The 144,179-nt window shown below is 37.6% G+C and overlaps 6 protein-coding genes and 1 pseudogene across 21 annotated transcripts; 4 read left to right on the top strand and 3 right to left on the bottom strand.

Annotated features, from left to right (window-relative positions):
- Nucleotides 1–3,710: 3,710 nt before the first annotated feature.
- On the bottom strand, nucleotides 3,711–19,893 carry LOC104602776 (uncharacterized). Its single transcript, XM_010266587.3, has 8 exons — nucleotides 19,575–19,893; nucleotides 18,324–18,943; nucleotides 18,154–18,226; nucleotides 17,946–18,026; nucleotides 17,807–17,870; nucleotides 13,323–13,410; nucleotides 13,110–13,194; nucleotides 3,711–4,013 (listed from the first exon to the last, which is right to left on the bottom strand). The coding sequence occupies exons 1-8, from the start codon at nucleotides 19,680–19,682 to the stop codon at nucleotides 3,963–3,965; spliced, it is 1,170 nt and encodes a 389-aa protein (XP_010264889.1). The 5' UTR covers nucleotides 19,683–19,893; the 3' UTR covers nucleotides 3,711–3,962.
- A 25,828-nt stretch (nucleotides 19,894–45,721) lies between these two features.
- On the top strand, nucleotides 45,722–53,128 carry LOC104602775 (uncharacterized). Of its 8 annotated transcripts, none has more exons than XM_088894867.1 (9): nucleotides 45,722–45,819; nucleotides 45,907–46,009; nucleotides 47,294–47,632; nucleotides 47,704–47,922; nucleotides 48,009–48,101; nucleotides 48,182–48,294; nucleotides 48,568–48,945; nucleotides 52,713–52,787; nucleotides 52,921–53,128. In XM_088894867.1, exons 7-9 carry the CDS (start codon nucleotides 48,574–48,576, stop codon nucleotides 52,939–52,941), a joined length of 468 nt encoding a protein of 155 aa, XP_088750993.1. In that variant the 5' UTR covers nucleotides 45,722–45,819; nucleotides 45,907–46,009; nucleotides 47,294–47,632; nucleotides 47,704–47,922; nucleotides 48,009–48,101; nucleotides 48,182–48,294; nucleotides 48,568–48,573; the 3' UTR covers nucleotides 52,942–53,128. The 8 variants fall into 8 exon arrangements, with proteins under 8 accessions (XP_088750993.1, XP_088750992.1, XP_088750995.1 ...); XM_088894866.1 differs by adding an exon at nucleotides 46,865–46,972 and having other exon boundaries at nucleotides 45,733–46,009; XM_088894865.1 differs by having other exon boundaries at nucleotides 45,766–45,819; nucleotides 45,898–46,009.
- Nucleotides 53,129–63,618: 10,490 nt separating this feature from the next.
- On the top strand, nucleotides 63,619–66,352 carry LOC104602774 (plasmodesmata-located protein 2). 2 transcript variants are annotated; one of them, XM_088894864.1, is made up of 4 exons: nucleotides 63,619–64,671; nucleotides 64,827–64,955; nucleotides 65,107–65,149; nucleotides 66,020–66,352. In XM_088894864.1, exons 1-3 carry the CDS (start codon nucleotides 63,921–63,923, stop codon nucleotides 65,112–65,114), a joined length of 888 nt encoding a protein of 295 aa, XP_088750990.1. In that variant the 5' UTR covers nucleotides 63,619–63,920; the 3' UTR covers nucleotides 65,115–65,149; nucleotides 66,020–66,352. The 2 variants fall into 2 exon arrangements, with proteins under 2 accessions (XP_088750990.1, XP_010264881.1); XM_010266579.3 differs by lacking the exon at nucleotides 66,020–66,352 and having other exon boundaries at nucleotides 65,107–65,466.
- Nucleotides 66,353–70,855: 4,503 nt separating this feature from the next.
- LOC104602773 (uncharacterized) lies at nucleotides 70,856–86,066 on the bottom strand. Of its 2 annotated transcripts, XM_010266578.3 has the most exons (10): nucleotides 85,978–86,055; nucleotides 85,803–85,867; nucleotides 84,025–85,663; nucleotides 83,227–83,453; nucleotides 82,811–83,143; nucleotides 74,060–74,306; nucleotides 72,561–72,689; nucleotides 72,259–72,474; nucleotides 72,023–72,146; nucleotides 70,856–71,500 (listed from the first exon to the last, which is right to left on the bottom strand). In XM_010266578.3, exons 3-10 carry the CDS (start codon nucleotides 85,576–85,578, stop codon nucleotides 71,262–71,264), a joined length of 3,069 nt encoding a protein of 1,022 aa, XP_010264880.1. In that variant the 5' UTR covers nucleotides 85,579–85,663; nucleotides 85,803–85,867; nucleotides 85,978–86,055; the 3' UTR covers nucleotides 70,856–71,261. The 2 variants fall into 2 exon arrangements, with proteins under 2 accessions (XP_010264880.1, XP_010264879.1); XM_010266577.3 differs by lacking the exon at nucleotides 85,803–85,867 and having other exon boundaries at nucleotides 85,938–86,066.
- Nucleotides 86,067–102,180: 16,114 nt separating this feature from the next.
- On the bottom strand, nucleotides 102,181–109,762 carry LOC104602771 (S-adenosyl-L-methionine-dependent methyltransferases superfamily protein). Of its 6 annotated transcripts, none has more exons than XM_088894862.1 (5): nucleotides 109,317–109,762; nucleotides 108,724–108,760; nucleotides 108,542–108,566; nucleotides 105,930–106,082; nucleotides 102,181–103,849 (listed from the first exon to the last, which is right to left on the bottom strand). In XM_088894862.1, exons 1-5 carry the CDS (start codon nucleotides 109,394–109,396, stop codon nucleotides 103,143–103,145), a joined length of 1,002 nt encoding a protein of 333 aa, XP_088750988.1. In that variant the 5' UTR covers nucleotides 109,397–109,762; the 3' UTR covers nucleotides 102,181–103,142. The 6 variants fall into 6 exon arrangements, with proteins under 6 accessions (XP_088750988.1, XP_088750989.1, XP_088750987.1 ...); XM_088894861.1 differs by having other exon boundaries at nucleotides 102,188–103,849; nucleotides 108,724–108,767; nucleotides 109,317–109,761; XM_088894863.1 differs by lacking the exon at nucleotides 108,542–108,566 and having other exon boundaries at nucleotides 102,185–103,849; nucleotides 108,724–108,767; nucleotides 109,317–109,761.
- Nucleotides 109,763–116,796: 7,034 nt separating this feature from the next.
- LOC104602770 (uncharacterized) lies at nucleotides 116,797–121,635 on the top strand. The gene is made up of 5 exons (XM_010266574.3): nucleotides 116,797–117,019; nucleotides 117,161–117,301; nucleotides 119,801–119,896; nucleotides 120,050–120,142; nucleotides 120,993–121,635. Coding segments are annotated over exons 1-5 (714 nt in total). The 5' UTR covers nucleotides 116,797–117,018; the 3' UTR covers nucleotides 121,376–121,635.
- Nucleotides 121,636–127,914: 6,279 nt separating this feature from the next.
- Nucleotides 127,915–130,734, top strand: LOC148804031 (protein FAR1-RELATED SEQUENCE 5-like; annotated as a pseudogene). The gene is made up of 3 exons (XR_016082951.1): nucleotides 127,915–128,009; nucleotides 128,955–130,467; nucleotides 130,571–130,734. The product of XR_016082951.1 is annotated as a protein FAR1-RELATED SEQUENCE 5-like (transcript).
- Nucleotides 130,735–144,179: the final 13,445 nt, after the last annotated feature.

The following is a 144,179-nucleotide window of genomic DNA, read 5'->3' as shown; positions in this document are numbered from 1 at the left end:
ATTCCAACTGTTTGATTGGGTGGTTTCGGAATCCCATTCGCATTCCTGTTGGAATGGCATTCCCCCATTTGAGGGAACGGCCATTCCCTGTCTCTTCCTTAGAAATGAAATTCCATTCCTACTGATTTCAATTCTCATTCTCATTCCTGTCTAGACCAAATAGGCTATGGAAATGGACCATTCCAATTCCGGTTCTAGCTATGAACCAAAGGGACCCTAAGATAGAAAAAAAAAATGCTTGTAAACTGAAGTGTTTTGACCGTTAACCTAAAAATATCCTAAGCTCAGAATCCCACAATGTTTGATGTTGTTTGGATCGTTATAGTGTAATCCCAAATTAAAGAGTGCTATTAAAAGTATTTCAATTCCAATATAACATGGACATAGACCATGGTTTTGAAAATTGGATTGGGCGGTACAGTCAGACTAATTGACCCAGAAACCAGTCAGGCAATCAGTTCTGTTTTACCTTAAAACCATTCTTGGTCCAAAAAACCATTGATTTGGTCAGCGACCCACTAATTTAGGCAGTCGTATCGTTGACCTGTCGAACCATACATTGATTTTTGGCCTTTTATTTTAATTATTTTTTTACTTTTAAATTTTTTATTTGTAAGTTAAGGTGGTCAGGCTACATTCGAGAGTCTCCTTGAAAGATGGAGGAAGACCAGGTACAGGAGGTAGGTTCAGAGGCTAGGGTAAACGGAAGTAATAATGCGACAGGGTAAAATGATTGGATGAATGAATGATCTCGTTATAGGATGGACTCTCATTTATAAGAAGGGATCCCGAGGCCCCAAAAGGAAGGAGTCAAAAGTATTTGATTCCCACTAGGAAAGGGAATATTGGATTCAATGTCAGTCATTAAGGAGCACTACTAGGGTTTCGCTACGTGTCTTATGAGATTTCTTAAGGGCAAACTTTCCTTTCATCCGAGGATTCTCATAATTCGCGTATACTACTTCCTTTCGTGACCCATTTAACCGACATGGCATTGGTGACGACATCGTTTGGCGGGCGCACTTCTATTAAACCTACATGGTGCTTTGTCACGCGTGTAACTTAAGGTTGCACGTGTGGCCGATATTTAATTATGGTTTACTGTATCCATGGCTCTGTAATAGTCTCGGATTCATCACAAAACCACGAGAGACTGAAGTTCATCACAGAATTATGCGCATCCGAGGTTCGTCACAGGACCGCGTGTGTCCAAGGTTTATCGCAGAACCGCGCACATCTAAACTTCATCGCAGATTCACGTTAGCCAAAGTTTGTCTTGACTCGTGTCGAGTACGAGTTTGTCTTGACTCGTGTCGAGTACGAGTTTGTCATGAACGTACAATGAGTTGTATTCTCATCGCAGACATTGGATGAGCTATAAGCTCATCACAGGTAACCGATGAGCTATACGCTCATCACAAGCATCCATGCGAAATCCCTTTAGTATCTTCTGTATTTTGTTGGTCTAACCGATCACTATGTACCTACATTATTTTTAATTAGAATGGACCATCTATTCAAACCGAACGATTAAACTGTTTGACCCAAAAACCGATAACCAAAACGGTTGTGTGTCATGTCCCATTTTTAAAACCTTGATATACTATGTACAAATAATAGATAGGAAACACTGCTTTGAGCCATATCCCAAGGTGGGCGTATGGCTATGTTTCAATATCATTTTGCCCTCCCTGTATTTCTACAAGCATCAGAACAAAAGCCAAATTTTAATAAATCAACCTTAATTCTCGCTGTATCCATAGAATGATTCGAAAAATAATATCTAATATCCCAAATATCCCCACCAAAAAGAGAATGAATTGTATCTTGGGGCTTCCATAATTAATGGAATCTTTTAAAAATATTGAAGAGAGAATTGGCAACAAATTAGTAAATTGGAAAAAAAATACTCTCCCACTAGATGGTAGAATCACCTTATAAAAATCATCATTTGCATGATCCCTCATTTTCTCATGTGGACCTTTAATTTCCCTAGAGGTTTGGTTGATAATTTTAATTAGAAACAAAGATCTTTCCTATGGGGAAAGCAACAAAATAAAAAATCAATTAACTTGGTTAAATGGGACACCATTTGTAAACTTAAAACAGATGGGGGTTGGGCACTCAAGAATCTGCTATGGATGAATGTGGACTGCATAGTAAGCTTGGGTGAGAAGTTGTAACACAACCCAATAACCTATGCGTTATGGTAATCAAGGACAAATATATATTAAAAATAAAAATTTTGGGTAATAACGAAAAAATACAGAAAAAAAGTATTCTCTTGAGCGTGAAGAGGAATTCTAAAACACAGAGAACTATTAAAGAACGGTATTGGTTGGCAAGTAGGCAATGGAGAATCCATTAACTTTTATTTTGGACCAATACTTGGTTGGATAGCAATCCTCTTAGTCTCTACAAAAATCAAAGCCAAGGAGAGGAAGACCATAAACTTGGTGAGTTTATTACCAAAGAGAATAAGATGTGGAACAAAGAAAAGATATTGCAAAACCTACCTTCTTCAGTTTAGAGCCAATACCTTCCTCCATTACCCATGTTTAGAGCCAATAGCCAACATGGAGAAATTCTGATCAAGGAATAACTAACCCTTATGAGAAAGAGGATATTGGGGAATGGAGGATGAAAAGTATAGACAAATATAGTAAAAATTTAAGGCCCCGTTTGTTTTTTGGTAAGTTATTTATCCGGGTAAATGCAGTTATTTGGATAAATTTTTCCTAGAAAACACTTACCCGGGTAAGTACATTTACCCATGTTCTTTTTATTTCTCATGTAAATAAGGCAATGACCATTTTATCCATAAAAATTCATTATTAGAAAAAGCATTTTTGTCCCATTCAAGTGTTGGCAACTTTCCCCTTAGGTGGGAAAGTTATTTATCTACCTAGGAGATGCACAGGTAAGTGATACCCAAAAAAATAAACTTTTCCTAATCCCCACATAAATCTGAAAAAATAATATATGATTCTTAGTCAATGAAAACCAAAATCTCATTGACCAACTTTTCCCCTCTCAAAATCCGAAAAAAAAAACCCTAAAACTTTTTCCTTTCAAGGATTAGCTAGTGCACTCCCGTGAAAAAATAGACAAATAAGTCTACCCCAATCAGGAGAATGCCAGAACATTTAGTAGAGATTTTCTCCAGGCTTGTCACAAGTCATAAGGCTCCAATAGTAAGCCGGATAATCTATAAGCCACATCAAATGGAAACCACGGAAAGAAGGTTGAGTCAAGGTTAACATCGTACCAACGGGAGTGTGGGGTGGGAGATCCACATGCACCATAATCAAGGTTAACTTCGATGGGTCAAGGAGAGATGATGGTAGGTGTGCCATTGGAGTATTTGCAAGAGATGAATTTGCCACTCTTCACTCTCAGCAAGGATATAAGTAGTCCCCTTTTGTGCATGATGAAACTCCCAAGGAATTTGTTATTGGAAGAGGCTGAAATACTGCGGAAATACGCTGATAGGCAGGCGGCCTAGTGTATTTTTGTTTTTGTTATTACATAGATATTTACTGGTTCTCGTGCGGTTTGATTGTCAGTTCGTCACACGGTGAAGAATTTCCCCCGGAAGAGGCATTGCTTTTCCGAAGTAGCAGACACAGTAGTTTGCACATTTGGTCAATAAAGTGTTCAAGGTACTTCACGTAGTAGTAGTATTCACTTTGCAGCAGACAGATCAAATATGATACAAAGAGAATGATGCTAAATAAGTAAAGATACAAATACAATGCCATTTGATGATTTGCTGATTTATTCCTACATCTTCTAACAAGTATACGAACGAGGCTTTCATAATTCTTCCAAGATGCAAATATCAACACGGGAAAACAAGTATAGGAAAAGAATAAAGAATGATACGATAAATATGAGGAAAATACAAATGGGGGAGTCACATTAGGCCTCCAGCTAACTTGACAAATACGCAAACCTCCGTATCAGCCTCCACGCAGATTAAGGTATTGTGATGAATGTGTGAATCCCCACAACTGCAGACAAGAGCAACAGATGAATCAATCACAAGAAATAAGTTTTAAATCGAAGAGGAATATAAGGGTGCTTTGGAAAAATATAACTCGTAAAAGATGCAAAGTGGTTCTTTTGCAACAAAAGGTCAATAAGAAATGTACAACCTTGGCATTTATACTGACGTATCTGTCCATTTTCCTTTGCTTATCCTCTTTGAAAATTTAGATCTACTGAGATGTTTTATCATCCTTCTTAACACTTAAAACTAGAATCTTTTTTTTTTTTTGTAGGAATCAAAAACTAGAATCAATGTTAAGGAAATAGCTTAAGAAATTTATCATATAATAAGTTTGGCCATCTGGGGACAGGGGACCACGAAAACTTGGTACATAAGGAGCTCATTACTTTTTTTGGCCATGGGCAACTCGTTACTGTTTTGTGAAAACCAGTGACAAACAATACATTACTGTATGGTCAAATAAGCTTTGAACAATTAATTCTGTTTAGCTCAGTTTGGAAGGAGTACAAATGCAAATATGTAGAGTGCAAAACCTTATATTTTGTATGTATTTGCACTGTACATATTTGCATTTGTACTCCTTCCAAACTGAGCCTTAGTCTTTTTTTTTTTTTTTTGAAGAAAAAAATTCCATAAGTATGGTGAACAAGATGCTATACTACTTGTATACTTTTTTTTTCATTTTATAAAATTTTCGTTTTATTATCAAAAATCAAGAAAGCATGACAATTCACAAAAGGCCTAAAAAATCGTTAAAAAACTATTAGAACCTAGTAAGTCTGCACATCATTTACACATGTATGTAAAATGTATAACGGCAAGCCCATCCTCAAGAAAGATTTAAAAAAGAAACAACAGACAGGTGGAAGGCGGTCATTATAGGAAAAAAAAAAAGTCATTCACACATATGTCCTGCTTTTCATTTACAATGGCAGGTGAATTTAAGCATTTAGCACCATTATCATCATCTAAACCTTCTTCCAACTATATGGGTGGGCTACATGAATCCTGTTTCACCATTCCATTCTGTTTGGTGCCATACCCAATAGTAAATTATGAGCATTGAAACCATTTCTTACTACAAATCATATCCTTTTCAGTCTGCCCTAACTCTTCTAACCTTTTTTTTTTTTGATCAATAACACTTTCATTAATCATCAGTAGAATATTTACAGGAGGAAGACAAACACACTTATCTTCCAAGAGTCACTAAGAGCCTCATAAAAGAAAGAAAAAAGAAGAAAAAGAGAAAAGAATACAGAATACACTAAAGTTACAGCTTAGCCCAAAACAGTGAATCCCTTTCTGCCCCTTGTTTAGTTAAACCGTCAGCTAGGGAATTAGCCGATCTTTTAACCCAACATGTCTTAACTTCCATCTCCCGCACCAGCCACATGAATTTCATCCTCTCATTGTTATACTTCCATAAACCATTTTGATCTTTAGTCAGCCATCCTATCACCACCTCTGAATCCCCTTCAATTATGAGTTTCTTGATGTTCAACTCCTTAGCTTTCCGGACTCCTTCCATAACTGCAAGGATCTCAGCTCTAAGGGAGTCACCCACTCCAATTGGGCCTGAGAACATGGCAGAGATGACCCCATTTTCGTCCCTAAAAACACCTCCAATCCCCGATTGCCCCGGATTTCCCCTACTGCATCCATCATAGTTTAATTTCAAGAATCCTCTAGGTGGGGGAGTCCAAACCACTTTCATTACTGACTTGGTCTGTGTGCAATTTGCAATTTCACCCCACTTCTTCAACATGTCATCCACAGTGTAATCTGTGAATAGTTTCAAATATTTCAGCCACTGTACCGCCCTAATATGTATGATAGCCTTCAGATCTGCTGCTCCTCTTTGGATTTCTAAGAATATCCTGGAGTTTCTTTCCTCCCACAATGTCCAACATACTGCAGCCCTTGGTCCTCTCCACATTATCCTTCCCCTTTTTATCCGCCACCTGAAAAAGGTGGGGGAGAAAAGGCCCTGCAAGTCTGATGGGGGATTCCAATTGCGTCCAAATAAGGAGGAAGCCCAATCCCAAATTGACCTAGCAAAGTGGCAAGACACCAGTAGGTGAAAACCAGTCTCCCCATCCGCTTTACATAGAACACACCACTGAGGTGACAAACAAGTATTGGGTCTCTTCTTTTGGAGTAGATCACCAGTGTTAATTCTTTCCAGATAGGCTTCCCAACAAAAACTACCAACCCTAGGAGGTATTGCTCTGCACCAAACCTCACCAACAGGGAAAGGGGGGAAGGTAGGACTGGTGGACTGACTTAAGACTTTGAAGAATGAGGCACAAGAGAAGATGCCATTGGGGGTAGGTGTCCAAATTCTAGAGTCCTCCCTAGTGGGGTCTAAGACAACATTATCAAGAAGTGCAATAAGGCTCGAAATACTGTCAAGGTCTGAGTCCCTCAAATCCCTTCTTAAACCCAAGTTCCACCCAATCCTAGAAGTGGAAGAGGACGGGGTGATGAAAGACGAGATCGACTCATTTTTCAAATCAGATAGAGCATACAAAGAAGGAAATTGATCCTTTAAAGGGGCGCTCCCCACCCAGGTTTGTTCTCAAAATTTTATGGAATTACAGGAATTCAAGTCATACCTGATATTAGGGGAGAAAACTGGTAGCAGGTCATGAATGGCATGAATGGCTTTCCAAGGAGAGTTGCTTGTGGTCCTAGCTCTGATTCCAGCGTCCCATCCATTGTCCTCCAGCCCATATATACTTGCCACTATTTTAGCCCATAGCTTCTCCTTCTCCATAGGGAACCTCCACAACCACTTCCCCAATAGATTCATATTCCTTCTCCTGATACTCCCAAGCCCCACACCACCACAAGAGTTACTCCTACACACTATCTCCCAGCTAACTCTATGATCCCTCTTCTCCTCTCCTAGCTCCCAGAGGAAATCTCTCATAAACTTCTCTAATCTGTTAGCGACCTTCATTGGGATTTTAAAACCGATAGGAAAAAGATGGGTAAATTAGCAGGCGTGGCCTTAATTAGTGTAATTCTTCCACCGAAAGAGAGGTAATTCTTTTTCCAGGATACCAGTCTTTTTTCAAACCTTTCCACCACCGGGTTCCAAAAGCTCTCTCGCATGGGATTATCACCTAATGGCAACCCTAAGTAGTTCAACGGCCACCCCGAAACTTCACACCCCAACAGTTCAGCACTCTCCCTGAGCTCTCCCTCCTCCAGGTTCACCCCCACTATACAACTTTTCCCAAGGTTAACCTTCAAGTTAGACATTTGCTCAAACAGTTGTATCACCAACTTCAAGTTCCTGATCAAGCTCACATTACCGCCTTCACAAAATAGAATCGTGTCATCAACAAAATGTAGGTGAGTGAGGGGGGTTTCCACCCTCCCAACTCTCCAGCCTCTAATGAGCCCCCTATCATCTGCTCTGTGGATCAGTTTCCCCAGAACCTCCGCAATTAGAATGAACAAGAAAGGAGACAGGGGGTCTCCTTGTCTTATACCCCTACTGGCTGGAAAGAAATCTACCACTGTCCCATTCACTAGTACTGAATAATGACAACTCCTGACACAACCCATGATCCACTTGCACCATCTAGCCCCAAACCCAAATTTAGTCAAAACTCTCCTCAAGAAATCCCAGTCCACCAAGTCATAAGCCTTTTCCAAGTCCAACTTACAAACCACTCCCTTCTTCTTATCCCTCTTAAAGTTCTTCACACTCTCATTAGCAATTAAAATCTGATCAGTAATTTGTCTCCCACTCACAAAGGCTCCTTGATAGTGTGCAATGATATCGGGCAATACCTTCTTCAACCTCATAGACAACACTTTTGCAATGATCTTATACAAGCTATTAACCAGGCTAATTGGCCTAAAATCCTTCGGGTGGGATGCATCTTTCTTTTTTGGAATTAAAGCTATAAATGTAGAGTTCACACCCGGATTGACAATTCCTCTCCTGAAAAACTCATCAAACACCCACAAGAGATCATCTTTCACGATATCCCAACAATCCTGATAAAAAGCTATTGTGAACCCATCCGGCCCTGGAGCTTTTATTCTATCCATAGAAAACACCGCCTCCTTGATCTCTTCTAGAGTAAAGCTTCTTTCCAGCCTTCTCCTGTTCTCCACCCCTACATCTGGCCAGTCCAGACCTTCTACCCACACCCTTCTACTTACAGGCCTTCTTAGAATAGATTTGAAGTGCTCCACACAGGCCCTGGCAATCTCCTCTTGTTGTACTAACTCGACTCCATCTACTACCAATTTGGAGATAAATTTCTTCCTTCTCCTACCATCTACTAGAGAATGGAAATACCTAGTGTTTCTGTCTCCCTCTTGCAACCACTTACATCGAGATTTTTGCCTCCAACTAATTTCCTTCTTGTGCAGACAATCTTCTAGTTGTCTTCTCAAATCTCTCCCAAGATCATTGTCTTCCTCTCCAAATTCTCCCCTTTCTTCTTTAGAGTCAAGGCTTTCAATCTTATCCATCAAATCTCCCTTTCTTTCTTCTATCCTCCCAAACTCCATCAAGTTCCACTCCTTGATTCTTGCTTTCAAGAATTGTAGTTTCTTATGAAATCTCATCCCCTCCCAATCCACCAGTGGGTTACAGTCATGCCACCATTCCCTCACTTTGTTAGTAAACCCTAGATGACGTAACCACATATTTTCAAATCTAAAGGGGGTAGGACCTCCACACCTTCTTTCCTCCTTACATAATACTATGGGCTAGTGATCTGAGGTCACCCTTGGGAGAGCTCTAGAAGCCAAGGTTCCCCAATGTTCTTCCCAATCCAAAGAGAACAGGAATCTATCCAGTTTAGAGCAAATGGGTCTAGATTGGAGGTTTGACCATGTAAACGTCTTATGGGCTAGGGGAATCTCTTTAAGCTCAAAGGCATCCACAAAACTATTAAACTTCCTCATGCTTTTTGTCACCCTCTGGTTAACCTTATTGGACTCCTCCGAGAATCTGATCACATTGAAATCCCCACCCATGCACCACGGCCCATCCCACAACCCTCTAACATCTGCCAGTTCCTCCCACAACTCCTCTCTCTCTCTATAGTCATTCGGTCCGTAAACATTTGTGAGCACCCATGTATAGTCATCCTCTTGCTGCTTAAACTTCAAAGACACCGAGTACTTTCCGATCAACTCCTCCAGACCTTCCACCACATCCTTCTTCCACATTGTTACTGATCTACAGTTACAATCCCCCCGAAAGCACCCCACGAGGGAGCAGCCACCTAGCTAATTCCCCTGGCTTTCCATACACTCATTGCCCATTTATCATTAAACTGCATTCTCTTAGACTCTTGTAGCAGCACAATGTCTGGGTCACACCGTCTGATTACCTCTTTTATTGTCGCCCTCTTCCTTGCACTCCCAATTCCCCTCACATTCCAACTAAGAATCTTCATTCCGCTTCTTGGTGAACCCCTTGCCACTTACCACTACTTCCCCCTTTCCTCCTGTCTCCCTTTACCCCGAGCCTCTTATCACCTTCTACATCTCTCTTCAATCTCTCTACTTCACTCAATCTCCTCTTCTTTATTCTGATCTTCTCCTTCCTCTTCTGTAAGTTTTTCTTTCAGCACATTCAGATCTTTCAATATGCACCCTAGCTTCCCTACAAATTCTGCTATCATGTCTTCTCTCACCAAGTCCACCAGCCCTACCCTTCCTACAGGATCCCCTCCATCTCTATCCACCTGCCCCTTCTTCCTCTCCTCTGGTCCCACCTCTACTCTTTCTTCTCCATCCACCCTCCCTTTCCTATTACCTCCCTCCAACCCTACTCTCTCCTCGTAGTCCTCTCCATCTCTACCCCCATTCCTTTCCCTCCTCTCCACTAACCCCTCCCCTCTTCCTACCTCCCCTTCCCCTCTCCAAATCAGCTCTCCTTCCACTTCCTTAAGCACTCTTTCAATAATTTCCCAGACTTTTTCACTCCTAAACCTTCCTTCCGGCACCTTCCCACCTTCCTTCCTTCCGGTCTCTCCCTCCTCGGAGAGCCCATCTGCTGGCTCGGCTACATAATCATGGGCTACAGGACATGGAGCAGGAATAGAATCTGGAACCAAAGACACTGGAGACACATTAGTAGCACAAACCGAAATCACTTGGTTACCTGGGACTGATGGACAAGCTGGAAAAGGACTGCTCCCTGCCTCCCTCTCTTGTTCCAGAGGTTGGTAAAAATTTATCTCCCTGAGTTGGTCGGGAAGTACTTCTGTCCTTTGGTCACCCTGGTGATCTTTCCACTCTACCCTTGGTTCACCCCTTGATGGTGTGTTCCTGCTCTGCTTCCGGTTCTCTCGGTCTGCCCCTTCTGATCCTCCTTGCACACTCTGAGGTCTTGGGAACGGGTTGTACCGCTTGCCTTCGTCACCCTGAAATAAACTTACAATATTCCACCCATCCACGTCACCTCCAGCGCAACTGCCTTCGTCGTTTACACTGCCCAAGCTAGTACCATCAACCGAACAGTCCTCTGAGTCTTCATCACCTTCACTGCACTGCGCCCAGCCTTCATCCTTGTCTTCCTTCTCTTCAGATCTTCCTTTAACGTAACTTGGCTTCGGCTTCTCTGAGGAGCGCCGCAGGGGGCTAAACTCCTTCAGCCTTCGTCGGGAAACCCACCGCAAGTCGAGCAACTTGTCTGTTTTTCGGCGCTGCACATGTTCCCCCCTTTGTCTCGCAACTGGGAACAATGATAGACCATTAGTATCGTCTATCTTAGTCGTGTGTCCCCAGTCACGTGAGTTACTAAAGGCTCACGCACCTTCTTAAACCACTGGATCGGGCCCGCTGACCCAAATGGGCCTTTAATCGCACCCAAGACTTTTCGAATGGGCTTAGGCTCTGGCCCATTTTTAAGCCACTGCGACCTCACGTGACTTTTAAAAGAGTCACACGCACTTGGTTTGGTTTTATCCGGTCTAGATCCAGTTCTTCCTTGGACCGGCTCCTTTTCCTTGTTCAAACAGGTCAAGTTGGCGCCGGTTACAACCTGTGCAAAGGACCTGCCACCCTCCAGGCTGTTCACTGCTCCCACACGCATAAAACCCACCCCCTGAGTGCTACCCTTTTGTTTCTCCAGTCTTGGTTTTTCCATTTTTGTGAAAGATCTTTTCTTGTTTGAATCAACCAATCCCTTCTTGCCATGCAGTACTTCTTCTTCAACCTTCTCATCTCCCTCCCTACGAGCCTCCTTCCAGAGCACCGATTCAAAGGATGAAGCCAGCCACACTGAATAGCAAAACCCTTCAACTAGCACCTCAATCTTTCAAGGAATCTCCTCAGGTTTTACACCATTCAATAGAATGGAGGCTGAACAAAGGTCTCCCCAAAAGGCACCTCCTAAAGATCCTCCACACATCAAAGCAATGGCTTCAGCAACTTCCTGCTTCCACAAGTTAAAGGGAAGACCTAAGAGACATACCATCACTCCATCTTCAACAAAGAAATCTTTGGAGTTTGATCCCGGACACCATCTTGATACTGTGAAGCTTCCAAGAGCAACTTGGATATTTAATGCCTCAATCTCTACTCTATTCTCCAGCAGATCCAGCACAGCCTTATCCTTCTCAAAGGGTGTTAAAATAAACATACTCTTCAGCTTTAAACTTGCTACTAATAGATCTGCAACTTTCCTCCAGTCTAGTAAATGAGCTGAAGCTTTAACTATCAGCTTACTCTCCCAATCTCCTCTCTGTATGTTTACTCCCATTCTGTATTTGCCTGCCCCAGCTGTCACTAATAGAGTCTCTTGCTTATTATTTCTCACCAGACTAGTAGAAGTGCTCATCTTCCTTTTTACTGTTTCTTCTCTTTTAGCACCCAAGTGTTGCAGCAGTTCAAATAAGACCCCATGGACTGCCTTCCAGCCCTGACTCTTCCTTCCTTCTGGTAGGCAGACCATCTGCTTTCTTCCTTTGCCAAAGAATTCTGTCAAAGATATAAAATAACCTTTAAGGTTTCTCTTACACTCTACTACAAACCTTCTTCCAGTTTCTGAGAGAAGCTCTTTCCAACTATTTTGCTTGCCTTTGTTACTTGCACCTTCCACAAACTCCTTGAGTCCTTCAATTACCCCCAAACCTTCTAACAGCACCATCCCTCTCTTTGCTTCCCTGATTTTCAAGCTCAGCTGACCATTTAATCTCAGTTCCTCAAATAGGAGCTCCTTGGATTCAATCTTCAAAGCTTTTTTCCAACGGCCTACCTCCACAAATTCTCCCATCTCAGTTCCTCACCCTCTCACCCTCTCTTTGCTTCACCCCCTCACCCTCTCACCATCTCAGACAATGGCAACAGATGAAAATGAAACTCAGTTCCTCACCCTCTCACCCTCTCACTTCTCTCAAGGGTTAGCAAAGTTGGTGATTATCACAATGAATGGATCATGGATGCCCACATTATTAGGTGACTGGAACAGGTCTGGTTTAGTTTCCTTTACCTCTTTTCATCACTAAACATAAGGCAACCCTTTTTGTCAAGTCAGGCTACAGGGCCAATCATTTATCACTACAAAGCAGAGAAGGTTTACTTGACTAAATAGCCCAGTCTTATAACATGTAACAAGGACACTCAATTTCTTTTATTTGAAAAAACTTTAACAGCTGACTACAATGAGAATCTGGCATATCTGTTTCTGAATGCCACCCTTATGACAAAATATTTCTTAAGTACCTTATAGAAAACATAATCTTTGTACTGCAGTTTTGTATTTATGAACCAAATATAAAATTTAATCATATTTTTTTGAGAGAATTTTAAAATAAAATCTAATCATATTATCTGTATGGAGCCGTTAATGCTGCATTAGTTATTGGTACATATAATCCAACTTTGAAGCTTTAAGCATCATATAACTACAAAGAAACTCTTTGAAGAAACAAAAGGTTTAAATTAATACTCAACTAAACTTAAAAGAATCAAGTAACAACTAAAAAGGCTAAAAAGGCCATATAATAAGGCAGCCAATAGGACTTTCTAGGCAATTTGTGTTTGTGATTATAATATTCTCAAAAACTTGGTTGACTTAAATGGTATTAAACAAAGATAAACAAAGCATTACCTCAACATTCTTCAATTCGAATTCTGGACTATGTGCTAAACACAAGTTACCAAAAGTTTCACAGGGTCCACTTGTTCCACGTAACCTTTTGAAAGAAAACTCTGGAATTAATTGAAAAGAATCTTCCAGATCTAACATTCCAAAATCCACAGATTTCATCTTAAGCTGCTTTAATCAAAAAATTGCATGCAGTTTTTAAAGTTCGAGGCTTACAGATCTCCATCCAAGCATAAAGCAAAGTTTCCACCCCCACCTAATGCCAATAAATCATCTGAACACAAGTAGAAATACCGATTTGCACCTACACCAACAAATTATTGACACCTCATTAATCCAACACAAATTAATAGAGCATTTGCTAACTTATTTATGACACAAAGAAAGTCGTTGCACAGGCTATAACTGGCCAACGGTTCTTTATGTAAGTTTTTTCTCTCTTTTTTTCTTTATGTCAGTCAACTCAGCCTACATCTGAACATGTGAAACATTTCAAGATTGCTTTGCACTCTGGGTAACAGCATGATGGGGATCATTCTACACCTTTGACAAATTCTAAAAGGAAGAAAGCCAATCAACAATCTGATTTGGTCTCCAAACATATTGTTGTAATTTTAATCTATTGGCAGTGGGTCCAGTCAATACGAGTCAGTTGTCTACTTGTCTAGTCATTATTTAGTTGATTTTCAAGTTCTGTAGTCATAAGTTCAGTAGATGGGGAGTTATAGATATTTTTTTTGAAAAATGATGGAGAGTTATAGATATTATTCTCTTACTTTTGGGGTCCAATGGCATTTTTATAATTATTCCAGCCTATACTTAACTATAAATAGTTCTTATATCCTAGGAAAAATCTATGCTGCTGGAAATTTTTCCGGCATCTTAGTGAAACCCTTTATCTTATCATTGGAACAAATAAACAAACAAAAAGCATGAATATTGATGTCTCTAGCATGCATATTTTATGGGGTGATTCCTTTGACATGCTAGAGTGATTCCAGATCCCCATGGAGTGACCTCTTGGGTTTTCTCTTTTTTCTCTCTCTTCTTCAAGCCATTAACAACAACTGCAGACCGCAACAATCTAAGATCCTACTGGAATTAACATTTACTGGTAACTGAGAAATTTCAGAAATTCCAACTTTTTATTTTGATTTTTCTCCACTCTCTCTAAAACCCTAGCTGCTTTCCTTGGAACTTGTATCTAGACCATTCAGATCCTCAATCAAATTAAACCACCCTCCATATAACTCCAATACAAATAATACCACAGTTTCAGCCTAAAATTGATCTAGAACTCAAGTTACTGAAGTTTTTCAATTTCTCTCCCTTGAGAAAGTTTGAAATTTCTAAGTTTTGGACCAAACCCTCAATTAAACCTAACTAGTTTGTCCTAAAGACCCTAAACCCTTTCTAAAACCCTGCACCCTCCATAATCCCCAACTAAATACATTCATTTTTTTGTTTCAAAAACCAGCAAACTACCCAACTGAATTTTCACTATAAATCTCACTTTAGAGCCTACAGTGTTTTAAAAGACATGGGAGGCATACACCTGGAGGAGTGCCTCCAGGCGAGGTGCCCCCAAAATTCCCTTAGGTGTATGCCAGAGGCATTGACACCTCTGAGGCATACGCCTCATACACTTTTTTCATGAGGCATGCTAGAGACATATGCCTCGTGCCTCACGCAGACCTCATAAAAAGACAGAAAAAAAAATAAAAAAGAAAAAAAAAGGACAGGAAAGGAAAAGGAAGGGAAGGGAAAGAAAAAGAAAAAGAAAGAAAGAGAAGAAAAGAAGAGAAAAAGAAAGAAAAGAAAAGGGAAGGGAAGAAAAGATAAGGGGAAAGGAAAATGAGATCCTCCTTCGTCTTCTTCCTCCTCCCCTTCCTCCTCCTCCTTCCTCCTCCCCTTAAGGAGGCGTACGCCCCTTACATTCTGAACTACGTCATGCCTCTAGGTCCTGGAACGCCTTGCATCACACCTCTGCGTTTTAAAACAATGAGAGCCACTTACTGCATTTAATCCTACATTACAGTAGCCACATTATGTTATTCCAAACTTCTAAGTTATAACAACCAACAGTAACATACAATATTTGAAAGATCTCCTTTTTTATGATATAAAAGAAAAGAAATGAGAGAAACAAAATCTTAACAATAAATGGGAAAAAAAGCAAGCTAATAAACCCCTGTACACTAGGGGTGATACAAGTTCCAAGTTCCAAGGAATTAATTTGATTGGTCTAGACCAGTAAATGTACTTTCCTTGGAACTGAAAAAGTACTGTATTGTATTTAAACTGTATGTGCTTCAAAAATTTAAATTAGAAACCCCTGTACACTAGGGGTGATCATGGGCCAGGCCGGGCTTTGCACCTGTGATCAGAGTTATAGCCTAGGCCCGGGCCTGGCCCAGGTTCTGGGCCTATAACTTACTTTTATGTATAAAATATTTAAATGTATATAACATTTTATATTATATTCCATATAATGCATACAGACCTTATTTTATACATATAATATAAAATATTATATAAAATACATATTATAGGTGTCATACTATAATATTTAAATAAAAAATATAAAACATAACATAAAGTAACATGTACACATATATGTATAAATAACTGATGGTGACTCAGTTGGTAGGATCTCTGACTCGTTGGAGTAGAGACCTGGGATCAAATCCCGCTGCCACCAGAGTTTTGGGGGGGGTAAAGGGACCCCCCCCCAGTTGTGTAGCCCCATGAAGCAAAAGGAAAAAAGATAAAATAAAAACATATATAAAATTATGTATTAGCCAGCCCAGGCCTGAATATGAAACCTAGGCCCAAGCCTAGAATTTCCGGGCCAGGCTGAAAATAATGTGTACACTAAAGTACCATACAATGAAAATATACAAATAAGCTTACATCAATACCTCTTATCAAACAGGTTTCGAACATCAAAAAACTAATTATAATCTGAAGCTCTTGAATCTCTTATGTACCAACATCCATGAACACACCATACCCTTGATCCTTTCCACTAACATCTCCCAAACTACTTTTATCTTTGAAAATCCAAGCATTTCTTTCCCCCCCCATAAAATCCCAAAAAATAAATAAATAAATAAATGCTAGTGGTGTCAACTCATAATTCATACCACTTTGCCTCTTTTTCTTAAACCCCACAGACACCACCCACCCAAAAAGTCGTCAACAGATCTTGTAATAAATGTCCTTAAAAAGAATTCAACAGCCATAAATATCAGACAACCCCCCCCCCCCAAAGAAAAAGTTATCCATTTAACTCACACTTATAGTGACTTACTGAGACACAACCCCTTCCCCCTATTCAATATTCAAATTTCCAAAATTTTGTGGAAGTAACCAAAATTCCATCAACAAATGGTTGTTGTTAATGAGAGTTTCTGATTTTTAATTATTTCCTCTACCCCCTGACCCTATTTTTCTTTCTCTTTATTTTATTTTTGTTTGAGTCTCCCTTCCAAAGTAACTCATCAGGGATCAAGGAATGTTTTGCAAAATGGACCCCTAAAAGAAGGAAAAGGGCTTGGAAGGAGCACGACTAAGTTTAAAACCTAATTTTTCAAAATAATTTTTCCCTTCATGGCTCATGCTTTCAAAAACTACGGAAGATTATTTAGTTCCTTTAAGGACATTAACATTTTTGTTGTTCAAGGGAAATTATACTAAGATCCCCCAAAGAAATATGAAAAATATCAATATCCAAGGGTAAAATTCTGCCTAAAATTTTTATTGATTTTCACAAAAAAAAAATACATTGGTTTCCAAAGTTTCGAGCTGTTGTCATGATTTCTGTGATTCTATCATATGTTACATCATGGCATTTATTGCATTTCATAGATCTCTCATTTTTCGTTGTCCTATTTTCTTTCCTTTTGGTGAACCGATGCACCTTAGGTCCCCTTAATGATTTCAATTATCCATGAATTCCAACTAGGAACCAAGCTAATAAACCCCATCACTCTGATTTTTGTTCTACTATATTTCACACTTCTCTTTGAATTTATGCCCACATTTAGGCATTTTGCCTACTTTTGGAAAGTTTCAATCTTATGAATTTCATGATTTGTCATTGTTAAATCTAGTTCCATTTACTTGGACAAGGGATCCTTGCCCAGTCATGATTTGTCATTTACTAGGTCCCCTTAATGATTTCAATTATCCATGAATTCCAACTAGGAACCAAGCTAATAAACCCCATCACTCTGATTTTTGTTCTACTATATTTCACACTTCTCTTTGAATTTATGCCCACATTTAGGCATTTTGCCTACTTTTGGGAAGTTTCAATCTTATGAATTTCATGATTTGTCATTGTTAAATCTAGTTCCATTTACTTGGACAAGGGATCCTTGCCCAGTCATGTCCTTACAGTATCAGGGTAATATAGTCACCAAGTAAATACTAAATACATCACAACCTACTTCAAAAAGGATGTTTCTAGTCTTAACAATGTAAGTGGCTAACCAAGCTGAGTTTCTCAACAGAAGACGTTTTTATATTGTGAGATAATTTTGATAAATTAGTTCCATAATGTACTCAAAAAGTAAACAGATGTGTATGCTGAAAGTGTCCTTTTCTCAAGCAAGCAAATAAACATAATTTTAATTGTTTGCTAACTTCCTTATGACAGACCAACTTGATAAAGAAAATGTTGATGAAATGCTTACCAGTTGCCCTAAAAAGCCTTGGTTGCCCATATATAGTAGTAAATACAAATGTTTGGTTTGTTCCCTACAAAAAAGGAAGTTCAGATGCTGCACATGAAAATATAATTCGCCCACTTGAAAAAGAGAAAATTAATATGACCTGATATTTTTTTGTTGTAGTTGGTTTCAAGGGGCACTCTAGGAGTCCACCAAAAACAGCACCTTGCATATCTCCAACAATCTAGACAGAAGAAAACATTACTCAACATCCATCAATTCCAACAAAGCAAGAAACCAGATGAGACTTGAGAGAGCCCAATGTATTATGGTATACCTCTATTGTAAATTTAGAATAAATATGAACCTACCAGCAGACAAGGACCAGGAAGATCAGCACTTTTACGGATAAGTGTGCGAAGTGATAATCCGTGTTTTGTCATACTGCCCTTCATTTGAAAGAAATACAGAATTAAGAATCAAAGAAGGAAAATATAGGTCCTATATACTTAAAATCAATTTATCTTTTTATCACACTTACCTATACAGCAAAGCCCATTGGCATCCCTTAACTATATTAGGAAGAGAAGCCTCAAAAAACTCAAAAAGTTCAGCAGATATAAATGAAGACTTGTCCATAAGTTTGGGAACAGGATTCACTGGAACATGTGCGCTAGTTGCTTCTTCATTTTTATGGAAACCAATAATGTCCCGTCCTGAGGCATGGTTTTCATCTTCTTCACACACTTTAGGGATTTCCTTGCTCTCGGATACAAATTTAGACTCTCCTTGGCAATCCAGAGGTGCATCCATAAGATTGGGAACAGGAATCACTGGAACATGTACGCTAGTTGCTTGTTCATTTTTATGGAAACCATTAACGTCCCCTCCTGAGGCATAATCTTCGTCTTCTTCACACACTATAGGCATTCCCTTTCTCTCGGATACACCGATAAACTCTTCTTGGCAATCCAGAGGTGCATCATTCCAGGAAAAACTCGGCATTTTCCATCTACTTGGAAGTGATCGTACTGGTTTAATCTCTTTCAGACGCAGGTTGGATTTGGTGGCATCGAAGCTTGCCGAGGGAAGAAGCGACTTAAAGAATGAAGATATATACGTAGGTGAATCAGAAGCATCCTCTGTATGAAATGGCTTGACCTACACAATCAGAAACTCCACGTTACAATGAACTTACAGAAAAGAACATTTATGACAAGTCTCAAACAGAGATCACAAAAGGGTAGACGATTACGGGTGACCAAGGACCAAAGAAAGGCAATGAACAGAGGTGGTAACATAATGACACCTAACCACTGAGCAAGGCGTTCTACAGAAGATTTATCTTATCAGCTAGAAAAAGCAAATAGGTTAACAAGTCCAACAATGGATAGAAATGCATCATCTTCATCTAGGGGTATTGAAGATCGCGGAAAACAACTCATAGTTTCCCAGAATTTGAAAATACTGCCCATAAGCAATAACCAACAATTCATTTTCATACAAATCGTTTAAAAAAACACAAGAATCTATTAATAACGAGAAAATGATCTGCATTGCTACAAAAAAATTACAAAGAAATGACAGGACAAGAAAAAAAAAAAAAGGAAACAGAGATCCGAAAAGGTAGATCAGACCAGAAAGCACGTAAATGTTCAAACTTGTGCTTAATAATCAATAAGAGAAAGAAGTTCAACCGAACAAAGATCGAGCACCGATAGAAGAGCAAATGCATCCGGATCGAATCGAGAATGTGAGAAGTAGCATTGCAGATTCAATGTCATCTAGTTACCTGAGGTTCGGGTTGAACAACGGGAGACCCCCTAGGGGAATTGGAGGGAGAAGGGGAGTCAGAAAGAAGACGAGAGAGCTTGTCCGCAACCTTTTCTTTCCATGACATGGCGAAACTCTCACAGAGAGCAAACCCTAGCTCTTCCAGAGAATCTCTTTAGAGTGGTAATTATTAATTCCTTTATTGTAATTTTTTATTTAATTAAGTTTAATTTGGTAAATCTTTTCTGTCAGGGGAAAAAGAGGAGCGGCGGAGCGTCGGTGGAGGAGATGAACGACGAGACGAATCGCAACGAACAAACAACGCAAAAAGGCGAGCCAAGAAGAAAGGTATGTGTTTGGTTCCTGGTTTTTCTTTTCCTCTTTTTCTCGTAAAATGTAAAAACATAAAGAGGAAAGGAGTTTCCTTTATTGCACTCTACTTTCCTGTTTCTTGTCTGAGTCCGTCTATGCTTTTAACCATCTTCTTATCTGACACGTGGCAAGTATGTGTTGGAAAAAAATCTTTTTTCAAGAAATCATAACCCGATTGGATAGGGCTAAAATAGGATCGGATACAGGTATATCCAAAGTTAGATTCATTTATATTCGAGCGGGGACCGTGAGATGCAAGGATGTTGTTAAGCCAAAGCTAAATAATGAAAATAGAGACAATTGTTTTATATTTCGAATTTTTAAATAATTAATAATTACTTATTGTTTTTAATAATTCTATTATAATATAAAAATAACAATAATTAATTTCAGTTAGGTTTGTTTATTAAATTTATGAAATTGACCAATCCAACCTAACTTGACCCAAGTTGGTTAGTTTTTATTCAATAACTTTTTAACTCGACCATGTCAGGTTAGTTTTGCTTTGGCTATTTATAAACCAACTAAAATTGAATCACTAAATATATATATATATATATAAGTGGAAAATTTCTCATATTTCATAGTCTAGAATATTTTATCTTGTAAATTTAATTTTTTTAATTTTCTTTTAGATAATATCAATTGTATTTTTTTTGTTTAAATTTAAATTTTAAGTTTAAATATTTTGAACCAACCCAAACCGATACGAGTGTTTTCAACCCACCGTTGACTCAATTGGTTGGACCTTTCAAACCGTCACCCGACCTTCATTCTAGGTTTGGTTCTATTAAAACCCTTCCTTTAATCAAAAATCGTTTGACCCAAATGCTTCAACCGTTGACCCGTTCGACCTAGTCACCAAGTTATGGTTACACACTTAATGCATATACAAACTTTCAGAGGACATAACTTTGCACTACAATGTCCAATTAGGTGATCTTTTTTTTTTATTTTAGGTAACCTTTCAAGGCCTATGTGTTCCAAGGTGATATGGACAACCTGCGTCACTATTTTCACGAAAAAAACCCTTTTTTGGTCTTGAATCGCAATTTTTTAATATTTTTTACAAATAAAAAATTAATAATTGAATTAAAAAATATAAGTTAAATATAAAATAATACATATATTATATGTAAAAAAATTATATACTATTTATTGATAAAATATGTATTTGTACACACATAGAATGGTCTAACCCGTTCAACCTAGATAGTAACCCATGACCTAGAGGCAAAAGCGGTCAACCATATATAATATGTCTTAATTAGAAGTAGGGAAGTAGAGATGAGTTAAGAGTAACAAAGAACTTAGTTATTAGCAATAGTTTAGAAATGAGGAAAGGTTTTAAGAATTAGGAGAGACGTTTATTAAGTAATTTTGAAAAGTTAAGTATAAAAGGAGGAGAGAGAATAAGAGTGGGAAAATGAGAGTTTAAGAGCAATACATTAGGAATTCTGAGAGGTTTAGGGAGAGGAGCCGTAGACAACCATGAGAACCTCATTACGAAAATTCTAATGAATGTTTTTAAGGGTAAATTGCCGAAACCTCTCTCGAAGTTTTTCACTATTATTGAAGTCTCCCCTAAACTTTGGTAATTACATTCACCTCCCTTACATTTTCTAATATAGTTGCAAGTAGACCCCTTCTAGTAGAATCTATACTACCTATAAAAGAGCGAATGCCCCTTTCTTTCTGGATTTTTCATTGGACGTTTTATATCCCCTTTGTCTAAACATACAATGGGGCATAAAGAGGGCATATATGTCCTTTACTCTCATTTTAGAAACTACTCACTTATAATTGTTCAGAAACTATAAACTATCCATAAATTATGAATAGTTTTATCTTAGAGATACTGCCACGTGTAAATGCACGTGCATGTCACTTAGTCTTCTAAAAGGAGGCACAAAATGTCCAAAACACCCATGGAATTAATATTAAGGTTGGTTTATACAAACATTATAAAAAATTAAAAAAAAGCGTAATTGTCCAAAACCCGACCACCATCACTTTTTATGAACTCTCTTAAACTCACCATTATTTTTCAAAATGTCCAAAACTCACCATGTCAGTGAGACAACGATAACTTGAATAACGGGCATCGTTAATTTACTATTTTACCCTTCATTATCTCCTGCTTTGCTTTCTTCCTCTTTGATGGCTTCTCCCTTCGCTCTGCCGCCTTCCACCCTATCTTATCTCCTCCCATCCATCATCTCTCTCCTTGTCTGCATTGAAAGGGTACCTGGAGGAGGTGGGCCACCTCACCAAGCTGAACTTGTAGGACACATGGCTTCCCATTACCGAATCTCGCAATGGAAATGCTCATTATGCTGCTTTCCACAACCTTAACAGCAGTGTCGAGTTTTAGGCACTCGTCTTGCTCGTTGCCTTCGTCTTCCTCAGCTGGTACATGATACATCACCTCCTCTCCCTGTGTAATTTGATGACTTATTATTTCTCTCTATCTATCCAGAATATAGCTTTCTCTAGTTTTGCATTGAGAGTGTATGGTAATATTTGCTTGTGGCATTTGATCGTTCTCCCTTCGCTCTGCCACCTTCTGCCCTATTCTTATCTCCTCCCATCTATCGTCTCTCTCCTTGTCTAGTTTTGCATTGAGAGTGTACGGAAATATTTGCTTGTGGCATTTGATTTTTCTCCCTTCACTTTGCCGCCTTCTGCCCTATTCATATCTCCTCCCATCTATCGTCTCTCTCCTTGTCTGCTAGCAATTCAATTCAAAATTCAACCCTGGGATGGCCTTCCTTTAGAATAGAGGATCGAGTCTTATTCCCATACCATAAGACTATGGATCCAAGCCTCGTCGCTTCAGGAGTGGATTGATTATCATGCCTGGCTTGGTGTGGAGCGTTGGTTCATAGATGACAACATTAAGTAAGTAATTGACGAGCTAGACCTTCCCTACTGTATTGGCTTGTTTCCGCTTCTCTTCTCTTTTCAGTTTTCATCTCCCTGTCCCTGTCTCTGTTTAACTTTTTCTTTCTCTTGGCAGGACCATCTTCCAACTATTTTTTATATGTTCAATGCAAATGTTGTGGTTGATGGCCAGACCATGGATCGGGTACCATCTATAAGAAGAATCATCAAATTCCTTTTGTGAATCTGTAGATTGGGATTCTTCAGCATTTTCAATATTTGAGCAGCTTTCAGAGGTGAACTCATCTTCGAGTTGTTTACCTTCACTCTGTTCCATCCCTCTTTATTTTTAGGTAAACCATTCAGGGGCAGTCTAGTCATTAAACATGCATTTAGGTTGACGTGGATAACTTGGGTCATTAAGCTTTAATGGTATTCTAACGGATGGTGAGTTTTAGAAAATAAAACCTCACTAACATGGTGAGTTTTAGACGTTTTGAAAAGTTATGGTGAGTTTAAGAGAATTCATAAAAAGTGATGATGGGTTTTAGACAATCCCCCCCCCCCCCAAAAAAAAAAAATAGAGAATTTAAAGTTGCAACTTTACATTTGAACAATTGATACGAAGGACAAATTTGGAAAATAAATCAAATTAAAAAAAAGGGATTGGAAGGGTTTAAGCTAGCGATTCATATGAAAAGAAAATTGTAAAATAAATATTTTGGTAAAAATAACTACATAGGTGTTTTCGACATTTTCATGCCTCTTTTTAGAAGATTCTTACAAAGGGGCCCTACTTGCAACTATGTCAAAAACTTCAGGCCAGGGAGGTTATTGCAATCACCAAACTTCAGCAAAGGTTTTAGCAACAACCAACAACTTTAGGGGAGGTTTTAGCAATTTACCCTTTTTTAATAATTAAAAAACAAATGTCAAATAGATGAGAGAAAAAGAAGAAATAAATGGGGGAGAGATTGTAAGGATGTGGAGAGCAAGGGTCAGAGAGATCACAGATATCATATAATAAAAGAGAGAGAGAGAGAGACGTGGGCGATATTTTAGGATGACTTTTAGGCAAAGAAAGAATAAAATTAGGAAAGAATATAAGGCCTCATTTGGCATCACTCCTTAGGAATGATTATGGCTATTCTCACATTTATATGGAATGGAATTGTGTTTGGATGTGTCCGAGTTCGAGAATCACTCCAATTCTAGATGAAAAATCTCAGACAAAAGGCCAATTCTCGAAACTGAAAATTTTTCACTTCTAAGAATCGTGATTCTCAATTATTGAATTTCTTGCTATGTAACTTTAAATTTATGAACACGTGTGACTCGGTCACACGTGAAAATAGGGGTAAAAGTATAATTGACTATTTATCATAATCTCCTTTGGTGAAAAGTTGGTAACCCCCTTTCTTCTTCCTCTTTTCTTCTTACAGCATCATTACAATTCAAAGCATTCGCTTCAAACAAGCGTAGATTGTCATATTTCTAATGTGAGGGAGTTGGAAGAATTTATCGGTACTTGAAAAGGGGCCGATATTCACATCATGTTGGAACTAGTGCCCTTGTTTATTTGGTCATTGTCCATGAATATCTCTGTTCTCTGTATCTATGTCTTATTCTTTTTTATCCATTTTGCTTTCTTTTGTCACTACTATTTCCTTGCCAAAATTTTAACTTTTGATTCCATTTGGATGTTGTCCATGAATATTGATGATGCGCGATCTAGTAGCTCCCCTACTGATGATGACTCAGAAGCTGATTTGGATGGTTCCCTTGTCTGGGTCGAGCAGGAGATGCTCGAGCTATTTTATTCTGCAAGAAAGACAGAATTAGAGTGCCCAGGTGTCTTTACCCGAGGAGGGCACTCTGACGCTTAAGTCAGAGAGTGTTTTGAAAGTATTTAAGAAAGTGAGAGAGCTTGAGAGCTTGTAATCGCGCATACCTTCTCTCAGGAAAATGGTGCCTTTATATAGGCCTCAGTGCTAAGGGTCTCCTTAGAAACGAGCCTGAGCTCTTTGAGAGTCATTTCCTTCTTTTCTAGCGTGTTAATGTGTCAGTTGCGAGATCTTTGCGGGGGTTACGATCTATCTAAGTAAAGTTTAGGCATATGACAAGGTGAGTCATTCTAACGGTCGCGCTATCGGCACCTTTGGTAGTGAGCTGTTGGGGACAGTTAGTGAGCTCTTCCTCGCAGGTCACCTTACGTCCTCTCATCTTGGTTGACTCCTACAACAGGTCGTTGTAATCTTATGGGTCTGCCAGCTCGGCCTTGCCGAGGTGGAACTATAGGGGGTGGTTAGCGAGCTCTCCTTAGCAGGTCCCCTTAAGTCCCTACAGCTCGACCGACTCCTAGGATAGCTCACTGTAATCCTACGAGGTCAGCTAGTTTAGTCTCGCTGAGGTAGAGGTCAGCCTGGGTGAGATGCTCCGAGCTAATTTTACTGAGCTAGCTCATTGACTTGGCGCTAAGGTGCCATCCGAAAGCCACGTGTCATTGTACGATTGGGAAGACCAATTTACCCCTCACCAAATATCATCCCTTTTTTCTTTCCTCCTTGGATACACAAAGAAAAACAGAATGAGAAGAGACATGGGAAAGCTTCTAGTGGTGAGGAACGATCTGACAACACAGAATGAGACAACAAGAAAAACAAAATTGTACATAGAGTTGTTTTCCATGTGGTCGTTGTTGTCAATCTAGCAACGTAGAACGAGACAACAAGAAAAATTATCATCTCAAGGCATATTCTTCTGGCGGTAAGGAATGATAAAGAACTGGGAAAGCTTCTTGTCGGTGTGACAATTGCACATGGAGTTCTCCCTAACATCAAGAGAAAATCACTTTGACGATTATTGTTGGAGAAAACAACTCTAAGAATGAGAAATGGGAGAAAATCATTGATGATTATTGCTGGTGAAACTCTAACGACTGTTGCCAGTGGCCAGTGGTATTTAGAAAATATTGACAATTGTGCTGAAGAAAACCACTCTGATTATCATAGCCGGAGAAGACAACTCTAAGAAAGAAGAAACAAAACAATGCTAAGAAAGAAAAAACAAAAAGAATAAATAGGTATTTCCAAATGCTTCACTATTCTTAGAATTCATTCTTTGTCGGGATGAATTATAAGAATGAGAAATGGGAGAATTGATACAAACGGGGCCTACAATTTTCTTTGACAAAAAACATAAAGGGGGTAGAGATAGAGGAAATAAGGGTGTTGATGTGGCATTAAAGATAGGGTTGGGAAAGGGTAAGGGAGAAAGGAGAAAGGTTTAAGGAGAAAAGAGATAAGGAGGGATGGGAAAAAGGACAAGGCTGCTGACGTGGGACCTAAAAGCTTTGTAGTATAGTATAGATACGAACTGGATCTTGTCATCGGATTTATACCAAATTCAAATTGAATTCTAAATTCCAATTGCGATGGGATATTGAATGGTATAGTTGTATAAATACGTTAAATTAAAAATTATCAAAATGTTATATATTCATTAACAAAATGAATTTGAAAAACGAAGGTGTATTTCAAAATTTGAATATAGTAAAATACAATGTTCAAATCTTTAGTAGTAGATACAATATAAATTTATAAACATGTAATTTTAAATTGTATTGAATCAATATAGGGGTGGATCACAATATTTGATATAATTATAAATGAACCAAATTTGTACAAGAGATCAAATTCAAATTCGGACAACAACCCTACCAATAAAATGAGAATGTTGGAATTAGGAGGAAGAAATAGGGATATCTACCGGCCCGGGTTCAATATGAGTCTGCCTGAACTCTAGCTTGAGCCTCCAATGTTCCCAGCCTGACCTAATTCAATAACATGTAATTTTCAAGCCCACCTTATTCCTTTAGGGTTAAACTCAATTCCGACGTAAAAACCCAACCTATAACCTTTTAATTGCATTTTTACAACACATTTTGAAAACCTAAAAGTCATTAGTTTAAGTTGAATTTAGTTTGTTGGTTCTAGGGTCTCACTTTCTCCATATGATGGTTATGTTTGGTTGGAAGGAAAAGATAGGGAACCTATATAAACCTTGTATAGGTTTCCCAACATTTTTTCTTCAAACCAAATATTAGGGAAGTGAATGAAGAAAAAATAAAAATGATATAGGCGCATATGGCAGGGCCCGGGATTGTGCCATGTGGCATCGACCGGATGAGATCTTGGTAGTCCATTCCCAACAACCTCCAACCACTCCATGGCAAGGTCAAGTATAAAAGAGGTTGCCCAGCTCCAGGTAAATCCATCTTGCTCCTACTTTCTCTCTATCCCTCTTGCTCTCGAGTGACCTCGTTTGAGCCCTAGTCTCAAACCTGGTCCAACCTCTCTCAAGCACTTGACTAACTTGACTGTCAGAGTCTCCGCCCTCGGGATAACACCCGGGGCCTCTGACACATACTCTATTGTTCTCAGGTTGGACACATCGGCCTCGGCCAAAGAAGCAAAGTTACTTTGTTGCCCTTGGCAACAACAATTGGCACTGCCAATGGGAACTCTTAAGACTTCCCCTAAGAGAACACTGAACTCAAACAACTAAGCTTCCAAAAATGGCTGACGAACAAGATAATAATCAAGACGCTCAAAACCTGGTCACCATGGACCAATTCAAAATGGTCCTTGATCGACTAGACAACATAACTCAAAGGCTAGACGAGGTGGGGTGCCTGACAAGAGGCCCCCCCATCGGAAGCCAAGGGCAGTACAGTGGGCGCTCCACTCACATGCCACTGGTCCAACGCCCCCTCGACCCTCGCAAGACCAACCCCTCAACGTTCAATAGTATAAGTCGACGGACGAGCAAGCCCCTGTCAAAGACATCCTGCCTCACCATCCGAAGGGGAGAGGATTCAGCTGGATCCCGTGACAATCACCAAGACCGCAAACGCTACCACCATTTAGAGAACAACCAGAATGACAACGGGCATTCTGGTCACTACAGTCCTCCTCCGAGGGCTGGGGGCCAATGTTGTGCCTCTCCCCCATCATTATCGGACCTCTACAACCTCCTCAACGATCGTCAATCCCAAAATTCCCAAGACGTGCCAACATCTGAGAACTCTGGGAACTGGGCTAACTCGTTCTGTGTCAAAGAGAACTAGGACAAGGCCCAGGCCCCCATCGACTGACATTTTGGCAACTTACAGGTGTAGATCGGTGCCATTCAAGATGAAATCCAATTGGTGAAGGAGGACCAAGGTGATGCCTCCACCAATCAGAACCCTTCGTCCACCGGGATGGACGCCTTTACTAACTCCATCACCTCAGAGCCGCTCCCACCTCATTTCAAGGCTCCCACTTTGGAGACATGTGATGGAACCACTAACCCGACCGACCACTTAGAGAGCTTCCAAGCACTTATGCTTCTCTATGGGTATTCCAACGCCCTAACGTGCCAAGCTTTCCAGGCAACTTTCAAGGGAACGGATGAGTAGTTGCCCTCAACCGATTCATGTTGAAGTCGGTCGGCCGCTACATACCTTTCTTCTAAGCCATCAAGAAACTAAAAGACTTCTGGTGGACCGAAGAGTGCCAAAAGGCCTTTGATGAGCTGAAGTCCTACCTCGCCTTGCCCCCTCTGCTCTCACGACCCCCTTAGGGAGAAACCCTACTCCTATATCTCTCAGTCGAGGACGAGATCGTAACCTTTGTTTTGGTACGAGAGGATGAAGGGGCATAGAAACCGATCTACTATGTCAACAAGGTCCTCTGTGACGCCGAGACCAAATACCCCGAGGTGGAGAAGCTAGCCTTTGCATTGGTAGTCTCGACCAAGAAACTCAGGCCTTACTTTTAGACTCACAACAACATAGTTTTGACCTGCCAATCCCTTAAGTCTATACTCTCCAAGCCAGAGACCTCGGGTCGATTGACCAAGTAGACCATTGAATTGTTTGAATTTGACATACGCTACCAATTGAGGCCTACCATCAAAGCACAAACCCTAGAAAATTTTTTAATGGAGTGCACCTTCAGCAAAGACCTCGACCAGGCTCCTAGAGAAGATGAGGGACCTTGGCCAACCTGGAGACTGTTTGTGGATGGAACCTCTAATGCTAAGGGAAGTGGAGCAAGCCTCATACTTCTCACCCTAGATGATAGCGGGGTAGAATATGCAATGAGACTTGGCTTCCCGATCTCCAACAATAAAGCTGAGTATGAGGCCCTACTGGACAGACTTCAACTCACCAAAGACCTCAGAGCCAAGCACATTGAGGTCTTCAGCGACTCTCAGTTGGTAGTGAGTACGAAACCAGAGAGCCCAAATAAGCTAAAGACTTGTCCAAAGTCTGGGAACTAGCCAACCACTTTTAGCACCTCGCCCTACAGCAAGTCCCATGTGTCGAGAACATGAGAGTCGATGCCCTATCTAAACTAGCAAGTAGCTCGGGTCAGCCCTCGTCCGCACTGTACATGTTGAGAAGCTTGCGCGGCCCAACATTGAAGAGAAGTAAGTGTGTGCAGTACAAGCCGAGTCTGATGGCAAGCAACCCACAATGCTCTTTTCGAAGGCAAATTATATAAGAGATCTTTCACCTTGCCCTACCCCCGATGCCTCCGTCGAGAGGAGGGCAAGTATGTGCTCCTAAAGATCCATGAAGGCATCTGTGGCAACCACCTCAGAGGTAGAGAATTAACACAAAAAGCAATAAGGCAAGGGTATTTTTGGTTGACCATACAGAAGGACACCGTAGAGCTAGTGCAAAAGTGTGACTGATGCTAGAGACACTCCAACATCTCCCATCGACCAGCCACCACCCTCTTGGCCCTCATCAATTCGAGGCCCTTTGCTAAGTGGGGAATGGACTTCCTCGGACCCTTCCTTCAAGCCACTAGGAACATGAAATACTTGGTCGTCATAGTATACTACTTCACCAAGTGGGTTGAGGTTGAGCCCTTGGCAACCATTACAACCAAAATGATCTAGAATTTCTTTTGCAAAAACGTTATTTGTCGCTTTGACATCCCCCACATGTTTGTCACTGACAACGACAAACAATTCGACGACACAAGGTTCAGAGAATGGTGTGCGAGCCTCAGAATAAATCAGTAGTACACCTTGGTCGGCTACCCCCAAACTAACGACATGGTTGAGGTTGGATGGAGCTAAGGGTCATTGGGCTGATCAACTGTACAACATCCTTTGGCCCTATTGGATAACACCTTGGACCGCCACAGGTAAGACCCCATTCAACTTGACATATGAGACCGAGGCCGCCATCCCAGCAAAGATCGGTCAGCAGACATTTCGAACCAAGGCATACAATGAGGCTGAAAATGATGAAGAACTGAGAAACAATTTGGACTTGTTGGAAAGCATCCTAGAGTAGGCTCAGGTCAGGGTGGCAACCTATTAGCAAAGGGTTGCCATATATTACAACTCTCGGGTGAGAGAGCGCCACTTCGAAGAAGGTGACCTCGTCCTTCGAAAGGTTATGGTGCCCGAGCCGGGTGTTGGAAAACTCGACCCCAACTTGGAAGGGCTATATAGAATCAAGTAGGTGGTCAACCTCGACACCTTTCGACTGGAGTACTTGAGTGGAAGACCCGTACCTCGTACTTGGAACTCCGAGAACCTCCAAATGTACTACCAACGATGTAATCTTAGTTGTAAAAGTTTATCAATGAAAAGTGCAAAGTTCCTCCTATCTCGACTCTAACTTTTAGTGTAAAATGTCCTTGCTCCATCTAACTACCAGGACCCCTTGGCCGCACGACTACCCGTAGCACACAACCTTCACCAAGGTCATACGCTCAGACTAGACGATAACCAAGGCACACGACTCATGGAGGGTTATATGCTTACTTACCTTTTTGTTAAGGCAAAGAAATTCAGGGACCTCAGCCATGGTATCGGCCTGCGATGTCGGCCCACAACCTAACGTAAACGAAGGCGAACAAACACACTGACATGAGCGGTTAAGGCAGAAACACTCTGTGACCTTGGCCAAGCACCACTTGCTAGGCCTCGGTTGAGCACGAGTCCATTCGCTAAGTCCCTAAGGGAGACTAGACCAGGTGGGCTAAGGCATTCGCCTCCCTTTCCTTCTCGCTAAGGAAAAGGGGCACCGAGTCCTCGGTGGTGGAGCTTCACCCCGACCTAACTACCTTGATGGGGAAGAAGAATAAGCTAAGTGAGCTAAGGCAATCGCCTCCCTTTCCCGCCCACTAAGAAAAGGAGCCCCGGGTCCTCAGCGGTGAAGCTTAGCCTTGACCTTACTTCCTTAACTTAAATTCCTAAGGGAGTGGCTAGGTAAGAGATTGTGAGTTTTTCTATTACTTGTGACCTTTCAAAGGGGGGACAACGACCCTTGGCATAACAAGAAAGAAAAAACAAGGAAGAAAGAAAGGAAAAAAAAGAAGGCACAAGATAAACCAAAAACTCAATCCATTTTTCATTTGCACTGTATATCACTATACGAGCTTTACAAAAAAGAATATCAATTGGGGAAGGCCGAGCCCCTTACAAAAAATGAACATAAGCAAAAAACAAAAGGAAAATCTGGAGTAGTACAGGAGAATGAACAAAAAAAGAAGAAGTTCCTTGGATAAGACCTTGTCCTCGACAGAGCATCTTCAGGCCTCGATGTCCACACGCTCATTGGCTGCTTTAGGATGTGTAGGTTGCACGTCGCCAACTTGGCCCTCGGTTGGTTGCGTCACCTCGGCCAGCCTCGGCGCCTCTGCCACCTGATCATCCCAGGCCTGAGGCCCCAGCAGGCTGATGTCGAAGTTAGGTTGGATCTCCAACACTTGGGCCTTCGTGTCTTCGATGCCCTCCAAGTAGGAAGTGACACTGAACTTGCCCATCTCCTCTTTGTAGGCCTCAGTAGTCTTCCACTCCGCAACCGCCTTAGCGGAGGTCTAGAGACCCCGCACTTGCTCCCTCTTGGTCGAGACCTCAACTTCCATTTCCTTCCTACGGTCGTGCCCCTCATGCACCGCTACAACAGACACCTCTTGGCTGCTTTGTGCCTCGGTCAGCTGGCACTTCAGCTTGTCAATCTCCTCTTGTAAGGTCCTCAGCTGCTGAAGGAGGACCTCCACCTTATTGCATAAGCCAACGATGGTGGAAGATGTTTGCAAGGAACAAGTGGTCGTCAGAATGAAGCAAAGTAAAAGAGAAAAATTGACAAAGTATAAGGAATAGAAGCCTCACCTTGGTCAGTCGATCCAATAGGGTGTCTCGAACACCTTGGATGTTCACCTGGGTCTAGGATTGCCTATTCCCTGGTGGGAACATCCTGGTCACCAGGGTGATCAGAGTATCACCCTCCCGAACACTCCAACTAGGGTAGAAGATTCTTCTCGCACAACATGTCAAAAGAGTGGGGCTCAGATTGCCGAAAGCCCTTAGCGATGCCCACGGGCTAGCGGTCCTTCGCCACTAGTCTCTTCCCCCTTAGAGGTTGGGGGGCCTCAATGGGTCTCTTAGGCGTGGGCGCCTTCCTCCTCTCGGCCTCGTCAGCGCCTTCGCTCAAGGTGGTTCCTTCGGGGCAGTCATCTCCTTTCGGGCAAGCTTCTTCGACAAGGCCTTGCCCTTGCCCCTCTTGGTGGACTTCGCCATTTGCATGATTTGATCTTTGATCCTGTCGTCCATCTCTACAACAAACAAAGGAACATGTTAGTTAAAAGACAAAGAACGAAAGAAAGCCGATGTAGACAGCTAACAGCAGGAGTGCCCATATCGAGGTAGGCGGGGCTGAGGCCAGCCCACACCAAGGCTTCCTCCGCTACCAAGGGCTCACCATGAATCGTCCCCGACACCTGAATCCGGGTCATCAAGTGGGCATCATCATCATTATTACATGGTCGTATACTCTCAGCCATGAGATCTGGCACCCCTAATCAGACCTAAAAGGCCAACCCTCTGGACAAGAAACGAAGAAATACTTCTTCTAGTTGTGGACAGACGACGGGTTGTCCACTACTCTACCCGTCGGCCCTGGAAGTAGAATAAGCCATCCTCAGCAGGATGCTTCCTCAAGGAAAACATGCACAAGAAGATGTTTACGGTGACATACACACCTCGGAGGCAAGCCATCACCAGCATGACTATAATGGTCCTAATGGCGTGTGGTGCTAATTGACTGAGGGGAATTTTATAATAACTATTGGAGACGAATGGAGGAATGGGGATTTGGAGGCCGAAATGGAGGTAGTGCTCGTGCACACACACATCCCCCTTAGCTGGTTGCCACGGCCTGTCGCCAACGCTGGGGTCTCTAAGCCTATAGTCCCCAAGAATATGGTACATTTCAACAAGATTTTACTTGCTCTTTGCTAAGTTTGCTATCCAAATCGGAGTGTGGATTACGCATTAGCGTTACACCTTAGACTTTGGCCTTAGATAGCTCCTCAAGAGTGGGGTCCTCGGCCTCCTCTGACTCAACTACCTTAGGGTTCACCAAGGCATTCCCCACGGCGTCGCCCCTTGGCCTCGTAGAATTGGTACTTTCATCGAGAGATTCCTTGCCTCGTTGGCAACACTTGGAGCCTCCAAGGGCAGTCCTCTCCCTTAGTACTTGGGCTCTAGGCGCCCGAGGGGAGCTCTCAGATTCACTGGCTGTATCCTCACTACTAGACGTGGTGGAGCGGGGAGTGCTGGTGTTAGAAAGGTCAAGAAGCTCATTGCATTTGGGACTAGAGTCAGGGTATGACATGGTTCCAGAAAAATCTAGTAAAGGATTTAGCCGGTTTGCTTGTCAACCCTAGATCAAGAGTAACTCAAATTAGGCAGCTCGTCACCCATGTCGCGTATGACCATAATCGACTGACACTAACACTCGTCTCACATACGGATTTGCGACGACACCAGTACAGAACATGATAGATGAACGTGGAAGCCATACACCTGTGTCATGCACGGTCTCGCACCCTCGGCTCGACACAGTTATCTAAAGAAGTGAGACGCCAACGAGGGAACTGCCACCACGAGGTTACCTAGGGAAGCTCTCAGTAGTCGAAGCTGACGCCTCCGCGCCGCTATACGATGCCCTCTCCTACGGAAGCTGAGGCCTTTGCTAAACCCCGTAATACTCTCTTCGACTGAAACTAAGGTCTCAACTTAACACACCGATTCGACCTCGACCATCACGGTCTCGTGAGTGGGGGGCAAGTGATATAGGCGCACATGGCAGGGCCCAGGATTGCGCCACGTGGCATTGGCCAGACAAGACCTTGGTCATCCATTCCCAACAACCTCCAACCACTCCATGGCATGGTAAGTATAAAAGGGGGTGCCCAACTCCAGGTAAATCCATCTTGCTCCTACTTGTTATCTAGCTCCTTTTCTCTCGAGTGACCTCGTCTGAGCCCTCGTCTTAAGCCTGGTCCGACCCCTCTCAAGCGCTTGACTAACTCGACTGTTGGAATCTCTACCCTTGGGTTAACACCCGAGGCCTTTGACACATATTCTCTTGTTCTCAGGTTGGATACATCGACATCGACCAAAGAAGCAAAGTTACCTTGTTGCCTTTGGCCCCATCCTTTGTAGCAACAAAAAATAAACATGAAAACAAATCAACTTTAAGGTTATGGATATAGAATCCAACAAATTATAAACATATCTTATATATAAAAGTGTAGATGCAAAGTGGAAGTTTTTTGGACTAAAATTGCCCTTTATTTCTTTGTTTGAGAAGGATATAAAAGTCATTTTATTACAACTTTAATGTTAACCTTTATGGCTACTAAAATGCCCATATTTGTCTGTTAAATCCATCTCTAATTGTAAGGGTTGAAAATGTAACTTCAATTATTACTTTCCACCTCATTTAATCCCCTCTCATTAAGTCTTATACTTAAGGTATTAATTCTCATTTTTTATTATTAAATCCTATATTTAAGTTATTTTTCACTAATAAATACTAATAATTACATTTATGTAATTTTTAAAAATATTAACCTATATATTTTGAAATTGAATCAATAAAAAAATCAATCTTTATCTAAGTGGTGGCTAAGCAATTCAACCATCCTCATCAAATTGATCAACATATGAAGTCATAGTTAGGTAATAAAACTTTTAAAATAGAAATAAATATAAAAAACTAAAAAAATGTATACGAAATTAGGCACATTTATGATATTTTATTAATCAAATTTAAAAAGTAAGTGTAATAAACAATAATTATTATTATTAATAATGAAAATGAAATAGATAATTTAGAACTAACAAAAAATGAAATTATTTTATTGATTGGCAAAGATCATTAGTTCAACTTTTGGGTCAAATATGTTAACATTTAATGTCATAAATAATACAAATTAATAAAATATGAAAATAAAAAAATGAAAAAAAAACATATAAATTTTGCAAAAAAAAACATTCAAGCACATGTATTGTATCATATAATTATCATATTAAACAAAAAGTACGTGTAAAATATCAGAATTATTTTTACACACAAAAATACAAAAAATTGAACACATTTATAATTCTATATTTACATTACTATTAAAAATATGAATAAGATTGTGGAACTATCTTTTAACTAAAATACTCATTTTTGAATTTAGTCCCTATTTAATTGTGAGGTTTAAATTGTAAATTGAACTACTACTTTTCAACTCACTCAATTCCCTCTATTTAAATCACAACTCAATCCAATTATCACACATTTGGATGAGGTGTTTATGTAATCAAATTTAGATTTTTTAATCTGCATCCGATTAATAATAAAAAATTAAAAAATAAAAAAATAAAAAATACATATTTATAGAAAAATTTTGATACATTATTACTATCATTATCATCATCTAAAATTGCTACGTGCAAAGCATGTGTGCGCTTACTAGTATTACTATTAAAAGTGTGAAAGATAGCATGAAACTTTTGTTTGATTGAAATACCCTTTTATTTATTTGGTCACGCTCTAATTGTAAGGATAGAAATATAATTTGAACAACCACTTCTCTCCTTATTGAAATCACTCTCATTAACTCCTTTATTTAAGGTAGTAATTCCCATTAATATTCATTAAATATTATTCTTAACTAGAATACCTCTATTTTTGAGTTGGTCCCTTTCTAATTGTGAGGGCACAAAATGTAATTTGAACTACTATATTTCTCCTCATTCGATTCCCTCTCATTAATTCTTATATTTAGGGTATTAACTCTCATTATTTCATTGAAACCTATATTAATTAATTATGTTAAAGAAAAATAAGTGTAACAAAGAATAATTATTTTTATTGATGATAAAAATAAAATAAAAATTTAAAACCAACAAAAAACTTGAATTGTTTTCCTATTTGGTGGAAAGTTAACAATTCAACCTTTTGGATCAAATGTGTCAACCCTATATGTCATAATTAAATAATAATAAAAATTAGGGATATTATCTAAAGCTCACTATAACAGTTTCATATTTCTCTTAAACTCACCAAGACTTTTCAAAACATCCTCGGAGCCCCACCTTACCCATAAAAATAAATAGTTTTATCAAATTTTCCATATTACCCTATTAAACCTTGTTAAGTTATAATGTGGCCAAATTGTTCATCACAACCGAACTAGATAACCACGAGCTCTTCTCTTTTTCTCTCGTATGAAGTCTATTTTCTTCTCGCCTCTAGCACTCAAATTCTCATGTTCAAGTAGAAGCTTTCATTGAACTTTTGAAAAAAAAAACAAAAAAAGAAAGAAATGAATGGGAAAAACCCATAACCCAAAATTTCTTCTCTCCTCTAATAGGTTTTAGTGGCCTATACAGCACAACACAACCGGTTTTATGTTAACCTGGTTGGTGAAGACTCGGAGGGTGTTGTTAACGACGCCAGTTTTGAAGGTTGTGGAAAATTTTTTCCCTTCTAATGGTGGAATTGTGGAAAAATTGCCCATTCTCATCTTTTAGTTTTAAAATTCTATTTTTTGCCCTTCTTTTGATTGTGGAATTGTGGAAAAAAATTGTGTTCCTATCCCCATAATTTAGCCAGGCTATCCTAGCCTTTTGAGCCCACCGAATTTCCTCCCTCTTTAACCATTTATCCAATTCAGCTTCAATCTCATATACTCTACTTGACTGTAGGTAGCCCCTTCATTTTTTTAATTCAGCATTAAGATCATGCTTTAAATTTTCAATCCAGCTTTGAACTTCGCCAAATTCCTCCTTATTCCATTTCTTTAAAGATATTTTTTATCTTTTACATTTTTTAGAGATGGAACTAAGCTTTAACTGGTTTGTCTCTTATCAAGTGGAATTTACCAGGTCTCCACATTTGTCATGAGTTAGCCATATTTCCTCAAACCTGAAATGTCTCCTATTTTAAAATTTATGGGGTTTGTATCCAAACAGATAGGCAAATGGTCCGAGCTCTGAGTAGGAATGACTAGAACATGAGCTTCAGGGAATATAGCTCTCTAATTCTGGTTACCTAGACCTCTATCTAATTTGGCTTTTATATGAATCCCTATATCTCTCCTATTATTCCATGTGAACTTTGGACCATTACTAGGGATTTCCTCTAGGCCCCATCCTTTAACAAGACTCTTATTTTTCCTTACTTGAGACATCCTCACCTCCTTACCCCCCAATTTATCATCCACATGACAAATCATATTTGAAGGGATGGGAGATCCATCATATGGATGGCCGAACCATGCAGGGTGGTTGGGCGAAATTTCAAAAAAATTCTTTCTCCCATTTGGGAATCGTATTCCCTAATTTAGAAAAATTGCATTTTTCAATGTTCGTTCTTGAAACAAACTGGACCAGATCTGAAACCAAAAGTGGGAGAGGGATATACCTAATACGGAATAAACATAAGTAACTCCCAACGTAGGTGCTCACGCCCAAAGAGGTCACCAAAACCCGCATCCACTAGAGATGACACAACTTATGGTGAGGCAGGATCAACAAAGAGGTTCTTCAACAAGAACTCTAATTCTTCAGCAAGAATCACGCAGGGTGTGAACACGACTTCAGATTACTTCTTCTAGCAAGAAACAATATCAAGATCTAATCTTGATCAGTTCCAATAATGGAGATCGAACAAGGCTGGGGAGGCAAGAGCTGAGGGAGAAAACTGCAGAATGCTTAATTGCATAAAACTGAGGAATTCACCCACTTATTTATAACCTTCTTTGGATCAACTTCCTAATCCAATTAGGAAAGAGTTTATTGATCCAAATCTGAAATTTGGATTTGGACTCTTAAGTGGATAAGAAATATCTTATCCTCTTGCTGATCCTAATCAGATTATAAACCTAATTTGCCCTATTTAATTCACTTAAACCCAGTTCGAAATGGGCATTAGGCCCATCAAGTCATATAGCTCATTTTCCCTTTTAAATGTTGGCTATTTTGGTTCTCTTTTTATGGCGTGGGACCCTAGCATTGATCACCACAAAAGACATATGGGTTCAGCCTAGCCTCTATTACAAGGCCTGGCCGGATTCACTACTGAAGACAGTGAACCCCTACCCCATCAGTATGGGCTCTTAACAGGCCCAACATTTACACTAAATGGTCTTTGGGTCCAGCCACCTTATGAAGGCCCAGGGACTATTGACTTATGTGAGATTAACCCATCAGATAAAACCCTAAATGGTTTTACACTTAACCTCTCAGCTTATAATGATCAAACATTGCTCAACCAGAGAGAACCTCTCCCTCGGCTGCAAGGTATAGTGTTGCACTCTCTGCTTACATGGATCCCAGGAATTAAAACCTTTTGTAAACATTTTGTGAAACCATAACATATATATATATATATATATTGCAAAAACAAATCTCAACAAATTTGAAATCAACTATCAATAGTTTAGGTTTCCATTAGAGATAGTGGATTCCCCAATCATTCACTTTGTCCGACAAAGGGGTTGATTCTATCACTATGATCACTCACCCAGGTGAATTCTCAGACTGCCCCAACATACTCAAGTTTTGACCCCCGCTAAGGATCTCACTGATTGGCATATCAAAGACAGACCAATCCAACACCTAGTGCAGTACCATAATTGAGTTTAGGGGTTTGGTGTAATTTTCCAGTTTTGCCCATCTATCTCCAAGGTCCAGGGTATAACTAGAAAATGGTCTAGTTCAGAGTTTCAATCAAACCCACACTACATGTACTTCGGGTCTTACCCTAGTAGCTGAGACAGGCCACCCCAACCTTCTTGGTAGCACATTAGCGTCAACCTTGGCAGGATAAACCTCCTCATGTTTATCCAATAGCTGTGAAGATTCTAAACTAACATGAATATTATAAGTGTCCAGTTTAAGAGTATTACACAAAAACACACCATAATAACATGAATCAATTATGTACTTTATTCATTTACAATAAATGTTAATAAGTACATCAATCTGATTAGAGCTAAGGGCATAACTGTCTAATAATATTAAAATCACTAATGCTGCACCAAGCTCCTTGGGAGAGATTTGCAACTTGATTCAACTTACTCACAAAAAATTTTCTTATCTTTTTCTCTAATTCCCCATAGACAAAAGAACACCACCAGGATTGTCATTATTTTCATCCAAGATTCTTGTGTGAATAATGTTTTTGTCGGCCATTACTACATTGAGGTTAAAATCTTTACTCCATAAAAGAGCTAAACCTCCATAATAGCCTATAGAGTCTACACCCCAATAGTTCCAATTCCACAGACAATAGAATTTTCTCCTACTTCTTAAGAGACTACCTTTTGTTTCACTAAAGAAAACCACTTAAGCTTTTGTCTTCCTAATGGCCTCTTTCGCTGCTCGAATTGTCAAGGGAGAGCTTAACCCTTGGCAATTCTAGCAGAGCACTCTCATTTCCACCCTGGGAGTTGTGTAGGGACAATTCCCATAAGCCCTTTAGTTTGATTCTGGAAATGTTCACTGTTATTAGGAAACCCATCTTCAAGACTTATTTTTTGGGTAATAAAGTTTTTTTTTTTCCTTTAAGTAGTTCAGACCTAAGACTTTTAAACCAATTATAGAATTTTCTGTTGAATTTTTTCCCTTATTGAAAATATGTCTTCTCACATCACAATACCCAAAGCTCTTTTGTTTTTTTTACCTTAATCCCTTTCCTACCCCCTTACTCAATGGAGAAACTGCAAAAATGGATAACCAAAAATCCTTTCTAATCTCATTTTGTTTTTTCCACTTTTTTTGTTCCACCCACCCCATTTTGTTCTATTGTTAAAACATTTTAGCTTACAGAGCAGATATTTCAAAGGTTTTGTGCTGACAATTGACTGAGATCATAGTTGAAGAACTTAATAACTTTCTTCTCTACCCATCGCTTTCCTCTTCAACTGCAAGCTTCATCTTTTTTTTCTTTTGAACTTCTATCATTTCTTGCACATCTTTAGTGTATTCTCTAGTTCTTTTCGCCAGGGTAGCAGCAGCAATCTCTGAATTTCGCATTGAAGGGCTGTTTGGGTTAGAAATATTTTCTAGGATCATGATCTCTTGACCCAGATCCAAGCCCGTTTTTGTTATCCCCTCTTCCTAGCAATTCTTTTCTTGCTCGATTTCTGTTGAAGCTTCAGAAAAATCTTTCTCTTTGGAGGTCTGTCCTATTATCAGAGATTTTGACTTCTCAAGACTGCTTTCCGAATCTAGTAAGACTTGCCTTGTGGGCTTGTCTTTTCCTTTTTCATGTTCCATCGGTAGTATCTCAACAATTGAATTACTTACGCCATTACCCGGAAAGGAAAAAGCTTGTTTGCTACTGCCTCCCACCTCCCTTCCAATCCATCTACTTCTTGTAGGCACCATGAAACTCCGCTAGAAGAAACTTTTCGGCAATAAGATTACCTTGAAACTTTGGTTGAAGGCTTCTGGATTTGCCTTGAAAGCACCTTCACGTTCTTCTTCCTCAAAAAGTCAGCGTCTAATTGGAGTTTTGGAAAGAACCAGTTTTATCCCCTTCTACGACTCCTATTTATCTTGCTTGCTTCGAAAGGAAATTTCCTGAACCTAGGGATCATCTCTAACCTTGCCTTCATTGACAGGATCTTGTGGCTCCATCTGCTGACTTCTTCTTTGGGTCTTCTCAATCCCTTCCTTCACTCGACCACCTGTATTTAGAAAACGGTCTTTTTGATCTCCAACATCAGCTTTAAGCCAAGGCCCATATCCTTCAGGAATTTTTGTTTGGTCTAACTTATACGTGCCCAATCTATCCGTCAGCTCCTCCAGTACCTTCTGGTTTGGCTTTTCTACTCTGCAATTTTTTTCAACATGACCTAGGAGGCCACAGGGAGGTGCTCGTACTGGAAGGGGAACCATTCTTCCTTGTCATCTGCAAGCAACCCTTTGGAGCTTGTTTCCAAGGGTTTCCTTGTATCTACTCTCACCCTAACTCTTAACCCCTTATTCCATTCATCTTTGCTCCTCCTTAGCTTTCCCTCTTCTAGATTCACATCCAGAACCTCACCCGCTTCCTTGGCCAGGAGCTCTGCTATTTCCTTTGTTCGATATGCCATTGGAACATTTAGAATCCTCATCCACAGGCTAATGGTGTTGAAGCATACTTCCCAAACCAGCATCTCATCAGATTGATTTTGAAGAAGCAGAGGATACCCTTTGATTGTCCATGGTTCCTCTCTCAATTTTTTTTTTCAAATATTTTTCCCTAGAAAATGAAATCCATAGAATGTCATCACTCGCCCTCTTCATTTTCATTTCACCCTTGATCCACCACCACATACTCCTAATTTGGTCAAGAACTCTTGAAACATTCATGGGTTTATCAGCTAGCACCTTTGCATACAGTCCATTCTTTTTCAGCGTCTTCTTGACTAAGACCTTTCGTGTTTCCTCCTGAATCCCAATCTCCCTTCTCTCTTCAACCACATCCATGCTTGCCCCTGCAAGTCACTCCCACTAGATTGTGTTCTCGAATCTTCTCCGCTCACGCTAGCCCTGAGCTCACGTTCCCTCTCAAAGCCAGTCGTTCCCTCTTATAACCAGTTGCTGCCTCACGCACAACTTTGATTCTTGGTATTTTAGATCTTGAGACATAGCAGATGGGCTTGCTTTAATTTTGTCCGCTCACGCTAGCTATGAGCTCACGCTCCCTCTCAAAGCCAGTCGTTCCCTCTTATAACCAGTTGCTGCCTCGCGCACAACTTTGATTCTTGGTATTTTAGATCTTGAGACATAGCAGATGGGCTTGCTTTAATTTTGTCCGCTCACGCTAGCCATGAGCTCACGTTCCCTCTCAAAGCCAGTCGTTCCCTCTTATAACCAGTTGCTGCCTCGCGCACAACTTTGATTCTTGGTATTTTAGATCTTGAGACATAGCAGATGGGTTTGCTTTAATTTTGGCTTTTCTTTTTACCTTTTTGGTGTTTCATTTCAAAGTTCAAAGCTTTGGGATAGAAATAGGCCTTGAAGTTTGGGTTCCTAGGTTTTAGATCTATAAGGTTTCCCCCCTTTGCCTCGTTTAGGTTTTTGAAAGATTGATACATTCGCTACTAAACGGGTTGAAGTCATAAGTTGTAAAAGCAATGCTGAAAGTTTTAGCCATTTGTTGTCCATTTCTTTGCTCTTAAGCCTGTAACTGTGACAACCCTAAAGGCTTTTGTAATGCGGAAAACACCCTCAAGTGCCAGAGAATGATTGATTTCTATAACCTGTTTTCCAATCCCTAACAAGCTCCTTTAATGTTGTGCTTGGTTTGAAGGAAAAAGTAGGGAAAGGTAGGGAAACCAGACATAATCTTACTCCATTAGCTGCTCCAACTTCCCATTCAATTTCATCGCACTGATACTTGATAATGTTTTGTTGGATGACCCATTTGCTCAATGGCTAGAATACAGGGGTAGTCTGGTCATATAAATTATTTAGATGTTTATGTGGACAATTTCCATTAATGATTACTATCGGTGACATGAAGGAAGGTGAGTTTTGGATAATAAAAACTCACTGGAAGGTGATTCTATTGAGGAGGTTTTGAAAAGTCATGATGAGTTTATGAGAAATTCCAAAAAGTCATGGTGAGCTTTAGATAACATCCCTAAACATTACAAAATGAAAATGCATAAAAGTATAAAAAATACAAAAAATATATAGAAAACATTTAAACACATCTCTAATATTATATATTCATCATATAAAACAAATAAGTGTGACAAATAAGAATAATTTTATACCCATTGGCTTAGGTTTCAAATGAGTTCAGTTTTATACCCATTGAACACATATTTAATTTAGACTGGATTTTTTTGACATACAACAGTATTTTGAGAATCATCAATGAGATCTCATATTAATAAATGCGATGGATCTCATATTAATTTTGAGAATCATCCACTAGTGCTATGGTTTATCGCTTTTGTTTTTAGTTATCTTGTATTTTCTTCTTTGTTTAAATAATCTATTATTAAGCACATGAAAACCCAAAATCTTTAGCATCAAATTCAGGTGGAAAGCTTTATCTTCTTTTATTTGTTAGTTTTTCTAAAGATGATTTAGGTGGTATTTGGTATCGTGGTGATGTATAAGATTGTGGACCCATTTTGCCACCATTTAAGCACTACATAGGCATTTCTACGAAAATCATATTTAGTAGGTTGATCTAATTACAAATGTTTTTGTAATTTTCTTTTTATTATGCTATGTAAAAGTAACATTTAGAGAAAACACCATTTGAAATTTGCTACTAAGTGGATTGTTGTATAGGCATTTTGTGCTATGTGGTGCCCAAATCCTAATGACGCTATACTGTGTAATAAACAATGATAAACACTTTAACCTTTGCACTTTGTATCCAAACTTTTGTTTTTTACTACACTTAGTTAGGAAGGACACTACAAAAAAAAGTAGATTTCGTGACGTTCGGTTTCAACCGAGCCGAGTTCGATCATAATTTACAGGCTCGATTAATAAATGAGTCAAGTTCAATAAAATAAAATTATAGAAAATAATATATAGTAAAAATATTATAATTCTTAATTTTTTAAATATGAAATAAAAATATTTTTATATATAATTTTTTATTTTTATAAAACATTTTTCTCAAATCGAGCTTGAGCTCAAGGTTTTAGTTCAAACTGAGCTCGAGCTCGAGCTCAAGGTTCTAGCTCGAACTGACTCGAGCTCAAGGTTCTAGCTCGAACTGACTCGAGCTCGAGCTTGAGCCTTGTAGTACATTGGTGAATCGAGCTCGAGCCTCGTACTATTCGGCTTGGCTTAGCTCAGCTCAAATCCACCCCTACTCAAGGCTTATTTGACTATTTCCAATGTTTCTATGTAACCTGACTCAAGCCAACTCAATAACATGCATTTTTTAACCTTACCCAACTCAACATGGCTCAACCTAATTTTGACCCAATCCAATCCACAACCTTTTAATTTTGTTTTTCTAACATATTTTGAAAACCAAAAAACCATTAATTTAGTCCAAACCCTCAATATTCAAAATGAGTCATGGTGGGTGTTGAGTTGGGTTGAAGTTTGAGTTAAGATTGAAAAGTATTAACATAACATAAGTTGATGCTGGGTTTGGGCTAACTGGCTAAGGCCTTTGGCTAACATGGGAATTGGATTCCTATTCTAGACTTTTTCTAAAAAAGTATATAACTCTTAACAGAAAAAAAAATCTCAATATTAATAAAATGTAAATACATTAGTAATTATTTAATAATAAAACAATAATAAAAAATATTAATAAATTAATACAAATTTGAAAAAAAAACTTCGGTTGATTCTAGTTCTCAACAATTGATATTTAACTTGATTATGACTCTTGTCAAACCAAATAGCATGTGCTTGGAATAAGCCACTCCAATTTTAATTCAGAGATTTCATTTCTTATTCAAATCCCAATCTTAAATGTGAACCAAGTAGACCCATAAAAAAGTTGGGCAACTTGAAGCAAACTCCAGCCTAGTTCAATATCAACCCTGATGGCGGGGTGGGGACGGGGAAGGAGAATATGATCCTTGCCTCAAAACCCCCCCCCCCCCCCCCCCCCCCCCCCCCTTTGCCATTCCTAAATGTAACCTACCTAGGGTTGCCAACCCAAAAAATCAAACAGAACCAAAAAACTAACTGAAAACTGAACCAGAAATATGGTTAACCAAACCTACCAGTTTGGTTTTGGTTTGGTATTTTTAGAAAACCAAATGTATCGGTTCGGTTTCGGTTAACAAATCGACCGGTATACATATATTTCTATATATTCTCTATATATTTATGTATTATATATATATATATATATTATATTTTCTATATATTATAAATTAATGAATATGCATTATATATAATCATATATATTTATAATATATAATATATTATTTATTATTTAAAATTTAATATGTTATATATATTTATAAATTTTATTATATATTTTTATATATTTTATAATAAATATTATAAATATAAAAAACTACAAAACCAACGAGCCAAACTGATGGTAGCGCCCCTAGGGCACATCAACCCAAACCTAAACCCAATATAAATTGAATCACGTAAAAAATAAATGTTTTGTATTATTTTTTTAATTAAATATTAATTGATTAATATTAATAATTAGTCATTTGTTATTAATTAATTGTATCATATTAATTAATCTTCATTAATTATTAAATTTAATAATTAATTAATTATTAATATCTTGAATAAATAAATGAATGATTAATTAATTAATCAATAGTGTTTTGTATTATTGTAAATATCATTATTATTAATATTATTTATTATTTACATATCTAAGTAATTAACTAGTTAATGGAAGTAAGGGAAAGTGAAGTGGAGTGGACACGAACACAATTATATCGTGGTCCTTGTTAGCTCGAGGTTACCGAATCTTTTTTATACCATTTCTAATTTGTTTTCATAAAAACAAACAATTACTTAATTGGTGGGAACACAATTGTATTGTGGCCCTTGTTATAGGGTAGTAATTAAAATTTTGTAAGGAGGGAAAAAAACCCTCCATCCGCATTCAGTCAAAGAATGAAGCAAAGCTTATGAGAAAACGAAAGAGAAATCCATTCAAGTGTAGAGCTTAATCTCAGACGAAAATAGAGGTTCGTTCTTCTTCTTAGTCATCGTCGTTTTCGTCACTGCCCTCTCTTACTGACCCCTTTTTTATATATATTTTGGAGGACCGAAAGACTACTCGTTTCTATCTCCCATTTTTGCTCTCTTTCAAATACAAAGTTTCAAAGAAAGACCAGCAGCTACAGATAAGTTTGGCTATTCGGCATTTGGGCTTCGGTTTGTGCTAATCCATTCTTTGAAAACTCTGAATGTTTTTAAATGGATGTTGTTAGCTTTACTATAGTTATTTAAAATTTGTTGTTAGTATTGGTTAATTTGAAACCTGAAATGATTTCATTTTAGATGACTTTCAAACACCAGCTAAATATATGAAACACAACATCTACCTTATCTCAAAGCAGAGAAACCCCAAAAGAGAATGTGTCAGGAAACTGACTGATTCAAATTGGTCCTTAAACTCTTAACTTCTAGTGTTTGTTTTAGGAATCGAGTTACGGTTCTGGCCTGAATCTTTTTGTTGTTCGTTTATTTTCAACAAAACTAATAACACTGCCATTTGGATGGATTGGGGGTCTTAGAGGAATCTCTCTATATGACCGTTAGTTAGCAAATCCAAGCTTAATGTAGGGTCTGAGAACAAGTTGCAAGACTCAGATAGCAAACTTGAATGCTCACTGGGTCACGGTTTTATTGGTTAATCAGATGGTTGGTCTCAGTTTGGGATAGTGCAAATACAAGATTTTGAATAGAACATATTTATATATTTGTACTCTCCCAAACTAAGCCTTAACCAAAACCCACGCATATCAAATGTTCCATCCTTTGCTTCAAACATAAAGTATTAACACTTTTAATTACCAGCCCCTGCTAGTTATTCTCACTTGAAGATTTAGAGCTAGTAGCAACAGGGTCTGTCTACCCATAACAAATTAAACAAAATCCAATGATCTGTGTGAGCCCAAACAAAAGAAATATATAGTAGAATCTGGTATAGAAACTTGTCAAAAACAATCTTCAGAGTTCAGAATAATGCATATTTCAGTACGTCACCGAAACCCTTGTTTTTTGTAGTGTTCCTTGAACTTGTATATGGACATGGAAAAGAGTAGGTGGGGCAACCAATTTGAATTCATCAGGCCCAAAAGCATTTTCTATGCAGTATAAAACCAGCAATCATAGGTGCTTGATCAGCTTACTTATTTCAGTTGTAATTTTGAAATTGTATCTCATATTCAATCAAAGTGGTAGAAGTTTTCTTCTTTCAGCCAACATTTAATTTTACTTGGTGTGACAAACTTAGAAAAGTTCCAGTGCATGCTTATAACCCTTGAAACTTTATTAGTGCACTTGCAAGAATGTAGAATTTTAGCTATAGGCTCAGAATCATAGGCTATCTAGTGCAATCCCAATTCCATCTGAATGAATATGGGTTTCTTTAGGTTGGACCATTACCCTAAGTTTGGATTCATTAATGGTCTTTTTCAATTTTTATTGCTGCAGATGGCTAATGAAGAAAACCAAGAGGCGAACGTCCCTACAAATGAGCATTCTAGGGATGATATAGGAGGTTCATCCTTCCAAGCCCCTAGTTCCTCCCGTAGACGACAGGGACCGGGGAGGCGTGGCTGCACTATCTTGCCCCATGTACAACGTAGGAGCAGAGAACAAGCTCCAACTATTAAGATGGACAAACTAGGCCGACCTATAGGGGCACATCGGCCGGAGTTGGTGTCTTACATTGGTGTATTGGTGAGGGACTGTTCTAAGGTCCTAGCCTATATCACCGATTGGAGGACGTCACCCTATGATGTGAGGGATAGAGTTCACAACGCAATTCGAGTAAGTGTTACATTGTGTTTTTAATAAATTATTGCCACATGCTAATTGCTAATATTTGACATTGTTTGTAGGAGAAGTTTATAATAGAAAATGAGTTGTCTGAGGAAGACCTTCTCCGTTTGGCTAGGAAGTAGCTCTGTGGCTTTCGAAATCGTATAAAGAAGGCCTACTATGAGAAATATGCAACAGATCGTGAGAGGGCAATAACAGTGGCGATTCGATGGGAGAGAAACGTTGATCGTAGTGATTTGCTTCGTTCGTTTACACATTGGGATACTCCAGAGAGCAAGGTATAAGTTAAAAGTAATTTAGTAATTTCTTTCTATACATGGTAAATTCATAGTAAATTAATATCACTAAATTGTCATTGTTGTAGAAAAAGTGTCAGACAATGGCCAAGGTGAGGGCTCGTAACAAGGTGAATCACCACTTAGGCCGAACTTCTTATGCAACTCTTCTCCATCAGATGGTGGGATGACTAACATAATTTATATTTTTTTATTTCTTTGTTAATTTGTATAATGACTCAAATTAGTTGGTTTGTTTTAGGAGGAGGAGGAGAGCAGACAAAACAACGCCCCCCCCCCCCCCCCCCCCCCAAGCGAGAGGACCTATTCAAAAGGGCCCATACAAACTCCCAGGGGGAGTTCTATGATCCTGAGGTGAGGGAACTTTCTGTAAGTATTGCTTTTATATTTAGTTGGTTTGTTTTAGGAGGAGGAGGAGAGCAGACAAAACAACGCCCCCCCCCCCCCCCCCCCCCCCAGGCGAGAGGACCTATTCAAAAGGGCCCATACAAACTCCCAGGGGGAGTTCTATGATCCTGAGGTGAGGGAACTTTCTGTAAGTATTGTTTTTATATTTATTCATTCAATAATTTTAGTATGGTTTTACTTTGGACCATTTCAAGTAATGACTTTTTTTAATTGTTCTAGGCCAAAATGACAACATATGTGGCAGAGCAAGCAGAAGTTGGCACACAGGTTGAGGCCATCGGTCCCCATGATGCAGTGGCAGCAGTTTTGGGAGATGAGCATCCATCATGGGTGTGCTGTTTGGGATTTGGGCAGACTCCAAAGCGTGCTTTTGGTACTGCAAGGTCTGGAAGCACCTTTCAAAGTACAATTGCCACCACATACACAACACAGTTGGAGCAAGAGAACCAACAACTTCGGGAAAAGGTGGACAATCTTCAATTGAACGTGGTGAACCTGAATTCGCATGTGCTACATTTGCAATCATTCATGGAGCGGATGAAACAACAATATGGCATGCCTATGCCTGATCCATTCCCCACGCTCAACACAGTTCAGGTATGGCTATCACAAACCCCATTGTTTATTGACAGCTACATGAGTCTTGTGGTTCAGTTTTAGATAAACCACAACTTGGTCATAGGCCTTGACTGCACTCTTTCATTTTCCTTTTCTTTTGCTGGGTGGTGGATTTTATTTAGAAATAAACCAAAGCTTCAATACCAAGACCTGTTGCTTAGAAAAACTCAGGTTGCAAAAGATAGGGCAACTACACTGAGGTGTGAGGTGTAGTTCATTGTGTTGACTTTGGGTTGGTTATGGTTGCTGTGTAAGGGTCTTTTGGATGTGCCTCTTTCTCGGGTGATATCTTATCACCTTTCTTTTGTAAACTCTTTGTTCTTTTAATAAATCTTTTCTCTGATTCTTCAAAAAAAAAAAAAAAGAACAGGGATTAGGATCATATACTAACTGATCCATCTATTCCTGAAATTATCAGCATAGAAATTTCTCTGTTTCCTACTTAGCGTACTGAACTGCTTTATGCAACCTTCAGTTTATTTAGGAATGCTATTTTTCTCTTTGTCTCATGGAGTCTTGTATGTGATAATAAATGTTAAGACAGTGTTGCGTGATTGATTATTGACAGCTACATCATTGTATTTTGTTTATGTTCTCCGTAGTCCCTACCAAGGAAAAAATGATAAGGACATCTCAGCCCTTGTCCTAGTTAGAGCTTAATTGCGTTTGCCATGGGTCACATGTGAGCTGAGAAGTGATTGCTTTTATGATTAAAAGCTTTGGGTACAAGTCTGAGGCTGAGAGACCCTTCGAATATTCTAGGTTGGGTGTTCGGAGTCTTTGATATTGTAAGGTGGAGAATGGGCAGTTCTCAGTGGCATCCTTACATGGCAACTTGACCGAAGGTATTCACTTGTAGAACTGTCTGTCCTCCACCTGTTTCATCTAATATTCACTTTTCTAACTTAGATGGTTGCATGGGGAAGTGTCTTGCTATGAATAAACTCCTGGTTAGACGAAAATACACCCCTTGTCTGGGATGTGTTATGTCCTACCTTGGGAGCCTCTGATCATTTGTTCATCTGTTGCTCTATTGGCTATAAGATGATAAAAAAAGACTGACTTGTTCTGTCAAAAATCTCTTGAAAAGAGGGAAGCTGGTTTAGTTTTCTGTTCCATCAGCTATATATGTTGGTCTGTGTAGAAAGAGTGCAATTCCGAGATTGGATTAGCTGAAAGCAATATCTGTAAGCAGGCTGTGGAAGTGTGGAACCAATCATAACACTACACACTAGTCATAAAATACAGGGGACCCACAACCATTCAACCTCTCACTGTGGGCTCCATATGCTTTACAACTGGTGTGAGGAGTTATCATTAGTTCCCAAGGCCTTCTACGCAGCCATCACGTTTAGCTAATCTGAATTATGCAATTCCAGGGTGCAGCAAGGTGTCGGAAGTTGAAGTCTACAATAGAGCAGTAGTAGCTTCAGCCATCTCTTGGCTTTTGGTGTTAAAGTGTTTCAAGGGATGTGCCAAAGGGCATTGTATTTTTCTGGGATTTCCTCTTCTACTTTGTCTGTACTGTTTCATCACATGGTCTTTCCGTGTACGATCCTTTGCTGTGTTTGGACTAATATGTGCAGGGAATCATCAATCATGGAAATTCATAACCGTAGCTAAGGGTAGTTTTATAGGGGTGTGAACCATACAATACCTATACCTGCCCAACCTGTGTTCCACTTTCACATGAATCTATAGGTAAGTAAAGTAGGGGCCCCTACTGCATTGTAGTACAAAGCAGATTTGACCTTTGGTTTTAGGACACAACTAGCTCTGACATTTTGTTTGAGTCAGAGGCCTACTAAAGAATTAATGATGAGTGGTCACTAGACAAAGGCAAGCCATTTATTGGCCAAAGTTGGTGCCTGTTTAAACTAGTTAGTAGAGCTGCATAGGCACAAATCTACACCCATGGTGTAAATTCAGCTTAGACTGGGCTGGGCCTCAATGACAGTAGAGAGTGCTCGTTTAATCATGGGTTCCCAAGAATTGTTTTGAATCTTGGATCAACCTTGCACAACCTTCTTCTCTAAGATTATTTCTATCAATGTTTTAAAACTTGATCCAGAAAACCGGCCTTGGAGAGATCAACATTGAGATCACATCCTTGCGAATTCAACCTACCAGTACCCAGGCAACCTGCATTAATTTTATATATATATATATATTATATACGTTAGAAGAGTTGAATCCAAGTTAACTCTGTTGCTTGACTGGTCACAACTCACAATCCCAGTTTGTCTGACCTAAACGGATCCACCAATCCACGGGTCCCTGCTTTGGAGCTGCAGTTGGGTGACCAATAACCATTTTATATTTGGTTCTATGTTGTCATCTTCCTTTTGCCTTGAAAGATGATCAATAAGAAGTGCCCATGTCATATCCGTTCTTTTTATTTATTTTTTACTTGCTTAGTAGATATCAACTATTCAATTGTGGGTTAATTTCCAACTTTCGAATCTTTAAACATGGGAAACGTGACAAGTTTTGTGTCCGATACCCACATAAGAATAGGTTTGTCACATTGATGGATTCTAAAGTCCAAAACCCAACCCGACATCTAATGTTTGAGTATATCTTCTTTAAAACTTTTTTTTTTTTTTAATTTATCTTTATTTTAAAGATAATAAATTAAGATGTGGTGGAGCATATGGTAAGCTCCATATGTTCCATTGGGAAGTCAGAGATGGGGTACATCAAACTTTGGTGGACGTTCCATTGGCAAACTTGGCCCTTCAGATGTGGGTGGAGCATATGGTAAGCTCAGTTTAGATGGTAGTTTAGTAAGGATTAAGGAACATAAGGCAGTTGGGAATCATTAAAGCTTTTAGTTGTCATGGTGGGTTTATCATTTTTTATTTGCCTTGGACCTCTTGGAGAATAGACTTTAACAGAATTGAAATATCATCTGGCCCCTAAGGTTGAGTTTCTGCTTGGGTTTCAGAGGATTGAGATCGGGTGAGGTTCTTAGGTGCTCCTTGAGTTAGATATCCCTATTATGACTTTTCCATGCATCGCTTTGTTTATGAAGCCTTGTTCACTCTTCACAATCACTGATTTCTCAGATGCGTGAGCTGTGTAGCCAAGCAGAAGAGGATCATTTACTTTCTTCTGAGGTCCAGAAGTATTTTTGAGTTGTAATGTAATATGGGAGTTTGTTCTCAGTGTTTGCTCCTCTTTTGCGGCTTACTTGTAGGGTTTTGTTTCAGTTAATAAATTTACCTTACCTTTTTACAAAAATAAAGTAGTCCAACTGGGATCCATTCACTCAAGTCCATGTGATACCAAAGCTGTTCAAGGATCGGTAAGGGAGTTTGTTGTGTCACAAATTCTATATTAATTGGCTTTTTAACACTTTCAACAAATAATAAAATGTCATAAGCTGCACCGAACCAACACTGTATATACATTGATGAATGAAAAGTCAAAATTTGGAAAATTAAGTCTTAGCAATTATATTAACTTGGCTTAAGTGGAGGTAAGTGGTAATTTCAAGTTAAGTTTATTTGGTATTTGATCCTTTTCAATTGTTGTCACTAGAAAAAACTTGAGGTGCACTTTATATTTAGTCAAATATTATGATGCAAAAATCAAAATAGCCAACAAAAAGTATTTCTTCATATTCGGTGGCTTTGTATATGTTAGCTGTATTGAATATTATGTTTATGATAATTAATCCATTTCTCTTATTCAATTCTGATAAGAATATTTGAATACACTTTTTTTTTTTTTTGTGTGTGTAGAGCCATGCGTCGGAAAACACTCCTGTTCCACTTAGAGATCTTGATTCCCATCATGCATGTCCATCATCAAACTCGGTAAAATAAGCCAAATTTAATTTTATTTTTATATCAACCAAGAAAAATTATGTTTATACTTTTATATCTTTTAGCAAAAATATAATATAATTGTTTTGTCTTGTGCATTACATTGAACAAGTACTTGGTACAGGGTCCTCTCGTGCACATGTAACAAATAGGGAGAAGGAGAATGTGAATGTAAAGGGGAAATCCCTTTATTTTGGATGATATTTTATCTTGTTTTTTTTTTATATTTTTTGTTTAAACATAAATGTTTAATTGTAAGTATTAAAGTTTTTTGTAATATTTTAATATGTTTATATTGTCAATTAGAAGGTTATAATGATAAATGTGATTAATCAGGTGTAAAGCAGGTAATGTAAACTCATTTTGATAGTTTCAAAATGGGAAAAAAAAGTCAACTTTTGGAGATGTTTGTAAACGTCACTAAAGGCAAGGAGGAAAAAAATTCTGCCAACTTTTGGTGATGTTTGTAAATGTCGTGAAATAATGACATTTTTTGGTGAAGTTTACAAACGTCGTCAAAGGTTGACAGGTTTTTCCCTTGTCCACTAAAGTGTGGCCTTTGACGACGTTGTAAACGTCACCAAAAGTTTGCCCCTTCACCTTGCCACAGGTGCGCCCGAAGGAAGTTGGACTAATGCAAACGTCATTGAAAATTTCCATAAACATCATCGAAAGTTTTCTAGACTTTTTTAGGCGCGACGCTTGCGCAAACGTTGCGAGAAGTCTTTGACGACGTTTGTAGCAGGTTTGACGACGTTTGTCTAACGTTGCTAAAATCCGTATCTTTTGTAGTGAGAGTGCAAATACAAATATGTAGAGGTTTAAAAATGCATAATACAATTGCATATTGATGAGGGCTAGCCAGGTCCAGTCCACTAATGCCTGACAGCGCCAGCCACATTAGAGGGGAAGCCTTGCTGCCTTCGAGCTAATCGCGGAATGGTTATGCATATCCGCCAGGACCTGTCGCCTAATCTCGTATGACACTCATCTGGTGTGTTCATCTTCACCTATTTCTAGCCCGTTCAAGTATAAATAAGAGGTAACCTTCCCTTGACAGGGGATCCAGAGCCCATGATTCTTATACATCTCTCTTATTTATTTTTTACACCTATCTTGTTTCCTTAGCATTTACTTCTGGGGACCTAGTGCATCCAAGGACTATCACCAAGATTTTGTCTGTACCACCTCTTACCTTACGTCTCGTACTAACTTGAGTGTTGGAGTTTCCGCCTTAGGTCTCCACTCGGGGTCTCTGACACCTATTGTTTTGTAGTGCCTCGGATCTCCAGGAACTGTCATCGAGATGATGACCTATAGTCTTTGGTTTCTATCGTATTCAAGAGAGAGAACAACTCGCTTCGGCCTATAGTCTTTGTCCTCGGCTCACCTCTACCGTGACCTCAAATCCTTTGACCTACCTTTGGAACTTGGAGAGTGAATTTACCTTATTAACCCTGACTAATTTGATCAGCAACACATATATTTGTACAACACCATGATTCCAAACACCCCTTAATCCACATTTCTAGGACAAAGCAAAGGTTTCTGAGAAAATTAACAAATTTTGATAACATTTTGAATACGAATTAGATACATACACTATTAAATACGCACCATTAAATGAATAAAAATACAATTTGACGTGGCCCGAGATATTTTTGTTTTAGGAAGAAATTTATGTTATTTAGACTAAAATTACTTCATCTCTTTTTATTATTATTTTTTGTTAAACCAAACATAGGCCAAGAGATTATTACCACCAAGTTTTGTCATTTGAAAAATTACTGAGGAGGCGGCATAGAAATGATGCAATGACCAGCACAACAAATGGTCTTAACATCGAAATTTGGTATTAATACATACAGTAGAAGACAAAGTTTTCTTATTTACCATCAAGTTTTGTAAGTAACTTTCCTAAACCAATTATACCAACACATGAGTCCTTAATTAGTAAGTGTTTTCTAAATGAGTTACGTAGGATGATGTGTTGCAATCTCCTTTTCATATTCCACTAAGAACCCTCTCCTCAGTGGGGGTGTGGTCACGAATTGAGTTTTTCATGAGTTATTCGAGTTCAGTTCGTGAAAAGTTCAGTTTAGTTCGGTTTAAATTGAGCTTTGAGAGGCTTGCGAGCATAATCGAGCTTTTACATATATATATATATATACATAAAACATAAAATTTTAATTTATATATATAATAATAATTAATTTTTTATATGTCAAATAAAAAATAAATTTTATATGTATTTTTTATTTTTATAAAACATTTAATTCATAGTCGAGCTCAAGCCGAGCCAAGCTCAAACTTTTGATCTTTTGACTCGAGCCAAATTCGATCTCAAGTCTCTAGGTTGAATCAAGATCGAGCTCGAGCCTGATAGTTTATTAGTGAGCCGAGCTCGAATAACCAGATATTTAGATTGAAGCCACCCATACTCCCCACACACACATACAAAAAAAAAAAAACATTCTTCTCTCATATTCTCTTTATTTTTTTTTTAAAGTTTTCCACTTTCTCATCCTTTGGTAAAAAGGACGGTCTCAATTAAATAAGGCGAGCTAAAAGTACTTTCCTTATTTGTGTGTATATATATATATATATATATATATATATATATATATATATTGATTTTACACTTACACAGTCTTTTTTATAAATTTACACTTATACAGTTTGAAACCTTCTTTGGTTTGAAAGCATCCCAAAAACATCTCACAACACATCCTAACCGCGCATTGGGAACATCTCTCAATGACAAGTACGGAAAATGTTCTCAATGCACACTGATATGTGCATTGGGGCATACGTGTTCTTTGGGGGCAGATGTAAACTCAAAATTTGACACATCTAGAGCGGACTGGGATCTTCTCCCCACACTTGGGCGCCTCACATATACATCCACCGTGCATTGAGAACATCTCCCATGAAAAATAACTTACAAGTATGGGAAATATTCCCAATGCATGGTAGGATGTGTGTATGAGAGGCACGCTATGTGAGGGGCAGATCTGCGTCTCCATCTAGAACATAAATATAGATAAGGATGTAGGAAGAGGGGCTCACAAAATTAGATTATTGACATTTTTAAAGAAAAAGAAAGGTGTTGCAATTTCCATTTAATGAATAGTCTTAAAAACATGTCTATTCATGATGTATACACAGTGCCACATCAGCCGTCCTATTTTGGCCACCTTTAGTTTGACAGTCCCTCACCATGTGAATGAGTCCTCTTTCAATAATGCTAGGGATTTTCCATTAAAGCTAAAGGTGAAAGCAGTGTGATTTCAGAAAACTCAAGAGAGAGATATTTCCTTTTTTCTTTTTTGTAATAAGAGAGAGATATTTCAAGGTATTAGAAACCATTGATTTTTTTGTGCAATTTACCTTACTCTGTAAATAGTACATGATTAATAAATGAATAATTAAGTTAGGTCCCTACCAACTACCATCATCTGCCCAGATTTACACAAAATTTGTAGTTGTTCAAGCCTTTTAAGGTAATGTAGTCTTTGCCTTTAGCACAATTATTATAATTCTAAGTACATAATGTGTATCAACAAATTAATTGCAAGACTAAAATAAAAGAAAAAAAAAGGTAAAAAAATTAAGAAATGAGAGCTGATCAATTGGAAAAATATGTTGACTATTAAATAGAATTTTTCATCCTTTTATGACACCCAACTTGAACCATGGTCCATCCAATGGCTTAAATGGTTAATGCATTGCATTTTTTTTATTTTTCTTTTGTGTGGTAGAATGAGAGGGGGAATATACAACGCAGTGATAAAGATGCAACTTAGGTTGGTCCAAGTTAGCATTTTTACACTATTTTTAGTTCACATTAAGGTTCAAAATATCGATACTTATCGGCCCATATCGGCCAATAAGTATCGGGGTTTTGACCGGTTCAAGGGATGGATGGACCTTAAACCAGCCCCTCTGAACCAAAAAACTAAATAACACTTACCGATTCATCTCTATCAACGTATCGAGCGTTTCAATATTTTAAACCTTGATTCAAATTTTGACAAAAGTCCAATCCAAATGCACCCCTAATTATTAAAGGGGCCCATCAATTTATAAAGACAATATACTAATGCATTGCATTTTGTTTGTTTTTCTGGTCCCCCCAACCCTCACCCTAAGAGGGAGACGGAAAATAAAATCTCTCTCTCATACACACACAAACAGAGACAATCTGTATTTACTATCCATTTGTTTGACCTGGTAACTCTGCTGAAATCTTTCTCATTTGATTAAGATTGGGCATTTACTACGTACCCAGCAAATGGAGTACAGTAGCCTGCCTCCCTTGCAGTGTCCGACTGCTCCAAATCCATATAAAAATGTTGGGTCAGCTCTCCACCCAAAAAAGGGGTGGGTTTTTTCTCAAGCCCAACTGACCCGGACCAATGCAATCTATATTATACTTATAAAAGAGTTGGGTTTATGCCAACTCACAAGACTCCCTCAAAAATTTGTCAGGTTTTTTGGTTGGATGAAAACAATAAAAAATTCATGGAAAAATCATCATTAATTGTCTCATTTACATTGCAAACTTTTAATAATATCAACTTTTGAATTCCTAAGTCCCACTAACTCATTTACAATATTCCCTTAATCAATTACTTCATTAATTATTAAAAATAATATAATGCATTTTAACCAATGTTTTAAAAATCGACCGAAAGTGAAACTGTTTTGCCATCAATTGACAAGGTCAACCATTTGGGTCAAGTTAATCAACATGTGATATCATAAATTAAAAAAAATAAAACTATATAATATATAAATTATAAAGAGAAAAGAGACTTTTATGGAAATTCTGGGTATGTTTCTAATATCGTATATTTATCTTATTAAAAGACAAATATTATATCTTACAAATAAAAAATATTTTGTTATTACCAAGAAGAAAAAAGAAAATAAAATTTTCTATTAATATATATTTGATTTGTGAGTTTGACCCATTCATCAAGTTAAAACGGTTCAGCAATTCAGCCATAGAATCTTTTGATAAAACCAAAAGCTAGCTACTACTAACAGCAAAACACAGTTACATCCTGAAATGTTCAAAAAAGGAAGGATAGACAACCACAATCTTTCTTCATAAAAAAACTGGCCCTTCCAACCAAATCATGGGCCACAGAGTTCAAAGTTCTATTTACAAAAGCAAACTATAAAGAAGAAAAAGTAGAAGAACAGTTAAAAGAGCATAAATGGAGTGGAATGAGTTCGAGACACATACAGAAGAAGATAATTTTAAGTCCACAACAGTTTGAATTCTCTTTCTTAACGCCACAAGTTGTGCTTTTATAGCAAAAAATAAACTGACCATTAGTCCTATTAACTATAGAATCATTAATAACTCCACCCTCGGAACAGCAGCATTCAGAAGAATAATAAACACATCCAAAGAAACCCCGATTGACCTTTAAACACAATAGAGTTCCTGAGCAGCCATAAATGATATCAGAAAACCAAGAATTTATTACAACCATCTGATCAGAATTCAGTCTAGATAATAAATTAATCCAACAGAACCTCAACAAGATCATCATCATCATCCTCAGTGTCTTCTTAGTCTAAAACACCAGGGAGAGGAGGTTCAGACTACTCTAGCAAACGGACATGCATAGAAGAGATGAAACAGAGTTTCCTCTATATTCAAAATTTCAAACAAAACAAACAAGTTTGAGTTACAGTAAAACCATGTTTTCTACAAGTAAACAGTTCAAGGGTGAATCGGTGAAATGCACACAAAACTTGATCAAACGATAGGTTTTCTGGTCCTGTGCTATATCTATATTTAGTGGACCTTATTTAGAACAACGTATTTGTTGTAATTAGAGTTGCCAACAAAATTCGAAGTTCAACGTTAGATATGAGTTGCCTTAAAAAAATCAAACATTCCATATGATATCCAATTTGATTATTTTGACTTGAATCCATGTAGTTTATTTATATGATTCGATCATATTCGGATTTTCAAAACTTGCATTCATTAAGAGGGCATTCTAAACATGAATATTTTTGTTCTTGAAATCACCACATCAGTAAAAAACAAAAATATGTTCTTGAACTTTATTTTTGTTTTCAAAGAAAAATAATAATTTGGTTTTGTTTGTGAATCAACAAAATTTTGGTTTTTAAAACAAAAAGAAAATTTCTAGTATAGAAATTATATGATTTATGGAACATGATGTTAAATAATCAGATGAAAATATGTTTTTGAAACCACATTCAAGAACATGTTTTTTGTTTCAGTTTGGAAAGCAGAGCATGCAAACAACAGAGAACATGTTTTTTATGTTTTTGTTTTAATAAACAATCTGTTTTCAGATAAGATGGTTTTGATTTGTTTTTGGAACTGACAACAAGAAAAACAATTCATATTGCAGAACACCCCCTAAAGAATCAGATTGTATGTGGATTTGACCTCTTCTGGGATTAAAATCCAAGTCTATAGATAGATAGATACATAGATAAATTTATAATTAATAAATTCAGTATTTTATTTTTTTGAAAGGCAAAAAAATTCAGTATTTTATATTCACATAAATTTATTACATACACATAAATGAAAAAAGTAATTTTTCAATAATTTTTAGTTGTATTTATTTTAAAAAAATAATGAAGTGGGCTTAGGTTAAATCTGAATATACTTCGAAATCTAGTAGCATCTAGATTTAATATGATATATTGATATACAATTGGATTTAGATTCAAGGTTTTGATCTAAATCCAATGAATAATATTTCAATTCAGATATTAAAAACAATTTTAGATATATAGCCATTTGGATTTGATATTGTAAGACCAATCCTTCATTTAGTGGGTGTTTTCAATATCGCGACTCTAGAGCTGTGGGTGGTGTTGGGCCGGCACTAGACCTGTTCATGGGCCGGGTGGCCCGACCCCCGGACAGGCTTGAACATGTTTATAGGCCCGCGGGCTTAAATTCGGGCCAAAAAGCCCGGCCCGCAATAAATTCGAGTCGGGCTCGGGTTTTGTCAAAATAGCCCGACCCGACCTAATATTAAACTTCAAATTAGTTATGTGATTATGTCCATTTGAATAAATTTTTTGATTTAAGAATGTAAAATTGTGTTTTAAAATATAAAAGAAAGGGAAAAATACCATCTTGTAGGCCCATTGTTCATTTAAATAGAAAAAAAAATACTATCTGAATTTTTAATTCTAATTTGAATAGGGAAAATTGTTTTTTTTTTTCAATTAGGTCGGGCTTCGGGCTCGGGCTCGGGTTTTGGGCTTTTTACCAGGGCCGGGCTTGGGCCCAAGTTATAGGCCCGTTGGTCGGGCTGGGCTCGGGCTTGGGCCTAGTATATTTTCATTAGTGACAAGTGAAAGCCCGGCTCGGCCCATGAACAGGTCTAGCCGGCACAACATTTTAGATATATAGCGGATTTGATATTGTACCAATCCTTCATTTGGGGGGGGGGGGGTGTTTCAATATCATGGCTCCAGAGTTGTAAAATGGGCCGTGCTGGGTTGACATGGCATGACCCACTTGTGGCACACACAAAGTGCGGGCTGTGCTGTGCCAGCCCACGGGTTGTTCTAGGCCATACCTCCCTCCCCTGGGATATTTTGGAGGGCCAGCATGGCATGACCCACTTGTGGCCTGCGTAAAGTGCAAGTTGTGTTGTGTTAGCCTGCGGGCCATTCCGGGCCGTGCCTCCCTCACAGCCCGAGCCTTGGGCTAAGCCGGACCTTTGGACTGTGAAAGGTTTATTTAAAAAATTGAAAAAAAATCTTAAAATTTTTATTTTATATGAATTTTGATGTATACAATTGTTTATATTATTAATATATTACATATTATATATTATATATATGGGCCATGTTGGGCCGTACCGCGAGCCATGGATGGCACGACAAGACTATGCCCACGGACCTGAAACCCCTGGCCTACACAATCGTGCCATGCATGGCACGACTCAATAAAGCATGGAGCATTTCAGGCCCCGTTTGGCACATCTTTTCGCATGGTCTTTCAGCTATTTACAAGCCTAGCAGATCGTTATTCGGTCTTTTCCCATTTGGTTTGCGACAGATCTAATTGTCAAAAGCAGATGCATCGAAAAGACACGAGGAGCCCAAATCATGCAATTTTTGGGATGGAGCCTTTGCATTTTTTTTATTCATTTTCGAGTAGAAAGACGTGTAGAAAGACACACGTTACCAAATGGGTTTCAGGCTGCTCAGATCTTAATGTAAAAGCTCAATGCGTCTTTTAACTATTAGAACTAATGGAAGATCTTCCTAAAAAGACTTACCAAATAGCCCCTCAGTCTATTAGACCCCACTCTGGAGTGGTTGAAACTACACTCTAGAAACCACACTACACTCGATGAAGATGTTTTACGGTGTTTTGTGAATAGTACGAATATTTTTGTCAAACAAAATTTTCTATAAAGCATTTTGGGAATTTATTGCACTACTTTATACAAATAATTGCATCTAATCTAACGTTAATTGGTCTACGAGATTTAAGCATGAACAATAAGTTGTACAAATGACATAATTCAATACACACTATAATGTAGACTGAAATGAGATAGCAATAGGGTTTCTCTCTCACATCTATGGATGTGATTTTTCATTTATTTCTCTTTATATCGTGTTTGTTGGAGAGGTTCTTTGGACATATTTGAGAGATGACTGTCTTGATACAGGCCTATGGAGCAGACTTGGGATCTTTAGTTCTATTCATTCTAATCTTCGTTTTTCCTCTGTTCTTTTTATTATTTCCGTGGGGCCTTGGTCGAATTTGTGTGTTGTGTGCCTTTGGGGTTTGCCATGGGTATCCATTTGTTTTATAACGATGTTATCATTCCTTGCAAGCCTTTTCCGGCGAATTTCGAGTTCTCTTCGGCAACGTTCAAGTTTCAAATGTTTCAACTTCTATAATGACATGGATGGGTGGTTTTTTTTTGCACATTTTACGTCCCTAAAGTTACAAGTTACAACTTCTTTTGTGCACTTTTGGCTTTCTATAAGGCCCATTCCTTGAATGTTTGGATGGTGGAGCGTTAGGGAGAGTTTTGTAGCAGGAAGCAATCTTGGGCCTCTCCTGCTTTCACGTTTTCAATTATGCCATGGATTGGGTACCATGGTACCTGTTTTCTCTATACCCCTTGAGGGTTTTGCATAGTTGATTCAGACTCATTTGGTAGAGAGATACACTTGGTGGCTTCATCTCTATTGGAGGCATTTGACCGACTTTTTGGGAATTACTTAAATTTGTGTCAATTGTAGAGATTTTTCAAGTCGTTTTTTCTCCTTGTGCTTGTGGTTACTTGTTTTTGTCTTAGCAAGATTAACATGCGTTTTTTGTTGTATTTTTCATTGCTATTAATTTTTCTACTTACCTATGCAATGAATGAACTTGCCTTTAGGCATAAAAATTAAAAAAAACAAAGATTGAACTGAGCTACACCTTAAAGAGCATTTTTTTTTTACGAGTGACATGGATCGAAATGAACTAAACTATTGTATTTTCAAATGAACCACACTACCAAATAAACCTTTAATTGAAGGACCCACAAAATTTTATCAATTTTCTTTTTACAAACAAAGTTATAAAAATATGACTGTAGGAAGAAGTCATTTTAGGGGTTGTTTTGTAAGGTAGATATTGGTGGGTGTGTAGTTGTGGATTGGTCCATACCACACTATTGTAAAAGGCACCCATACCAAAGTACAACCCAATAATTGTTCTAAATTGTGGATAGATGGTGTGAATTGATTCAGTCCACACTTTTTGTTTTCATGTATCTCATATACAATTTATAAATTGATCTACACAATCAATCGTAAATGTTCAATTTTTACACTTTATATGATAAAATAAATCATTGATATTTAAGTGTACAAATATTATTTCAATGATAAAAAAATTAAAAAAATAATATTAAAGTGTGAAAATTATTATTATTTTATTAATAAAACATTGAAAATTTAATAAAATTATTATTTTATGAAAGAAGGAACATCCGTAACAATATAGATTGAGATATGAAGGGGCCAATCCACGATATAATGTGAAGCAATCCCATCCATAACAAGCCGAATGCTATAATCATCTCTAATGTAGACCTAAACGATCCATTCACAAGATAAGCACGGTTTCAAACACAAGATGACCCTATTTATTTTCCTTCTAAATGTGCATTATTCATTGCAAATAACTGTATGACAATAATCCCAACAAATATAGCTTGCTAAAAATGGATCTTCTTTCTATTTCCGTATTATTAACAAATACAGGTTAAAGCATTTAAGATTTTTACAGAAATAAGACTAATATGCAATTCCTCTCCGCACAAAATGTTCAATAAAGTAATTAAACTTAGGAATCCCCAACAAGATTCACCCAAATATATTCATATTCCACCTCAAAACAAGTGATTAAGTGAATATATAAATATCAAAGAACAAAAATGATGTAAATGTGAAAGTGAAACCCTTTAAAAAAAAGAAAATCAAATTCAGACATAACTAGTAACAGCCTTTTGGCTTTGGTCAAATTCAAAGTTTCAAACACCTCTTCCAACTTCTGTCACACAAAATCATTTTCTTTTTTCTATTTGTCTTCTTTACACTATTGTTCACACAGTCACGACTTCCTTGCTTAGAGAATATTGCCTCTGTTTTTTTATTATTTTTTCTGATACACGGTATGCATTTTTTTATCAGTAATTATTATTAATTTTAAAAACACCTCGCCATTGTTCTCTGTTCTTATTCTCCATAATTATATAATAGAATAATATTTACAGTTTCCATTATTTATTACTCATTTGTAATTTTACACCTTTATGTAGAAAATAAAGATATCTCTGCATCTCCAAGGGAAGTTCAGACACCGGAGAGCTGAAGCATCCAAAGAGAAAGAACAAACCCCACATACTACAAAGCAAAACCCTCACAAAGAAGAACAGCTTCCATCCCTCCTTTTCCTACGGGGAAAAATAAAAAAGAAATCAAATCACGCCCATCAATCTTTCTTCATCTCTAACAAAACCCATCTCTCACAGCCAATAAAAGTCTTCAAAAATATCAGTAATTTTTTGAAGCAAAATTCCCCTTCAGATGGGTTTCTTATCCGGACAATCCTTGTGCCTTCTTTCTCTAACCCTGATTCTCTTCGGCTGCTTTGGGTTCCTTCCATCCGCCGAAGCTGCTTCAGATTATACCAGCTTAGTCTACAAGGGTTGCGCCAACCAATCATTCTCAGACCCATCTGGGGTTTACTCCCAAGCCCTCAGTGCGCTTTTTGGTACTCTCGCTTCTCAGTCCTCCAAGGCCAAATTCTACAAAGGCAGCTCAGGTGGAGGCCAGGCCGCCTTCAATGGTCTATTTCAATGCAGGGGAGATCTCAGTAATGCCGACTGTTTCAACTGCGTGAGCAAACTCCCACAAATGATGAGCAGCATGTGTGGTAATGCCGTTTCCGCTCGAGTTCAGCTCACCGGTTGCTACATTCTTTATGAGATTTCCGGGTTTCCTCAGAGATCTGGCTATGATATGCTTTACAAGATGTGTAGTGCATCAGAAGCAAGAGGGAGTGGTTTCGAAGAGCGGAGAGACGCCGCACTTCAAAACCTGGAGAATGGCATAGCGAGCACTAGTGGGTTTTATACGACGAGCTATTATTCGGTTTATGTGTTGGCTCAGTGTGAAGGGGATTTAGGCACTGCAGATTGTTCAGAGTGTGTGAAAAGTGCAGTTCAGAAAGCCCAGGTTGAGTGTGGAAGCTCGATCTCTGGCCAAATGTATCTTCATAAATGCTATATTAGCTACAGTTACTACCCAAATGGGGTCCCAAGTAAATCATCTTCAGGTAAAGTAGAAAGACACAGCGGTTCTGTCTCTGAATATAGTCCTTCTCTGAGTTCGGTTCAGTTACTTCTTCTATTTTCCATTTTCTATTCGTTTCTGCTTTCATAAGTATCAGGTTATGGAAACTTTGTGCTTGGATGTGTTTGATTGATTCAGGAGGATCAGGGTCAGGGTCGGGGCAGAATCCAGGGAAGACGATAGCAATTGTTGTGGGAGCAGCAGCAGCAGTGGGATTTGTTATTATTTGTTTGATGTTCATTAGATCTTTGATGAAGAAACATGATGGTTAGTATGGAAAATGAAAGAAGTCTTAGACGGGTCACTTCCTTTCTCCCTTTTCATTCTGTATTTTTCTTTGTTGTTATTATCGCTGCTGGTGCTGATTATCTGTAAGTTTCTGATATTATGGATGGTGTTTGATATTCGATGTTTGCAGATTATTAAGATGGAATAGATTCTGAAGATGGCGAATTTTTGAGGTGGGTACCCTTCTATTTATGTTTTTTTTTTTGGGAAAAGAAATCAGATTCTGTGGTGGAAGATTTGGTGGTGAAAGGAAGAGGAGAACGATAATTAAAGAGAAGGGTTTTTTGTTGTAAAGTTTTAATGACGAATTTGTTCGGAAGGAAGCATTTAGAGTGTGAAAGCAAGAATGAACGTTTGTCTTTTTGGGTGGAATGAAGAGGATGGGGAATTGGAAAGGAGAGAAGGGTTTTGGCTTTTTTCTCGTAGCCATGTGGCTGTTTGTCTCTTTTCCAGTTTTTCCCCATCAAAATAATACTACTTTCTTTCAAAACCACTTGCTTTCTAGCATCAGTGTTCTTTCTCCATCTCTCTTCTAACATATACTGCGTATAATTCATTGATGAAGCAAGAAGCATACCTATATGTGACACAAATATATGATAACTAACCTCTTTCTTTAGACTGAGAAGTTCAGGTTGAAAACTCGGTTTAGGGAGGATAGATTGCATTAGATGATCAGTTGATTAAAAACTATATGCATGAAAAGAGGCTACGAGTACTTAGTTATTTTATGCTTTTAAGACTATTGGGTCAATATGATGATAGTTTTGTTTAACTTTTATGTTATTTGGTTGAACTTATCGTGAATACCTGTAAAACATTCTTTCGAGCATGAACAAGTGAAGTGATTTGGTTTTGAAAGTGAGGATTGGGTGGCAAACATGCATTGCTGTGTTTCATTGGCCACATATACATTATTTGGTTTGGTGTTTCCTACCTAAATATAAGATGTAGCTTTCAAAAGAAAAACCTTATAATTACTTTATGAGATTTGGAGCATCTCTTAAACATGTTTACATCAAGGGCCCTTGTGTCAATGCCAGATTGCAAAAAGGTGAGCGGTGCCGAGGCTAATCAGAAGGTCCCCAATACCAGATGCCTTATCTGGATTGGCAATATGAGGCTTGATGTGGCAGAAAACCCCTAAAATAATATAAGAATACTATGATGTCTAAATATAAAATGGAGTTCTACATCAACCCATTATAGCATTTTGCTAGGATCTCATTTTAAATTATTGCATCCCTCTTTATGTATCCCAGAGATGTGTTTTCATTCACATGGCCTGTCCTTGTATTTTTCTATTTGATTGCTGCCAATGCCACGACCTCCTTTGTTTGGTGTTTGCTTTTTTTAAATATGAAATTTATTGATCCTAGTAAATGTGGCAACTATGAATGAGCATATATAGGGCACATGAGGGAGTTCTAACTTCTAACCCAGCACCAAGTGTGTTTTTATGGAGAATTTCTAGGTCAATGGTCAAAGTTTTATTTAATTCTTCTATGTTCAATTTGCTTAAATACTATAAATAGTACACACTTGTAATTAATAAGTAAAAGGGTAAGTTACACCGACGCTCCTCTGTTTTAGGAAAAGTTCACTGACCCTTCCTCACTTCTTGTTTCTGAAAAATGTTTATGACCTTGGTGCAATGGTGAAACCTTGGGCTGACAAGTAAGAGAACAGGGGTTTGAGTTTGGGTGTAAATATGCCAAAGGTTAGGCAACCAGTCCACATCAAACTACTGAAAGGCCATATCTTTGGGCAATAGGAATCTTCTTAACTGCAATGGTGATAGTTGATAGGTTTCTGCACCAGTGAATGACAAAATTGATTTGGACAAGTGTATTTTCCATTAATTTATTTCATTGGCCTATTGGACATCAGGACATTAATGTCATTAGCATTTTCTGTTCATGAGATGATTGTCCCAGGATGACATGGGAGGTCAAAAAAGAAGGGAAGCAATTTTCAGAAATGGGGGGGGGGTCAGTGAACAAGATGGTTGGTGAATTTGGAGCATCTTGTTTTTGTTTGCCCATGGAGTCTGATTCTGAAAACCCTAATTTAAGAACTCCCACTTTGACACGTTATTTTATTTTGAGTCCTAAAAATCACTTGTGTTTCGAACTCAGAAACGATGAAATGAGGATTTTCATTGATAAAAAAATGAGGATGTTCTTAGATTTGCAACCAAATGCGGCTCGTTCTTTTAGAAATTAGTGAAGCATTGCCATACCACTTTCATTATCATACTTAACATGACAAACAGAAGTGTTATGGACTTGTGGTAAGCAACTACAGTCCGAATGGATCCAAAATTTTGAATTTATGTAAAATTTCAAGCAATTTGTGTTCTTCATCTGGGGAGGGTTGCTTAAAATTCGAACTTGAACTTTTTGGGGGAAAAGGAAAATAGACAAATTCAGATAATTTGAATTTTGGTAAACTATTTGATTCCAGTTGTATATGAATGACCCGAAACTAGCGTGTAATCCAGGAGTTAATACACATCCTTTGTGGTGCTGGTGGAGGATTTTTAGTCATAACCCTAGAAGGCTAGAACATTGATATTTTCATTATCAGTTCATAGGATTCAGATTTCAAATGATAAGCTCTGAAGGCGTAAAGCTTTCCATCTCGCACTAAGGGAAGGCAATGGATGATAATGGGTTAGGTTAAAAAGCATTCAACTCAAGTAAAAAAATGATTATTGACAGAATCAGCTCTGGGTGGGGTTGGGGGGTCCAAGTCCAATGATGCTATCTCAAATCTCAAAGCAAAACAGCTTATCTGTAAAACGCTCTTTTTTGTATCTGTAAAACGTTGTAATGTGACATTTTGCACTCATTCTCTGGAAAATAAGTAATAATTTCAAGAAAAAGGGTTTTCATTTCTACCTTATTTGCATCAAAATAAGCAGCAAGTTTTCAGTTTTCACTCTTGGAAACTCGCAAGTCGCAACTAGGGAAGTGAGCAAGCAAATGGAACTCAATAGAATATTACTTTTCTGCTCAAACCTTCGCCTTCGCGACAAGACAAACAAATACAACCATGGTAGAGCCCCCCGGGCCCCGGCGATGGATTGCTAGCCAGCTGTTAGCAAGACAGATGGTTTGTGGACAAAAGTCATGTTGGGCGGTATGCCCAACCAACGGCGGATATCGGATCTCCACCTCCCATTCCTCTCACTCATATCCAGACCCAATGGAAACGAAACGACATCCCCTGATAGGACGCTTGGCGGGGACCCACAAGTCAATTCATTCGTCACCCCCACTTGGATATGAGAGAGAGACCTTGGGATTGATCAATCAAGATCCACACACTTCTGATCAGATTCTGGGTTCTGGCTGCCTGTTCTGTTCTGTTCTGTTCTGTTCGTGCCAATTAGAGTTCCTTCATCAGTGGGCCCCCTATTCGCCCTTCGCCCATTCCTACAATCTTGACTTTCGGGTGGCGCATCACATTCAATTCCTCGTTGTGCACCACTGACCAGTGACTGCCACTCACCCTTCTCCTGTCCCACCTTCCCCTCTTCCCGAGACCCTCTACCCGCCCCAAAATATAACCCTAAAAACCAGCTCCATTGACCCAACCACTCATTATGGTCATACCCATTTCCAATCCGGACCAATTCCGGGTCCGGTTCAGTAAGGCACCACATTCATAGGTTTGTGCATGTTTGTCTTGGCGACTGTTTGTGAAGTTCAGGTTCAGGGAATATTTCATCCTCCGGTCTTCTTGTCATTTTGTAAATGGCATATGAATTTTCTTCTTCCTAAAAGATTGTTGACAAACTGAATTGGCTACATGAAAATAGAGATGTTGCTTTTGGGATATTCCACCTTGAAATAGAGCTGGCTCTGTTCAGAATTGGATCTGCTTTTATTGCTCGATTGATACTGCTGCCTTTTTTACAATTTTCTACTGGGCTGGCAGGCTGCTCTTAACGTTTTCTTTTTATTCTGCAAATGCCATCTAGAATTGAAATTGGGCTTTGATTTGATGTTTGAATTTTGAAGCTATGGCCTATGGTTAAGGTTTTCTCTATCATAATTTCTTCTTTGAGAATTGAGAGAAAGTGCTTTTTTTTTTTAGCTTTCTGGTTCTCCTTGTTATTGCATGTCAAGAGAAGTTGGCTATTGCATGGAACCCCTATTGCTGAAACAGTCACCACCATGAATGCAGAAGTTGTAGTGGTGGCTGGTATCTTGGGAGAGATGGCAGACGGTTTGGTTAACACTTTACGAGAGAGAGTTTGGCTCTTGAAATAGTTTGATTTCTGGTATTCATGGGAAGAGAAGATATCAAGATAACCAGTACAGCAGGGCTTAAAGTATTTGGCTCTGACCTCTGAGAGTTAAAAGAGACTTTTGAGTTTTGAGTACTAGGCTACTAGCGGGATGGTTATAACTTATGAGGTCAAAGCAAAGAAACCCCTTTAGCACCTTCTTTATGACCATCTTGGGGAGTGTATCCATGACAGAACCGGAATACCTTCATCCCATGTCTGGAGTCTGGACGAGCTCTGTCTGCGAGTACCTTCGATACCAGAAGTATGACTCAGCCTGATCCATTTCAGTAAATTAAAGGGGTTTGAACTTTGCACTTCGAATTGAAATTCTAGCCAGAATAAAAGTGCTCCTAAAGGCTCACTCTCAACTTTATTGATTCTTTGGGAAGGCTCGGGCTGGGTCTCACTTGCCTCTTACCTGTTAATTAATTAGTCTGGGATATGTGAATCTGACTGAGAGCTCTGCAAAAAGGTCAGGTGGGTTCAGATTTCAGAGTTCAGACTTGAGGGTACTTTTATAAATTGCAAGGTTTGATTTGGTTTGAGTCTTACCTTAGTGGGTTCTGATTGACGTGCTAATTTAATTAGGGTGGTGTTTGGAAGCGTGGGTGTTGATTGAGACTGATTTTCAAGAAAAAACGTTCATGCTTCTAAGATTCGTTTTTTACAATAAAACGCTTTAATTTTGTTTGGGAGTGTTTTTGCTAAGTAGGCAGTGAGTAAAACTGTGCTGTTAGGTAAGGTGATTTTCATCACTGTTTTTCATGTATGTATTGACAGGTAAGCATCACATAGGATACACGTAATCGCCAACCAGTCAACCATTGGGGGAAACGGTTCACCGATACATGAAACACCGAATTTGACATTTCATGCATCGATGGGTTTCCGGTTTACAAGGCATGTTCAATTTTTCAATTAACGCCTGAACCAAAACAATGAAATATATGGGTGTTTGTTGAAATGCCTGTGGATCCGCACCAGTTTTAAAAAAAACGGCCATGATTCCAAACATGCCCTACGTTTCGAGTCTTTTGACGTGTGAAATTGTGAATCCCCAAGCTGGAGGAGATCTGGTTCAAGTGGGCTGGGACTTGGAACTTGGGGGTGAATTTTTCACTCATCACATTTGAAAGTACACACTTACCTCATGGTTCCTCTCTCCACGCTATATACTCATGAGGAGAGTTTCAGCCTATGAACCCTTGCCATGTGTGAATCCAGACCTTTATGGGCATATTGAATTGAAAGCAATGGAAACGTTTGACAGCTAATGCCATGGGATGGGATTGGGAATAACCCCCATAAAAGGAATTATGTAAACAACCCAGAAACCATCTTCACCGGCTCACAGTAGTCCAAAGTTCAAAAGGCCAAAACAATGCAGAAGCCGTAGAAACTAGAAAACATATAGGGTAATTGCAATTCACGTACCTCGGTCTCGTGTAGATCAACAGGTGAGATGCCATGGCTTAGATTCCAATATGCTAATTGTTCAATTTGAAACATTCCAGCAATGAATGGGCGGGGCTATCCTCTTCGGAACCAAGAAGGAACAAACTACAAGAAAGAAGACATATTACAAACAAATAGTGACTGCAGTCGGTGACCATGTTCAGTAATGCGTGTAAAGTGAAGTAACTGGTGGTGACATCATAATTTATGACCTCGGTCCACCTAAAAGATACAATGAAAGAGCAGATACGAGTCAATATGTGCACATGAACACCTCATTTTCCGCAGCTGAGGAAAACTGAAAAATTCAAAATGCACAAATCATCTTGTGCAAATCTCGTAACTATCCAAAATCCACTGATAGTGCCACGATATTGGAAACCAGAAAAGTGACAAAGAAGAAGAAAAAAATGTTTCTCAGATATCGCACACATGGAGTTTATATTGGGATCAAAGTTTCTCAGATAGTCCTTCCATGAATCTCATTATTTTCTTTTTTGTTGCCTTGCAGAAACTTTTGAAAGTTCTCTTCAGTATGGATATTTGATTGGCTCAGGCTGCATTGCTTTTTGTACAAGTTCAGTCTGTTCTTTGACATGAACTTGGTAGAAACCAGTAGCTGTGGCTGCAGATGGAGCACGACCAACATACTTGATGTCCTCCATACCACCTCTCCCCAGTGTCCTCATGGCGGTACAAAGGCGAGGTGCTATGTAATTGTACGCACCCATATTCATGGGCTCTTCCTGACACCATACAACCTCTGCATCTGAAATATAAAAACCACAAACAAAACATAGAAATACATAATAAGTCAGCACCAGGATCCGTACTGTAACATATTCAAAAAATGTCAAAACCAAACCCAGCTCTAAACACTTAAAAACATAACCAGAATGACATACCATAATTATCACCAAAATAAGAAAAGAAAAGAAAAGGAAAAAAACGAAACAGGATTTAGCAAGTAACACAGCAGCATATGGATACAGATTGAAGGGAGACTAAACCTGATACCGGAGGGACAAGTCTTAATTTTGAAGTATAATTTACTCAAAACAGAAGATAGAATAATTACTTATGATCAACAATTTCTTTTCTACATTCAAATGAAGTTTCATGGTAATCACAAAACTTGCTGTAGCTTTCATTTTTTAATAGTTATGGCTGCTTTAATATCTTAATTCTAGCAGTGTTGCTAAAATACACTACCTAGTACCTACATTTCTTCCTTCTGATATACACAGTTCTAGTGATACCTGCTCCCTTTTCTCAAGTTAGATGAGCTTACTTGGATATCTCCTCAGCTCTCGTTGGATAAGATCATAAGGGAAAGGGCAAAGTTGTTCTATCCTGCATATTGCAACATCATTGCCGTTAACTTTCTTTCGCTCCTCGTCAAGCTCATAATATACCTACATAAAATACATTACAAGTGTACATCAAACCAATTTCCCAAAGGTGTATCTTAGATTTATCGTCGATACAAATAGGAAAACAACAAGAAAACATCTGTCAAATAAATACTTTTCCAGAGCAGAGAACCAGGCGTCTGATGCCTTCCTCAAGATCAGAGCGAAAATTGTGATCCTTTATAAGGCGTTTGAAACAGGTCCCTTGCTTGTCAAAACCTGGGTGACCTTCGACGTCATCAAACTCAGATAGATTTGATTTACAATCCTTGTGGCGTAGCAGGTTTTTAGGAGACATTACAATTAGTGGCTTCCGAAAATCCCTGTGTATCTGGGAGATGAAACTGTATGCCATAAGCAAATAGAAGAAATTCATCTTGAACATAAGGAGGTTTAGGGTGGATTAGTAGCACATACCTGACGCCGTAAAACATGGAAATAATTAGCAGGGGTTGTAACATTGACAACCTGCCAATTGCATTCTTGGATCTGCCTCCTAAGAGTTTGATCCATCTCAGGTATAACATAGGGATTATCATCGCTCATCTGCATTTGGTGTATAAGTGAGCAGCAAGACAAATAGGGTTCAATTTAATGCTTAAAGATAAAGGAATGAAAATGGTCATGCAACTTATGGGAGCAAATTATTGAAGGGCGGCACCAAGCAAATCCTAAGAGTTTGACCTTGTCCAGGCGAAAGAATAAGGATAGATGATAAATATAGAGTGATGCTTGTGCTCAACAACAGGGGTCATACAGTGTATCTTATTTAATTGAGGCTTGGAATGGTAGCTGCTCTAAAAGTAGAGCTGCAACTTGAGCTGGCTTAAACCAACTCTGGGCCACTCCTACTCAATCTTTTCTTGGGCAGTTGGGCATGGGTTCAAGTTTTCTGGCTTCAGGCTGGGCCAGGGCCTGGAAACTTGGGCCAAGCAAAATCTTGCGCCAGGTTACCTAGAGGAGTAAGAAGTATAGTGTGGTTGCAAGATCAAGTTCTAAAGCTGAGTATAGGGCCATGGCACATGGTGTTGCATGATTGTTCTGGATTACCAAACTGCCTAGCTATTTTCCAAGGATTTGTTGATCCCATTTTCCTCTAGAAGGAAATCAGTTATGAAAAGAATGCTATATTTGGGCCTTGGGGAGCAGGTCTAATTTAAATTTTCATTGGACAAGAAAGCAAGTTTCTCTCGGTACCATTGTGTCTAGGATCATGCTATCATGGTATGTGGTCTGTCCTGTCTAGAAAAAAACTTGCATGGAAAATATCGCTGAGTTGGATTATATAATCTTTTCCCCTGTCAATGGTTTAAAGGATAATTTTTGTTCATAAAAAAAGCTGTACTGTGACAATTAGGTTGCAATTAATATAGCTAATAATCTGGTACAGCATTGACAGAACCAAACATATTGAGGTTGACAGGCTTTTTGTGAGAGGGAGAATCATCTCAGGTGAAGTTTGTATTCCCTACACGCCCTCAGAGATGCAGCTAGATGATGTTCTAAATAAAGGTCTACCTTCAGTGAAATTCCATAGATTGCTTGGCAAGCTGGGCATGATGGACATCTATGCAGCTTGAGGGGGAGTGCTGTAATGGGTGATTAATGGTGTGGGTCTCTTCTTCTCTTTATGTTATTAGTTTGTTTGTGTTTTGGGCCTAACTTAGTAGTCATTTTAATTACTTGTTAAGTGTCCTCACTAATCAGGAGTTTAGTTGTACTTTCATGTATCATTATCATCTTAATATAAATGATACTTTAGGGTTGGATGGAAACACTATTTTGCCCATCCATTCTCTCTCTCTTCTTCTTCTTCTTCTTTCATTTTTCTCTTTGCTCTAATCTCTGTTGCAGGTTAGAAAACACCAAGGAATACCACCATAAGGAAAAATGAAAATCAGATGTTTGGACAATACCTGAAGGAACCGCTCCAATCGCGCACTTGAATGTTCAGGGCCCTGACCATCATACCCATGAGGAAGCAGCACAACAAGTCCAGCTTGACGTAGCCACTTTGATTCCCCACTGCTCAAGAACTGATCAAATATCACTTGAGCACCATTTGCAAAATCACCAAATTGAGCTTCCCAGAGTACCAAGGAATTTGGATTTTCCATTGAATAACCCATCTCGAATCCAAGGACAGCAAACTCTGAAAGAGAACTGTGGATGGGGCAAGGTGGGAAGAAGAGGGAAATCCAACAACAGCCACAGTATATTAATCCAAACTTATAATGGTGCTTCATTTTCAGAAGGATAGCAACAAAAATTATCATCATCATCATCATCGTCATCCATGCCTTATCCCAATTATAACCAGCTACAAGAATCCTATTTCACCAATCCGTTCTATTTAGAACTATATCCACTGCCAATTATTATTGCTAATGATCGGAGGAATTAAAATATAGAGTTCAAAAGGTTTGAACTTATATAAGAATTATTTAGGATAGTGGTGTTTATTTATTTATTTGATTGGAAGGATAGTGGTGTTTATCTGCCCTTACATTTGATCATAACCCAATAATGCGACAACCTCTCAATTAGACAATGTTTTTTTCCATTTGGTAGAGAAGCATGTGCTGATTAGATGTTTAAATTGTTACAGTACTAGAGAATGATCCTCCATAACAAGTACAGGCTCATTATTCTGGTATTTTTTTATTCATGTGTTCTGATAAATTTTTTGACACCCATTTTTTATGTTGAAAATTTAGGTTATTATTTTATCTGATATTTTTATATATAAATTTGTTATTTAATAAGAGATTAAATCAAGTTTTATTTCTAAATAACAACCCACCTTATGGATCCTACATTATTCGAAATTGAGTTTTTGTTTTTCTTTTCATTTTAGTGGAGGTAACTACCACTAACATTTTTGAGAATAGAGGTAACTGCCGTTTGAAGCGCACATTTTTTTTTTTTTGAGTGGGTAGAAACATGTCTGAGGAAGGGAGCTTGTTTGAAAGTGGGAGGAACCACTTTTGAGATGCTCTTTCTTGAGAAAACAAGATGCCACGTGTCTAAGGGAGAAGCTCTCTAGCCCCTTGTATGAAATTCTGGAATGCCTTTGTATTGGCTGTATTGGCTTTTCTTTTTCACATAGATGAGCATAACAAGCATGTGTTTTACCCATTTATGCAGAACACTGATGTGACTAACTATTTAAACACAGCAGAATGTCAAACATCATGCAGATTTGCAAATAAGAGGATCTAATGGTTGATATAAATATACATTACATTTCCAGTACTAGACTTAAAAGCATTGCAAATTGGATGAGTAAATCATTGAACTTGACAACAATTATTGATGGTAGAAAAGCCAACAACCATGCAGGATAACCTTGACTGATCAAAGACAAATAGCTCCTCTATGTAGCCGCAATCTTACCAGACAACAGCGGCATAATCAATGGAATCAGAGCAACATTTCCTAGACCTTTTACCAGAAAACCTAGATAGTACTCTCAAACTTCATCAACATCATCCAATTGAAAGTCTTTCATAGAGATACCATTTATATAGACTTTAAGGAAGGACCATTATCCAATGTTAATGCCAGCTACTTAGGGTCTTGAGAGGAGTGATCTGGATAAAGACCTAACCTTCTGCATTTTCTTGCACATAATGAGTAGTCTAAGGCTTGAATCCACATTCTAAACCATCATCCCCAGATTGTACCATTGCACCAAGCAATGAACCCTAGTCATCAACTAGTGTATGCTCCCTCAGGAACATAGTTTCAAAGCACCAAGGTGAGGCTAAGCAACAGGGGAGCACCTTGTCTCCTAGTTGCCTAGGCGGTGGATATTTTTTAAATAAAAACCATGAATATTAGGGTAATTTCCTAGGTTCCATAGCAACCAGCAATAATCTTTCACTAGTAATTATCTATAATCTTTGATGTAATCCGTACTATATGCCGCAGAGGGGCATTCTTGTCTTTTCCCTTTCTTTTCATTATGTTTTGGTCGCCCTACTATTTAAATAAAAAAGCTGGCGCCACCAGAATAGATTTTTTTTTGTCTCTCATATTTTTCGTCTCTTCTTCTTCTTCTTGCTGAAAACATGGTATCAGAGAAGGACGATGCTCTCTAAATCTGTTCTCTGGTCATAGTGGTCATGACTCCATGAATTTCCCACCATGAACCAAAGTGGAATGAGTAGTGGTCATGACTCCATGAGAGCAGGACGATGCTCTCTAAATCTGTTCTCTGGTCATAGTGGTCATGACTCCATGAATTTCCCACCATGAGCCAAAGTGGAATGAGTAGTGGTCATGACTCCATGAATTTCCCACCATGAACCAAAGTGGAATGAGTAGTGGTCATGACTCCATGAATTACCATGAACCAAAGTGGAATGAGTAGTGGTCATGACTCCATGAATTACCATGAACCAAAGTGGAATGAGTAGTGGTCATGACTCCCTGAATTTCCCACCATGAACCAAAGTGGAATGAGTAGTGGTCATGACTCCATGAATTTCCCAAAGACTATTACCCCGTTGGATGGTAGGAATTACTTGGCATGGTCTAAGGAGATGTGGCTGTATATCACAACTAGGGGTAAGGCAAGATATATTAATGGGAAAATAAAGGAACCTAGGGTTGGTACTGCCAAATACAATAAGTGGGACCAAGAAAATTGCATGATTATGTCCTGGATTTTGACATCCATGTTACCATTTGTCAAATAGAATTTTATGTGTACCGAGATAGCAAAAGAAATATGGGACCAAGCGCAAGCAACTTATTCAGAGCAGAGGCATTATGTTAGAATTTACCAGCTACAAGTAGAATCTTCGACATGTAAGCAGGGAGAAAGGAGCTTATCGACGACCTATTATTCTGCTCTCACTTCAGTTTGGAAAGAACTAGACTATTATTAGAACATTGATTGGGAAAGTGAAAAGTATGCTAAAGCATATAAAAAGTTAGTTTCATAGCAAAGGGTGTTATCTTTCCTTCTGGGTTTGAATCCCGTGTATGAACCTATTTGTGTTCAGATTTTGGGCTGCTCTTGCTATAAGGGGTAACACTGGGGCACCAAGAAAAGGGGGAAATTAGAAAAAAGACAAATTGTGTAGTCATTACAAAAAATCTAGGCACACCCGTGAAACCTGTTGGGAATTGAATGGAAAACCAAAATGGGCACAGGAATTGGGTAAGAAATCAACACAAGAACCAAGCAAGAAGCCATACCAGAATAAGTTTACTTCGGCTAACTTAGCATCTCATGAACATCAGAGTACTTCTCAAGGTTGTCTCCCTTGTTCTGACCCAAAGGAAGATATTATCAATTCCTTCTATGACCACTTAAAGCAATATGGTAGGGCTCTCTGCAATGCTGATTTTGGATCCACACCTACTTCTTTTGCCTCCTCTTCAGGTAATTCTGCCTTAGTTTTCCATGTGTTTACTAATAACTCGGAATCCCCATGGATTATTGATTCCGATGCATCCAACCACATGACTGGTAAGTCAACCTTGTTTCAAACATATTCTCTTCTCTCTGGCAGAGATAAAGTGAGGCTAGCAAATGGATCCTTCTCCTCCATTGCTGGTCAAGGATCTATATCTTTGCCTTTTGGCCTCTCCTTATCTAATGTCCTACATGTTCCAAAGTTATTTATTAATTTGTTATCCATTAGTAGTATTACTCATGCCTTGAATTGCTTAGTAACCTTTCTTCCACATTCTTATGTTTTTCAGGATTTGGCTAACAAGAGGACGATTGGTAGAGGAAACATGGTGGATGGTTTCTATGTACTAGAGAACAAAGTCAGTCTTATAGCTTCATGTGTCTTTTGAGTCTTTGAAGTTTTTGTTTCCATATTTGTTTAAGTCTTTGTCTGTTAGTGATTTTCAGTGTCAAGTGTGTCAATTGAGTAAACATTGTAGAACCTCATTCCCTTTACGAAATAAAAATAAAAATTTACTTTTCAATTGAGTAAACAATTGTGTGAAAGACTTTTAGCGTATGGTTTACACCCAATTTCAATCCGAGATCCGAATCTTTCAATTAGATAATGCCAAGGAATACTTCCATGGAGACCTCACAGATTTCTTTGCATCCTGCGGCTCTCAACACAGGAGCTCATGTGCCAGAACCCCACAACAAAATGGGGTTGCAGAGAGAAAAAATTGACATCTCCTTGAAGTTGCTCGAGGATTAATGTTATAGATGAATGTCCAAAAAAGATTTTGGGTGGATGTTGTCCTGACTGTTGCCTATGTCATCAATAGAACACCATCTCAGGTATTGGAATATAGGTCCCCCTCATTATCTCCTCTTCCCTAAAGCTCCTCTGTTTCCTATCCCTATGCGGGTCTTTGGATGTAAGTGTTTTGTTCATGATCTCTCTCCTACTCGTGGTAAGCTTAATCCCAAAGCTATTGTGTGTATTTTTCTTAGTTATCCCCTTGCTCAAAAAGGCTATCGTTGTTTTGACCCAGTGTTTAAAAAATACTTTGTCTCTATGGATGTCTCTTTCTTTGAAGATGTCCCCTACTTTCCTGTTTCTCCTCAGGGGGAGAGTAGAGTTTAGGAGAAACAGAATCAGACTCAAGTTTTGTTGCCTTCTATTCCCGATCCACCTCCATTTCATGTCTTTTGGAGATTGCGCTACAAAAATCAAGGGCAGCAAAGTTCAATTACCACAGGGCCACTGGAAACTATGCCACCAATGCCGTCAAAATCTCAGGAATTGGATCCTTCACATCACCCAGGTACTATTGTTCCAGTTGATGTTCCTAAACCTATTGATATTGACACTTCAAGTTGTGATCTGAACCTCCCTATTGCCAAAAGAAAGGGTGTCAGATCATGCACCACACACCACCTCATATCTCACTTCTTGTCCTATGAGAATGTCTCATCTTCTTTCCGTGCTTTTCTATCTGCCATTGATAGTGTTCCCCTTCCCAAGAGTGTTGCGAAGGCCTTACTTGTTCCTAAGTGGATAGATGTAATGACAGAAGATGTCAATGCTCTTCACAAGAATGGCACATGGGAGCTAGTAGATCTTCTGAAGGGAAAAGAGCCTATAGGGTGCAAATGGGTGTTCTCTATAAAACATAATGCAGATGGATCTGTGGAAAGGTACAAGGCTCGTCTAGTTGCAAGAGGCTTCACATAGGTGCATGGAGTTGATTATGCCTAGACTTTTGCCTCGGTTGCAAAAATGAACTTTATTCGGGTTCTTCTGTCTTTAGCTGCAAACCTTGATTGGGAGCTTCATCAACTTGGCATAAAGAATGCTTTCCTGAATGGTGATTTGGAAGAGGAAGTGTATATGACTCAACCCCTTGGTTTTTGTGCTAAGGGAAGTGAACAAAAGGTCTACGAATTGAATAAATTTTTATATTGTCTAAAGCAATCTCCAAGTGCTTGGTTTAGCAGGTTTCACCAAGCAGTTCAACAAATGGATTTTAAGCAGTGCCAATCTAATCACACACTTTTTGTAAAGAGGGAACAAGAAAAAACAACAGCCTTGATTGTCTATATAGATGATATTGTCATCATTAGAGACTGGGTCTCAGAGATTTAGAGATTAAAGAAATTCCTCACTACACAATTTGAAGTAAAGGATCTGGGGCACTTGCGCTACTTCCTTGGTGTTGAAGTTGCTCACTCTCAACAAGGCATCTTCATTTCCCAAAGGAAATACACCCTAGATCTCCTAAAGGATACAGGGAAGCTAGGAGCTAAACCTGCTGACACACCTATAGATGTAAATCATAAACTTGGGGATTGTAGTGGTGAGCCCTTGAAAGATCTAAGGCAGTACCAAAGACTTGTGGGCAAGCTTCTCTACCTATCCATGACCAGGCCTGACATTGCATATGTTGTGTGTCCTCAGCTAGTTCATGCATGCACCCAAGGAGGCACACCTAGAGGCAGCAAACAGAGTTCTTAGGTACTTGAAGAAGTTCCCAAGAATAGGTTTACTCTTTAAGAAACATGGGCACATGAGAGTAGAGGTGTACACAGATGCAGATTGGGAGGCTCAATGGATGACAGAAAATCCACTAGTAGATATTGTGCCTTTATTGGTGGAAACCTTGTGACTTGGAGAAGCAAAAAACAGAGTGTGGTGGCCAGGTCAAGTGCAGAGGCAGAATACAGGGCTATGTCACATGGAGTTGCAAAGTTACTGTGGATCAAGAACCTATTGAGTGAATTAGGATTTCCTTTTGATGATCCTATATCACTCTATTGTGACAACAAAGCTACCATTAACATTGCAGCCAACCCAGTTCTCCATGATAGAACCAAGCATATTGAGGTTGACAAGCATTTCATTAGAGAGAAATTTGAGAAGGAGCAAGTGTGCACCTCCTACATTAGCTCTAATTAACAGCTTGCAGATGTCCTTACTATGCTCACTACGGCATTATAATCTTTGTGACAAGTTGGAGATGATTGACATCTATGCCCCAACTTGAGGGGGAGTGATGTAATATGTACTATATGCCGCAGAGGGGCATTCTTGTCTTTTCCCTTTCTTTTTATTATGTTTTGGTCGTCCTACTATTTAAATAAAAAAAGCTGGCACCGCAAAAATATAATTTTTTTGGCTCTCATATTTTTCATCTCTTCTACTTTTTTTTGATGTGTCTCTTCTTCAACATATTCATAAGAATAAAATAAGTCAGAAAACATAGGGGTTGAGCCCTTGTTTTTGTCCTTGGAAAAGAAGAATGTGTTGATTTGACAAGATTTTAAGTTCTTCCTTGCTTATTGTTTTAGGTTCTGAAGTCTTTGAGGGCTCAATCGTTTGAGAACGCAAACACCAACATGTGTGTTGATTGAATCCTAACAAATAAGAAAATAACAAAAAGAAACTAATATAAATCCACAAAATGAATAATTTCGTTTAATAATATCCATTTTATTATTATTATAATCTCCAAAAAAATATATGTAAAAATTTTTCATAGTGCTAGTACAAAATAGCTAGGTGCTTAAGTGAGGTGAGTCTCCATGGGCACCTTGTTGTTGCCTAGACGTTCACCTTGAGAACAATGCTCAAGAATCTTGGGCCACATGGAATTGGATTCTTTAGGCATCATATGATTTTTTTTATCATTAATAGATCCATGAAGATTTTATTAATTATGAAAAGAACAGCATGGTATATCAGCTTTTCATAATTGGAAACCTCCTAATTATGAGATTACTCTAGTTAAAAAGATTCCGTTGGAGCTGAGACTATAGAGTTACATTAGAGCTTGGTCCTTATTTTACAGAGACACTTTAAAATGGGTAAATGTGTCCATTTTGGAGAGTTCAATTTAGTGTAAATTTCATGTCTATCTGTTTGTCCATGCTGTGTCTTGCTGTGTACAAGTAACATAGCCTCAGACTGATGTGCATTCTATCTGTTGGTGCAAGTTAAGGTGGATGGAAGTTATTAGATGGTTATTGGATGGATGGATGATGGTTCAGATGTTTCTAGGTTATTCTTATAAAGGATTCTAGAGCCTTGGATTTCAACGTGAACATCTTGTCTAGATGGACTCTGAGGTCTGCTAATTCAATAAAAGTCAGTCTTAGTAATAGTAAGGCTAGGAGTAAAAATTTGTCTCGGGGCACATTCCTCTTAGGAATGCAAGTTGGGTACATAACTGCTGACTTGAATTTACACAGCAGCCGGCCTGGTCCCTGGGGTAGGACCCATTCAAATATTAGCAATGCTCAAACCAAGCCCACCCAAGTTGCAGCCCTGATTCCTGTAGGATTATTTTGTCTCTTTTGTTTTCTTAGCTGTTTATTTTTGTCTTTTTTGTTGGTGACAGTTACTTTGATAATGTAATCAGTACAGATGAACCCCCTGTGGAAATCCCTAATGGCCTGTATAATTTCCAGGCACCAATCAACAACAATCCATAAATTTTAATAACTTCCTAGCTTTGTGACAAGTTTTCTGCTAGTTAGAGGAACTCCATGGCACTCCAATTGCCCAACCATAGCTAAGTTTTCCCCCATTTCCCATGGTCCCTTCTTCAACAAATATTCCACATCACCGCTGGTCTGGAGGATGAACAAAAATAATTCATGAATTAGTTACTTACCATTTGACTCCTGAAACTGGTCACCATGACTCCCTAGCCAAGTCTCTGCTACTTACCTCGCCCTCAAAATGTCCAACCAAACGAGTTATATCCACTGATTCATCTCCAGGAAATCTGTTTTTATGTAAAATAGATGCTCATGCCAACTAAAAACACATTTTTAACTGTTAGCCATGCTAGACTCTTCACTGTGTCCCTAATACAATATTCCTTTATAAATCCCTACTGAAGTTAAAGTATCCATGGGGGGGGGGACCACCTAATGCAGAAGGAAGCAAAGAAAAAACCTAAAAAGAAATAAATCAGTTTCCTAATTCCTAAACTAATTTCAGATTTTTTGGGTGATTGGGCTATTGGTATTTTTTGAGGTTTTTAAAAATTTATTTTCTAGTTTAGTGATGTCTTAGAAATAGGGCTTTCAAGTCTAGAAATTTACTATCATATTCTCCATCAATGTAGAGATGAATTTAGTATTGAACCAGGAAAATAAAGGAAATTGATAAACAATGAACTACAGATCTGGTGAAAGATAACAAAAAAGTTGCAGACAGAATGTCACAAACAGGGAGATTGCTGAATGTCACCTGTTGCTGACAGTAAACATCTCCTCATTTTGATTAATTAGAACATGGCCCAAAGGGCAGTACTTCTCCCAATTTTCTTGATCATGAATTATTGCATGTCGATGACTAAATGTGCCTCTTTCAACATCCTGACCGCTCAACCTAACATGGTTACCTTCAACCAGCAATGTAGCAAAAGCAAGTGCTTCCCCAAGTGCCCAGTCAATACCTTCCCCTGTTTCAATCATCTGAGCACGCTGCTCAAAAATCTTCTTTACAGCTCTGTGAGCCTTGAAATTTTCAGGAATAGTACAGATTGCCTTGCCAACATTCTTCAATATCTCAGGTTTAACCCTGTGAAACCATCAATAAAACAATTTCAAAATTTATATTCATGTAGAAAACAAGAGAAAAACATAAAATATAACCAAACATACCCAGTGTTTCGGACACGTGAAAGCTGTTCAGGTGATTTAAACCCGGACCAATAAGCTGAAAGCCAATCCCTTCTTTTGGGGACGTAATCTTTGCTGCTCACAAATTCTTCATTAAGAATGGAATTAACCTTGTTGTGTATCCTGTTAACGTCTTCTTGATTGATTTGCCCAGACTCTAGGAGTTTCTTCTGGTAAATCTCTAAAGCAGATGGATGGTTTCGAATGACCTGTTAGTGCCCAAATGCATCAGCACTCTGAAATTGTTTGTACAAATACTTTTCAGTGGGAAATGTAAACAACAGAATGAAGTTCCAAATTATGCAGACACCAGGAATGGATACCATCCTCCCCTAGCTGGCAAAAATAAACCTGAGGGTGGTGGTGTCCTTAAACGAACAATGAAAGCCGTCTTTCAAAGGATAAAGTGATTTGATACTCTGAATTTTTAGTAAGGGATTTTTGTTTCACACCAAGGATCATATGTCTAATGTATCAACATCATTGCACAGAATCTTCAGTCTCATTTTGTAGGGGATACAATCTCATTCTTGGAACCTAAATATGTCTTATCAATCTCCAACGGTGAAAGTCTTAATCCAGACTCCAGAGGTTTTAGTTTAAGGATGACAGCCTTGGCTCCCCACATAAAGAGAATGCAACCACACAATCACAACAAAAATAAAGAAAAATTATAACTTACGAGGAGTTGAAAGGAAACGATAGATGGGAAAAGAAATACCTTCAACTTCAAACAAAATAAGTGTAAAAAAAATACACAGAAAGGCTGGAAGCTCTTACTTTATACATTTTAGGTTGCGTAAAAGAAGGTTCGTCAATCTCATTATGTCCAAATCGACGGTAGCATATTATATCAACTACCACATCAGAGTGGAATTTCTGGCGCCACTCTGCTGCAAGCTCACAAGCATGAACAACTGCTTCCACATCATCGCCATTTACATGGAAAATAGGGGCATTCAAGGCTTTAGCCACATCGGTGCAATATTTTGAAGATCTACCAGATCTTGGATCAGTTGTGAAAGCCACTTGGTTGTTCACCACAATGTGGATGGTCCCACCAGTTTTGTAATTTGGAAGAGCACTAAGATGCAGAGTCTCATAAACAACACCCTGCCCTGCAAAGCTTCCATCTCCATGGATTAACACCCCAAGATTCTTTGTCCTTTCTACATCATTAGAGTAATATTGTTTCCCACGAGTTTTCCCCACCACAACTGGATCTACAGCTTCCAAATGACTGGGATTAGCAACCAAAGACAGGTGAATTCTCTTCCCGCCCCTGGTTGCTCGATCATAAGAAGTACCCAAGTGGTACTTGACATCACCAGTTCCTGTGTATAGACCAATTTCATCAACTGGCTTGGTACCACCACTGAACTCACTGAAAATCTGAGCAAGTGGCTTCCGAACCACGTTTCCCAGTACATTCAATCTTCCTCTATGTGACATTCCGATGACAATGGTCTCAACCCCAAGATCGGCTGCTCGATCAAACATCTCTTTCATACCAGGAATCAAAGTTTCTCCACCTTCAAGGCCAAATCTCTTTGCAGCTGTCCACTTTGTGGCCAAGAAGTTCTCAAAATGAGTGCCCCATATGAGCCTATCAAGAATTACTACTCGGCGCTGCTGGTTGTATTGCCTTGGGGTCGGTGTCTCAATCTTGTCTCTCAACCAATTACACTTTTCACGATCAGGAATATGCATGTACTCATAGCCAATGCTCCCACAGTAAGCCTGTTCAAGTCGCATTAGTATGGTTCGCAGAGTTTGTACAGGACGATTTTCAGACAAGAAACCAGCCATACTCCACACCCCAAGGAAGAATTCCCTATCAAGATCAGCTTCCGTGAACCCATAAAAAGCAGGGTCCAAATCATCTGGAATTTCACGTTCCTCCAACTCCAAAGGATCCAACTGAGCTTTGTTGTGGCCATTAACCTGGTAAGCTCTAACGAGCTTCAACAAGCGCATACTCTCCTGAATCGTTTGGCCTGAGATTCCAGGCGATGTGGCGGCCTGTCCAACAAAGTTTCTAAAGAAACTGTCCCATGACTCATCCACGCTATCGGGATCAGCCTCCCAAGCCCTCTGCAGCTCTTCTATGTAGACGCTACTCGTGCCATCAAGGAAGCTATCGGTCAACCTCGAGAGGGGCACCGGCCGAGGAACTGGCGCACCTTGCGCCTTCGATTTATAGAACGTAGAGTGAAAATATCGGTTCTGTAATGGAAGCAACAGTGCCCTCTTCGCATAAGACCTCGCTCGAACCAGATTTCTCCTAACAGCAGCTAACTTCGCTGCACTAGAAACAGCTCTGAACCATGCCATTTCTACTGATCCCAATTCACAAACAAGCTGACTTGATCAGAAATTCCTTGCTCTTCAGCCCGGTTTCAAACGCTAAACATCCTAACTGTAATCATACGTGGGGAAAAATTAAAACCGAAAATTTCCATTGCCATCATCAATGAACATACAATACAAGGAAGAACCAAACAAATGCAATAAAAAAATGGAATAAAAACAGAAAACGGACAATGTCGGGAGAAAACCTTAAAAATTTGCGCCCATTTCATACGAATCCAAGGTGTAGAAGGCTAACGTAAAGCAGAGAAACCTTTGAAAAAAAAAAAAAAAGAACACACAGCAGAAGATCAGAAGAAGCGAAGAGAGAATCAATTTATTACCTGTTAGGGTGTTGGTTGATTCATAAGAGGAGGAAGAGACCTTGAATGCTGAAGCTGCCATTTCTTGCCGCCGCTTGTGAGCTCGACGAAGGTGAAGGAGGAGCAGTTATGCTGGACAACATGGAACCGTACCGTAACTGAAGTTTGAATCGTCTACCCAAATCCCAAATATAGCCATCAACGTGGGTCAGAGAGTGGCCACCACCTGACACTAATACCCTGATTCTAGGACCGGGCCCACCTTTAGATGGGCCTCCTGACTGTTAATTATGGCCCCACCCCCCACAGGTCTGGGTCAAACAATGCATAAAATCAGACGGACCACACACTAGGTTTCGATTTTAGTGTTTTCGTGGGCTCTCCAACGACGCCTGTGGAGTGATGGATCATCGGTTTCAATGGCTCAGATTGGTGTGAGTAGTAGAAAACAGATTCGGATTTTCTGTATGAGTATACGAGGTATCATATATGTATTAATTAAAAGTCCAATATACTTTATATATACTTTTACAAATCGTTATATACTTATATGTGGAGCCATTATTATGTTATTATGTGTTTTAAGTTCAAGACACAAACTATATTCAATTATTATATTTTAATTATCAAATAAATTATTTTCTATTTTATTTTTTTCTTTTAATATCAACTTGATATTAAAATTTCACATTTTTTTAAATAATGTTTTCATTTTAGTAAATAATAAATACATTGTTATTTAATGTAAAATAAAATATTAATTAATCATTTATAAAAATATATAATTAATTTAAAATTATACCATACCAACTAAAATTTCTAAGCTGCATATCATATGCAAACTCATAAATCTTAATTACTAAAATAATAAAACTATTATTATTATTATTATTATTATTATCATCATCATCATCATCATCATCATCATTGTCGTCGTTGTTATGGCGAGTTCTTAAACCCTTAGCTAATTGATTAATTCTACCCTTATTGTTTACATATTATCTTAAAGCACTCCTACTACTTCTGATAATTCTCTAAAACCTCCATTGCCGTTAACTTCTGTCATACTCCTAATGTTTCTGATAATTGTCTAAAACCTCCATTGTCATTAACTTCTGTCACACTCCGTTCATATGTAACATTACATGACTGGTAATTTTTAAAATTCCTAAAATACCCTTCATGTGAACTATTCATCATTTTCAACCTTGAGACGAAGAACAAAGCGACAATGACAAGAACCCCTTCTTCTGATTCCTCTCTATCCTCTCGTCGTTTCCATACCCACCCAAGCGTAGGGTAGTGAATACCCCACCATGGACAGGAACATGAAGTAGTGAAACCCACATACCGCCACGCAGAAGTCCTGAACGGTAACATCGTTGGACGTCAGGGTCAAGTAGATTCCGGTCTTGTGATCGACAGGGAAGGGTGTGGATTTAACCGCATTGGTGATGACCTGTTGGATGGAAAGACGAGTGAGGTGAGTTCCGCGAGAGTAAGTGAGGCCACCATTTTTGGGCTTTAGGGTCTGAAGTCAACACAGAAACACAGTTTACATAGAGTGCCTCGACAACTCTGGGGCTTGCCACCTTGTATCCCCTCGGGCCAATGCAGTACTTGCCCTTCCTCATCATGTTGTCGTAGTAGGACACATCTTTTGGGAGAGCAAAAACATCAGGTATTATTGAAGCTAGCAACATATTTAGCTAATAACAGAAGAGACCCAGATTGGATTTATCAATGCTTGGTTCATTGGTTATGTACGTTGGTGAAGGGCTAAAAAAGAGAAAATTAAAAAAAAAAAAAAAAAAAAGAAAAGGAAGGGAAGGGAAGGGAAGCTTGAAGTTGAATCAACCATGATTAGAAGAGCAAGGAAACGACCAAACCCTCGACACTCTTTTTCTTCACTCGGGATTTCCTACCCACTCTCTACCTGCCGTGAATTGAAGCCACACATCTCTATTATGAATTGAGAGATGTGTGACTCCAATTCACTGCGGGCAGAGAGCGGGTAGGAAAAGTGAGTAGGAAACATGGGCTCCTTTTTTCTACTAAATGAAATAGTGTGTAGTGGTTAGACCTGTTCATGGGCCGGGCTTTTACTGTGTATTAACAAATTTTTCTAAGGTCCGAGCTGAACCCGGCCCGACCATCGGGCCTACAACTTGGGCCGAGCCCGACCCTCATAAAAAGCCCGAAGCCCGAGCCTAGGCCCGGGCCCGAAATTTAGCCTATACTATTACTATTATTAATGTTGAAGCGACTAAATAGAGAGAGAGAGATTGAAATTATAAAGAAAAGAATAATATATATATATAATTATAAATATATATTTTAATAAATATTATACTATTTATATATTTTATATAATATATAAAATACATATTATATATTTTATAAAATATATAATACTGAGTCGGGCCGGGCCGGGCTTTTTTGACAAATCCCAAGCTTGGCCCGAAACACAGTCGAACTTATTGTGTTAGGCCCGAGGTCAGGCCTGTGGGCCTAATTATATGACCAAGCCCGGCCGGGATGCGGGCCGGGCTGGGCTGAGTCATCAGACTACCCGACCCATGAACAGGTCTGGTTGTGGCTATCGGGGTACGGGTGGGCGTACGATGGCTGATTATGATGAGATGACAAAGCTAATAGCTAAACCAGCCAACAAGCTAGCCCATTCCAATGACCCATAAATTAAATGATTGTCCAATTTTATCGCATTATGTTGGAGGGAGGACCGGAAGAGAATGACCCACTTCCACCCACGAATAGTAGTAGTTGTGGAGCAAAGTGACTAAACCCCCATCCCATGTCCTCCTTTGTTGTCTTTGGCTGAGGAGCTGCAACGCATATACAAAGGCATGGTGGCTTCATCTGTATATATGTAATCAGAAGATGTCAAAGACCAAAACCCTGGGTGAAGGCTGGTTCAAACAGTGGGAAAGGAAGATGGAAGGGAAGAGGGGAGGGCAAATTTTTTATCAGTTGGGTTTTATTTTGAAAATTTGAGGAATAGTGGAGGGCAATTTTTTTACCAATTGGGTTTTATTTTGAAAATTTGAGGAATAGTGAGGTCAAATTTAGCATTTCGCTTCATTCCATTAGCACTTGACGACGATGTCAATTATAAGAAACAGCAAGGGTACTTTAAGACAATATGTAAAGAGTAAAGGTAGAGTTTGTCAATTAGCTAAACCCATAAGGGTAGCCTAGTGGATTTAATAGATTCAACTTAATATTAAGTTATCAAAAATTTTGCAAATAATATTTTTATTTATATAAATAATAAATATGTTGTTATTTAATGTAAATTAAAATGTTACCTGATCATTTATAAAAATATATAATCATAACTTCAAAATACATAAGATCTATTAAAATTTTCAAGATACATACCATATGCAAATTTATAAATTTTAATTACTAAAATATTTTTTAAAAGTTTTCTTATTTTTATAAATCTTCTAAAAATAAAAATCATTTTTTATATAAATGTAGACTTGATTGATTATTCATTTCACCAACATTTATAAAATACTAATTTTTAGAATTATTTCTTTTATTTTTTAGTTAAGCATAAATACATTATTATTTGTTTGGGTTATATGTAAACACTAGATTGTCGAAATTAAATAAAACTTATTATCATTTAGATTTTAACGACTTGGTTTAGTGTCCAATCAATTGCAGCATTGCAATTTTAATAAAAAAAGATTTTAAAATAGACTAAATAGTGTATGTTCAAATGGCATGACGTATTGCACCGTGTATTGTGTATCAGTATCACTTGTCACCAAAACCGATGCGATACTTACCGATACTTAGAACCTTATTTTTGCAGGATACAGCCATCATCGCATTCCATAAAACAATATTCGAATCCGATAGCCTCATCAGGGTTCAAAATATATATATATATATATATATATTAGAATCCGGTAACAATCCACGTTGCGGATCTAACGAGAACATTCAAATCAAGCTCGATTAAACCAAGTCAGTGCCATACGTCGAATAAAAATCAATAGGCTCAGTTTGGAAGAAATATAAATACAAATATGTAGATTGCAAAGCCTTATATATATAGAGAGAGTACTGTATAATAATTGTGTTTCTACTCTTTTCAAATTAAGCCTTTGGGATTAATTGCTACGGATGACGTACTGAAAGAGTGAAAGATTCCCATATCCAGATGTTCGGGAGAGCACTACCATTACAGAATTACAGGTAAAAGCGATAAGACGGTGACTGCAGTTGTGCTGCTGGGTGAGGATGATGGAGACAGAGTCGGGGAGTTGGTGGTGGAGCTGGGGATAAGGGTAAAGGTTTCTGTTATTGAAGGGCGGCAAAGGAGAGGAGAGACGGATACCATAGTAATAGGTGGCATCAGGATGGGCTAAAAAACAAAAAGCAAAAGACAAAAGCATCAACAGTAAACTAGGAATGCCAACAAATGCTGTTGCAGAATTAGATTTACCAATATCTTTGTGAGGAAAGGAATTTCCAAAATAACAACTATGATTATGCGCTTCTCCAAGGTCCACAAGTAACTTTCCTGAGGCAGGGGGGACTTGAGCAACCAAGACACTTGAAGTATTAAAAACATGGATGCCTAATTTTATATCACTTTTCCTCGAATAATAATTTCATTCTTTCAGAACAACATAAAGTGAACAGGGTAAATACCATTTCTCGTAGAGGGTACATACTACATATTCGTAATTGTTAGTCAAAATGTTCCGTGATTTGAGAGAGAAAGTATTCTTTGTGAATTAACATGGGCATCCTTTGTATTTTCTTTTCACTAGGGCTATCTATGCTCCCTACCAAAACAAAAATGTTGTGTGTAAATCGGTTCCCATAAACAAATAATAGTCCTGCTAGCTTTACCAACTTCATTTTGCTTATGTCCCAATCTTACTTCAGAAAAAAAAAAAGGCGCACAAACATTAAACGGCATATTCCATTACCAAATTACATTTGCATAAGTTGACAAGTATGGGTATTATTATCAAAGCCCCTCATGAAAGAATTTCAATGACTATTTTTGTAATAAACATATAAACAAGATGCAGAATTTTTATTCTGTTGCACAAGGTTTGAGGCTAGAAAAGACTCTTAGGCTCAGAAATTCGGTGGTGGAAGGAGACTCCAAAACAGTAGTGAGGTGCTTGCGCAACAATGTTCAAGGTTTGTGGCAATATAGGAATGTCATGAGAGATCAAGCAACTATATCAAGAGAGCTGGGTAAAACTTTTAGATGGATTCAAAGATCAGCCAACAGTGTATAATACATTACACACACTAGTGTAAGAATACATGCTATGCATGTGTGCAAGTATTAACCATAAATGATATACGCTACTTGGATTTAACTTTTATGACCTATTGACCTGCATGGAACCCTATATGGAGGGATTGGATATAAACTGTGAGCCCGACAAATAGGGAAGGTCTTCAGTCCTTTTTTTTATGAATATGTACATATCAGTCTCTTATCAGTATTAATAAAATGACAATCATTAATCTAGGAAAAATACCAAAAAAAATACTAATCTAGGAAAAAAAGACGCAGGTATCTCAAACCAATCAACAGAAGAGATGTGAGAGTTATAACAATGCAAGTCAAAGAGATTAAATATCTCTGACCTAAGAGGATGTAATTGCACATGGTGAAAATGCAGGTGTTATTAATGGTAAATAAGAAACAAATTATATCCTACACAAATTTCTTATTCTGATGCTCAGAGTAACGTGGCGCAAAAAATTAAAAAGTTCACATAAGGTAAGGTTAGTATCATAAAAAATCATAGACGAACTTGCCATAGGCTACATGGTCAATGATATGTGAGAAAATAATCGCGGATGATACAAGGAATTCAGTCAAACCTTCTGTATACATGTGTGTATGTCTGTGAGAGTGAGTGAGAGAGAGAGAGAGAGATTATTTAATTCACTACCAAATCCACTTATCAAAAAAGGGATCACTAATTCACTACCCAATTCTAGCCCTTGGGTTGAATAATAGCTGTCCTACCAAACAAAGAAAAAGATAAATGGAACCTTGTTCAGAAAAGCAAATAAAACAGAGCAAAGCTTGAATTCTCATTAACTTATAAAAATGGAAATAGAGGTGCCTTTCAGCCTGCTGGGGGGAGTGGGCGTTATTAATCTCCCAAGTCATCTGATGAAAAGAATAAAAAGAAGGTACAGGTATAATGAGAATCTTTGTGTATTCTGTGTTATGTTCTACTCATTTTCTATTAAAGCTTATCCTCTTCAAAATATCCCGCCTAGAGTGAACATTATTCTGGAGATAAGACAAGCCTTCTGTGCAACCTAAGTGGGCTCAGGCAACGTTAAGATGTCCTTGTATTGAGACAAATGGCAGAGGAGAGTATGTATCAAAACCCTGCCAATTGGGGCGATGTTTGGTTGAATTCATTACCCAAGTTGACTCTGTTTTTTTTTTTTTTTTTTGAGAAAAGGTTAACCAGATTTCATTAAAAAAACAGGGAGTACATGAGATGAGCAGATGTACTACACAGAAGAAAGAAAACCCAAACAGCTAAATAAAAGATTACAATGGGGGAAAACTATTGCTGTACAGATTCTCTAGTCTTGCTCCAAGTTTAGCTAATCCATTTGCAATATGATTCAGCTCCCTCAGTATCCACATCAAGTTTGTGTTTAGATTTTCCAAGGAATCTCTTGTCTCAGCCAGATAATGACTCAACCCCCAAGGACCCCCCCCCCCTCCTTGTCCTTCAGCCATTTAATGGTATTAGTAGAATCTCATGCAATAGATAAGTTCTGAATGCCCAATCTTTTTATTATTCTAATTCCAGTGAGAGCAGCCATAACTTCAGCCTTAGTTGAGTCAGCATAACTGATTGGGCCACTGAAAACCCAACAAATACTACCCAGATCATCCCTCAAAATACCCCCAATCCCAGCTACACCAGGATTGCCTGCAGCACTTCCATCGAAGTTTAAAGTAATCCCTCCTTCGTTAAGAGGCACATGCAATCTCTGGATTGATTGAGGGTAGGTTGGAAGAAACAAGATTGTTTGGATATTCCTGTTAAGATTATTGAGAGAGAATCTTTGGGACAAACCTAAGTTGACTATCAAGCTACTCTAGTTATTTTCTAAAGTTTTTTCTCCTTCTGAAAATAACAAGAATAAACTATGTAAAAACAAGCCCAACGGCTTAATTCTGATGCAACCAATGTCTCTGCTTTGGAATTTGATAAATTGGCCGCTCCTAGCTGAGGATAGACATTTTCTCCATTTCCCCTTCCACGTAACCAGTGGAGGATAGCAATTAGCAACTCATACTGAACACATTGCTCCACATAAGCTTGAAAAAAGGGCAAATACAGGAGACTAAGAAAAAGAAAATGGAGGGAGAATACTTTTAATGAAATAGGAAAATTACACACCACATAGCGACTGGGCAGGACCAATCAATCAGACGCAATCATGGTCATTGAGTTAAATGTGGGCACTAAGAGTAATTCCCTATGCATGGATATCCAAAGGTCATTCAACTTAAACCATTTCAGTATATGAAAGCATATGGAAATGACACAAGGCCTGAAATATGAATTAAAATAGTCTCAATTATTGACTTGGTTAAGGGAAACAGAAGAAAATTAACTAAACTAAAAGAATGCTAGGGCAGAATTGCGTAAGACATAATCACATGAAAAAGAGCTTTGTTAATTTTCACCTACAAGGCCTCATGTTACTTATTGCATGACTCATAACCCAATCTGATATGGACAGTGACCACATAACAAAATTTTGCCCGGTGAATTGCATGATCGGGATACATGGAGATGTGTCGAGCAAAAACGAAAGATGGTTGTAGCCCGAAAGAGGGGCCCTTCCTCCTTATTACTCATGTTAGTTCATAATTACAGAAATTAGAGTTAAGAGATAGTAGAATTCCCACGGTCCCACCCAACTTGGACATTTCATTAATTGACACAGGAGATGAATGTATGAAGAATTCACCATGTACCTTCAAGGAGATACTTATGCACAAGAAACTAAAAGAAAATGACTGAAGCCAATAAAAGCATCGGGTGGAGCGTTTAATGGGGTGAAGTCTGAATACTATTCCTGTCCAGTAGGGAAAGATACGTAAAGCCTTGCTTTAGGTGTTAAATATTTTCTTCCATTTTCTGGGGATCAGAATTTGGAGTAAATTCCAACTTATTGAAGAATATAAGCTCAGCATTCAGCAATCAGCTAAAACATCCACCAAATCGAATTAAGAAGTAAAAAGCGTTGCTACGCCCACTTTAATCAGAAATGAAAGAAAAAAATATTAAAATGAGCTTATGCTTTCCACTGAATCACATCAATAACCTCGATCTGATAAAACCCTAAACCCTAATCATCCCAAGATAGGGGTCTGAAGTCTGAACTGAACCCTTGAAACACGATTCGGCAAACAAAGTTCTAGGCAAAGAGAATGAAGAAATATCTCCAACCTGAACCCTGACGAGTAATCATCACTTCTGAGGCGCTACCGATGGGGTCCCGAGCAAGCTTGCCTGCTGCATCTCGAGCTCGTTCATCTGCTGCTCCCGATCCATCTCGATGATGAGAGGAACAACCAGAATAAGAAATGTTGTTCCGGCAATCCAGGCTGCTTTTCCGGTGCTTTTCAGGAGCTTCTTCGTTACGAAAGCTGCATCAGACGCCACTACTTTGCCTCGTTGAACGATGGATGATTGAGTTATTGTACTCGTAACCCTAGCTAACACGCCTTCCTCACCACTGCGATTTTTCCCTCCTTTTCTGCTCTGAGACGCCATTGGAGAGAAACGAAAGAGAGCTGGAGAGAGAGGCTTGCGGTGGTTCGTTTAGAACTTTAAAACTGAAGTGTTGTCTGTTGAAGCTGTTACTTTTGGCCTTTCGGGGCTTCCGGTTACAGGAGAAAGCGGAAAAGAAAGGGCAAATTTTTTAGGGTAAATTACAAAGACCCCTTCCGTTAGGTTTTTCTTGAAATCTCTTTTTAATTCCTATACTATCCTTGTAATAATTATTCAGATAATTGGAAAAAAAATACAGTTCATCTTTCCTAACCTCACCGTATACAAATCATATAGATGCAGACATCATTGTTTCTCTCCCTCTTTCTTTAGAATCTATATGTTCAAATTCAACAATGATCTGAACCTATTCAAGCTTTCTAGCAAATCTGTATTTCGAAGAGGTTTCTCTCAAAGTCCCAATCACCAATTTAAAAGGCAAATTAGCAGGTATTCATACAACAATTATGTCTAAAGATTTCATATCCATTTTTTCAACCATTTCAGCTATTACAAATTTACAACTGATTATCATTGATTTATCTCCCGTCTCTCTAGTTGGGTCCAAGAATGCTAGGATCCATTCTTTTTCTCAGTGAGGACTAAAATCCAAAAATTTATTTTTAGTGCACTTATATGATGAAATAAGTGAAAAACTAACAGTATTTAAAATAGAGTTTTCTGCATAAGGTTTGATAATACATGCGTTACTAACAGTATTTATTTTTCTGCATAAGGTTTGATATACATTCTTTTTAGTTAACGGTATTTAAAAATCTGATTTCAAATTCGAGATTTGACATTTGATATAAATGAATCAAATTCAGATAATTTGAATATGTAATCGATCAAATTTGGATATGACCTTATTCGATTCGATAAATATTCAATTTTGACTTATTATTTAATTCTTATATATGACATATAAAATATTTAAATGTTTTATATAATTTATATAGAAACTAATTAAAGTATATAAATAAAATATTATTTTATATATTTATTAATTACCTAAAATAATTAATTGGCCGAATTTGAATCGGATATTCAAATATTTAATTGGATTCAAATTCAAATATTAATTTTCAATATCCCTCGCATATCGAATCGAATTTAAATATTAGATTTTTTAATTGGATTCGAATTTGGATATTGCCTTATTTGATTCAAATTCGATACGTTTACACCCCTATTTCCAATCAGAACCATTCAGTAAATTATTCACCACCACTTAAAATATTTAAAAAATCTGAAATGTTTCATTAAATTCCATTGACTTTGAGTTCAGAATTTCCTTCACCTTATAGATCTCACTGAGGTACAAATTAGAAGTAGGATAGTCACTACCAAAAATGATGTTGATAACTTCACTAAACACTTCAAGTAACTCATATACTTTCTCCACCTTTTCTCATTCTTCAAGATTTGGAAATAGTCAAAGTTTGGCTCCTTTTCTTGAAATCTTGGAAATACATCTCTGAATTTCAAAGCACATGACAACATCTCAAAAGTTGAATTCCAACAGGTAGGACAATCAATAACCAAATTCTTTGTACCTAGTTGTAATTAGGAGTGAACACGAACTAGGCTTTTCACGAGGTATTTGAGCTCAGTTCGGCTCGGCTTGGCCCAACTCAAGCTTCAAACTGAATTTAAGCTCTATATATAGCTCGTCTATTAATCAAACCGAATTCGAATACTTTGAAGCTCAGCTTGTTAAGCTCGCAAGGCCTATTCGAGCCTAGTCTGAGTGTAGTGTGATAGTGTTAGTCCTTAAAGCTCCACCTTTCTCAATCCAAGGCTACATTTGGTGATTAAGTGGTTGACTGGCTGTTAAAATAAGCACTTATTGCACAAGTGGTTATTGTAAATGCTTACTTTAACAACCACTTAAAGTTGTTTGGTAACCCATTTGCCAAATCACTTATTATGTTTTTTAAGAACTTATTGGGGTGAGGATGTTTGGTGAGCTACTATTCCCACTAGTGCTTATTTTATCATAAATGACAATTTTAGCCCTCATTTCACCCCACACATATAAACAATGCTTTTCACATATAAACAATTTTAGCCCACATGGACCCAAAAAATGCAAAGAGACATCATCATCATGGTTTTCGAACCGTCATTGACCTGGATAGTCGAACCGTTCAGCCTGAGAACCATCCAGGAAACCGGTTCCGTTTTACCCCAAACCCGATCCTTGGCCAAAATTTGTAGAATCAGTCAATGACCCATTGACCCGGGTGATCAAACCATCGACCCGTTCAACGATTTTTTTTGTTGTTTTTTATTTTTATTTTTTTATTTTTTTGTCAGAACGGGCCATCCATTCGGACTAGATGGTTGAACTATTGACCCATAAATCGATAAGCAATATGGTTCCAATTCCAGGTCGTTTTTTTAAACATTGATGATGATGATGATGATGATGATAACACTAATACTAATGATAATAACAATAAACAATAATCAATAATAATAACAATAATGATCATGACATAATAACAATAAATAATAATAATAATAATAATAATAATAATAATAAATTAAAGTATGACAATATTTTTTATTCATATTAATAATAAAAATTTCAATGAAATTTTGGTTTAATAAAAAAATGTAAAACAATTGCAAAGAGAAATTAAAAAGGATAACAATTTTTCTTCATGTTAATAATAAAAATAAATAAATGAAATTTCAGTTTAATAAAAAAATATGTAAAACACATCACAAAATTGCAATGAGAAATTTAAAAACAAGTAGGTTAATAATTTTTATTTATATTAATAATAAAAAATAAAGAACATAACAATGAAGCAACCACAAGAATGCAATAAGGATTTAAAAACTGAAAACAAAACAAATTCACATATTCGCCAATTATTTACATTAAAATTCCTGAAAAATGAAGCAAAATTCGGAATATGGAAGAGCATAACAAAATAAATTCACATATTCACCAATTATTCACATTAAAATTCCAGAGAAGATGAAGCAGATTTTAGAATGTGCAAGAACAAAACAAAATAAATTCACATATTCACATCAAAATTCCTGAAAAAATGAAGCAAAATTCAGAATATGCAAGAACATAACAAAATAAACTCAAATAATTACATAATATTTCTGTAATATTCAACAATAATGAGAAAATAATCATAGTTGTTCATAATATGCATCATTTTTCAATTCATATTACTGAAAAAATAAAAAAATGGCTTTCACTAGCATATACAAGAAAGAAGATTAAAAAAAAAAAAAAAACTCAAAACAACCAAAGTGATAGGTTGAGGGAGCCTTACCTATTGTGGCCTACGTGTTTCAAGTAAGATTCCGTCAAAGATTTTAGATCTGAGACAATACACGCAAGAAACATCTCAGATCGCAAAAAGAAAGTGTCAAATAAAAAAAAACGGAGGATAAATCACATCCTGCCCGTGAATTTGGCATCAATTCACAGTTAGGATGCATTCCCCCTGTACAATGGGGGCTATAAAATTCTGATCTGGGCTGATTGGTCATTTTCCCAAAAAAAAAACAAGTTGGGAACGAGGATGATTGACTAGAACTGAAAAATGACCCACCCACCAATTGATTTTTTGTATTCAAAGTCGTTGCCGGTTTCCCTCTGAGATCTTGTTGCCACTGCCCTGCTCGAATTGGGCAAATGGAGAAGACAAGGGTTTTCTCCATTTATGGGGGTAGTTTGGTCATTATGAAATTTTTAAGAGACTAAACTGTCCTAGATTTTTTGAATAAGCACTTAAAAAACCACATTCAACATATTTATTTGTTAAATACTTTTTTTTTGAAAATAAACACTTATACTTGACTTATTTACCAAACAGGTAAAAGTGCTTTTTTTCTACTTAATATGTGGTCCCATCATTTCTTTTTAAGTACTTATAAAAATTTATAATAAGTACTTCTTACCAGTAAAATCAAGCAGGCCCAAATAGACTCCAACCCGGACGATTGAACCTCTTGGACTATCACTTAGATCCAGTATATGAAAATCCCAAACCGAATACTCAAGTCAATGGGACTGTTGGCTGTATTAACTGTTCTGAACACTGTTAGAAGTCACACCCGATTTTCTGCCCTCTGCCTTGAATTGCAGGTACAGATGGCCTTATGAGATGTACGGCTGTTGGGTAGAGAAAGTGAGTAGAAAATCTGGGTTCCTAAAAGCTGATTTTAGGAAACATAAACCAGTTCAACCAAAACACTAACTGATTATAATTAAATAAAAAAAAAACTATAATTAAACAAAAAGACGATGCATGTACAAACGTTCAAACCTCTCAAGTTTTTTTACAATTGTCATCGCCATTAAATATTGATAGAAAAAAAAAGCAAAATATCAAATTTATCCTTCATTATTTCTCAATTTTTCAAAATAAAATCTAACTAATGACCGACCCGTTTTACAAGAGAAGGAGATGTAGAAATTCTGGAAGCAACAAAGAACATAGCAGAGCTCAGATGTTGATGTGCTCCAAAATCTTCAAACAAGTCGTACCATCATCAGCCCAATGCCCCAATCAGAAACTAATCCGAGACAACTGCATCAATCTTGCATGAACCATAACTGCATCAATTTTTGTACATAAGTCATCACCAAAAGCCCATCTGCTCTCAAAACGATCCAATCATATAGATCAGTATAATTTGGATTTTCAAGTGGTGAGCATGCCGAAACATTATTTAGATTTTCAAGTGGTTTCCGATTTAATACTTCTACATTGTTGGAATTCTAAGCAGGGCTATGAACGTGACAGTATCTTTAAGACAAAACTATTTATAATTCATAGACAGTTTCTAGACAGTTGTGAATTGTTTCTAGTGAGTTATAAGTGCACAGTTTCTAATATGAGAGTAAAGGACATATATGCCCTTTTTATGCCCATTGTATGTTTAGACAAAGGGAATAGAAAACGTTCAATGAAAATTCTAGAAAGAAGAGACATTCACTCTTTTATAGATAGTATATATATATATATATATAATATACATATAACTTAAATTTTCTCCCCCACCCCCTAATTTGTTACTTGACATTGCTCATATTATTTCCTTGTGGGTTTGTATGCCTGGGTATTTTGGAAATTTGGGGTTTTCATTTGTTTTACTTCTTTGCCAATGTAATTGGAGTTGGACAACCAAATTATGAAAACATACTTGTTTTTACTTGTCAGCTAGGAGGCATGAAGCATGGTGACCCGGATGACATTTACATTGCAGTTGAAGACTCTGGATCTCCTGCCAAGAGAACTCTGCCCACACCTACCCCATTACACTACCCCCCAAAAGAAAATTCTCATATTTGTTTTACTGAGCAATCAGAGCTGGTATGGGTTGGATTTTGGTCATACCAACGCAAGGATACCTATCTTCAATTCTAATCCAACCCAACAACCCTCAACCCAATGAGCCCAACTTGATCTTAGAATACATTGATCTCCTAGGTTCAAATTAATACAATATGTCTGATATCAGTATCTGAGGGCATGAATACATGGCACAATCAAGGTTTGAAATATTGCAATATATCGGTATGTATCAAATTTTATGGCATTGCTATGTGCTTTATTAGACTTTTTAGGGATTCATTCATTAATAGATGTTGCATCGTATCTAATATCTAATCTACAACAGGCTGAATCCATTATACATTGCTTATTTGAATGTGAACATGTCAAAGCAACCTGGTTCAGATCCTATCTGAATTTCTTGGGATTTAGGAGAGGACCTGTTACTTCTCTCAATCAGTGGCTCTCAATTTAGTTGGATTTGTGCTTAAAAGATGGAAATAGAAAGGATGAACTGCTTTTATTTTCTTTTCTATTATTATGGAATATTGGAAGGCTAAGAACTGCAAAATTTTTAAGAATACAACTCCGTTACTTAGATTCACCCTTGTTGTATCTTACAGGATGTGGAGAGGGAGAGAGAGTGATGATTTCCCAAGCAGAATTGTGAGATTCTTCTCTTCAACATCCAAGCTTTAGCAAGCAACATTTTACTTTTTGGGAAGCACCAGAAATAGGGAAACTCAAAATGAATGTAAATGGGAGTTTTTTGTGTCCTAGGAATTCAGGTTTTAGTGCAATACTAAGGAATGCTAATGGAACAGTGATAGCAGCAGTTTTTGGAAAATCAGATTTTTCTCCCATCCAAGCAGAAGCAATGGCGATTCTCAACAGTTTAGAAGTTTTAAGTATGTGAAAGAACATATATCAGTGGAATCTGATTGCCAAACTCTGGTGTAGGCTTTGAAGATAGAAAACTTCGATATGGCTTTGGATGCAAACTTTTTGTGCATGGATATCAAATTACTGACTGAAGACTTAATTAGACCTTAACTTGTAATGTTTTGTTATGATGTTACTTGTTTTAATATATATTCTCTTGTTAGTTTCTACCAAAAAAAATATCCATTGTACAACCATAAAAACAAAAAAAAATAAAGTAAAAATAAAGTAGAGTTTGGATGGTTCCGAGTATCAACTTTGAACTTGGGCACAAGGGTCATTTGAGTGTTAATGAACCTATGGTGGCGGTCATGACCACCACTAAAATTTTTGGTGAGGGTCATGACCACCCATAAAAGTTGTTGACAGTAGGCATAAGTCAACAATTGCTATTTAACTATTTATCCAAACTTTTTGACAGTTTTTTAGGCTGTACTGACAGTTCACACTACCAAAATATATCAATTGCAGTCCAAACTTGTCAGATCTTTGGATTTTTTATGAGAAATTGAAAAATCCAAAAACTTAAAAAAATTTTGTATTTGCTTTAAATGGGTTTCATTGCAAAAATGAACTATAAGATGAATCTATCTATCAAACTCATTAATGACAACAATTTAATGTGCCTTGTGATGAATTTTTAATGGAATAGAAGCTTAAACACTGTTTGATAACTTTTTTAGGCTGTCCTAACCGTTCACATTACCAACATATATCTAATTACACTAACAGTCCAAACTTGTTAGATCTTTGGATTTTCCCCCAATAAATTGAAAAAACCAAAAACTAAGAATTAATTTTTTATTTTCTTTAAATGGTTTTCATTGCAGAAATGAACTATAAAATGGATCTATCTATAAAACTCATTAATAACAACAATAATGCGCCTTGTGATCAGTTTTTAATAGATTAGAAGCTTAAACATTGTTTTATATATTGTACGATATCTACATATTCTACACTCCTGGTATTGTTGATTGTAATGCATCATTATATAAAGTATTGAAGTACGCATTCTTCATGTGTCTGTATTTTATTCATAGTTATTTATACCTTAGATTTAGTGATACTAACTTATTTGTGAAATTTGTAAAAGTTTTTTTGACATATCTAAGTAAAATCTGATGGTGTACAATCTAGTAGCTCCCAGCTAGAAAGATAACTACAAGAAAACAGTCAGAGTACCTGAGGTGAGTACTCGGATGCCCAAGTCATCGAAGAATTTAAGAATGCTTGAAAGCGAGAGCACTTAAAGAGTAGAAGCAAAATTGCAAGTACTTTTTCTAATCAATGGAATGCCTTTATGTAGGCAAAGGTTGTCGTGGCCTTCACATAGCACGTCCAAGATCTCCGAGAGGATGTGGCTTACTGGCCCGCCTCACTCGGAGGCGGTTTCACACTCAGAGTTAGATTCCATGTAAAGCGACAAAACTTATTCAATTGCTTTCAAAGCAGGGGGGACAAGAGTTGACTCAGTTAGTAAGGAACGTGATCCCGAAAATTTCAAAGACGATAGTCCACGTGTAATGGAAGTCAGCCACCACATCATACAAATCACCAACTAGACCTCAATCAGATCGACGAAGGAAGGTCACCTCTTACGCTAACCTGATCCTGTCAAGGCATCCACAAATCGACCCTACCATGGTGGTATTAGGACAATTAAGACAGGTGAGGTGTGCTTTAAGTGTTTTTAAAATTATTGCCCATATGGCGTTGAGGCATCATGAGATAATTCCGGGGTGCCACGTATCACAATGTCACAGGAGGGCTAAATCACCCCTCATCAAAACCATATCTTTCCACCTCATCCAAATGTATCCAAAGCATATTGTGATACACAGCTACATCTAAACTAAGCAATACAATACATAATACCGATATTTTGAACATTGCTCAAATCGGTCAAGGTCTGATTCCCGAGTTGAACGATTTAACCGCCCAAGTCAGCAGTTTGTTAACCAAAGCAACATTTTTTGGAAAAAAATCTGATTTTGGTGAAAAACAGAACCAGTCGTCTGACCGGTTCCCAATTTTTCCAGTCCGACCATCCAGTCCGATCCGGTTTTGAAAAACATGTGTACCTATGTTGATGTTGTGTGTGTACATGGATGCACATTTGAAGTTTGTAAGGCTTAATCAACCAAGACCAATCCTCTCTTTATGTATTGAACACATGAGAATGGCAAGTTGAGAACATTTTCAACTTCAAGAGATTTGGATAGGAGAGTTTTGTAAACCGAATCCCTGTCTGGAGTCATGCCACCCACCCCAAAACCTCTGCATACGACAAGTGACGAGTTGCAGAGCCAAGGAACAGAAACAATGAAACCCAAGCCCGAGCCCTCCTTCCCACCATGATTACTTTCATTCCCAGCCAATACATCCTTGTATGCCCTGCAGACTCGTGAGACATACTTTCCCATGGGTAATATTTGGTCGAAAATGAAAGGAACACAACCATCAGAGCTCAAGATATCAGAATCCGAGTGAAGGTTCACCACGACAGTACCATGCTCAGGATGAAGCCTGTCCCTAAGAGAGTCAAGAAATGGGCCTTTTGGGTCCCAAAGCTTGTGGGGAAAGATGTCATCGCCATCATAAGCATCAATAAAGACTAGATCATAAATGTTACTTGTGTTCTGGATGAACTTCTCTGCATCTGCCTCGTAGAGGAAGAGCCTCTCGTGGATTCCTTTCCACAATACTTCATCTATAGGATTAGGTTCCAGGAGTGCACGTTCACCGGATGGCTTCACCACTGCAAATGCTGGGAAACCCATTGCTTGTATTGAAGCTGAGATAACAAGGGGATCAATTTCGACAATATGGACAGTTGCACCTGAAGAAAGCATGATTTTAGGATTCAGCTTCATTAATAGGGCAATAACATCAAAAGAAATGTGGCTAGACATTTATAAGATGGCATTTGGATGCATAACTGCATCGTCTAAAATATAGTCATCAGAGAAATGTTGGCAATAGAAATGTGGTCATTTTAGAATTTGAAGAAATTAGGTAATATTTGTTTGTAACTTTCCAGTGATGAATCATTTTATATGAATTTATGTTGCTATAAGAAACAAAATGGTCTTTTTTTAGTGAAACAAAATGAAGTGTTAATGCTTCTTTTTCATCACCTGACTTCAATATCTATGAACCCAGGAGATGGAGATATTCAGCTTGGATGCCAACCCTCTCACCTCTTTCAGAACAGAACATAATCCCCATGGCTCACTCAACAAAAGTGAAGCAAAATCATTCGTTCCACATGGTCCTCAAACAAACCCCAACTTTTATGCGTTGACAATAGAACACTGAAAGTGTATTGCAATAAATTCCAAAAGATTTTAAGACACCATTGACAAAGAGCCACAAGATAATGTGAAGACATTAAAATACTTCTCTGAACTAAATATGTCATGACAAGGTCCTCAAAAATTTGACTAAGGGCTTTCAACCAGATGACAATTAGAACTTAATGAGAAGTAAATTAAGTTCAATCTTCAAGTACATCAACCCCAGACCTGCTAATACAATATACAACATAAAAACCTGGACATATATTATTTTGTGAATGGAATTTAACATCCATCTACCAGTGATGTACAATTTCTTTCTTTCTTCCCTTTCCCTTTTTATTTTCTTATAGTTGGTCAGTTAAGTGAAAAATAAATTATAAATGAAACATATGATGCAATGCATAGCATAGCTTAGGTGGTATTTAATAAATAACAAATGTAAACCCTGATCCCAGAGACTTCACGCAGATCAAGATCAATCCTAACATGTGAATCATCAGGAAACTGTTCCAAGACAAGCTAAATAATCAGCAACTTATATTTCCAAATTTCCAGGTATTGACAACGAATATGCTGGAGTATAGTGTAGCAAAATATTAAAGGACTTCTGCCATGATAAAGAAAGTATCACATGGAAACCAGCCAAAGACAAGATTTCTACTTAGAAGCAAGTAGAAAAGGAATAAGAGAAGCATATCGTTACACTTGCACCATCCATGAACTTAATGTAAAATGACCAAAAGGACCAGCAGTAGCCAAATACATGAAACTAAAGAAAGGGAAAAAATAGCTATCTTGACTTATTTCTAGTATCATTTGAGTTACTAAAGGAGCCCAAACCATCACCATGCAATAAAATAACTGTTTGGCCAGTGTACCCCTCTGGTTAAAGTTTTTAAGGGGGTAGGGGCTTTATGGTATTCCACGCATACTCTTACATATTGGTTTGTTGCTTCTTTTCATGATCCTTTTTTTTTTTGCTTTTTTTGTATGCAGATGAGAAAAAAGGTTTTCTAGATGAGTTACCAAGATCTCTTCAGTAGGAATTCTTTCCTATTTCAGTTACCTGAGGGAATTTGTTACGACTGTCACCTGAGGATGATTAGACCATTTATCAGGAGTCAGGACTTCCTCTAAATAGCAAGAAAGTTCAGTGCCAAGTCCATTTGAACTGTATACCATGAGTTGGGTTTTTCATTTCTCCAACCAAGACCACCCTTGGATCTTAATTTTTAATTCCAGAAATTTCCTAAAAGGGCCTTCTTTTGCCATGTAGCCTGGGTGCCAACCTGAATCTGCTACATGAAGAGAGGATGATAAGGCAAATACACGGAACCCATTTGGGTCACCACCAAGCTGTCACATGGACATCAGTCAATCATCTAGATCTCTGCTTTCTGAATGACACCTAGCAAGCCTGTTTTTAAATTTAAATTAGCATATCTTTAGGTTTATTTCTTCCAGCTTTTTTTACATTTGCTGTACATCTTCCTTCCTTTTTATATTTGTTTTTATGTATGATCCATAGAACACATTTCATGAAATTATATAATAAGAAGTAACTTTTGCTGGTAGATACCAAGAGGTGCATACATAATGACAAACAAGACATCTCCTCACCTTGGATTTTAGTAGCTAAAAATAGAGGTAGACTTCCACCACCATGACCAATGCATAGAATATTCATATTTTTTTTGCCTTGAACTGCACTGGTGATATCATAATGGCAAGACAATAAGGTGGCCAATCCAACCGAAATCATGCTTTTCAGATCTGCAGAAGGGCACAATGTATCTCAAAATCTAGCACAAGATAACACAACATTGATGGTAATTATGAAATATTTCCGCTCATAGAAAGATGTTTGCATAAGCCATTAATAGATGCAGGCAGGATGAGAAATATACAGAGAAAATGTAAATAACAAAGATTGTAGACAGGACCAAATACATGTCATGCTTGACACAAAGTGAAAAACAATAAACTATCAAATTCTTGGCATGTCTAATGGTATGCATCTCTGCAAGACTGTTTGATCTGCTGTTTGCTCAACAACAGAGCCGCCACCTTGTGGATTTTATGGGAGGAGAGAAATGCTAGAACATTTCAAGAAAAGGAAAGAAGTCTTGCTGAAGTCAAGGAATGTATATTGACAAAGACAATCTCATGGCTGAAATCTTCACAATTGTTGGTAGATTTCTCCTTTGATGACTTAAAGAGAAATTGGGAAACAATGGCTTCTACAGTCTCCACTAAGAACAAATTACAAGTTGAATGGAAACCCCCACCGGATGGACTGGTAAAATTGAACTTTGATGGCAGCTGCAAAGGTAACCCAGGGCCATCTGGAGTTGGAGGAATTCTGAGAGATAAAGACAGCAATATGTTGTCTCTTTTCTCAGGACCAGTGGGTGAAGGTGATTCTATAAGGGCAGAGCTACTAGCAGCAGTACAAGGTATACAAATGGCTAGTCAATTAGGAGTGAACAATCTGTTAGTAGAAGGAGATTCCAAGGTAGTAGTGGGCTGTCTGAATAGCACAGACACAGTTTGTTGGGGCTACAGGGATCTGTTAAAGAAAGTTAAATGGATGACAAGAAATATGACTGTTAGGTTCCAGTGGGTTAGCAGATCAGCAAATGTAATGGCCGATTCTCTGGCCAAGCAAGGGGTGTCAAGGGGTGATCTGTTTTGGGCTGCTTTGTAATTTGTATCTAAGGTTTGGGCATGTTTAGTGTTTATGATTCAGTCCTTGGGGGAGGTAACATCTCGTGCCTCTTCCTAGGCTGCTTGTATTTCTGATATTTATTTCAATAAAATTACTCTTGTTTATCAAAAAAAACAACAGATCATATCATTGTGTCGTTTTCTTTCACCAACAAAGACTCTTTGATCTGTTGTTTGCTCAAAACAGTTTGCTCCATAATAATGAAACAACAAGTGGTTATCAAAGATCAAAGAAAATTCACTAATGCTGGCCAGAATCTAGAAATTTTATTAAAGAATGAGAACATTTCCAATGCTGATCCTAACCCAGCCCGCTTTAAGGTGCTCTTGGTCACTTCTTCGACAGACAGTTGAAAGATCAAATTGATGCTTCATTAGGAAAGAATAAGCAGTTATGACCATGTTGGGGCTTCATATGCAATCCATGTGGCAGAGCACTATTCAGTTTCTTCTCCCCCTCCGATCAATTTGGTGGAAGCTACTTGCAAAAAAGTTCAGCTCACATCTCAAAATGAAATGAAATGGATCATCAGAAAAAGTAAATAAAAAAAGAAGAATCATTATACACACCTTTTTATGAGTATAATAAAAAAATATATTAATGCATGTTTAAAGGTGTAGAAAAATGGCCTGAAGCCAGGCAGGAAACTTGGAAATATACAATATATATCCACTTCTTTCTAGAGACTAGCAAACTTTTAAGTTCTAAGGCATCTTAATTATCTGGGGGGAAAAGGTATCTTAAATTCCAGCATAGCAATATTCTACCACTACTGGCTAGTATAAAAGAATTCCAAGTTGGAATATGGCATAACTTTATCCTTTTACCAGTAAAAATAATCAACATTTTAAATTGCAAAAATGAAGTCCTATTTTGACCAGATTAGCACTAAAAGTAACAATTTTGATTGGTCATGGATATGTAACACTATATTTTGACAGTAAGTTAAATAATGTCCACCACATTCATAAAATTGACCTAAATTACTGAGTAGTAAACAATTTTATCTAACACAACTGAAGCCAAGGAATAGTAAAATTGACCCATGAAAATTCTCACAGTTACTCAAATTGCCTATGCCTCTTTTCTATTTCACAAGTCCTTTGTTGATGTAGCATGTGATTCAATGCCTTGGCTTCATCAGAAAGGCAGAAACTTCTTTTAAGTTTATAAAGCTTTTAAAGCATAGATGAAAAAGGTAATGTAGAATTCCTTGTTAGGGTTGTTGTTAATCCAAGATTTTCTTGCTGGGCTAATCTTAGGGAAGCTCATTCAATCCTCTTTCCATGGTTATCCTGCAATAAGCTACGTATAGAATGAACATAAAAAGAGGGAAGCAAATCAAAGAAGATAATTCTTGAATAGATATGCATATGCAAGCACCTGCACGCACACACACACATAAGGAAAAAAAAGCCTTAAAAATCAGATAATAAAACTGTTAGCATTTCCGTGGAGTGACTTCAAAGCAAAGTATTGACAAAAAGAAAGTGGAGGAATTTACATGGAACGGCCAAGCAACTTGCCTGCTGCATAAAATATACAGTGCCAGGGTCAGAGTTCCTATATGTAGCCATTAACTTAACTGTACTTTGGCGAGTAATGTCATTAAAGCGAAGTACACGCCATTGATAACCCAGTATCCTAAACTGCTCGTTGTGTTCATCTGGATGCATCATTGCATACCTTTTCTGAAGCCATTTCTCCATTGATGGCCAATGAACTGCACCCTGCAGCAAAATGTAACATAAGCTTTCATCAAAGTATGTAATTAAGACAATTGACCATGCTTCCAGTAACACAGTCCAGATGAATCCTGCAGGCTGAAATATACCAGTAAGTTCAAGTATATCCACAAGGGTAAGGGTAAAGCGACCAAGTGAGCAAGCAAATGAAAGAGATTAAAATAAGATCGATTCAATTAAACATGTAATGTGTGAAAAGTGTCGTTAATATTAGATCCACATCTGCATTCAAGCATTAAAAAGTTCGCAAAAATCACTTATAGATTAAACCTGTCAATCAGAACTTCTAGAATTAGTGTCAAAAAAGTTTACAGGCTATCAATTGAGATCGTAAAATCCATTTTTCATAAAATGTTTATCCTGCTAGTTAAATGCATTTCATATTTCAATTGGAATCTATCATCAATCTAGAGAGAAAGACACTGGAATCTGCTATACCATTCAAGACAACCCACGGTGCAATATGTTGATTGCTGACAAATAATGATCAACATTACCACAAATTCAAAAAAAAAAAAAGGCCAAGAAACTGACCGGTCTCGAAGAAGGATATGCAACAACAGATACAACGCCGTTTCCTTTGTCGGAAGTTGATCGAAGAATAGCATGCCCATCGGAATCCGTTCCCCACCATTCGGAAGAGTAAAACCAGTCCCCTTCGTCTTCGAGATTGCGTCGAGCCGCAGAGGAGTACCAACGGGTTTTACTTCTTAAGCTAAATCTCGCTATTCGCCACATTACAGAGACTCCAATCCCCAAATTCCCGCCAAACCATACGAATTCCAACCACGAAACTACTACTTGGAGCTCGCTTTCGCTCTCTTTCTTGTCTTTCTGGGGTCCAATTTCGTCACTTATTACTCACCGTCAGCTGAGCTCTTTAAGCGTAACGGATTAAATTACCAAACCCTAAACCCTAGTCATTTTACGGGCCTAGTAGTGGGAAAAAGAAGTGTTTGGGTACATGGATGACACGAGAAATGAGACTGATCAGATCAGCCTTGAGGGCTGACCGGCTAAGGCCTGAATTGCTGAATCTTCCATCTAAAGTAAGGGTTTGTTTGGCTACGGAAGTTTGAATTTCCTGACAAAATTGGTGGCCTCTTACAGCTGAATTGGCTGAACTTAATTGCTTATCAATTTGTTTTAATGAATAAAACAATTTTTGTGGTTTTACATACCAATTCTCCACAAGCAACCCTTTCTTAGAATTTCCTTCGCAGAACATATGCTACACCATCCCCAAGATAAGTCTCTGGGGACTTTGGTGGTGAGGAAAGAATCTCTAGGAAAGTATATAGCCTTAAGGTCCAGTTCCTCTGGATGCTCCAAGCTTGTCTAGCCAGGACTCTCCAATTGATTCAGTAAATCTTCTTCATGTGAGTAGAATCACCCTAATAAAACATTCTCTGAAGATTAGAAATATTATTACACACTGGTTTTGGTAAGAGGAACCAAGACATGTCATAAATAGGTAATGCTAATTGCTGAAGTCACAGACTGAACAAGGACCTCCTTACCAGTAGGAGAGAAGGTTTGATTCTTCCACCTTGAACTCTTTTTTCTACCCTTTCAGTGATAAAGCCAAAGGTGTTCTGCTTTGACATTTGGATTTCCGAGGGGAGCCCAAGGTAGAAGCTTGGGTGGTTGACCCTTTTCATACCCAAGCATCTAGCAATCAATCTTTGGAATCCCACAAGGGTGTTCTTACTAAAAAAAAAACTTTAGATTTATACAAATTAATCTTCTAGCCATAAACCTTTTCATAGAAATCAAGAGAAGTTAGAATTTCATTTGCTTCATCCAAATTTTCTTTAGAGAGAAGAGAGTTGTCATCAGCAAAAAAAAAAGGTGGGTAATAACAGAGACTATGTGATTCACTTTCAGACCTAAAATAGCTTTAGTGCTTGCTTTTGAAGTTAGGGTAGCTGAAAGAGTCTCATTAACTAGCAAAAGTAAATAAAGAGACAAGGATCGCCTTGCCTCAAGCCCCTCGAAGGATGGATAATACACCCAGGATAACCATTAAGAAGCACTTTGTAAGACATTGTACTAACACATTGCATAAGCCAATTCCTCCAAACACGGCCATACCCCATTTTAAGCATGACCTTATCCAAAATAAAAAAAAAAAAAAAAGATCCACTAAACTCTATCATAGGCTTTCATCATATCCAACTTCAGAGCCATGAATCTACCTTTGTATTTGGATTTGTTTTTCATGAAATAAAGAAGTTCATTGGCTAGGAGGATGTTGTATGAGATCTGTCTATTTAAGATGAAGGCACTTTGGTTGATCAGGCTTATCAAGTTGTCCATTACTTATTTTAATCTGTTAGCCAAGACTTTGGATATGGTTTTATAAGGGGCAATGCAGAGGCTAATTGGCTTGAAATGAGAGACTAGTTCCAAATTGTTTACCTTAGAATTGAAGAATTCATAGACTAGTTTCAACATTCTCCTTAGAATTGAAGAATTCATAGACTGCCTCCAAGACATCATTCCCTACAATTTTTCAATATTTTTGGAAAAAAGGTTTGGTAACCCATATAGTCCGAGAGCTTTGGAGGGAGCCATTTGATTCAGGGTTGTTACAATTTCAATATTTGTAACTAGTTGCTCAAGGAATAAGCTTTCTTTCTCAATGAGATGAGAGGTAATGTTGTTGAGAATTTGGTCTACATCCCTGGAGCCAGAAGTAGTGAAGAGATTACTAAAGAAACCATGCAAATACTGCACAATGCTATCCTGATCTCTAAGCCAACAACCATTTTCATCTTTTATACCATGGATGAAATTTCTCCGTCTCCTTTAAATTGTAGAGGCATGAAAGAATTTTATGCTATCGTTACCCCATTGGAGCCAATTGATTCTAAATTTTTGCTTTTAAAAATTCTCTTCTTTTTTTAGTTTATCATGGAGGCACTTCTCCAAGGATCTTATATATAGTCTCATCATCAACTCTTACAACAATATCATTTTGAGCTTTTTTTTTTCTTTTGATTCATCTGTCAAAGCCTAAAAAACAAAAACAAAAAACAAAGCACAGAAACCAAAAGACTCAAACCAAAATTAAACGATGGGTGACTAAACTCTCTAGGAGGTATAAGAAATTCTCTATACCAAATCTTAGTGCTCCAAGCTATATTAGTCATAAAATCGGCACATCTGTTGGAATGTGAAGCATCTTCTGCAATTTTAACATTATGGGAAATGTTTTCAATGACATTTTTATTTCAATCCTTGTTGTTGGTTCTAGATTTTTTTTTTTTTCCAGCTTGCTTGTACATTATAGAGCCTTCATGAAAAAGGCTCCAAGCTGAACCCACTACAGATTCACAACAAGAATGAGAGCACCAAGCCTCTTCAAACCAAAATGGCCTAGGTCTCAAGACTCTTTGGCAGTCCAAACCCAATAGGATAGGGTTGTGGTTAGATTTGGATTTGGCTACGTGAGTAAGAGAGACATTTTCAAACCACTTCCTATATAAATCTTTGCTTTAAGTTGACTTCATTGTTCTTTTATCTCTAAGTAGTGTACGAGCATGTGCTTTCTTTTCTTTTCTTTTCTTTTTTTTTCTTTTTACTCCAAAAGCCAAAAAAAATAAAAAACTGAGTGTGTGCTAAGTGCAAAAAAAACATTAACCAATATGATATATGGGATTTGGATTTAACTTTTATAATTTACATAGAACCCAATACAAGTAGATAACTAATTATTTTACATAAATCACTTCTTATATTAGTCTTTATTTTAAGTTGCTTTCATTATATTTTTCTTTAAAGTATAATGTAAAAGCACATGCTATGCACAATTACAACATTAACTATATATGATATATGGGATTTGGATTTGAATTTTATGACCTATACAAAATCCAATGCAACTATCTGCTTTATATAGATGGTTGGGATGCATGATGTTGGAATGGAATAATGAGTAATTGGTATAATGGTAACATCTAAGGCCGGCAAATTTGAGAATGCGAGTTCTAATCTAAGGCCAAGTTTGAGAGTGCATATTCTAAAAATAAGTGCTTAGAAACAAGTGCTTATTAGAATAAGCACTTATTTGTAATTGGCACCCAACATTTTCAATTGCTTATTTTAAAAAATAAGCACTTATTTCATAATAGGTGTTTGGTAGTCTATATCTTTAATAAGCACTTATTCATTTTAAAAGACAACTTTAACCCTCGTTTTAAGAATGCCACAACACAAAGGGCAAAATCATATAGATTGGGTTGACAGTCATAAGAAAAAAATAATGGTGATCGACACCATGTGTAGTACTCAATTTTGAAAACGAAAAAAATAAACTTAGAGAGGACTTCACCTACCTGGACGTAGATACAACTTCGAGCTTAGAAAACCCCAACCTTGGTATTCACGGAGAAAAAAACATCTGGTTTGGTTTGAAGAAGAAAACAAAAAATAAAAAATGAGAACAAAAACACTTACATGGTTAATCAGCTGAGGAGGAGAAAATGAAAATAGAGGATAACTTAACCAACCTGGCCGTAGGAACTATAGGGATGTCAATGGGTCGGGTTAAATGGTAGAGCCGGCTTGACCCAACTCTATACGATTGGGTTAAGGTCAAACATATTCGGCTTTAGGGTTGGGTTAGGGTTTTGGTTGACCCGCTTGTCGGGTCATGATACCTTACATGTATACAAAGTATTCTTGCAACTTTGGACTTCTATCTCTATAGCCTTAAAGAGTTAAAGTTTAAGGTTTATTTACACGTTAATTTTGGTGTTCTTTGTATTTTAGGAAAATGACACCTTAAAATCTATAAAACAATTTCCTAGTTTAAATTAATGGATTTTAGGTCTTCAAAATGTGTTAAGAATGTACAGTTGAAATGCTACAATTTGGGTCGGGCTGGTATTGGGTTAAGCCCTATAGGGTTGGGTCAAGTTCAGAAATTATGCATTTTTTAGCCGGGTCAGATCGGGTTTGGGTTGGGCCATTGGAGGGTCGAGTTAGGGTTGAGACAAACCCGTGCCAAACCCAACCCATTGACATCCCTAGGAACCAAGATTCAAAATATCGATACGCCCGATTCATCGATAAGGACATATCGGGCAAATCGATACTATTTTTTTTGCTTATTTTTATTTTTTTTTAAACTAGTTCAGGGGGGCCGGTTTAGGTTCCTCCACCCCTGAACCAATCAAATCCCCGATACACCCACTATAGGGGCGAATTAATGGGGTCCCAAAACGATACTTATCGACCGGTACGTATCAATACTTTGAACCTTGCTAGGAACCTATGGTTTGAGATGTAGTTCTGCCGCTAGTGTTTGGAGAAGACAATGGAAAAGAAACTATCGAAGAGGCAAACCCTATATTTTTAGTTGACAGAAAGGCATAAGTAGTATTTTTAAATCTAATCGAAGAGTATCTTGGAATCAAAATTTTGAATAAGTGCTTATTGTATAAGCACTTTAAAAAAGTTGGAATTTTGGGCTTCTTTAATAAGTACTTATTTTTAAAATAAACACTTATTTTGGGCTTATTTCCCATACACCAATAAGTGCTTATTGGTGTGATCTTGGCCCAAAATAAGTGCTCGTTGAAATAATCGCTTATGCACTCCAAAACTTGGCCTAAGAATGAACATCCATTGGTTATCACTTTCATATGATATTGATTGGTTGGTTATAAATTTTTATGGTGTATATCTTTCTAGTATCATAGTTTGACCCTCTATTAATAAGGTTATTGCAATTGATATATATATATATATTATATTAGACATATATGTTTTTGAGTTTAATTAAATTGTTTATGCATTAACTTGAGTTCTTGTTTTTGTTTACAAAGACAAATGCATATACATTGCCAAACACCCCCCAAGTTAACTTAAGTTTTGGGTTTCTAGCTCCCATTACAAATTATAATTGTGAAATTTATCGTCTACCCCTCATAAATTTTCATTGGTTTTCTAAATGTATTGTCCCAAACCCCCAATTAAATTGTGATGGATTCCCCTTGGCACTGTTCCTAAATGTACGAACCCATCAAGATTCATGAAGTGGACTAAACAATAAATTTGGCAATATAATTATTTCATATTTTTAATAAATAATTAGGGGTGTAAATAGATCGAAATTGAATCAAATAAGGCAATATCTGAATCTGATTATAAAATTTGATATTCAAATTCAATTTGATTAAATATTTGAATATTCGATTTGATTGATTTATTATTTTAAATAATTAATAAATATATAAAATAAAAATTTTAATTATAAAATATTTAAATATTTTTATATTATATATAAAAATTAAGTAATCGATCAAATTTAAATACTTATCAAATCAAATCAGGTCATATTCGAATTCGATTTGATTATTTAAATGGTATGAATAGAATATTCAAATTCGATCCATTATGATATTCAATTATATCAAATTATCGAATTCAAAATTAAATTTTCAAATACCATTGACACCCCTATATATAATAATACAATTTATATTAATGAACTCATTTGCATTTGGGTTGTGAGTGTCGGTGCGTGCACATTATAGGGTGGCCCGTCAATGGAAGGGATCAAATAATAAGTCTAATTCTTGAATAATTTGATCATACAAAAGGTGGCCCATCAATTGAACGGTCATGATTAATGATTTCTCATTTCCCCTTTCTTTTCGTTTCCCGAAGGAAAAAACATGATCAATTACTCCAGGCAATACTCCACATCATGCACACGTATATTTTCTATTAAATATAGAAATTACAATATCTAGAAAAGGAAAAGATGAATATAAATATGAATCAAAAGTATTCAAGCCATCCCTTAACACAAAACCATGGGCGCTCTAATAACTTACCATCTCGTAGGCTTTTCATCAAATTCTGTTATATTCAATTCAACCAGTTTTCTATCAGTTTCAACTGATGCACATAATTAGAATTCTGGCTCCTGATGGAAAGAATCAAGTGTTCCAATTCTCTGTCTCTGCCTACTAATTTATTCCATTAAATAAAAAATTTCTTATGGCGATCCACTTAAACAACAACTAAACGTACAATCTAGTCGATTTATATAAGAGTATGTCTGTATTTTAATAAATTAAAAATTATGAATTGCATGCGTGAAAATGATAGCAATTCATATTATTTTCAAAATAAAATTAGCATAAATTATGATAACTTATTATTATTATTCAAAACAATATAACTAAATACATTCTGTGAGCGCCTACTGTGTCTAACAGTTGAAACAGGGCCATTCCCATGCCGCGCTTGGGGCCCACCAATTTAATAGAGTCAACTGAGACCTACATTTTTGGTAGCACAGTTTGAGTATTAGCCATTATAAATGTGAGAAGGAAGCCACATCAGAGACCAAGGACCCATGGGACCCACAAGTTGCCACATGGCCCACATCCAAAGGTACTATTTGAGTGGGACCCACAAGTCAATATAGATCCAACAAATGCAAATTGGCTGGGTAGTGGGACCAAAATATCTTATCGGGTGTGATTCTAGAATCATGGAATATGTTGGGCATTCATCTGAGCATTTCATCCAAGGTTTTGCCTCATGTGGGACGGTGGGACCCATCCCGTGATGGGTCCTCAGTCCTGATCTTCCGAGTCTCAAGCTTGTGAGATGTGTGGCACGTATGGAGGGGTCAGACCAGACCTAACAAGTGGTCGGTCCTGTGGTCCAGACCGGCATGTTGATGGTCAAAGCATGTTGTCGACAGGGTCTATTGAATGGTGGGCCCTGATCAATTTTGGTAAAACACGTGTGATCCGTGTTCAAATATTTGGGCTCAACTACCGTCTCCAGAAATGAAGAGGAAGCGACACACTACGACAGGGATCCCAAAGAAAGCCGTTACAAATTTGGACTCTTTTGAAACTAAACGGTTCACAGTCCACGTGGCCCCAAGCTGCCGAAAGTTCTCTCATGTGGGCCCATTACTTTTAAGTGACAATAGATGCAATTCAAAATGGGGGCCCATTCCTATTGTCATGATCTCCTACAGCTCTGCTCCTCTGCTTCGTTTTCAAGTCAAGAAAGTATCGATTGCCTCCTCCAATTCTCCTTCTGGATTGCACCCAGGGACGTTTCTTTTGTTTGACTCCTCTCAGGTCTCAGGTCTCTAGGTCTCAGCACCACCACGCCTTCTTACTATATTGACTCTTGTTCACGGTGTTTTCGCGTACCATCTCGTCTCGCTGCTTCCAGGGCCGAGGGAAACAGAACAAGTGAGTTATCACCTGGATTTCTTCTAATTTTCACTTCTATTTTCTAGTTCGATTCTATTTGTTTTCAGTTGGGTCGTTGGTTTTTTACACAACCATGTCTTTTTCTGATCTGGTTTTTTGCTGGTTTTTCGAATTTTGAAGTGTATCCAAAGGTGAAGGTGAGGAATTCAGAACAAGAGAAAAAACTGATCGAACAAGAGGAGAGAAGTTTGTTGCTTTTGAAGGTTTTGGAATCCCTCTCTTTACAGGAAAATCCCAGTGTTCCTTCCATCATCAATTCAGGTATTTGCTCATCATGGAATTTTGGAGTTCGATTCTTCCCCCACCCACCCACCCTCGGTTAGAGTGACCAAATTGACTTGTGAGTTTTGAATATTGGGATATCTGTATATTTCCAATTTAATACTTTAAAAAAAATTCTAATTACTGGAAAGCAGGTTTCATCCCATGCTCTTGGAAAAATTGGAGGGTTTTGTTTCTTTCATTCGTTTTTCTTCTTCTTTTTCCTTTTTTCCCCATTTTAGAGGGGGTTTCTTTTGGTGAGCTGTTGATATATCTCTCTCTAAAAGAATATATTGACTTGGCCATTTTCTTAGCGTTAATGACGAGCGGTCCACATGCTACACATTGTGTTCATATTATTAACTTGCATGATTACATGTCTGAAGATGATAATCAATTATCTTCCAGAAGTAGGAACCTTTGTTAATTTCCGTAGAGTTAACAATACATGTAATATTTCCGAAATTGATTTGATACGCATATATTTCCTCACTTCAATTAAGTTATGTCTGAGTGATAAGAAGAATTATCTCAAACCAAAAGAACATGTGAAATAAGAAGAATCATCTTCACTCTTCAGTAATGATTAAAGACAGATGAATTCCTAACATCTGGATATCTTGCACATCTCCAAAATAGTCGACAAGAAACACTTTTTATTGGAAATATCATTAAGATACAACCTCGATTTTGTGGGCATGAGGAGACAGCTTCCAATGCCATACCTTCATAGTTGTTGTTCAGTTAAATTCTTGCAGATTGATTTGGATTATGGCATGCTCATGTTTTAAGAAGGCCCTCAACAACCCTTGAAACTTTGGGGAGGAAAAAAACAACAGGCTCTCATCCGGCTTTGGTCTCATATTGATTACAACTACAAACATCAAATGCTTGTAGCCAGGGTCGTTCTGGATTGCACCCAGGATCGTTTTCAAGCAGCCATTCCATAATTAAAGACTCATCAGCCACAATTCTCCTTATGTTTCTGCTTTATTTCCTTCAGAAATTCTTCTTTTTTCTCTCTCATTGTAGCCGAGCACATTGCAAGTGGAACTGAAATCCAGAAAATTTTTGCCATATTGCAGGCCACTTTGGGAAAAAAAAGAAAAGGGGGAAAACCTTCTTTAGATTAATTAGGTCATCATGCTGATCCCATATGGTTGGGATAAGGCTGATGATGATGACAATTAATTAGATCATCATTCTTGGATTTTCTAAACAACCCTGCAAAGAATTTCCACAGAAATTCTGCTTGTCTACAATTATTAAGTGTATAACTTGATTCCTTGTACTCCCCCCACATAACACATTGGCTTGCTAAATGGAAACCCCTGTTTTTTAAATGATCCACTGTGAGAACACTACCCAAGGACAGAAACCACATGAAAGCTTCTCTCAGAAAAATAGGATTCCCCACACACCAATATCGGTTTCCTCAACTTCTAACCATGCATAAAATGACTCTACAGTAAACACACCATTAGCACTGTGCTTCCACCATCTAGCATCTGGCGAAGATGTCAATTATTTCTGATGCTTGGTGATATTTCACCATAAATAGAAACCCCTACCATAGACAATGCCATTTATGGTAACATGGTAATATTTGATTTTATTTTTCAATGAGAATAAGCTTTTAGAGTATTGGTGACATTTTTTGCTATCATTATATGCAAATTCCAATTAAGAGGGTCATCTTCAGTATGCATCATATTCTTTACCAGATAGCTTAGATCAAGATTTCCTGATGCTCTCATCCTATTAAGTGATTTTTTACATCATATTCTTCACTACATTACCATATATTTCCAGTATTGTTTGTCTCTTTCATGTTGAAAATGCTTGCATGGTTCCATTTTCCATTGCCTTTCAGTTTAATAAAAGGTCATTACCCAATGTTGGTGCCAGCTATGATTAATCAAAAAAAAAACAAAAAACAAAAAAATGTTGGTGTCAGCCACCTGGGGTCTTTCAAGGGGTAGACTATGGTCCTAACAATTGGCTTTTTTCTTGGCACAATGTGGTCACCCTCAGACTCAAACCCACGCTCACACTTGCCAACGTGAGATTTATCATGCTAGTAATAAAGAAAGGATGAGATGAGATGATATGCAGGGAGTAATTGCCATATTCATTAGCTATAAAAAATAATATACAATCAATTATGTAAAGTTTACAAACATATAAAAAATGGGTCTGGCTATGACACTGCAATCTAACCAGAATAGCAAAAATGGGTTTATTTCCAGTATTTTTCCTTTTATTTTTATTTTGTTGGTGGGGATGATCAGGGGGTGGATTAATTGGATGTGTGCATGAACTCATCTTGAGGACCATTTGATCCACCATTTCAGATATCATTCAAGGCCCACATTTCCAGTGCTTCCAATACTAGAATGAAGCTTTTCCAATTCTATTTTACTATTTACCTTAGTTTTAAGTGCTTAGAGTGGTAGTAACCTTGTGTAATTTTTTTAACTATATGCACCTTACTTACAGGGAAAGACTCTGGAAATGATTTGCCAACGTTAATTGCAAAAATCCCTAAGTCTTACATCCCAAAGTCAGCTACAGCATCAATTTCAGCATCCAAAGGTATCATTTTTCTTCAATGTAGCTTTGAGCAAAACAAATATCATTTTGTTCTATATTTGCATAGATATGTTGTGATATCATAATATATTTTCTTTTTTTTTTTAAGAAAAATCCCCTGCTAATGTCATTCCAATTTTACATCTTGATTGGCAGAGGAACATAAAGACATGAAAGGGATTGAAGAGGATAAACCCAATATAAGAGCTAGTGCAGTTCCACGTCCCCGTGCTGTCTTGTCTAGTCCTGGTATCTCTCTTTACTTTCCCACTGTTTTTCTTATTGCAAATGCTTGTAACCCTTTAAGTATGAATGACCCTTTCTATTACTAAATTATTTTCTTAATTATAAATATCCAAATGAAATACTCCCCAATATACATCTAGTGTTGGGTATATGAATTAGCACCTTAGCCTGAATAGATTGGTGAAGTGATACCAGTTTGAATTCAAATCAGCCCCCCACAACGTCCCACAGCACATCCCCGCCGTGTATTGGAAACATCTCCCGATGATAATACCCAGAATGATGATGTCATTATCGGGAGATGTTCCTAATACACTGCGGGGATGTGCTGTGGGACATTGTGGGGGGCTGATTTGGTCTCTACCAGTTCCAAATGACTGAGATTGACCTGGAATCAATAGAACCAACCAAACTTGAAGGCTTGATTAAGTCCATCTTTAGATAGAAAATGTTAGATGAATCTCAAATGCTGATTGAAATAATTGATGACAAACCATCCCAAATTCCCAATAGAACATATCTAAGCAGTGCTAATAGAGACTTGTTTTATGCTTTTTTACTGTTTTCTTACCATGAGTTGCTACAAATCTACCAATTGAGATTGCAACACCATTTCTCATTGCATTGCATTCCTTTTATTCAAGCGTATCACACTTTTATCTGTTGATTTATTTGCATAAATCAACACAAGAGAGGTTCTCACATAATAGAATGGCATTCCTTTAAGTTTAATAAATTTTAGTTTGCAAAAACTGTTAATTCCTTCAATATGGCTGGTGATTGTGTTCATTTCATTATCTAATTTGGAATAGTTAAGGTTGCTAATCTGTTATATTTCCTTCATCGGGTTCAGATAATGATGGGATGATTGGCCATAGAAACCGGTTACCCAGTGAGAGGACATCAATTTTGAAAAGGCATAATTTGGGACAAGATGCATCTCCCCAAAGTAATTTCAGGTGCATTAGATCAGCAAGTCCCATAAGCACAAGAAGAGGAACCAAGGAAACTACTGATAATATGGTCAAAACAGAAAGTCCTGCAAATGTGAGAAGAGGGGCCAAGGAGGCTACCATAAACAATGTTAAAGTGGACAGTAGCATGATCACAAGAAGAGGGTCCAAAGAGGCTACTGATGCTAAGAACCATTTTAGTGGAAAGAAGGGTCCAGAGCCAACAATTCCAAAGCAGAATGGGTATCTTCGAAAAGGAAAACCAAGCTCCATTGGAACTTAAGTAATCAATTTTGCAGTTGGACTAGACCTCTTAAGGAACTCATAGTCTATTTCAAAGCTCTTCATTGTGATTATAAGCCATGTTTCGGTCACTTTCACTTCCACATGTATGTGTTTTTATCTCTGTAAATGGCTTCCCGAGATAGGTTGATCCAGTTGTATGTATTTTCTTAACCAACAAGAACCAGATTAGAAAGCCATCTATATGCCATAATTTTTCCCTTGATTTCACCAATGTATGTAGCTATCCATTTCCTTTTCCATCTGAGACCATCAATTTTGGTAGAAAGAAAAGAGGAGCAATTGAATGCATGATAAATTTCATAAAATTCTTCTGATGATACTGCAAGGGAATGTGATTATCCTGAAATTTTTAGTTAAGAACCCATTTTTTTTATGATTATATATTTCTGATCAACACTTCAACCTTCACAATTCTGCATGCGGCCAGTTCGCACATCCCAATCACAAAGACTGATACCGACTTTCACAGCATAACAACTGTCAAGCTGTTTTACCTCCTGGTCTTGTAAAACTTGGAATTGGGACTATATTACCCGGCTAAACTAAATATGCAACTCACTCCTTGATGTAAGAAAAATTAGACATTTTCACTTTCACAGTTTCATCTTCTTTTCCATTTCTTTTCATCTAAATCAAAGAGATTTGGGGGGAAATTCCTTGCGAGATTTCCCTGCCAACTTTCTTTTTCTCTCTCATTTTCCATCAAACCAAGCAAATCTATAAGGACACTGCAATTGGGTTTACAAGATTTTTCGGATTAAACAGTTGTTTTCCTGAAAGTAAAAACAGAATTGGTACAAGGATACACGGGTTCCTAGCCTCCATGAAATGATGATAAAGTTGTTCCCTGTTTTGACAATCACGGTTCCATTTTGTAGATAGAAGATTTGAAACCGTAACTCTTTTTCACAGGCTACAACCATGACCATGCACCATCCACCTGAATCTGTGAAACACCAAAAGGGACGGAGTCAGAAATAGGGGGGCCAAAAACTAAAGTGGATGGGGATGGGGATGGGGGAAATTTACATGAAAGTGCACCTCACTTGCAATGCACGACCTAAAACATAAAATTTCAATCTGTAAAAAATTATTATGTGTTTGGATCACTAAACGCCTACTCATTGGGGGAAATGTTAAAATAAAACTTAATTAAACGATTGGCATGCACATAAGTCAATACTTACTTTTGCAAGTCTCTATGCATACAGATCCCATAACGAGGAAGATGTTGAAATAACACCTATATAAGTTTGTTTATTCAATAAATGCCCATGATTCCAAACACCAAATTAATTATACTTTCCCTGTATTACCACCAAAACTTCGATTTTTCAACTCAAACTAGTACCGCGGATCCTCCTTGGAGGATGCATAGGAAAGGATCAATTATAAGGCCAAGGATGCCCCCTCTTAATCACGTTGAACGATTTCAATTCAAATAACTTACAGCTTATGTCAGTCAACCTCAGATTCAAGCCTGTAAAAATAAACCACCTAAAAACTTATGTTAACCCTGTAGATAGCAGAGGTCGTCAAACGTAGACAGCCAATTTTTTCTCCCCAAAGAACAGCCCTGCTGTCCACATGACATCAAAAGTCAAAACAAGGTTGTGCGGTTGTGCCGTTGAGATCAGATTTGCAAATTGCAACCCAAGGGCTAGAGTGAGGGTGATGAAGCAAACACGAGACCCTTTCAGTCTACTGGATCACCCTATCTGGTTTCCAAAATGATTCACGAACTTGTGTATATCGTAGTGTAATAACCCTCTTTAGTATTGCACCCATGGAAACAATAATATACCTTAAACAAGAATAGGATAATAACTAGAAGCAAAATAGGTGATAAAAGAGATCAAATAAAACATTATTTTCCCATAGATTGGTTCTGACTGCAAAAGAACTTTGCATTGTACGTCTTTCGTACAATACTTCCCTAATTAAGGTCGTGTACAGCACCGTGTAAATCTCGTGGATGGACCATTTCAGTCTATGCCACGGGACAAACACGGTGTTCGACTGGTCATGAACAGGACCAGTCCACACTATATCATAGACCAGCCCTGTCCGCACCCCAATTTCTCAACCATGACAATTTCACGTGGTTTGTTTTGTTCCACGATTTAAGTTTGATCCCATGCCTCACACTCCCCCAAAACCCTACTCTGTTTATCATTTTACCATTGGAAGTCGCCACCGGCAGCTGAAGATCTCTACCTCTCTCCTCCCCCGAAGCTCTCCTCCAACAAAGCTCTCCACCACTTAAGCACTCCTCCGCTACAGCTCTCCTCTATCGCAGCTCTCCTATGCCGCATCTCTCCTCTACTATAGCTCTCCACCGCCGGTATGTTGAATTTTCTCAGTTGTTAGCAACTAAGATCTTATTGTCATTAGTTACACAGTATACTCCAAAAACAAGTAGATTACTGTTTTTTTGTATGGTTAAACTTCAATAGTATGATAATTTGGTTTGAATGGTTCAAACCCATTAGTTAAAAAGATTACAGAATGAGATCCTATTGCCATTTTTCTAAACAATGGTTCTAAAATGAGCTTAAAATAACATTATTTTAATATTCTTGTCAATAAAATGTTAATTATTTTACTTAATTTTAATGTTTTTATCAATAAAATAATATTTTTAACTTTTTAAATTATTTTACTATTATTTTTATAAAAAATAATATTTATTGGTTAATAATTCATTGATGCATTTTTCAATATATTTATCACATAAAATGCAAAAATTAACTATTTATGATTAATTGTATATATCATTCATAAAATGTATATGAGATACATTGAATCAAAAAGTGTGGTATGGACCCACCCACACCACGCATACAAAATGCCACTATGCGTGTGGACTGGTACAGTCCACAATTCAGAACAGTTGTGGATTGTGGTGTGGTATGGATTGGTCCCTGCCACAAGGTGTGGTGTGAACTAGACCAGTCCACACCCACCAATTTATCACCCACACTACAGAACACCCTCCAAACCATAAGTTTCCTAGTTCCTAGGCAAAGCTGAACTGAGTCAATTACAACCTTGGGTCTGCCCATAAGTCTACTGAATCAATGTATCACATTATAAAAAGCTGCAACTTATACATTATTAACAACTGAGTGTAACCACTTGAGGACAATAAAAGATGAAAAAGAGGTCCTCATGAAAACGGAATATTCCACAAAATAACCCGTGTCAAATTGTACTGGCTCCTCTGCCAATGATCAACTGGCTGCTGCAGCACCTTTCTTCCTTGGAGTTGCTTCAGTTCCTATATAGATGCGTGAACGATCTTTAAAATACAAGCACAGCAAACCAAAAATAAAAAAGGTAGAATAAACATGAACCATAAGATGATCATTTCTTGTGACAATGGGAGATAATCAGATCATACATTCTCTGAAGTTGCTTCTGAATCTTTGAGACACACATGACAAAGATACCTCATCCTTCCTGTGCCAGTCGTCTTTCTTCTTAGGGACTTCACACTCCAATTATCTCATTTCTCAAGCTAATTAGAAAATAGAACCCCAATAGCCAAGTTTGCAACATGATATGTTACCAATTTAAAAATAAAAATAAGATACCCCAGTTTTGTAACCTTCACAACAAGAGAAACCAAGGCTGTGTTTGGTTTGAAAGAAAAGATGGGGAAAGGTAAGGAAACTTGTACAGTACAAAGAGATTTTTTTTTTCTTTTGCCCTTTCTACTCTTTTTTTTACATTAAATACAGCAACAGCTACACACCTTTTCTTTTCTCTTTTACTTACTCTCTATCGTAATTTTTATTTTATATAAATTATAGTATTCTGTAGTTGCCAATTTGATAATGAAAGAAAAAGTGGGTATCCATTTTATATAGCAATAATTCCAAGTGCAGGTCCCAACTAGCTTCAATCTGAAAATAAGAAGCCAAAATAAAGGATCTAGACAACTACAACTACATCAAATATATTCTCCAGTGAAATCTATTCAGTTTACAATATCACCACTCAAATGGCATGCTCCCCCAAAAAGCCTCATCACCTTGTGACTCCCTCTCTCTTTGTTAATGGTTTGAACAAAAGATCCTTTGATTGTTCTCCTCTGGTGTGGCCTTTGCTGTATGATAATTATGGTATTGCTGATATCTATCCCAGGTTTCAGTTTTGCAGGATGGCAAGCTAATGGGGCTGCACATCTCTTGGCTTCAAAAGGCGCTGTTGGTGATTGGTTCACCCCCCCCCCAGGCCCAAGTGGCTTGTTCCAGTTCTGAGTTCTGATCATGCTCGTGCTGAGGATAGGAGATCCTCCCACCCCCTTAATTTTCTCCATTATGTTGCTTTGTGTGTTTTCTTTTCTGGTTTGTTATCTTTGATGTAAGTCTTTTCTACCAAAAAAATGCCCTCACCCAAAATTTTATATCATCAAAGCAGTCGATACTCAATGCAATCAACTTACCCCTTGGCAACTCTACTGTAGTATCAACGACCAATATAAGAATCTAGAAACATCAACAATGATGACTCATGTTGCTTAAATTGATAATTCACCACATGCCAGGTTGGAATTAATTGGGTCAATCTTGGGCATATCATATGCCATATTATCAATTCAATTAGATAATCACAGCTACCAAATTCTTTCACTTGGCCAATGGTAGAAGTCATGTACTCATGTAGATAAGAAAGTACAAAAACAACCCAGTTACAGCTCCATATTACCCCACCCCGAGCAATCACACCACATGCAGACACTCCCTGGACTCAAAGGCATCATCTACGTAAATCCCAAATCAAATAAACAGATAAGGGGTGCTCTCAAGCGTGATTTTCTTATCAGTTCTATAAACGATTTCACACCTGGTTTGAAAAGACATTGGTTCTTGAAACAAAAACACAGTAAAAGAATGAACTTAGCTATGAAATGTATTTCTTGTTTCTATAACTGAAACCAAAAACGAGCCATTAAATTTCTGGTTTGAACCTCCAAAAACATGTTTTCTTCTGGTGGTTTGATATCATGTTTACAATGTTCAAATAGAATTTCTGATAAAGTGGGTGTTAGTTCACTTTCCTTGTCCATTTAAATGCGGGATGCGGGGGGTATTATCCGTAGAAACTTTAAAGAAGCACCTGTAAGAGGGACATTTTGGTTTGTGTGCCAGGCGTCAAATAAAGAAACAACACTGATTCAAATAAATTAAATAAGAAAAAAAATGCATCAGAAACTAAGACTGGATTGCATACATTTGCGCAGACGAGCGGCGGGAAATCCACAAGCAGCGCAACAGCTCTTCTGGAGGTGATAGCTGCGTCGACCACAACGCTGACACAGCGTATGAGTCTTGTTCCTTCTCTTCCCAAAACTTGCCGTGCCTTTGCCCTGTTTCAATTACTAAACAATTAATTGAAAAATAAAACAGAGTTAACAAGATCTATGATTAAAAGACGACGAACTAAGTCTAGAGTTGGGGTTTCTGGAAGAGAGGGTTGGAAACGGACTTGCCATAGTCTTTTTTGCAGTTGTGTTCTCTATAGGTCGCCCCTTGGCGGTAAAGGTTGTCTGAGCGACGATGTCTTCGAACTCAACTCCCTCGCCGAAACCCTAGCAACTGCCCTCGCCTTTTATCCCCTATGCGGTGAAATGATTCGGTGTATTGGTAATACCATATTTAGAGGAAGAGTTAGCATTTCTTGTTCATCTTAACCGTTCAAACAGCATCGTTTTCTTTTCACACTGTGTTAATACCAATTCAATATGTAACAGACAAGTCGCACCACCAAACCGATGAATTATCCATTATCTGATCTTAATTAAGGAGGCGTTTGGTAAATGGTAAATCATGGTAAAAATATATATGAACGGGGGTACAAAAGTAATTTGATATTTAAAGAACGGTAATAATGGATTTGATACACGGGGGCTTACTCCAGCTGCAATCAGAAGTGATGTGTTTAGATGAGCTTGGTTCTCCTTATTACACCCCCGAATTAAGTTCATTGATATGCGAATTTGCAACATAAATGAGGATGAATCAACCGGCTAGTTGGTAATTACTCTAGCCGTTTGTAGGTTTGTAGGAGAAACATGGAAGAAATGAGACCGGATTTGTTCCTCACACCTTGCGATTCACACGCACATCCTATCGTGCATTGAGAACATTTCCCATACTTATTAGTTATTATTTACGGGAGATGTTCTCAATGGTGGATGTGCCTGTGAGGCGGGCTTGCGTTCTATATACCCGTGGGTGTACTGGGCGATTGCACCCGTGAATGGCGTCTCGACACGTCGACTGGGGTAACATTAACGTTTAAATGCATGTTAATGCAATCTGTTTTGATTCTCGAAAAAATGAATCGATTCGCATAAACACGAACCAATCGAGTGTTCAATCAAAACCCCCTTTTTTCCCAGTTCCTTCGACTATGTGCATAGTTCCTTCACCCCTTTCTCTCCACCAGATCCTACCCCATACAAAAACCCTTGTCCATCGGCGACAAAAGAGCGTCGGTGGCAAACCAATGGCGATAGATCTTTGGCGGCGAACTGACAGTGACATATCATCCTTCGCTTCTTCTTCGGCTCTTTCTTATTCTTCTTCTTCGTCTTCTCCAGTGTAGCTCCTATCTAAATGACAAGCAGGTAAAACCGAATTTCTTTAGAATCCTTATTATCTCATAAGTAAAATTTGCTCTAGAGTTTTTAAAAATAAATAAAATATAACCTCCACCTTGTTTTTAATTTAATCCCTCACTCGTTCGGAGATTCGTCTCGTGGGCGTGGATCTATATTTCTGTTTTTCTCTCTTAGTATTTCAGAAAAAAAAAAGAACCACACACATACAGAGTCATACATGCAGACGAACACAAAAACTGGAACATAACAGATTGATAACTTTCCGTTGTGTCAATATATCCACTTATTTTGTGTTACTTTCATGCATTAAGTTGTGTCAATATTACCAAGGAACCAGGCAAACAATTAGCATCTTTGAGGTCAACATTTCTGAGTTGCATGGTGAAGGATTTATAAGAATTTCCTCATTCAGATGAATGATTGTAGTCCTTACAATTCTCTCACTTTTTGAGTTTAGGTCCCTTGTACAGTGGCTAACTTTTTGAATGATCTTTAGTGTTAATTAAGCTTCGTTTGTTTGCAATGCAAATTTTCACTGGCATTGGAGTAAATGCATGAGAGTGCAAATATAGGTGTTGAATGCAAATTTTCGTTTATTTTTGCTTTAGGTTTGGCTTTGTCATGTTTGTTTCTGAGAAGTAAAATGATGTTATCCCCATTTTGTATGAAAGAGAACAGAGGCAAGAGGAGGGTTATTTCTTTTGAGAGTGTGGTTCTGGTTTAAGGTGGTTGGAGGGTGCATGTTTTTCATCAATTTTCGGGATGCAAAATGTGCATAGTTTGAAGACAAGGGATTGCATCAACTATGGTCAACTCTATCGTTAGCAGTTGTTGCTGCATAATTTGGTGCCTCAAGTTTTTGTTTTCTTTTGGATACTCAAATGGTATCCAAAAGACTTAATTAATGAAAAGAGAATATTCAAAGGACTAACTATTATCATTTTTTTGGTGATGTAATATGCTTTGATACCACCTTCAAAACCAATCGGGATCATCGACCATTTGCACCATTTGTTTGTATTAACCATCATAGGAAAACAGTAATATTTGGTGTTGCATTAATATACGATGAGACAATTGAATCATTTAAGTGGGTTTTTTAAGCATTCTTGAATGCAATGGGTGGCAAAATACCAATAACAGTTTTCCCAGAGGTTAATCATTCAACATGTTTTTCCAGAGGTTAATTATCGCCTTTGTATTTGGCACATTTATCAGAATGAAGTTAAACACTTGTCCAATGCATTTTGTGTTTCCAAGACATTCGAGAAAGATATCAGCAATTTAATATATGACTACGAAGAAGATGATGAATTTCTAAAGGCATGGGAAGAAATGCTTTATCAATATGGTTTGAAAGAAAATACATGGTTGAAAAGATTATTTGAGCTAAAATAAAAGTGGGCATTGGTTTATGGGAGATCCTACTTTACTGGTAACATGAAGAGCACTCAAATGAGTGAAATAATGAATAGTTTATTGAGGGGTTATTTGAAATCATCACTAAATATATCTTGATTCATAGAACACTTTGAAAGGGTTGTGAGAGATAGACGCCAAAAGGAATTAGAGATGGATTTTAAGATGATTCAGAGCAAACCCCATTTGAGCATACGGTTACCAATTCTTGAACAATCTGTTATGGTTAATACCCCCACAATTTTCAAAGAATTTGAGAAGGGGTACCACAACTCTATGGTTTGCTTTATAAACAACAATCTGTTATGGTTTGCATGATGTATTATTTTCACCATTGGATTTATTAGTTTCATGTAGTTGTAGAAATTTTGAGTTTACGGGGCTGCTTTGTTCTCATGCATTGAGGATGCTTTATAAAAATAGGGTAATGCATATTCCATCTCAGTACATATTAAAACAATGGACAAGAGAGGCAAAAGATGAGATTGCAATAGACTATCATGGTTGTGCAATTAATCTTGATCCTAACCATGGACATACTATGAAGGCAACTAAACTGGTGAGGGTTTCACGAGACATATCTAACCGAGCGGCAGAAAATGAAAAAGCTTATCAGTTTGCATTGAAGGTGTTCGAAAAGATTCGTAATGGAGTTGATAAAATAATAAAAGCAGATGTTTCAGCTAATGCACAGACTGCTCATTCTCTTAATGTCGAAGATGACTTGGATGCATATCTACAATATGGCAGTCAACAAGGATCTTGTCAACTAGGTGACGTTGTTAATTCACAAAAGGAAGGATACACTAACAGAATTCATATTGCAGTACCAGTTCATGATCTCACACGCAAGGTGTCGGGATTTGCAAAGAAGTCCAATAGTGGTACGACTAGTCGTGGTGGCATAATAAAGTAGCCGTTTGAGGAAAAAAAAGAAAGGTAAAAAAGAATCCCGACTCCAACCACAAAATCCAGCTACTTCGACAGTTGAAATCCAACCTTTGGTACATCTTACTTCGGTATTATCCTAACTCATTTGTGCATTTTGTAGCTATTTTTACTAATATATATTTTTTGGTTATAGTTTATTTATTTATGTATATGTCATTTCTCATATGATAGGAATCACATGGTGTTGGTCCAAGCATGCTTCAGTTAGATAGAACATGTCAACCATATGACACCATTAGATTGGCAGATACCGTAGATCTTAATCAGTTTGCATCCCAAAACCCTATCAACATGATGGACTTCCTACATGCTTAAGGCACATTTCAACAACAAACAAGCCAGGTATGTATGAAGTTAAATATAAAAGTTGTGAAGATAAAATAAGTTTTTTTTAAATGATTCAACATTTTTCTTATTTGTTGTAGGAAAATGTTATAGATTCACAAAACAAGTGTTTTGGAGGATACCAACCAACGTCTCAAGATAGGCAATAAGACCATTCTGGAGAATTTGTGAAAGGTTATTATAATTTGTGAGAATTTGTGTCTTAGTCTTGCAACAAAGTCTAAAATGGATTTAGTTCATTTTCTTCTTTGAAATATTCAGTCAAGTGACAATTATTGTTTGGAATGTTTGTTCAAACAAGGCTTTCTTGGGAGCGTGAGTAGCTATTGTGTTCATCATTGCAAGTGTCTTGTTCTTGTAGTGAAGAAACAAGAAGTGAATGTTGGTTGTCAATGTCTTGACAAGTTGACATATTAAGTCAATTTGAAAGTTTGAATAGTTTTAGATCTATTGATACTATTGTGCCTAGAGATTTTACTAAAATCAAGCCAATATTGAAAAGGTGGAGATATGAGGACCAATCTTCATGGTTTATTGATTTCTAAGAAAAAATCAAACTGTTATAGATGAATGCATGGTCACATAATGGCATTCTTACAAGCCTATTAGGGGCTTTAAAAACAAGCTAGCATGGCAAGTTGCTAACTTGCTATTGATCTGGTGTAGAAAACACTGAAACAAGAACTTATTGGTTCGGAACCATGAACCATCTGGTTCGATCAAGCAGAAAACACTGTATTTGTATCACTATTACAAAAGCAAGAGCTTCCACTAATAAATACTAGTGGAAAATACATGCAACCTATACTATGACAAATTAAACATGGAGACTTTAAGTTCTTTGTATAAAGTTTTGTTTGATTAGTTATTTTTCTACGTCATTATAAAATAAAGCTTTGAAAATTGGAAATCATGAACAGTAAGACCACTAGAAGAACTGTAGGGAAGCAAGCACACATTCATTCCAAAGTCCAAACAAGAACAATAACAACAATTCCTTGTTATGTGGCTGCAAGTTTCAAAGCTAGAAATTAAGGCTCATGTGACAGCTTAGATAAACTATTTGAAAAGGAGATTCCTGGTTGGACAAATACATGATCGATGTCTATATCCACAACACTTTTATCCTAACTTTGAATTACAATGTCTACCAAAAAAGAAAAACAAAAAGTTTTATTGCCATTTTATGAAATGTCCTGTAAAAATTGTAACTTGGACCAACTCCGACTTAATTACATTTTGTAGAAGAGCTGTTCAATCCTAATTAATCTTAGGAACTTAGAGTAAATTGAATTCAACTCCACTTCTCATGAAGTAGAATTCAGTGAATTAGGATTTGGCACATAATCTGTAATTGCTAGCACAAAAAAAAGGTTTTTTAATCGGGTGAATTTGGGAATTTGCTTCCTTATTTTTACTATATGTAGGGATTGTGTAGCTGATTTCTGCTATCCACCAGGTAAAGGACCCTCCTATTTTCTATTTAGCTATGCATTCAAGTTTCAAATGACACCAGCTTTGTATTTCCCAAATGATATTAGCCCTTCATTTTTTTATTATTTTTTTCTAAAGCTGACCAAATCAATAAATTTTCACAAACTTTGCCCAAGTAACAAACTCGGGCCTGTATCAGTATGTGTGAAAAAGGCTTTTGGGTCAAGCTTTGTGTTAGTCTTTTAAATCATGGGCCATACAATGATTAGTTTAGGCTATTTGTCAAACATGCTCATGTGGCTAGCAATGTATTGTGGGCTTGTGGCCAGCTGATCTGTACTCATTTTTAGTTCCCTGTCGTGTAAAACAACATTAGTATGACCAAAGTATAAACAACTAAATATTTTGCTGGTGTCTATCCACATTAGTGCTCAAAATCAAAAACTAAAAATTGTTTCACATATGCCATTAATGGTTCATGAGTAAGGGTTGTAGGTAATGTTGGGATTAATTCCTTTGCATATACACTAAAATAAACCCAATCATAAAAACAATAATTAAAAAATGTGTCATCTTCATCCCATCAGTATGTATTTGGTGGGAAGATATCAATGATTCCAGAGTATCTTCAGGCAACCATCCATATTAGCCGTTGATTTGTCAAAGCTCATCAATTCGGCTTTCTAGATCTTGATTATGCATGTTTGAAATGCCATCATAATCAAGCCCTTCAGGAACTGCCCACGCAAAATAATCACTTTGCTTACCATCTGATTTGTTTGCCTAGATAGACACAACATACTAGTCATAAAATCCTTCAATTGTCATTATTAACATACATAGAATATGAAAATGTGTTATTTCACTTGCAACTTTTACAAGAAATGTGTAAAACAACTTGTCCCGATTTTGAGGTGTTTTTGATACTCGAATTATGCAACTCCTTCCATAATCACAAAACATTGGACTATATTTCAAGTCTTTATACGATGGATGATCACACGTGGACTGAAAACTCGTACCTTCTTGCTGGCAGAAAAAAAAATGGGGAATTTGCATAAAGTTGTAAGAATTTTCCTATCAAATAGAGACATAAAGACATAAAAATAAATCCTATGACTAAATTCTCTTATTTATATACATTTTTTATTTAAAGAAAATCATACAGATAGAGACATATAGAAAAGTGGAACAGGTGGCTGAAGAAGCTGACTACTTTAGAGAATTGTATGCATATGGTTTAATTTTCCTTATTATATTCAACTATTTCAGAGAGTTGTATGTTCTCTTTTCCTTATTATATTCAACTACTACAACCCCTGCATGCATATGGCTTTATTTTTTTACTTCAAAATCTAATCCACTTTCTTTCAGAATGGAGAATATGTTCATGCTTTGAGTATTTTTGATGATGAGACACAAGCAATATAGTCAGCTCGTAATTCGTCCAAGATGCTTGAAAAATCTTATTCTACAGGGGTTGCTGGATCTAGTTTTCTCAAAGTCATAAGAGATTGATATAAGAAAAGAACATTGTGCACACAATTGAATTACTTACCGACATTGTTCTCCTCTAGCCAATAAATAGCAAGCATAAAAATCAATCTCTCAGGTTTTCTGTTTATATTCCCTCTGCTTCTCTTTACCTTTGTCATTTTCTCTTATCGACAGTGAGATTTTAGATTTGTGAATAAACTTCGGTTGGAAAACAATGATGAAACTAATCTTCCCTGAAAATGTAAGTCGAAAAGAAAAGGAAGAAAGAAGAAGGTTTTGGTGAAGTGGGGCCGAGCAGATTCTATTGTTAGAACATGAAACGCTTTACTGTTCTTCTCTCTTGAAAATAACACAAAATAAGTGGATATATTGACACAATGGAAAGTTATCAATTTGTTATGTTCTAGTTTATGTGTTCGTCTGCATGTATTACTCTGTATGTGTGTGGTTCTTTTTTTCTGAAATATTAAGAGAGAAAAATAGAAAGATAGATCCATGTCCACGAGACGAATCTCCGGACGAGTGAGGGATCAAATTAAAAACAAGGCGAAGGTTATATTTTATTTATTTTAAAAACTCTGGAGCAGACTTTACTTATAAGATAATAAGGATTCTAAAGACATTCGGTTTTGCCTGCTCGTTGTTTAGATAGGAGCTACACTGGAGAAAACAAAGAAGAAGAAGAAGCGAAGAATGATATGTCATCGTTGGAGCTCTGTTGCTGTCGGTTCGCCACCAGAGCTCTATCGTTGTCGGTTCGCCGTTGGCGCTCTATCGCCGCTGATGGACAGGGGTTTTGTATGGGGCAGGGTTCGGTGGAGAGAAAGGGAAAGGGGTGAAGGAACTATGCACATAGTTAAAAGGAATTGGAGAAAAAAGGGGGGATTTGATTGAACACTCGACCAGTTCATGTTTATGCGAACCGGTTCATTTCCCCGAGAATCAAAGCAGACCGTGTTGACGTGCGTTTGAACGTTAACATTACCCCAGTCGACGTGTCACGACGCTATTCGCGGGTGCACTCGTCCAGTGCACCCACAGGTGTACAGAATGCGAGCCCCTGTGAGGTGCCCATTTGTAATGAGCATATCCCAATAGGATTTGGTCCTCACAATACTGTGTTCACACCGTTTGCACATTCCCTTGCATCGGGAATATCTTTCCGTGAAAAAAAAGAAATGAAAAACATACAAGTAGAAATATATTTTCTATGCATAGCTCTAAAAGACTGGAAATGGTGTGAGCACGGTTTTGTCATGGTTTTTAAAACCGACCTAGAGACCGAACCGGTTAGGGGTCTGGTTACCGGGTCGAACGATCCAACTATTTGAACTGAACAAAAAATAAACAAAATAAAAAATGGTCAAAACTGTTCGAATGATTAACTGCCCGATTCAGCAGTTTGCTAACCAAAATCAACTATTTTTGGTGAAAATCCAGTTTTGGGGAAAAACGGGACCAGTCACCTGATTGGATCTAGCTTTTTTCGGTCCAACCGTCTGGTTCAGTCCGGTTTTGAAAACCATGTTGTAAAGATTGAATCTCAAGGTTTTTAAAAATTGACCAGACAGGGAACTGTTATGGGTCCGATTCCTAGGTCAAATGGTTTGACTGTCTGGTCCAAATGGATGGCCCGCATTGACAATAAAAAATATAAATTTTAAAAGAACCCAAAAAACTGCCAACAACCATTCCCAGGTCGAATGGTTTGACCACTCAGGTCAATGATTCACTGACCAAATCAATAGTTTTTTGCCAAATAGTGGTTTTGGGGTAAAACGGGTTCCCGATTTTTTTGGTCCAATCCGGTTTTGAAAACATTATTGAATCTGTTCTCGACTTGGAATAGGTTAAGGGGTGGTATACCCCACCATTGTGTAGCCCAAAGAGACGAAAGAAGAATAAGAAGAACTTGGATTGGGCTAGGTTGAGCTTTCATGTTAAAGGCCCAACCCTAAGGAATGTAAAAGCTAATCAAGGCCAACCCAAGTTGCACACTAAGCAAAAGTGGATGTTGTATTCCCCATATTTTTCATCTAGTGGGGGTAGTCTATTCTAGTCCATATCAAGTAGGCATAGCATTGTAAGCATGTTCAAAGAGTATTTTGAAAATTTTTTGACACCTGTCCCTTAAAAATACCCCCAGCCAAGATCAAATCAGCCCCCCACAAACGTCCCACATCACATCCCCGCCATGTATTGAGAACATCTCCTGATAATGACATCATCATTTCTAATATTATCATTGGGAGATGTTCCCAATACACGACCGGGATGTACTGTGGGATATTGTGGGGGCAATCTTGTAAGGGGCTGATTTTAACTCCCCCCAGCCTACCCTTAAAAAAGATAAAAGGCAGAGCATACTTTCTTTGTTGTGCCTACTAGATCCGGTTCCAATCCATCCCTATAATCCCTCCAACCCTAGTGATAGTTTGGAAGGGGGGCAATCACCCCTAATCCTATTGTCAAAGCATTTGATCTCAAGTTTTTGTTACAACTAGCAAGAGAAGTAGAAAATTTACCAATCGAGTCACTATCAATTGATTGTATTTTATTTAGAATTATTTAATTAAACTTATTTATTATAAATCAATCTCATAAAGTTCAACTCACAACAAAGTCAATAATAGAATCTAAAAATGATCCAAAGTGATAATTGGAATCCATCATACGGATATAAAATAATTAAAAAACCATTGTATTTTTTTTACTTTATTTAAATTAGTATATTTTATTTTTCTTTTAATAATTTATTAAATTTTAAATAAAACAAGTCAAATCATATCAGATCCGAACATCCAACTTACCGATAGTATTCGAATTCGAATAGAGTCTTATCAGATCCGATTGGATCCAAATCCGATCCAATTCGTTTGCATCCATATTGTAGCATGGTATATATAGGTTGCCTTTTACTAAAAATCTTTCATTCTTATGTTGTATATTCTTTTTTTTGCTCGATAACACCTTATGATGTAGTTGATTGCTTGAATTCCATTTTCATCCAAAATGTTGTAATTTTTTTCTTTGACCTAATTCCCTTATCTTCCAATAGCTCTCCAACCATCAAATATTTATGTTTGTCCCTTACAACTTCCTTCTCCATTAAGATTGCTCCATGTATGGAACAAACCCAAGGATATTGAAATGGAAGATAGGAAAAGACACTTTCCATGTATGGAAGACTTCAATTTGGTTGCCATGGATTGAGATATGTTGACCTTGGCAACCCACTTGCTCTATAATCTAATGTAGGTATTACTATAGTGTTCGGGCGTCCTCCTTTGTTGGAATCTTATGGTTTGCACCATTTGTAGAGACTTCACAAAGTTCCTCTCCTGTTCAAGGTCAATAACTTCTTCATTAATATATTGGTTTGTAGTTTGTTGATGGATTATTTTGTTGTTTTCTTTTACACTTTTTTTGAATCTTTTTACTAGCTATAATATTTTAGACTGGACTATGAGTTTTTTCTTTTTTAATGATTGTCATTTAATTAAATTGAATACTGTATCACATGGGGAGTTATTGGGCAATAGAGGCCACTAAATGTAGACAATTAGTGATTTCCAAAGGACACCTATGCATGAGAAGTGATGGGACATGATGAGATATACTATGAACACAGGCGTGCGAATAGACCTGTTCATGGGCCAGGTAGCTTGATGGGTCGACCTGGCCTAGCCCGACCTAAGTTGGGCTTGGAGAGAATTTCAGGCCCATTAGGCTCAAGCTTTCTCAAAAAAGCTTGGCCCAAGTCTAAGCCCGACTTGATAATGTATTGTATAATAAAAATATATTTTATATAATATTTTTTCTTTATTATTCTTCTTCTATTTTTTTCAATTAATAGTGAGATTTTTCATTATTATTTTTGGGTTTTAAGGTCTTTTGATCTAAATAAAATACTTTTTTAATTGAATAAAAAAGAAAAAAACTATTTTTTCCCAAACTTTTGGCTGGGTTCGGGATCGGGCTTGAACCTAAAATATTCTATTAATGTAAAGGCAAAGCCCGGCCCAAACCCGGCATGTGAACAAGTGTACATGTGAATCTCACTATATGATCAATAATGAGTGAACATGCCAATGTTTCATACAAATGACTTGCATGAGTATGGCTTGATCAACGAATGAAATCACACTAGATTTACCATCTTGTTACAATAATTAGACTAACCAACCCTTCATCCATCATATCTACAATCTAGGTAGTCTTGGGTTGAGCATTTGTGAAATTTTGAATGGCCTCATTTCCAATGTTGTGTAAATTCTCTAAGCCAAACACCCAAATTACACTGATACCACTTGTCTTCTAGTTTTGTCAATTAACCTTATTGTCACACGGTGGCAATATTTGATTCCAGATCTCTTGCCCACGCCTACCCACAATACACCACCCCCCATGAATTGGGAACATCTCCCCTTGCATAATACTATGTAGAGGATGAGATGTTCTCCATGTGTGGCTACAATAGACGTGTTCATCCCCATGGAATTGTTGTGAAGGAATTGCCGATGCCTTCTTGCTATGTTTAGATTACATATATATATCGTTCTCATTTGTGAAGGAATTTCAACAAATGTAGTATTATATTACTCTAAAACTTAAGAACACAAATTGCGTATATTTTATTATCTATTTTATTAGGAAAAATATACGACATAATATCAAAAGAACTCTCACCAATCAAAACCCCTTGTGAGTTTTGATAAATACCTCTTGGTTTATTACCACTTTTTATGATACCAATTGGCTAGTTGCAACTTTTTTTTTATTGTATTATAAATCAAACCCATTCTGTTTACTTGACTTTAAATCCGATATCCTTCTATAAAATGTATCTTTTATCTTATTTGAATTTCCAGGGTTATTGCTAGGTTGGATAAATGACACCTGAAATTATTTCCTACATCTGATTCATGTTTTAATTCCCAATAACTTCTAAAACTACTTTAATGTGTTTCATATCAATGTTGTGCCCATAATTACTGGACCTTGGTCCACAGTTGAGCTAGGGTTGTAGTATGGGCTAATAGGGTTGCAAATGGTATATGACTGCTTGAATATTAATTTGAATTAGATCCCCTAAGGGTGATCCAAACTCACCCCATTTATAATTGGATCAAATATAAATCTATGCCCATTTGATGATGACATAATCCAATTTAAACATATATGTCCATGTACACTATATTTATGTTGTTTCTACTATGGATGATGGTTTTGGATGCTATCCAAGTTGAGGTGGACAAGCAATCAGATAAGTAATGAATTGGACAAGTTGAGTTGGTCAAATGACCTGTGCATATATAAGTTAGAGGCCTCATGTGGTTCCTTGAGAAAGAGCACCTCGACATTCAATTCAGTAAGAGGGTATAGTGATCAACTAGGCCTACCTAGCTAGGATGAGTTGGTCTTAGCCATACGAGTTGAATAGCTTAAGTGAATAAGAAGATTTAGAGGGTTTTAAGGTACATAGAATGTGAAGAGAATCTCTTTCTACTAACTTTTGGGGACGTATTACCCCCGTTGTATGTAGTACATTTCTGTTTATTTCAAAAAAACATGAAGAGAATCTTACATTGGATGTTGTGCCATTGTATAGGTGTTGAAGAGTGTCATTGTGATCCTCTTCCGCAATCATTGCCCAATCCATTATAAAGTATGTGTTGTATGTTTCACGGAGAATATGGTAAGGAGGTCCCTTGTTTAGAGGTTACGATGTGCACCAACGTTAGCCTTTCAACTGTATGGAAGTGCCCTACATCACAGTTCCTTAATTCATATAGGTTCGTGCTACATGGCAGTCATCGTAGGGATCTAAGCGGATTGGATCAGATTCGAATTAGGGTATATTCAAATCAAATGCAATATGACTCGGAGTATTGACCAGATCTCACAAACAATGATCTTAATCTGAATATGTTAAGAATGTCGGATATCTAAATTTGACTCGATCCATTTCAAATTATGAAAAATCTAATAAATTGTTAAAATAAAAAAAAAATCATATAAGTTTATATAAAGAAAAACAAACAAAAGTATAAGTAATTTTTCAATTATCTCCATCAAATATATTAATACATACATACATACATACATACATGCATATACGTATATATTATTCCATCCATTCGAATTGAATAGGGGTGACTTAAATCGAACGAAGGATTGTCCGATCCATCTACACCCATAGGGTCGTCCTCGGCTTGGCTAGGTGTAGGTTACCTATTTGTCCACGTGGTAGTATAACATGGGACTTATTTGTGGCCTTGTTAATTTGTATGTTTGTGTCTTTATTAAATACTCATAGTCTAAAGATTATTGTTTTCATTTTATTTTTTTTATGAAATATGTAAAATATTATATTAAAATTAGTTTATTTTATCTTGTTAATAATATACGATACACTGACATTTTTTTTGTAACACTAGGTTAAGCTTCATTAAACTGGAAACCAGAACATAGAATTGGCAGTGACTCCAATCAATTTGCTAATCAACGAGGCATGGCCTCTGTATACAAACATGATTTTGTCAACCCTTTTTCTAGCTATTCTATGAGCTAGCATATTCCCTTCCCTTTTCACAAAAGAAAAACAACACCTTAGGCTCTGTTTGGAAGGAGTATGCAAATATGTATAGCGTAAATACATACAAAATAATACAAAATATAAGGTTTTGCACTACATATTTGCATTTGTACTCCTTCCAAACTCAGCCTAAAGGATTCACAAACATTGATTATGTTTTTACAAAAGAAAAAGGCCTCCTGAGTAGCAGAGATCTCTCGAGATGAAAGTGACTGAATTAGAGTTAAGTTATCATTTCTAACACAAAAGGTCTAGAAAATTGTTGCTTTGCCAAATTTAAGCTTTTGATGCATGCCAAGGCTTCTGCTTAAAAGGGGGAGGCTGCATCACACGGGCCAAAAATAAATGCTTTACACTCACCAAAATGATTATTGATTGCAACTCCAAAAATTGCCTTCCCATCACTAATAAGGCTTGCATCTACGTTGATTTTCAAAACATTTTCTTGACCAACATTCCAAAAAGAGTTTTGATGGTTTGAGCTAGGAGTTAGCGAAGTACTTCACCATCATTGCTGCAAAATCTTCATCTTCACCTTTCATTCCCTATTCAGTTTCATTGGTGTCACATTTGGATAAGGATTCTCATTATCAAAGATAAATTTATTTATGCCCTTATATATAAACCACAATAAAAGCATATAGAAGTTTAACATTTCATCCTTTTGGGTGGGAAATTTGTTGCACAAACTAACCCAAAATGCAAGCCATATTGCAAAGGACAACCCTACAAAGTCAGATTTGTAATTCAAGAAGGAACCAAACCAAAATCATTGCATGATCACACCAGAACATGGCATGCATTACATGTTCAAGCTCTTTTCCACATATGGGGCATGCATTGGAATGAACTAAGCCTATTTTAACTAAATTTTCTCTTACATCCATAGCATTCCAAACACGCTTCCAATTGAAATGTTTGATTTTTGGGTCTATTCTTGTTTTCCAAATTTCTTTCAAAAAATTACCTCTTTGTAAGTTAGGGGGTGGGAAAGTTTCCATGCTTCTTTTGGCATTAGCTTTTTGAATAAAATGCAATGAAATAGGCTGATTTAACTGTGAATATTCCAAAGGAATTCCCTTTCCAAATTAATCTATCTTCCCAGTTCTTGTTAGCTAGATTAATTTTAGTGATTTGATTTTTAATTTCTTTGGAAAAAAATTGCTCTAATCATTTATAGATTATAGCTTTTATTGTGTTGATCTATAAGATCCTTGACCCAAGAATCCCTCCAAATTTTATATTCTCTCCCAAGTTAACCTTCCAACAGGTCCCTTCTTTCAACACCTCTCTTCCTGCTAGTAGTCTTTGCCAGCCCCAATAACCCTTGTTTTGTAAGTTATCATTGAGGAAATCTTCCATTTTTTAGGTATTTTGCCTTAATCACTCTACTCCAAAGACTATTTTCTTCTATATAGAGTTTCAAAGCATGCTTGGCCAAAATAGCTTTGTAAAAACACTCTGGATCTCTAAAGCCCAATCCTCCATCATTATTATTTCTACTTAGGACTTCCCATTTTAACCAGTTCACTTTCCTAGTGTTGCCTTGACTATCCCACCATAACTTTATTTGGGCTTTAGCCGTCCCATCACACACCTGATTTGGAAAGGAGAGAGCATGACATGGCATATCCCGAGATGCTTGCCACTACAGATTTCAAGAAGTGTAACTCATGCCAATTTGAGGTATTTGATTCAATTCTCCCCAACAAGTAGGAAAAAAAATTCATTTGCTTGTCTCAATAGCTTTTTTTTTTTGGTAATATTCAATAGCCATAAGAAGGCCTAAATAAACTGTTGGCTTCTCCACTCTTTTGATGCTTAGGCTTCTAGCCATTAGCTTTTGCAATTTTGTATGAAAGTTCTTACTAGGGGTGAGCATAATTCGGTTAAAACCGAAAAACCGAACCAAAATTTTGGTTTTGGCTTAATCGGTTCGGTCTAATCAGTTTTTTGGTCGGGTTTGATTATTTTGTATTTCGGCTTCGGTTATCATAATTGATAAATCGGTTAACTAGAAAAAAACCGATTTAATTAGGGTTATTTAAGTCATTTAAATCTATCATTTAAGGGATTCTGATTTCTGGGTTCTAATTAATTCCATTCGACAATTAATGCATCATTTGAACTTGTCATTTGAATCTGCCAATCTGTTATGCAATTAATGTCATTCAATAACCTCCCCAATAAAGTTTCATGCAATTAATGTCATTTGGCAACCTATCCAAAAAAGTTTCTCAAAACAAAATAAACCCACTCAATGTAGGTCCCGCATTAATTTGAAAGTTATAACCAAACCCCTCTTCAATCACAATTAGTTCATCAATTGTCACTTCATCTTCTTCTCTCCTTTTGCTCCCTTCTCCCAATCTCCCCAGCAAAAGATAGGAACTGCCCGTCCATCTTGGAACCGCCTTGTGGCTCTCGATCCTTCCATCCCAAAACGGTGGAACCGATCCTCGGCATGTTGCAGTTTCAACCCCTTGAGGCTTCCCTGTCCTGTTGAGTATCAACCATCAAGTGCCACGTCTATCGGCTGTTGCTGCATCTTCTTTGTCGTTGTCAGCTGCCGTTGAGGGCTTCTTCTTCTTCTTCTTCTTCTTCTTCTTCTCTATGTTTGACTGAATTTCGGTTTTAACCGAAATAACTGAAAAAAAAAATCAGTTCATTTTAATAAGTTTTTATATGTTTCAGTTTCGGTTCGGTTTGCCATTTTATTAAATCAGTTTTGAAAATTTTGGTTTTTTCGATTCGATTTTGAACCAAAAAAACCGAATGCTCACCTCTAGTTGTTACTAAAAAACAACCTAGATTTAGAAAGATTTACCTTCCGGCCAAAAGCTCTCTTGTCCCACTAGAAATGCATTCCATAATCCAACCTATCCATCTATTCCTAAAGCCCAACTTTCCCATTAATTTTTCCAGGGAAATCCACTATATTTGTATCAATACTATATAAAAGTGCAGATGTAGAGTGAAAGTTTTTTCGAACTAAAACTACCATTATTTATTTGAGAAATGGTATAAAAGTCATTTTATTACAGCTTTAATGCCAACTTTGATGGCTACCAAAATGCCCATATTTGTGTTTCTAGTCCATTTATATTTTCAAGGGTTGAAAATGTAATTTCAATTATTACTTCACATCATTTAGGCCCTGTTTGATGATTAAGTATTTGTTAAAAGAAGTACTTGTTACACGAGTATTTCTTAGAAGTACTTATTTTAACAACCACTTAAGACTATTTGGTAACCCACTTTTCAAATCACTTATTATGTTTTTAAGCACTTATTGAAGTGGGGATGTTTGATAAGCTACTTTCCCCATAAGTGCTTATATTGACACAGATGACAATATCTTACAAGTATTGGTGCAAAAACCCAGGATCACAAAAACTTCAATAGAGAATGTCTTCAAAAAATTGTAGACGAAAAGAAAACCAAATTTTTTTTGTTGTTTTTGTGAGCAATCAAAGAATTTTGATAAGGGTTTTGTAGAGGAGCATGAATCCGACTTGCCCATTTCCCCATTTTCTAATGTTGGTATTGGAGCCCCTTCCTATAGCCGTTCTTACATGTATTGTAAGAACCTCCACCGCTTTTCCCTTTCTATACTGAGAATGGTGTTAGGTGTTTTCGTACTTCCTCTCACCTGGAAATGGGCATGTTCAGGGTAATTCTCTCCCAATCTCTTAGTTTTTTCCCATATATTGTAGATCCAGATTTTCTTTATTTTCTTTATTTTTTTTTCCTGCAGTTGGGTTCAAGAAATTTTTCTGGTTTCATTAGTGTTTCTCTTCAGCTTTTGCATTAGTGTTGATCTGTCCACCGCTTACAAGACCTATAAGAATGGCTATAGGAAGGGAAAAGTGGTGGACCTATAAGAATGATTGTATTAACTATACA

The sequence above is a fragment of the Nelumbo nucifera genome, chromosome 1, assembly GCF_055504915.1.
Source record: "Nelumbo nucifera cultivar China Antique chromosome 1, China Antique-T2T, whole genome shotgun sequence".
Taxonomy (NCBI): domain Eukaryota; kingdom Viridiplantae; phylum Streptophyta; class Magnoliopsida; order Proteales; family Nelumbonaceae; genus Nelumbo; species Nelumbo nucifera.
Note: the sequence above shows the minus strand (reverse complement) of the source record. Positions and strands in the feature narration are given on the sequence as shown.

What these genes read in the sequence shown, in the direction of transcription:
- LOC104602776 (XM_010266587.3), bottom strand. Translation starts at nt 19,682, where the DNA reads ATGTCATGGAAAGAAAAGGTTGCGGACAAGCTCTCTCGTCTTCTTTCT. An exon ending in TTGTTCAACCCGAACCTCAG is followed by an intron (nt 18,944 to 19,574) that starts GTAACTAGATGA and finishes CTGATTGTGTAG; the next exon opens with GTCAAGCCATTTCATACAGA. An exon ending in TTCCTGGTCCTTGTCTGCTG is followed by an intron (nt 18,027 to 18,153) that starts GTAGGTTCATAT and finishes TCTTCTGTCTAG; the next exon opens with ATTGTTGGAGATATGCAAGG.
- LOC104602775 (XM_088894867.1), top strand. Translation starts at nt 48,574, where the DNA reads ATGACAACATATGTGGCAGAGCAAGCAGAAGTTGGCACACAGGTTGAG. An exon ending in CCACGCTCAACACAGTTCAG is followed by an intron (nt 48,946 to 52,712) that starts GTATGGCTATCA and finishes TTGTGTGTGTAG; the next exon opens with AGCCATGCGTCGGAAAACAC. An exon ending in CATGTCCATCATCAAACTCG is followed by an intron (nt 52,788 to 52,920) that starts GTAAAATAAGCC and finishes TACTTGGTACAG; the next exon opens with GGTCCTCTCGTGCACATGTA.
- LOC104602774 (XM_088894864.1), top strand. Translation starts at nt 63,921, where the DNA reads ATGGGTTTCTTATCCGGACAATCCTTGTGCCTTCTTTCTCTAACCCTG. An exon ending in CCCAAGTAAATCATCTTCAG is followed by an intron (nt 64,672 to 64,826) that starts GTAAAGTAGAAA and finishes TGATTGATTCAG; the next exon opens with GAGGATCAGGGTCAGGGTCG.
- LOC104602773 (XM_010266577.3), bottom strand. Translation starts at nt 85,578, where the DNA reads ATGGCATGGTTCAGAGCTGTTTCTAGTGCAGCGAAGTTAGCTGCTGTT. An exon ending in ATGTTTACTGTCAGCAACAG is followed by an intron (nt 74,307 to 82,810) that starts GTGACATTCAGC and finishes CCCCATCCACAG; the next exon opens with TTCTCTTTCAGAGTTTGCTG. An exon ending in AGAGCTGAGGAGATATCCAA is followed by an intron (nt 71,501 to 72,022) that starts GTAAGCTCATCT and finishes TTTATATTTCAG; the next exon opens with ATGCAGAGGTTGTATGGTGT.
- LOC104602771 (XM_010266575.3), bottom strand. Translation starts at nt 109,520, where the DNA reads ATGTGGCGAATAGCGAGATTTAGCTTAAGAAGTAAAACCCGTTGGTAC. An exon ending in AAGTTGCTTGGCCGTTCCAT is followed by an intron (nt 106,083 to 108,541) that starts GTAAATTCCTCC and finishes GCCCTTCTGCAG; the next exon opens with ATCTGAAAAGCATGATTTCG. An exon ending in TTTAGCTACTAAAATCCAAG is followed by an intron (nt 103,850 to 105,929) that starts GTGAGGAGATGT and finishes TGCTTTCTTCAG; the next exon opens with GTGCAACTGTCCATATTGTC.
- LOC104602770 (XM_010266574.3), top strand. An exon ending in TCCTTCCATCATCAATTCAG is followed by an intron (nt 117,302 to 119,800) that starts GTATTTGCTCAT and finishes CCTTACTTACAG; the next exon opens with GGAAAGACTCTGGAAATGAT. An exon ending in TGCTGTCTTGTCTAGTCCTG is followed by an intron (nt 120,143 to 120,992) that starts GTATCTCTCTTT and finishes CATCGGGTTCAG; the next exon opens with ATAATGATGGGATGATTGGC.